Source organism: Tachypleus tridentatus, chromosome 13 (assembly GCF_004210375.1).
Source record: "Tachypleus tridentatus isolate NWPU-2018 chromosome 13, ASM421037v1, whole genome shotgun sequence".
NCBI lineage: Eukaryota > Metazoa > Arthropoda > Merostomata > Xiphosura > Limulidae > Tachypleus > Tachypleus tridentatus.
Genome location: NC_134837.1, coordinates 118175509 through 118319687, shown reverse-complemented (window position 1 = coordinate 118319687; position 144179 = coordinate 118175509). Strand labels below are relative to the sequence as shown.

General features: G+C 35.9%; 1 protein-coding gene across 8 annotated transcripts; it reads left to right on the top strand.

The window, feature by feature from the left end:
• The first annotated feature begins 56910 nt into the window (after positions 1-56910).
• On the top strand, positions 56911-123645 carry LOC143237353 (adhesion G protein-coupled receptor L3-like). Of its 8 annotated transcripts, none has more exons than XM_076476501.1 (20): positions 56911-56934; positions 71731-71827; positions 91873-92065; positions 94662-94768; positions 96329-96571; positions 97067-97213; positions 97818-97930; positions 98537-98713; positions 106644-106827; positions 109741-109890; positions 111438-111693; positions 112182-112293; positions 113600-113703; positions 113994-114384; positions 115702-115796; positions 117626-117664; positions 118025-118193; positions 119051-119182; positions 120958-121036; positions 121848-123645. In XM_076476501.1, the coding sequence occupies exons 1-20, from the start codon at positions 56926-56928 to the stop codon at positions 122552-122554; spliced, it is 3504 nt and encodes a 1167-aa protein (XP_076332616.1). In that variant the 5' UTR covers positions 56911-56925; the 3' UTR covers positions 122555-123645. The 8 variants fall into 8 exon arrangements, with proteins under 8 accessions (XP_076332616.1, XP_076332615.1, XP_076332617.1 ...); XM_076476500.1 differs by lacking the exon at positions 94662-94768 and adding an exon at positions 94099-94208; XM_076476505.1 differs by lacking the exon at positions 56911-56934 and adding an exon at positions 58887-59204.
• Positions 123646-144179: the final 20534 nt, after the last annotated feature.

The window sequence follows — 144179 nt, the reverse complement described above, 5'->3', positions numbered from 1 at the left end:
CCTAGGAAGGTTGAAACGTTGTTCTCTCCTTATCAGTAGAAGTGTTACTACCCATACCAGCCATCCTGAGATACATTTTTACCTTAGCCCATGTTACGAGTTAAAAATGCTAGATACTTAATACACAGTTAACAAATTAAGACGCCTTGCCACAGCATACTTTAGGTTTAACCTTACAATCCAAGCAAATAACAAAACCTGATTAACACTATAATGTACTTTAAGGAAGACGATTCGGTGTTAATACATTACTTTTGTTGCATTCTGCGCAGAGCTAATAGAAGGATATTTGCGCTAAACACCCCTCATTTTTTGTTTGTAAGTTGGAGGGAAGGCAACTACTCAACACAACCCACCGCCAATTCCTGGACTTCTCCTCGTCAGACCACATAGGAGAATTTGACTGTCACCCTTATAACGCACCAAAGCCCTAAAGAAGGAATCGCGAATCTTTTAGTTTGACCGACGAGATGCGAACCATGGAACCTCAAACTCCACCACGCTCCACATTCAGCTCTGATAGTTATGGCAAATCTTTGAGTTAATGTTGGTCGAGCTGGATAACATTGATGATCTAAACAAAGCCAGCACAATAGAATATACTGTGCAGCAAGTTAGTGCTTAACACAATATCTATTACAGTGCACTAACTTATTAGTCAAGGTACACCATGTTTTTAGGGACGTTTTCGACCGTAATTTTATCAGTTCGTTAGGATAATAGTTTTAGAATTAAACAAGATGAAATCCTCAATAACTGCGGCATTCGAAATTTTTTAAAGCAGGATTAGAGTAAATTAATCTACGAGACACTTTTTCACCCATTTTATTAACTATATTTTTAAGCACCAGCAATATTGAGAGTGGGGCACATGTATACCCGATTCCATTTTATAGGATCTTTACCAACCTACCCTCAAACTGAAATGCTTTCAAACATGATTAGAGCAAAATTAATTATGAAATCTTGGATTTGGACGAGTACATCGATCGAAAGGGTTTGACCTCCTGAGTCCTGAACTGTAATTAGATCTAAAATCGATCAAGAGGTGACGGAGCTATGAACTAAAGGATTGTACTTGAAAAACTTGAGACCCGTCATGTGATTCATGAACCGACTCGACCTCTTTGTGAAATAAACATGCTTTAGAGTTTTGTTATTCTCGTTCTAATAATACACGAGAATTTAAATCAAAGTTTGTGTAACAACTTCTCAAACATTGACATTTTTTGTGTGGGAAAGTTAAGTTCTAAAATTACGATTGTTGGTTCTATAGGGAAATTAAAGTCTTCAATATATACACAAATGTTTGTTCCCTAGTGACTCAGCGGTGAACTTCAGGCTTATAACGACAGAATTCGAGGCCCTATCTCTATAGCTAACAGTGCGCAGAGAGTCCGCTCTGCAGTTTTACGATATAATAAATGAACTAGCTCGGTGAGAACTTGTGGCTAGATTCCCACGGCACAGACAGCTCTACGTGCAGTTTTGCTCTATACCAAATGGAACTATTCAAGGTTCCATCCCCGCGGTTACCATTTTATGCAGCTTTGCGATATAATAAATGGAAGGGTTAGGCTTAGATGTTGCAACTCGGTATATTCAATAATTAACGCACTATAACAATGGCTTGTAAACCAGGTTAACGGTCCGTGGTTTTCTTTTGTTCTATGTGAGAACTAAAAATGAAATATTTATATATTTCGTCATATTATTCCGAGTACTACAGATTCTGCGTCAGTGCACACGTGGTGTGATATGTAGTTTTCTTTACAATTATATGAGTGTTTACTTCTTTGTGTGTCATAAGAAGTAGTGATGTAGGTGCTAACCCAATGTATTAAAGGGGTCTAATCTCTTCCATTTTGTGTGCTTATGATTCACATTAGTGATCATGCAAAAGGGGATTATTTCCTGATACCTTCCTTTTACATGATGTTTAGTAGATTCTACCATATTTTTTTACTGTTTTTCTTTTGTGCGAATGCCTTTCTACTTTACCAATTTGAATATTTACTGAAAAACTTCATATAGAAATTGTATGCCCATCATTTTGGGAGAACTACTTGTCACATACCTCTTCTACCACGATATATTTCATCTTTCAGTACATTGTCTTACTTGATAGCCTTTTATTCGCTTTTTTTTTGTTATATTCTAGTTAAACGCAATATTTAATATTCATCCCCCGTCTGCAAATGTCACTCTTAACCATCGTCTAGTATTTATATGGAGAGGAATCAGTTTCGAAACGAGTGATTTTATCGAACTATATATTATATAGCGCATTTATACTATCTAAGGTACGTTGATCTCAAATCATCATCAGGAGAGAAAAAAAATCTTACGCGAAGAGCTTTTATTTTATCTAAATAAAATAAAGATAGCGTAGAGTGAGCTGGAAATTTTTATATATCTCTCTTTCAACAGTAACACACTCCGTATCACAGAGACCATTACATTAGCGAGTGTTGTATCAGCAAGGGCTAAAGCTGAATCGAGAACAAATTATAGGCTGTGTATGGCGTACCATATCCGGAACCAGTTACAGTAGCCCAAGCGGCCGGCGAGAACGTGGGCCAAATAGCCTAGTGCAGGAAATGCTTTACTGCCAGTGAGAAGATATAAAGAAATTTTCCTGGACACATCTGAGCAATAGCAGTCACCCGAGAGGTCAGTACCGGGAAGAAGTCCATTGGTTTCTCGGACCGGACATAGCGCACAAGTCCATTAGTTTGATAGGACTTAGGAAATAGCCTCTTTAACAAGCTTCGAACCAGGTTTAACCTCTTACAGTTTTATCCGTGAAGTACATTCAGAGTTTTTAAAAGTTTAGCGACAGAAGAGTTATCTCAGTTCCCGTATGTTTTCTCTCAAAAGATTCACGTGGTACAAAAGTCGTTTAAATCAATGGAGCTCTTATATAGGCAGTTTAAACTGTTACTATCACTCGCGAAACGAAATCAAATTTCCCATCGTTTTCACTACTTTTGTTACTGTTTGTTAAGAATGAAAAACGGTGTTAAAAAATAATTAAATCTAGTTAATAACGAAAAGAAAATGAAATGTTTTTATTTAAATCACTGTTTTAACGTTACCTCTTCGTTAGGGTAAAACGCCGTATTTAAAACTCACGTAATAATAATTTCTTTAAGCCTAATACCACGTGCATCATCAATTTATAACATAGAGAACGTGTTACCGATACGTCATTTTAGAAGAAAAAAAATCATTTACATACAGATTGCATTTTATTTTTTCTGTTTACAAAAAATTTTTGAATCGCTTTCAATAAAATAAACCGACTGTGTGAGCAGTTAGACCCTGAGAAGAAGTTAAAAGGAAACACACACACACGTATATATAACTTATAAAAACAGATTATATTTTGATTTTCAACTATAAAAATCTTAAAGGAAAACATTTGTGTGTGTGTTAACCGTATGTTGTTATACGGTATACGTGATTGAACTCGAATAGTTCGGTTTACTTACCAAAGGAACAGAAGTCGTATTTGTTTCAGATTTTTAAAATAAAAAATCACCGGAAAGAAAAAAAGATTACAAACTCCATCTTTAATGTTCCTTCTGCGTGAAGGTTTTGTGTACCACCGGTCACTACGGAACTATGTATCGAAAGCAACTGACGTACCTCATTTTCTTCTCATGTTTAAACCTATTAATAAATAAATAACCCATCTGGCTCCCCCTCCCAATGAGAATCACGGGTAGTATTCCGTGGGGGTGAGGAAGTCACACGAGGTCAAATTGCGTGAATGACATATTCTTATATATTTCGCTTTGCCTTCGTTCGGGCTCGGCATGGCTATGTGGTTAGGGTACTCGACTCGTAATCTGAGGGTTACGGGTTCCAATCCCTGTCACACCAAAATATGCTCGCCCTTTCAGCTGTGGGAGGTGTTATAACAATATCAATCCCACTATTCATTGCTAAAAGAGTAGCCCAAGAGTTGGTGGTGGGTGGTGATCACAAGCTGCCTTCCCTCTAGCCTTACTCTGCTAAATTAGGGACGGCGAACGCAAATAGCCGTCGTGTAGCTTTGCGCGAAATTAAAAAACAAACAAATAATCCGATGCACCAGCTGAACGTTTACCGACGTGCGACGCTCATAGTTTTTGCACAAATAAATAAATAAACAAACTACATCACAAGTTGAAGTAGGTAGCAACACAATTATTATGGACTAACAAAACTGAAAACAAGCGTGATTGTCGATGTACAATCGTTTTATTGAGCTAGATACAATCTACGCACGCGTAATAAAATACTGCACATATTTGTTGTTGTTAGGAAATACATCAAAGATTCGTATTTTGTATTTTTCCAACAATGTGTTTGGGGACGTAAGTTAATATTCGTGTTAATTTACAACAGATCTCTTTGTTAGCCTAGTTACATTTTTCAAAATAAAATCGTTTTTAAAATGCTCAACAGAGAAAAAGCTGAGAAAATAATTTAAACCATTTGATAGCAGATTGGTAAATACAGCGTACATTCTATTAAAATAAGTTTGTTTACCTAACGTATTGGTTCTGTCTGGCAAACATAGTACGTGGGAATCTTGTAGATTTTCATTGAAAAAAACGTGCCAAACATACAACTACCTTATATTTTGTATGACTTATTTTACACCATGGAAACAACGCAAGCATAACAATAAACGTTAAATTGTCTACACTCGTTTAATTGCACAGTAAGTTTGACACGACAATTGTAGTTCGGTGATAATATGTCCAGCGGTTTGTCTGTTATAAGCGGATACACACAGACTTTTATGAGGTAGTGGTTCAATTATTACACTGACGTATCCTTATTCTGATGTTTTAGACTTTCACTGTTTTATGTGTATTTAGTTTAGTTTGTATATTAGGTCTGACTTTCGTAACACTAAATTTGCTTTTCTTTTACCGTGTGTTTGTTTTCACTGCGTCAGGGTTGTAAACTTACTTTCTTCCTTGCACTGTGCTAACCTAAACTTTCATTTTGTATTATGATAACTTTAAAAATAAAAGGGCCCGGCATGGCCAGGTGGTTAAGGCGCTCGACTCGTAATCTGAGGGACGCGGGTTCGAATCCCCGTCACACCAAAACACACTCGCCCTTTCAGCCGTGGGGGTGTTATAATGTTACGGTCAATCCCACTATTCGTTGGTAAAAGAGTAGCCCAAGAGTTGGTGGTGTGTGGTGATCACTAGCTGCCTTCCCTCTAGCTTTACACTGCTAAATTAGGGACGGCTAGCGCAGATAGTCCTCGAGTAGCTTTGCGCGAAATTCAAAACAAACCAAAAATAAAAGATTAAATTAGTTATTCAGAACTTGCCATTAAATAGTACTTAAGTAACGGAAAAAATGTCAAAATATTATAGATAGCTTTCAGCGTTTACAACCACAACTTTTAGTGAGTTCAAAAGTTTTTATCGTCTCCTATTCTACTAAACCTGAGATCAGGAGTTCTTCAACTGTGACACGTAAGTTAACCTAATCTAATCTGTCAATGTTTTGTTTCTTCAAATTATCAAAGAATCGCTCCCAATTTTTTAAATTTATAATTAACTAAGAGTTGCCGTGTAGGCGGCGAATGCTTTTGACAAGATTCCCTTTCTTTAGGACTCTGAACTAGTAGCTTATACTTTTCGTTTTATCTTGTTGCTAAGACTTAGTTGCTTATTTCCTCATAGTGTCGACACATAATAAAAAAGATAAGATAAGGGCTCTCAAAAGTACGATAAACCAACATCAAGGGTGTTTGTTGTATATTCTTACTATAAGCTCTCTTGTCGTATTATGATAAGATATATTTAGTACTATCTGGTAGCTCGTTGTTTTTTGTTTTGAATTTCGCGCAAACTTACACGAGGGTTATCTGCAGTAGTCGTCCCTAATTTAGCAGTGTAAGACTAGAGGGAAGGCAGCTAGTCATCACCACCCATCTATCGCCAACTCTTGGGCTGATCTTTTACCAACCAATAATGGGATGACTGTAACATTATAATGCCCCAACGACTAAAAGGGCGAGCATGTTTGATGTAATGGGGATTCGAACCCGCGACTCTGGGATTACGTGTCGAGCATCCTAACCACGTGACAATCCCAGGCCCTCAACACATGGCCATCCTGGGCCTTAATCACCTTCTTCTATCCCAGGCCTTCTTCTAACTGATGTTATTTAGTTATCTCGTTATCATGGGTTGTTGGTTTACCTTGTTTTTCACTGCAAAATCTGAGGGCTTATGGCATTAAAAACTGGGTTTCAGTACCCGCAGCGGGCAGAGCACAGTCTTTGGTTAAATCAGTAGGATATTATTTAGAGGACCGAGTGGATAATTTACTGTGACATATTAATAAAACATAAAAAAAACATATGGTGTTTATTTAAATCCAATAACATTATTTTATTCATCTTATATTTTACTAAATTATTACAAGAAATCATCAATTTGTGTATCAAGCACCACGCAGATTCGTTAATTAAGATATTGGAGTACAGGTAACCCATTGTGTACCTTTGTGTTTAACAGGAAAGAGTGTATCTTGCTACAGTAGGGCCCTCCAGCGGTATGTCTGCAGACTCACAACGATAATAAACAGGTTTCGATACCCATGGTGAGCAGATCACAGATAACCCATTGTGTACCTTTGTACTGTGCTCTACAACAAACAGTGTATTTTGTGACAATGGGTTATTGTTATATTATTCCTGTCTGTCTCTTACAGGGGAACAAACTTGGATCAGGTGATAATAATTTTTCTTTCTATCATTCTTCCAGTTTCACTTTGGAAATGCTCGGAGCTTACTCGACCGAGTTGCTCGTGTTTTCCTTTCTTCCTGCTTTCTGTCTTTCGAATTGTTGAAGGGACATTTCAATTAGTCTTATTGTCTGTAATGTATCTGCCCAGTTTCAAAATTCGAGGTTCACCCCTATACAAGTTAATCGGGGTGATATTTTACCATTGTTTGTACTTCGTTACTTTAACTGAGACGTTTTTGTTTCAGACAACTGTGGATCGTGTCTTGACACAACATATATCTATACGAACAGATGGGATAGAGACAAGGATAACTTAGACGTTCTAAGAGACAACGATTTGTGATAATTACTGTTGAGAGGAGAGAAACGACTGTCTGTGAAACGTCAACAGAGGCCTGACTGTTGAAGGTTTACTAGAAAAAATAAAAACTGCACTACATAGGGTATTTTACTTATCAAAAATAAATGTTTTATTTTGTTACAGTGGCTAAATGGTAAGTTCGAGTTCTTGTAACTCTCTAAACATTCTTTAGGTATCGATAAAATCCACTAACAACATTGTTTGCCGCTACACCTAAATTATCCACAGAACAAGATAAAAAGGTATCAAATTACTAACCTGTAATTGACCTGAATTTCAGTAGTAAAATCTTATATGTTACCATTAGCAACGATTCCACAAGAATCAAGTGAAACGAAATATCAAACATAACTCACAGATTTCAAACGACTGTCCCTCCTCAGTAACTCAGCGGCACGCCAACAGGCTTACGACGCTAAAATTTGGGTTTCGATACCCGTGGTAGGCAGAGCAGAGAAAGCCCATTCCGTAGTTTTCTGTTTAACAATAAATAAAATAATCTCAGAGACATTTAATTAGCTTTATTTTGCAATAAATTTAAATTCTTATTACGTGTGGAAATTCTGAGCCCGTACGGCATACAGGCTAAACATTCAGGCTTAGTCACCTCTAATTTAAAACTGTTGACATGATGGAAGGCAAGCTGCCAACAGCACTTGCCGACTATAGTTAATTGAATAGCAGGATACGCTGTCACTTTTAAAATGTGGAACTTGTTCAGAAGCATATCTTTGTCTCGAACCTTGGACTTTCCAATCCACATCCCGGAAAGTTAACCGTAACGTTTGACCATTTCTTAGTGTGACATGTATCTTTCTGGATTTACAATGAAAGAATATTTTGTGATTCCATCGAATACTTTCCTTCATTAATGTAGTAATGATATAAACATTTTCCAGTAACGAATTTCAAAGTCAAAGCTAGACATCAGAACGGAGCCCAGCATGGCCAAGTGGTTAGGGCGCTACATTCGAAATCTGAAGGGCTCGGGTTCGAATCCCCCATCACACCAAACGTGCTCGCATTTCAGCCGTGGGAGCGTTATAACGTTACGGTCAATCTCACTGTTCGTTGGTAAAAGAGTAGCCCAAGAGTTTGCGGTAGGTGGTGATGACTAGTTGCCTTCCCTCTAGTATAAATCAGGGACTAGCAGAGATAGCTCTCGTTTAGCTGTGCGCGAAATTCAAACAAACAAAATCAGACTCGTTAATATTTTTATATATTTATTAACAAATATCTCAGTTTACGAAGTAAATACGTAATTTTCATAGGTAACCTTCAAATCTGGGAGGATCGTGTGACGTCATCACTGGTTTCCTTTGTTTCGTGTTATCGTTTACTTTAAATGTGTTGAAATTATATAAAACATGTATGTATGCTTCTGTATATATATATATATATATATATATTTATTTGCCACGCACTATCATTCCTCTAGACGTTGTTTATCTGCCATTTCCTTGAGGACCTCAAACTACAAATTCGGCTCAAACAACCTTCAAGAGCACCGCGAAACGTAACACGGTAATTCACGTGGGAAATAACACGCCTATCAACCGGAAATTGGATGTCTTTGGACCGGAAGGTCGCATTTACTTTAGCAACACAGGTAGAGAACGTTTTTTTAACCACTGTCATTTTTTTCTGGAAGTTTGCCTTCTTCACACGTATACTCGAGTTGTTTCTTGAAGCTGGGATTTAATATCGTGTCGAAATTCGTTCTTTTCTGGGAAGTGTTTGGATTCTTTTTATTCTGGGGTCTTCTGGCAAAAAAACAGTAATTTGTTTGTGTGTGTGTGTGCTTCTATCAAAATTCACCGTTTCTTATGAGAGTTTAGAGTCTAACTTTTATGGCGTCCACCCAGATTCGAACCTGGCACAGTGGTAATTGTATTTTATCTTCAAGATAATCAAACTTCAAAAGAAGAAAATATACAACAGATTAACACAACAAATGAAACTCTATGTAAAAAATAGTACAACAGATACAATACTCTCCCTTGAAAAAGAAACATTTGTACTAAATATTAAGGTTTTTATTTATTTAAAATATATAGTTAATATGGACATCTCTGAGAATCGTTAAACTTCGTAGCTCACGCTGAAGTTATATAAAAAGCACTCAAATGTGTCTGGGCGCTTTTATATAATAACTGTTGTAACCTGTGGACTAGATGATCCATGGTTCACGTCCCGTTGACCACACTAAGTACGCTATAAGAGTGATAGTCAAGTTCCATCGTTTAATTAAAGTAACCAAAGAGTTAGCTATGATTGTTGTTGATTAGGTACATACCCATACATTTAGTTCAGTGTCGTATCTAACCCTTTTATTCAGCCGTGGGGACGTTATAATGTTACAGTCAATTCCACTATTTGTTGGTAAAAGAGTAGCTCAAGAGTTGGCGATGAGTGGTAATGGCTAGCTGCCTTCCCCCTAGACTTGCACTGCTAAATTGGGGACGGCTAGCGCAAATAGCCCCCATGTAGCTTTGCGCGAAATTCTTAAAACAAACAATCACTGCTCTAGGTTTAATGAACAAAGTACACATGGTACAAATCGCCGTTATAGTTTTAGTTAATACATTACGTTTAATACTAATCACCGCTGCAGTTTAATTAATATATTACAGTTGATAGAAACCACCACTAGAGTTTTTAATTAATACATTCCAATAAACTCTCGAAATTACGATTTCTTTTCCGCATTGTAAACCCTCCTAAGGGCTGCACGCTTCTCTCTGGTATCGAAACTCAAATACTTGAGTGTACAAAAATCACCTGTTTGTTATTCAGTCGCATTCCATGTACTTACCTTATTAATGTTTAGAGATCCTGACCAGAATCTGGCTTACGATCGTGACATTAGAATTACACTAAGCTCAACTGAATTTCACAAAATATGCTATGTGACTCAGCGCTGTAACTGGAGTAGTTGCTATGGTGATTCCGCTTGAAGCAACATCATGGTAATGGCTGTCTTCAAATCCAACACGCTACGAGATCATGAAGTGTGTAATGTATTTCGACACGTTCTCTAATCAGATTGTAAAGAACACAGAAAGAAAGAGAGAAGATAAAAGAAAGTCAGTTTGCTGGTTAAAAGCTTCTTGACTTTCCAAAACCCGAGAAACATCTTTAGATTATGTTTAATCTGAGATCGTAGTGAAGGCAATGTTATTGTAACCTAGCAACAACAGGTAGAATGGAAGTATGAGGAATATAATTTGATTACAGTTCTGGTGGACTCTTATCTTTCAACTCAACGACGAACAGTTGCTCTTTGTTTAAGGGGAGGTCGGTGGGGGGTGAGATGACCATTTACTAACGTTACACGAAGAAAGTCTAATGGACCACTTTTATTTGTCTTCTGCTCCTGGCAACATCTTTTTCAGTTCAGAATCATTCCTGGATGAGGTCGGACGAGTGGCTGAAAGACAAATGTGGACAACATCTGATGTAGGCCAGTATAGGCAGTGTTTGTTCGTGCTTTTTTTATCCTTTCTTTGTATCTGAAGGTAAAACCGCATTAGGCTACTTGCTGTGTCGTCCACCGCGGTGAATCGAACCTGGAATTTTAGCGTAGTAAGTCCTTAAACTTATCTTTGTCCCACTGGAGGACCATGGTGGTGAGAAAAATAACACATTTCGGTTCATTACAATTATAAATATTTCTATTCTATATTTTATGGCAAAGCTACTAAGAATCTCTACTCTAGCTAGAAACAAGGTAACAACACTACTTACAGGGATTAACTGTGGTTGATTATAACATAATATACCTATGTATTCATAAACACCATGAAGATTCATTAACGTTCCGAACTTTTCAACATGATTAAGAAAAAAAATTCTATCTGCTATGAACAGATGGCGCTTGGATCAGCTATTATTATGTGCAAATGACAATTTGTTTACGTTTGGTAACATCAATGATTGATCTAATAACATTGACATTGTTGCTCTGAAAGAGAGTCAGTGTTACTATGACCCTATTTAATTTTATATTATCCCGAAACAGCGACATCTACCGGTGGAAGAAGGGGAAATGAGAAAATGGAAAAAAGAATCCATTAATCTCTTAACCAAGACATTGTTTTTTTGTTGTTGTTTTTACATAGCAACTGTGTGTTATTTTCCATAGCAACTACGAATTATTGTAGTTCACAATTCTTAGCCGGTTGGACTAATGGTTTAATAAATATGGTTTTGCTCACAAACAAAATCATTCTCAAACCAAATCATTTGAGGAAGCTAAACGAAATATTGTGAAGATAGAATAAGGGTGGAAAGAAAGCAAACAAAATCAAACAGAATCTTTTATTGTGCAAACACCTACCCACCCACATATATTATGTTCTAGAAGACAAGGTTAACAGCCCACCCACCGATACTTTTCAACAAATTATGAATAAATAATTGTAATGCTGCTAGTCTCTCAATAACACATTACTTTACTACAAAGTGCTCGTTCAACGTGGCGGGGCTAAGAAAGGGGTCGTTATAAGCACAAATATATGCATAAACTATTGGTAAAACAGCCTTCGTGAAGGGTATAAAATAAATCAATAGGAAATTCAGAAAACTGTAATAAAAGTCCTAGCGTATAATTAGTGGCTTGTTTCCTTAGCTTGTTTTCAGTGTAATTTTTACCAGACGTATGAAATATGAGTTTGTTCTAGAAAGCGCAAAAAAGACGGGCCATTAGTAACAGTGTGAGGAGCGAGTGAAAGAGGGTGTGAATTTGTTCCAGAAAGTGTTGACGGTTTTATTTATTTTGCATAGAATAAATAAATGTTGTTATGTTACACACAGCTGAATTAGGACAACGCATATGACAACGGCCAACACATGCATAACTACGGCTATAAATACTTAAAAATATCTGAAAGTGTGCTGTAACAGCTGGACACTTTCTTGATCACAGCTGACAAAAGCGAGCTAGTGTACAACTATCAGACAACGATCACTTTCACACGGAATTGGCGTGACCAGTGTCCATCGGAGAGGAAGACAATTTTACTGAGTGATCAGACCGAAGAACAGAAAATGTGTCCAGTAGTTGGCGTGCCAGGCTGCGTATTGAAAGGTCCAGGATGTGAACTGTGATGCCACTAGACACCCACTCTGCACTTTCAGCTGCGGATGCGTTGTAAAAGTGACAGTTAATTATTCTTTTCGATGCAAAGAACTGGGCAATGCTGTGGTGGTGGTGGGTGCTATTGCTGCTAGCTGATTGGCTGCTATCACTTTGTCCTATGCTAATTATCCATATACTAATCTCTATTATTACGTCAATTGTAAATGTTTATACGCACAATAAACACAAATGCGGTTTGTACACACGAACAGCACCAGCCTCTTCTAAGTGAGGGGAATTATAGTAAGATTCACGAGTCTGGAGCCACACATATTATTGTGTCCAAGACATGAAACAAAAAACAGGCACATCTAAACTTATCGTAGGGTGCATGGTATATAGAAGAAGCTAAAGCATATGTTAAAGTTGCGGAAATCTCTCTCGGCACATATAATCTGTCAGACGTCCGTGTCTGTAGAGTACATCTATGGAAGATTCTATAAAAGATAGAGAGAAGTTTCCAGGCGTCTCTTCAATGAGTTTAAAAAACATCAAAGAACCACTGTAGATGTCGTATCGACCAACATGTGTCGTCGATTCGATATTTTATTATTCTATTAATTGCTTCTTAAATTCATCCTTTCTGAGACGTTTGCAGGAATTGTTGATTCTTCGAACTAGGTTCCTGGCTCACCATCAGAAGAAGAAAATTATCACAGAATTTCTATCCAGAAATGAGTATTGGTTAACATTAAACAACCTGAGGGTGTTTACTTTCCGTCGGTAGCTGCGACGTAGTGAAGCTTGGTGATAAATATATATATATATATTATAGAAGCCATACTAAAAACAAACACAAATTAGGTACTACGACAGCAGTGCTCAAGTGTATACACTCAGCCAACATGTGGATATCAAAGATATCTTGAATATTGGTAAAACAATGACGAAGAGCACGTGAGTAAGCTCGCGCAGTAACACGCGCTAGGCTCGTGTAAAGCGCACTAATGTACTTCAGAAACGAACCCATTTACCTGACCAAGAAAATTTCTCAGATTGATACAGGTTGTTGTCAAAAAACGTAATAAAACAGATAATGTTCCATGTGGTTTTGATTTAACCACATTCCGTTATATCATCTCTCTCAAGATATTGTGTGTTGCCTTACTCAAAATATCTACAGACAGAATAAGATAAAAAAAAAGTATTATGTTACTTAGCCGAAATTGTATTTCACTTGTCAAACTCCACGTTCCATGTTGTCATTAACAACGGTTTTAGAATAAGTATGAGAAACGAAATGTTAATACATATCTCGCAATTTCAAATAATACCCCCCACACACACAGTAGTAAAGCGGCACATCTGCAGGCTTACGGGTACAAAATTCAGGTTTCGATACTGCAGAGCACATATATCCATTAGTGTAGACTAGTAACCCTTAAGCATTAAAACTATAAGGAAAAGAGAAGATAAACTAAGTTTAGATTTACTAGTTTTAATCTCGACATCAGATCCTTGGAGTTTCCGAAAGGAGTGGTTCACATCTGTGACCAAAAGGCGAGTGTGGCCGACGTTCATCCAAGAAGTGTAACTTTATTGGACCGAGTAAAATCTATACCTTCTCTGCGTAGTGGATCTGCAACCATGTTTTGCTGTTTTGTCTCATTCTGAGGACATGAACCATTACTGACCTTGACCTCTACAATTAGGTTCGTCTAATGACCTGATTCTACGAGTACCTTTGACAGTTCTACCTCATTCCAAAGACATCATTGACCTTGACTTCTACAGCCAGGTTCATCTGATGTCTGATTTTGTGAGTACCTTTGACCATCCTTTCTCGTTCAAAAAACCAAACCAAATCTATTATAACTTTTGACTTTGCTGATTTACGCTGAATAATGCTGATGTTTATACATTTCGATTTCTGTCTTTGACTGGCTTTCATTTATATGTCACCAATTTCGGCTTCAGCTCAAGGGAATTAGGGTTAGTCCTAAATTATTATCCTAAGTTTACAATTCACATACCCTTCGTAAGTCAAGTCTAAAAAAGTGCCTTCCTTCTCAGCAGATCACTGGTAAGTTTGAAGATTTACAATGCTACAAACCGAGGGTCAATACTCACAGCACACACAGCCCATTTCTTAACTATGTGCTTAACTACAAACAGATCAAAAAAGCATTCGATATTATTTTCAACGTTATAACTAAAATCATTAACGAAACTTAACAACAAATAGAAATGCTGTGCTTAAACCACGCAGGAAATTCCCAGGCATTTCCTCCACGAGCCACATAGCTCATCAAACCACAAAAGAGCATACGTATATACATTTATGTATTAAAATCTAATGAATATTACAATGAATCACACTTAGAAGGACACTGAACATTGTCTGTATAGAAAACTATTCAAAAGTTGTAACATTAATTTCGTGCTTAAATATGATGGAACCACATATATATGTAAAAAGAGAATAAGTCTATGGACGAAAAGAACTTCCCGAGGTATTTCTGGAATTGGTTATTTGGTTTGCAGATTGAAACTCAAAGGTTTTGTTTACTCATTTGCAATGATTTAAACCTATACCAAAGCTTTATATCGTTTATTATCCATACAAAATGTCTCTAATCATAGATATCTTTGTTACTGATAACAACAATTAGTAGACTGTCTACTTACGCCAGTAATTACTAATGAAATAACCATAAAAGGTAAATAAACACCAGTAGGTATAGATTAAACAAGTAATTCTGTGTTAGAAACCTTCTGTAGGTAAAGGTTGAACAAATAATTCTGTGTGAGAAATCTTTAGGTAGAGGTTGAACAAATAATTCTGTGTAAGAAACTATTTGTAGGTAAAGGTTGAACAAATAGTTCTGTGTAAGAAACCATCTGTAGGTAAAGACTGGACAAATAGTTCTGTGTAAGAAACCATCTGTAGGTAAAGACTGGACAAATAGTTTTATGTAAGAAACCATCTGTAGGTAAAGATTGGACAAATAGTTTTATGTAAGAAACCATCTGTAGGTAAAGGTTGAACAAATAGTTCTATGTAAGAAACCATCTGTAGGTAAAGATTGGACAAATAGTTCTATGTAGGAAACCATCTGTAGGTAAAGGTTGAACAAATAGTTCTATGTAAGAAACCATCTGTAGGTAAAGATTGAACAAATAGTTCTATGTAAGAAACCATCTGTAGGTAAAGGTTGAACAAATAGTTCTATGTAAGAAACCATCTGTAGGTAAAAACTGAACAAAGGTCTTTAATTAAGAATTAAAATGTATAAACAGTAACAAACAATTACTGTTGGTCAGTGTGGTCTTGTCCATCGTAATATGAGCAGAAATAAAAGTAGGACTGAGATAAACGGTGGCGCTACCTAGTGGTTTGTTTGAAGTGGCTTGGATGTCAGTAGACATAATGGATCAGAGAGTGAGAGAAAACCAGAACTCCATAACAACATTTCCACAGGTGTTGTTTTTAGAAACGTTTAATTTCTAATTTTATTGTTGTTTTTGTTTACATTGAAGATTGTTTGAACGTCTACCTATCATAGTAGACTGTGAACCGACTTGTTGAGTCGTTTTTATTGTTCGAACAATTGACGTCACTCTATTTTGTTTCCTGAAACTGTTGATTTAAGAACCTCTCTACCCTGCGCCCAATCTCGTAACAAAGTGTTGCCTTGGTAACTCTCAATTATCTTTACATTTGTCGCCAGGTTCAAGGAATGACTGGCTGACTGCTGTTTGAACAAGCTTTACTTGTGTGTACGTGTCTGTCTTAACCTAGAGGCCGATAGTGTAGCTTCGTACAATTTATTCTATTGGTTGTAAGCGTAAGGCTTTACAATGACTAGCTGTTTGCTCTGTGTTCAATGCAGGAATCAAACTTAAATTTTAGTGTTATAATCACTCAAGTTTATCAGCGAGTCATAGCTGAACATTGAATACTTCAAATAAAACATTCCATTTTAGTTTGTTAAACTTGGACTTCAATCGTAATATTTCGTTGTTAATCTTGGACTACAACTGCATTGTTTCGTTGTTACACTTCGATTACAACTGTTATGTTTCATTGTTACACTTCGACCGCAACTGTAATGTTTCATTGGTAAACTTCGACCACAACTGTAATGTATCATTGTTACAATTCAGCTACAAGTGTAATGTTTCATTGTTACACTTCAGCTACAACTGTAATGTTTCATTGTTACCCTTGACTAGTTATTTTTAATCCTACGTTTCTGTTATAACTATTACCTTTACGTATTTCAAATTTTTGTGCTATTTTATTAGAAGCTGAATCTTGTTACTCAATAAAGTTAAATGAAATATCTAACATATCAGTCACTCTAATATACCTTATTCATTTTCTTCCCCAAACTTTGCTAAGACAAGAGTAGGCCTCGTGTCTTTATTACTTCATTTCAGTAATTAAATATATCCGGTTTGTTTAAGTACAGATCTATCACTTAGGCTTATTAAATTTCATGTTTAATCGTTTAACTAAATTTTGAAAGTCAAATTTTGTCAAGTTGTATATAACGTATAATGCCTGTATTGGAAAACATAATAAAATCGACAGATTACAATGAAACAGTACAGCCAATTTTAGTAGGTACAACCTCTGTTTTTCAACAATGATGTACTTATGTGATCTTATACAATACGCTGGGTGCAGAAAGACGTACTATTTTTTTCTGTTATTTCTTCTTCTTTCAAACATTTTCGACCACCGCCATTCCTTCATTTCTGAGTGGATTTACTTGAAACTTGGTAGGGTTTATAACTTTGTCCCGTGTTCACAGACTTATTTTTCTTTCTTTTTTTTTTGAAATTCAAGTCTTTTTAACTATGCTACGGAATCATAATTCAAACAATCTAAAATTGTATATTTTGGGCTCGTTATATTTACGAGATGGAAATTGGCAGAAATATAAATGTTCATGTACCCAACACATTGATTTAAAAAGAAAGTTGGTTTTGCCCATTTTGAGTTTTTTTTTAGAGAATAAAAGCTCACAAAAGAAGTATAATTTTGAGGGATTTTGTCAAAAACTCGGCCAAATTTTGACCGAATTACATAGTAATTGACACAAACACACTTTTATACAGATCTTACTCGTTGATAAACATAAATGGCGACGGTGTTCATTTTTAGTACTCAAAGAGGTTCAAGATGCCACAGAAGCATAATTTTAAAGTGGTTAATTTACGTGTAATTTCGCAAAAAGATGCTTTTCTGCACTTCTAATGCATGTGCATAAAAAAATGTGGTGTACGTCAAATTTAGAAGGCGTATTAGGAAGTCAAAAAGATATAAACCCATAATGTTAGAAGTTCTGATTGATTACTTCCCTCTATTTCGACCGATTTACAAATTTGGCTCCAAAATACTCTTTCTCTGTCCAAAACGAATAAAAACAATTGTGGAATTTTTAATTTTTTCTCAATTTTTGAGCGCGGACATTACAATTTGTGGTTTTCGTGAACTGTTGATGTGTATAAATACATTACATGAGGTTTGGTACAAAGATAGATCCTCGCAGGTTTCAGGCAGCGACACAGACAATCTTGTATTTTTCTGGTGTCATAATTGGTCATGTTAGAATTGCGTAGTGGACACATGTTGCATTTACATATTGGATTGTTCCCCGCTGGTCAGCGGTAAGTCTACGGATTTACAATACTAAAATCAGGGGTTCGATCCCCCTGGGCAGACTCAGCAGATAGCCTGATGTGGTTTTGCTATAAGAAAACACACACACACACGTTGGCTTCTTTTAGTTTTAAATAAAATTTTCATTTGTGTTTCACTCAACCTGTGTGGAACAGCCTTGTGCTAGAGATCCGGATTTGGGACCTGGAGAACCAAGTTCGAATTCATGCAATACCACAAAATATTCCTCACTCTTTAAGCTGTGGCCCGGTATGGCCAAGCGTGTTAAGGCATGCGAATCGTAATCTGAGGGTCGCGGGTTCACAACCCCATCGCGCCAAACATGCTCGCCCTCCTAGCCGTGAGGGCGTTATAATGTGACGGTCAATCCCACTATTCGTTGGGAAAAGAGTAGCCCAAGAATTGGCAGTGGGTGGTGATGACTAGTTGCCTTCCCTCTAGTCTTACACTGCTAAATTAGGGACGGCTAGCACAGATAGCCCTCGAGTAGCTTTGTGCGAAATTCAAAAAAACAAACAAACAAACTTTAAGCTGTACTCGTGTTACAAGATTGAGAGTCAATCCATTAGTGTGGATGGCAGGGCGTTGCTGACCAGCTGCCTTCCCTTTAGTCAGTAGTTGGCCAAGCATGGCCAGGTGGTTAGGGTCCGTCTCACCAAACATGCTCACTCTTTCAGCCGTGGGGACGTTATAACATCAGTAAAAGAGTAGTCCAAGAGTTAGTGGTAGATGGTGATGACTTTACTAGTCTTACATTGCTAAATTAGAACGGCTGGCGCAGATAACCCTCGTGTAGATTTATGCGAAATTGAAAACAAACAAACTGGTCAGTAGTTGAAAATTAGGGACAAAAGCAGATATCCATAGTAGCTTTGCTATAAATTGAAATCTAGTACAACTTTATTTTAATAATGCTTTAAGATAAGCTTAAGCCCGTAACGTTCGCTCCCCCTAGACCCCGAGTGTCTGAACGGTCACTTTAAGGTCTGTTGTAGTCGAGATGAAGAGGCCACAGAGAAACCTTTACAATAAATGGAAAATTTGGAACGTTTGATCTGTTGTCCAACAGTAATACGTGATGTTTGGAAGAGCTTCATATGTGTTTCAAACATTCTTGAAGTATTGTTTTGAATTTCGCGCAAAGCTACACGACAGCTATCTGCGCTAGCCGTCCCTAATTTAGTAGTGTAAGACTAGAGGGAAGGCAGCTAGTCATCACCACCCACCGCCAACTATTGGGCTACTCTTTTACCAACGAATAGTGGGACTGACCATCACATTATAACGCCCCCACGGTTGAACTGGCGAACATGTTTGGTGCGACGAGGATTCAAACCCGCAACACTCGGATTACGAGTCGAGTACCTTAACCACTTGAAGTAAGTCGTTGGCTTGTTATCAACTTAAAGATTATTTGTGATGTAGGGTTGGGAGTGGCGAGATAGTTAGAGTGTCCGGAGTACGAAACTGAAAAGTCATCTGATGACGACCCGTGCCACTTTTCGCACTTTGAGGTCGCTGGTGCGTTATAAAAGTAACGGTTAAGTTCCACTACAATATCAAACAAGAGCAGTCCAAGCATTGATGGTGGATACTGTATCTAGCTTGTCATTCCACTCCCGTGACTACAGACAGCACCTTGTGCGGCCTCTCACGAATTTCTAGGGCAAACGAATCACAGGCGACGGTCATTTTACCAAATTGACAGTTTATGGTTTATTTTTTAATTTCGCGCAAAGCTACATGAGGACTATCTGCGCTAGCCGTCCATAAGTTACCAATGTAAGACTAGAGGGAAGGCAGCTAGTCATCACCACCCACCGCCAATTCGTGGGCTATTCTTTTACCAACGAATAGTGGGATGGATCATCATATTATAATGCTCTCACGGCTGAGAGGACGAGCATGTTTAGTGTGAAGGGGATTCGAACCCGCGACCCTCAGATTACGAGTCGAACGCCTTACCCACCTGGCCATGCCGGGCCCTAAGTTGACGGCTCTTCTTCACAGTGTCGAGCTGTCAAACGAATTGAATAAAACTACTTTACGCGAGGACCACGTGGACCAGCTGGCCCCTACCATTGGTGCTTCAACTGTCCCCGAAACGAAGCTAAAAGTCCTACTTTTATTATTATTGTGTGGCCTTTTATTCATCACTGAAGCTCTTTTTAAGCCGATTATGAGCAGCTTCAGACAAGCTACCGTTCAGTGTATGTGTGTGTGTGTTTATCAGTTTTACCACTAAGGTGAGGAAAAATAACGTCTTTATGAAAATTGGGACGCGCGGACACATCGACGGACGCTGAACAAAGGATGGGTCTTTGTGCTTTATAGAAATGCTGAAAACATGTACATACGTTATGGTAAAAGATAATTTTGTTGACATATTATTATAAATATTTATACACAACCGAAACTTCCAACTTATCGTAGCTTATTGGTGTACATTTCTTATTTAACCCACGAGAAGATCATCATAAAAGTGCTCGCTTCTTGCGCAATTGATGTCACGGTTCCCCTGAGGCTTGCAATTATAAAAGGTTCTATTGTTTTTCTAAAAATAATTTAAGTGGTTAGTTTTTAATGTTTAGGGTCAGAATAAATACATTTATTCATGACAATTATCTCATTCGGTCTTTCACACCGAATATTTATCCTTTGAAAACGATTAGATTTCGTTTTTTCTAAACGTTCAGTCGCCAGGTATCGAATAAACGTTTGTTTGTTTTCTATTTTAAAAGTTCTTTCAAAACTTAAAAAAGAGAATATCTGCAAATATTAAAGATATATATTTCAAATATCTGTACCTATTTTTTATTACTTTATTTCTTATTTTTTATTGTTTACCTCTTTATTTTAGTTTTTTATTTTAATTAATTCTTTACTTGGAAGAGCAGTCACCTTCCCACAACTGTCTGCGGGCAGTGATGGGTGATATACATTTGGGATGTTGTGAGCTTGAGCACCCACATTTCGCTCTCCTAATTTTTATTTCTATTTCTAATTCTATATTTATTGCTACTCTTTATTTATTACGTGAGATTGGCGACTGAAGGTTAAGACTTATAATATGGTGTATCCAAAACCTAGGATACATTTTATAATCCCACATTGTAGCTTGTATCCTGGTGTTTTTTTTCATATGATGCAGCGTTTCTGTTTCGGCTTGTTTTTGAGTTAGAATAATAAATACTATACATATTTATATACATGAATACAAGTTCAATACAGCAAAAGATTTTTTTTTTTAATTTCGCACAAAGCTACACGAGGGCTATCTGTACTAGCCGTCCCTAATTTAGCAGTGTAAGACCAGAGGGAAGGCAACTAGTCATCACCACCCACCGCCAACTATTGGGCTACTCTTTTGCCAACGAATAGTGGGATTGACCGTCACATTATAACGCCCCCATGGCTGAAAGGGCGAGCATGTTTGGCGCGACAGGGATGACAGCAAAAGAATAGAAACAGTTAAAGTTACAAAATAAAATTTACCTATTAAGCCCTCTTTAATATTTTATTTCAAAAGAGAAACCGCTAGGTGGAGTTTAAATATTAAAAAAAATTATTATCGGAATGTTTTTTGTTTTTTTTTCATTGTGAAATAATAGTAAACACGGTAACAGGTAATATTCAGAAGTTAAACGGTAAACCTTAGCTCATATCTCTTCTTGCCAATTTTGTATTTTTTACCACGCCAGTTGAAAAAGAAATTCAGGAATCTTTCGTCATACGAACAAGAGCCTGTTGAGCCCTCTTTGAAGCTCTCGTTGTACGTGACTGTTCAATTCACGGAACTTTCAGAAGAGACTCATGCGTAACCCGCATTAAGATCAACGCCATCTAAGCTAAAGTACTGCAACACACGTATGTATTCACTAAATGTTTCTTAACACTTTGTTAGCGGAGCCGACAAAGGTGGAAGTTAAAAACTCTAACAAGTATGAGTAGGGAAGAAAAGAAAAAAGTCTACAGAGATTACTATAGATTTCAGCTAAAAACAAGATCTGGGTTTTAACGAAACCACCAGATGTTTTGTGGGAACGCTTTCCACCTCAGGATTAAGCACCTCTCTTCACCCACCCCTCCTTCTTTATGCCCCATCTGCGTGTATTCGGAATTAAGATGTCCTCAATGGTCCGACTTGAAGCATTTGAATAAAACACACAACTGGTTTTGCGCCCAGCCTACTAGCTCACAAAATCCTGAAGCTAGTCCCACCGCGTTATTATTTAGGGTTAAGTAACCGAAACGGCTTTTGGTTTCGTTTTTCAAGAAAGCGTCGCTATAAAACACTCGCCGATTCTTGATCTAATCGCTAGGAGGAAGGAGACGTGAACACAGGCGCAATGTCTCGCTGTGTATTTACTGGCTTCCTCTAACTACGAATAGGAGGCGCAGCCTTTGAAGGTTGTTTAGTCTGTTGATTTTAACCTGGTCGAAACATTTGTTCTGAACGTTTCAAAAAATATGTCACTTCTGTAAAACTCCACAGAGAAACATTAAATGAGCTAAATTTGTAAGTCTAAATACACGCAGAACACCAGCTTGTTAACAGTTGAACGTAAAGTCTAACGATACCAAAAAGTAAACATTCGCACAAACACATCCATCCTATACATTGAGTTATTTTAACCATTAGTTAGTGAATGTACTGTGACAAGTCAAGTTTAGTGTACAATAATATTCACGTTAAAGAGAGATGAGACAAAAATAATAAAAGTGCCAAGAACAAGGTTGTTAATCCAAGTTTATCCGAAACCTTAAATACAAATAATCGAAGTTTATCAACTATGAATATTTATGTTGAAGAATTAATTACTTGTGTGTAAGAACTGGTGTAGTAGGCGGGCGGTAACGAACACAAAACGTCTAGAAGAATTCCAGGTCAATTTCACGGACTGTTTCTACATTCCCCCCTTTCCTCCCTCACAAAGTTTTTGAAAGTTCGACAAAATAATCAATGGACTACAGGAACTGTTCTATTGATTTCGAGTTCTTCCACTCCAAGTGTTGAAATGGTGGGGGGGGGATCTTTGTTCTTGTCTCCAGATCCAATATCTGATGGGCTTGGAAATTACTTTTCCTTCAAGAGTTCCCATTTATTTTTATCTTTGCCAATTGCGTTCGTCAAAAAGAAAAACTATAGTCATTGAATGATTTGGTTTCCTATGCAACTTGAATAGGTGGTACGTTAAATAGCACACAATCCAAGAATTATAGAAAATATTAGAACAAGAATTGCTGTTTCATCGAGTTTTGTATGTGTGCGTGTTTTTTGTCGTAATTATTTACTGCTGTGCAGAAAGTAAATGAATTCGCGGCCCGGCATGGCCACGTGGTTAAGGCACTCACCTCGTAATCCGAGGGTCGCTGGTTCAAATTCTCGTCACACCAAACATCCACGCCCTTTCAGCCGTGGGGGCGTTATAAAGTTATGGTCAAAACCATTATTCGTTGGTAAAAGAATAGCCCAATAGTTGGCGGTGGGTGGTGATGACTAGCTGCCTTCCCTCTAGTCTTACACTACTACTGTCGTGTAGCTTTGCGCGAAATTCAAACCACACCAAATGAATTCGCTCATCTTACCTAACAAGGCTAACTTTCACCAAACTTCTTCGTAGATATTCAGTTTTAATATTTTCGAGAACTTTTTTTAGTAATTAAACATTTAAAAATGGGGTGTAAGTGAAAGCAACGGCGCTGAAACGCAAGTTTCACAAACCAAACGTTTCAGTTCAGCTAGTGAAAAATAAAATGAAAACAACAATTATCAATAAAGAATTATTAAACAAAACTTATAATTATTTACGAATTAATTAAAGAACAATAAAATTAGTTTATTTACGTTTTTTCCGCTAGTGGCAAGTTTGTAGGCCTAAAACGCTAAAAAAATCAAATTTCGATACTCGTGGTGGGCAGAACGCAAATAACCCATTTTATAAGTTTGCAATTACCAACAACTACATCAAATATATTTTTTTAAAGTTCTATAGTTATAGAATACAGATTGGCCTTTTGTAGGTTTCGGATCTAGCGACCTGGTTTCGAGCCTGTGTGATTCTACTTAGAATCTTTTCATTAACAATGGATGCATTACAACACACCAAATATTTTTTAAAGTTCTATAGTTATAGAATACAGATGGACCTTCTGTGGATTTCGGTCCTAGCGACCCGGGTTCGAGTTTGTGTGATGCTACACAAAATGTTTTCCTTTTCAGTGGATGCGTTACCACCGTAACTGTCAGTTTCTTCGCGTGGGGCGTAAGGCACTCCTGACTGGCTGTCTTTACTACTTTTCAACAGTTCAAAATCATGGATAGAGGAAAATAAGCATCGTTTGTTGAGCTTCGCGTAAGATTCACTCGGGCTATCTGCGTTACCCGTCCCTAATTTTGGAGTAATAGAACAGAGAAAAGGAAGGCAACTAGTCATCACCGCCGAATCGCCAACTACTGTTTAACCAAGTGATACTGATAACATTATAACGCCCCCACAGCTGAAAGGGTGAGCACGTTTGGTGGAATGGGGATTCGAACAGAATGCGAGTTTAGCGCCCTAATTACCAAGTCAAGCAGGTCCTTTATAATTAATAACCGTTCGTGTGTTTTAAGTAAAGAATTCTAGTTTTAAGAAAACTGTGTTTTAACATTAAAATTATCGTATAATATATTAACCGTTAATAATTCAGACAGTAATAGCTCTGAATATTCAGATAACAGAATTTATAAAATTACTAAAAAGTCAAAAGTTTATAAATGTTTGTCTGGTTTTTGAATTTCCTGCAATGCTACACGAGGGTTAGCCATCCCTAATTTAGTACTGTAAGACAAGAGAGAAGGCAGACTGTCATCACCACCCACGATGGCTGAAAGAGTGAGCATGTTTGACGTGACGTGGATTTTAACCTGCGACCCTCAGATTAGGGGTCGAGCGCCTTAATTATCTGACCATGGTGGCCATAAATAATTGTCAAAATTGTAAAAAGTTAGGTTTGAGAACTCTATATTTAGAGCTTATAAAGCATTTTTTTTTACAAATGGGATTTCTGCGCTTTGTTCGCGGCGAGAATCGAACTCTGATTTTTAGCGTTAAACCCCATAAACTTATTTTTTGGTATTAACGAATATTATATACTATTATCTCTCCATCTGAAATGTTGTAGTTCATTGCCATAAGACACTGAACGTCTTCACCGAGTAAAATAACATTTTAATAATCAATAGCTCTAGGGTTAACTTGTATGTCTGACTTCTGAAAGCAATTATAAAATTTATTATTATTTTTAAAGCGTATCCGCTCTGCTGTATACATATTAACGTCGTTAACGAACGTGATCAAAGTTTGGAATATTATTTAGTTGCGTTTGAAGCCTGAAGACAATGTTATTTCGACTGTAAGTTCGTCTGTAATTACTTTCAATCTCCGAGCAAAACTTTCCCAATTAAATGCATGACCTGCTTGCTGTATCACGCCTTCGCAGCAAGAGCCACCTAGCGAACACTCAAAACGCCTTCAGCTACTTACTTGAAGGAGGTAAGATTTTAAATAGATCTCGCCTCTCCGTATTATTGCCCATATTAAGTTCAATCTCCACGCACCATGCAGATAACCTGTAATGATGTTGTGGCGAATGTAATACTACCCCTCCTCATGGCATTCCACTCACCCCTCTTTCTATGATATCTTTAAGCCTACTGGGCCTTGTTTGAGACTTCACTTTTGTCACATGGCATAATTAATTCTAGATGAGGGCTTTTGTGAAAGAAGTAATTTAGTGTGGTGGAAAATCGAATATTCTGTGTGGCATGGTACACTTTCTTCTTTTACACAGAACGACTTGAATTAATGAAATACCTAGTGATAAAATTGTGGTTAATTCGACGACAAACTTCCGTACTCAGACAGACATGGATTTGTAATTCGTATTGAAAATGTATCAGGATGGAGGGGACTAGTCCCCCTCACGCGATCGGCGCCTTTGGACATAATAAACGAAGAAAATAATATGAACAAAAATAGCATGATTACTATAATGTCACTTCATTTACTAAAATCTTTGATATGTAAAATATTTTTATAAGCGTAACGTATTTAAACTTACATTTTAGTGTTATGTACTAATATAAAGAAATATCTAATAGTTGACAATCTCTACGATCGTTACGTATTAACTTTATTGCCATAATAGATAACACAGTATTGCTAGTTTGTGAGGATGTTTATAGCCTAAAGTTAACTCAAAACTATCCCAATTGTTCGTAACTAAAACCACAAATATGAACAATAAAAATAAATAAATCGAATAAAATAGTTAAATAAAAAACTCTACGAAAGTCTTAACTCCTATTCACCCTAGCGTCATTTTTTAGCACCAAGTTCCAAAAAAAACTCAAAAAACACAATTAGTTCGCAATCCTTTCGTACCGTATCTCGGAGGGTGAAGCAGTAAGTTTACGGACTTAAGAACACTGAAATCCGGAATTCGATTCCCGCGGTATAGAGAGTACAAATAACACCCACTGTGTACTTTGCACTAAGAAACCAACCATAGTAATTCGTACCAGCGACCAAATTACAATGTAATTATTTTAGCAAACGGTAATACTGAGCTATCCTTAATATTAAGTAACGAGAAGCCAGCTCACGTGACAAAAACCATAATTTTGTCAATAACCTTATATTACAAAGAACTGTTAAAATAGCCCAAAAAGTTACTACCCGCAGCTACCTTTCCCAAGTAGATTGATTCTCTTGGATAACCACAGACCTGGTCAACTCAGCGAGAGAATAAAACAGGGCGTAGCCTAGTGATTAGCGTTATCTAACTTTGAATTCGAGAGTTTGTGGTTCACGACCCGTTGTCGTTAAAGCATGCTCTATATTCCGGGTCCCTAGTTCTATTATAGAAACGTGACTGAAATAATCAAACAACTCGTATAGTTAACTTTTAGTTTTTTGTCAAATTGTGGGATCTTACGTCGTTTCAGCTACGAAACTAAGTTGCTAACGTAACTGGTACGACGTTTCGTCTAGAGAAACGAGCTTGATCAAACACAGTATAGGATATTTTACCTACAGAAAAGATCTATAATCTAATAACAAATGCTCAACCAGAAAAATCGAGAACAAAAAATAATAGAGCTAGCTAAGAACCAGCCGGATTTCATTCCAACTATACAATCTGGTATTTTTGTGTTTAAAAAAAATCATTTGATAACACCTATGACCGCCATCTTCTTTTTATTCAAGCCAATAGGCCTAGTCAACACTTGGTGACGTAATAAGTCACGAACTTAGCAGCCAGACATCATCACCAAGCCAGTTATAAAACGTAGTTAAATACAGAAAGACTTGTGTTACCTGTATAATTTGGGTGAGCCCTCGCTCTTTCTGTACTATTACGTTGTTACTTGTGATTACGTAATAATGGTTTTGTTTGTTGTCTTTTGGTCACGGTTTATCGTCCATAAGATAGCTGTTCCTAATTTGGAATTGATAGACAATCGGGAAAGCAACTAATCAACACCGCCCACCGCCAACTCTTGGGCTACTCTTTTACCAATGAATTGTGGGATCGACCGTATTATTATAACGCCCCTACAACTGAAAGGGCGAACATATTTGGTTCGACGGTGATTCGAATCCACGACCCTCATATTACGAGTCGAGCACCATAGCCACGAGGTCACGCCAGCTTTTATTATTATTATTATTATTATTACTTATTTATGGAGCCTGAGCCTCCAGGCTTTACAAGTGGTCGAGAAATAGACTTGTTTGGAACTTTGTCACGTGTAGCCTTAGATGATGTTGTTTTCAGTAGTAATGTTAAATTTTTTGTACTATGACTAGTAAATAATTATACACATATATCCAATTACTATTCATTTGTCGGAATCTAAATGCCCCTTTAACTGTCTTCAATATTTAATTGCCAAGTTATAACTGCCCCTATTAAATATTGTACACAGACACACACACAAATAGATCTGATTTAGAACAGTCTAAAATCATTTTCTCCCTAGAACCCTCACCATGACTCTACCATAAATATTTATAACGGATAATGCCACTTAAGCAAACTAACGCAGTTAATGTAAACATGTTATTATTGTACATAACAACTCTAATTAAAAACAAACACTAATCACTAAGTGTAATACAGGCCCTGTAGCTCGTAGAGCACAAAGTTTTTTTTAGGGACGGAAAATGATTATCTGTATAGGAAGCAGTCAACAAGTTTCTATATGTCATGTAAGTAAAATTGTATCCCATTCTTCCTTTAAAGCTTGTTTCATTAACAGTACTAGTTGAAGTATTTAATACATTGTACCGTGTAACATAAGCTCATTTATAAATAGAAAAATTACTGTCCACAATCTAAATTGTCGTATTAATAATAGCGAAAACAAAAAAAAACAAAAATATAAATTTTAATATTTGAATGCAAATAATACTTTATTTTATTTTATACACTTGTGATGATTACTTTCCATTCTTAATTAAACACGAGTCTAGGAGTAGCTTTAAACTCTTAAGCTGTCTGAACTTTGTTAAGTGTTGTTGGGATTACAGCCGATAATGTCGATAACAGCGAAGGTACTCCATAATCAATTTTTGACATTTTGACACTACATGTTCACAGTTAGACTACATGTATAACTGGATTATACAGCAAATTAGGTTTAGCTCTGAATTATGTTTCAGTCGGAAGTTAGTCTTGGAAACATAAAAACGAATCCAACACAAGTTTTAGTAGAAGTAATTTCACTGGTGTTACAGGATTGATTAATTGGATGCTAACCATTTTCTAATCCTGCACAGAAAGTTTTTGGTTAATTTTCTTAAGTACTCTGTAAAACTCTGGTGATGACGACAAGAAATAGGATGAATCAAGGACGTTCAGGGGATAACATAGGATTCCCTTCTTTAGCCTCTTGGGGAGGAAGCAGAGATAAGATGGCGATTGTTTAAGATAAATTTTCATTTTCAGACGCAGAGATTTAAGAGGGGGAGAAACTTCTTGGGGGTTTAAGGAAAACCATATGAAGATTCCTTACCGACAAAGTACGAAGTTCATGATTAATGGATGTGTTAAAACTTGTTCAGACCAGCTTTTGTCGGCGTCAGTTTCCATGTGGGTAAATTGAGAAGTTGAAACAGCATTTTGTTTAAGCTAGCTAAGCCTGCTATTAAGTTGCTTACACACAGCCCGTCCATGCACGTGTCATTATTTCACTGGTTAGGCGAAGTTTACAAAACAGTCACTTAAAGCACCGCCCTCTTTCCCCTTCCCTCGCGTCCCCACACTGTACTATGAGAACTCCAACCATTGATTAAGTGTTATATTTTTAAATACATGCTGGTCTCTTGAAACACGAATGTTTTATAAGTGGGCCACATACAGCCCATATTTTCAAGTATCTTTCCGCTTTTATCTTGAAGCAAGGGCTTCTTTACAATTATAATGGCGTGCTACATCAGCTACTGTTAGGTTTATTGATTCATAAACAAACAAGTTATGAATTAAGTCAACTTTCTTTACCTCTGTTTTCTCTATCTATCTTCCCTCATCAGTTTCTTCATACAACATTAACATTGGTCAACAGATATTATTCTCTAGAGGAATTGGGTGGTCCATGGCGGATGTTCCCAACCCCTGAGGAAGCAACAAGAAAATCCAAGACTCTTTTAAACGGCTCATTTCACACTTGTGACGACGAGATATCTGACTTAACACGACCTGACATTACTAAGGTAGGATAGTTCAACTGGTTTTCTTGTGCATCTGGTACCCACGTGATGGGTCAAATATCATGACTAATATTTATGTGTAGGCGAAATAGTTAAGCCTTCCCTCCTTTTAGGTCGTTAGTATTTAGAGAATATACAGCCGTGTCTAATCGAAGTCGCTGTAGATAAGGTGTATATTTGTTTGTGTTCTTTGTGGGCATTGATTGTTTCTTTTAAATATCTTTCTCAAAAGAATCAAAACTGCGCATGACACACAAGTACTCAGTAGCATATCTATGATACCGAAAAAGAGGCTAAATTCAAAGGTCACCTGACTGAAATTAGTGACGTACGATTCATGAAGAAAATTACAAAAAAAAATTTTGAAATTCAGAACTGAAACGAAGAGAAATGAGATGGACCACAGGTATTCCGCGGTAAATTTGAAGGCTTATACCGCCAAAAACAGGGTTTCGATATCTGTTGCGGAGACAGTCCAGATAGTCCATGTGTATCTTTGTGCTCAACTACAAACAAATAACTCTAGAAAACAAAAATCACTGTAGAAAATTAAAAACAACTTTCTTGATTTTCACCGGTAAACTTAAGGAACCACTAAAATTAATTAATCAAATTCTGGCCAAGTACGATTACATCTAATTTATTCAATATACTGGTTGGTGTAAATACTGATGAAGGAACCTCATATTTTACCTTTGCTGGGGAACACAGAAGTAGCAGAGAATGGTTTGTTTGGAATAACACACAAAGTTACACAATGGGCTATATGTGTTCTACCGAACACGGGTATCGAAACTGGTTTCCAGCGATGTGAGCCCACAGACATGCCGCTGTGCTGGGCTTATAGAATAAAGTTTGTTATCTGTTATTTCTTAGCCTAAATCTTCAATCTCTCTCTCTCTCCCCCACGAGGGATCGAACCCCGGATTTTAGTGTTGCAAGTCCAAGGTGAGGAAAATGAAATTGGCATTTTTATTCATAAGGGCTGCTATCGCCACCTCCCTGAACGCACTGAAAACAATTATTTTTGATGCGTTACAGTCCTGCTACTTTTGGCTCATCCTGTACTTTATGAAACGCTAACAGGATTTACTTCTGTTTATACGTCGATGTGGAAAGCCTACAGAACGATGGATCTGTTTAACTGTATTTGATTTACTGTTAACTACGAACAAGAAGGTCAAGTCGTTTTACGGAAATGTACTTCAAGTACGAGCTTGACATCTGTATACACAAAGCAGTTACGACTCGCCTAAGTATGACTGACAGGATGTGACTGGACTTGTGACCTTTCAACTTGACGGTTGACAATGGACGGAGTCATTGGTCAACCAGGGCCGGCTCTCTATGAAACCGCAGCGCTTGTGAGAAAAAAAAAATAACAAAAAAAATCTGCACCTACATGAGCGGATCTCATGAAGTAATGAAATAAATAGGATGTGACTTAACGAACGTGTGTCAGTTCGATCACAGTGAAATTTTATAGGTCGCATGTGGAAACGTACCTGCTACTGAACACAGCTGTCTTCAGGTCAGTAGGGGAAGTGAAAAGTCATTCTGACCTAAATCTTTCATCGTTGCTAAGCAACGTAAAAAGAGCAAGAAAAAAAAAGTAATTTCTTTGTAGCTTCCACAAAAGTTAAATTTTAAGTTAATTTTTAATATGTAAATATATTTTAACATTGACGGTGTCGTGGGTTTAATACTGGGGTCAAGAAGTTCAAAGTTGGAGAAAGCTTTAAAAAAACGAGAAATTACAAACACACACCCGAACATAAAAAACTAAACGAACGAAAATTAAAGTTCGTGAAGTTTTAAATATATATGTATAACAGTATTTATGAATCTATAGATATCACACGGCGATATAGGCTCCGGCATGGTCAGGTGGTTAAAGCATTCGACTCGCAATCCGAGGGTCACGGGTTCGAATCCTCGTCGCACCAAACATGCTCGCCCTTTCAGCCGTGGAGAAGCTATAATATTTCGGTCAATCCCACTATTCGTTGGTAAAAGGGTAGCCCAAAAGTTGGCGGTGGGTGGTGATGACTAGCCACCTTCTCTCTAATCTTACACTGCTAAATTAGGGACGGCTAGAGCAGATAGCCCTCATGTAGCTTTGCGTGGAATTAAAATAAACACAAAAACTGTCGATTTTAAAGCTAAAAACAACTAAACACGCGCAACAGCGTCACTTTACCAAAACGTGTATCGCAGTCTGTGGATCACTTCGAAATCAAATATTTAAACTTCTGTATTTTATTCTTTCCACATTGTGCCCTCTTTTACTCATTTAGCTTTAACTGGTAGAGGGCGTGGTCTAATGGTCAGCGTCTCAGACTGTGATACAAAGGTCAAGGCGCACTTTTAGCTGTAGACACATTAAACGACTGACAGTCAATTCATGTTAATTTACGTGCTTTATTTTTGCGGATGGATTATTTACGCTCTTCCTACCTCGGATGTCTTACCTTTTCTGTGTATATAGATAAGTACTCAGTTCAATAGTACCTTACCTCTACAGTGGTATTAATATTTAATGTATTATATGAGTTTAATTGCTGAAAGTACCTCTTTACCGACAACATTCTTAGAGACCTATGTTTTCACCTCAGAGATCCATGTTTACATCTCGGGGCATTCATGGCACTGCATCTTTATAAATTAGTTTGTTTTAAATTTCGCTCAAAGATCCACACGAGCTATTTCCGCACTAGCTGTGAAAGATTAGAGGGAAGGCAATTAGTTATCACCACCCACCGCCAACTTTTGTGCTACTCTTTTACCAACGAATAGCGGGATTGACCGTCGCATTATAACGGCTAAAAAGGGGACAAGCATGTTTGGTGGGAGGGGCGTTCGAACCCGCGACCCTCGGATTGCGAGTCGAGTGCCCTAACCACCTGGCCGTGTTTGGAAATCGGTTCTCCTTAAACGTTGGTGTCACCGCAAATGAACTAAAGTAGAAACTAGTACTTCGGATAAACAACAACCGTTTAAAATCAACGGTCAAGGAGGAAAAAAGATATCCCATGAGTTACAACCAAAATTACGATCATGTAACTCGGAGATTATCTCAGAGCGCTAGATTACATCTGAAGACGTTATGCCTACACTTTTAAGGAACGGACGTGCGAAGCTTACTTAAGATTTAAACTGTTGTTGTTTTTCGATAATTTTCTTTGCACGAAAATCATATTTTCTTTACAAAACGACCTTATAGATGTCCTTAATTTTGAATTACTGGCTAATTAAAAAAAAAAAAGATTAGGCAGTGCCAGTCAGCGATAACAAGGAACACAAAGCTGGAAAGACCGCAAGACGTGGAATAATGTTGAAAACAGGTTAAGACACGTGTCTATGACGTCAAGCAATTTAAACCTTTTACACCGAAAGAAAGCAATCACAAAGTCGTTATATGGCTGGAGCCCGCCTATATAGCGAGTTCAGCGCTCTCATCTCAAACCTTGGACCTTCCGATTCAAAATCTGGCAAGCCCTTCCTCTCGTATATGTATTCCATGTAAGGTGAACATAGGAAGAAGTTCGAAAACTGAATGGAACTGTAAAACCATTTCTTGACCGTTGTAACGTTTATTCACGTGAGTACCGTAAACTTAGCAGTGTTCAGTTTCGTTCACATCGCGACAAAAAAAAATCGATTTTTTTCTAATGTGGTAACACCGTTAATTTTTATTATTTTATATTAACCCTGTATGGACAACCAGTCACCTTAAAACTACCACTGTTTTTCTGTGTTAATTCTTTAATCAGATCACTCGTTTTGTTCAACACTCTTGACACCGAGGGATAAATTTGCCGTCGTTAAATTATTCCTCGTAAAATGAACCATCCCAATCCCTTCACATAACTCCGGGTTAAATCCGGTGTATTATCCAAATCATGTTAGAATAATATTTTGTATCGAATTGTTAGGATATGTCGTCGCTTTGCTCAGAGCTATAATATTCGACACAAATTAGTTATCTCCTTGTTTCGTCGAATTTTCCGTTCGTATCGGTCATTTTCCTATAATCTCTCTAGTGTTGTTCAGCTCTTTGCTGTGGTCTCTGAACGTACATATTTGCCATTGCTACTAGTACTCAGCTGACTAGATAACATAATAATATGACTGTTCCCTGGTTTAATTACCGGTAATTTACATTATATTTATGCTAGGTAGTAAACTAAACGGTTTCACCCTAGTAACAAGGGCGTTTCATTCTGTATGAAGCTTGCATAGAATTATTAAATAAAAGGATAGATATATAGGGAGATAAACGGATAGACAGACAGATCAGTAGGCAGATAAACATGTAAACAGACAGATCAGTTGACAGATAAACATGTAAACAGACAGATAAGTAGTCAGGTAAATAAACAGATGGATTGACAAATAAATAAACACTCAAAAACGTTAATTAATTAATTAGAAAAGTTAAACACAGATAAACAACATGAGTAAACAACAAACCAATTTTAATTAAAAAAATACAAAAACGACTTTTATAGTAAACGAGTTCTGATCTCAACAATTAGTGTAAACGTTGCTGTTATTGTATTATCAATTAAACAGGCAGATCGATGAATAAACAGGCATAAATTATTGAAACATACAACCTAGTTTATTCATGTATCACACACTCGTGAAAAGTGTTGTTACACCAAGAAAAGAAGTAGGTCATACTTTATAATGTTGTAGAGGGCTGTGATAGTTGAATTACATTATATCTTTAAGTAAATATCACATGCTTACATATTCAAAATGGACGGCAGGTGATTTTATTTCTTTCACAAGCTTTACAACAACAGGTTCAGAACCATGAATTCCACAAGTCACAGTCGGGCACTCTAATACCTGAGTACCTTTTCTTTGTGTTTCTTACTATTTCCAGGGGCGGATTTCCTATAGCGTGGGCACAAAGGCTAATAATTTTTGCGGGCCATACATCCCATGTAATTTTACATAGAATAAAATTATCAATGGTCCCCAATTAAGACCACAGGTTCTGAGGCTGAGCTCCTTCTAGCCCCTACCTAAATTCGCCACTGAATATTTCAGGTTCACGAGACGTTCTATCGGCAAATATAATCATATATAGATAAATGAATAGTGTGGTCTCTGACAAGTCACGAACAGTGTGCACATATATATATATATGTACATGTATATCTTGCATTTCTTTTGACGTGTACAGTGGAAGCCGATGAAGATCAAGTGTGTATTAAACAGCACGAATTAATTCATTGAGAATATTTGTTTTATCGTTTTACATAACATTGTATATCCTTTAATTTTTCTTTCTCTCAAACTCATATCTTTCTCGACTTTCTGTAATTTTACTGTTTAAACTCAAACTTTATTACTACACCTATTAAACTGGACTTCTGTTGCTACAGTCTTTAAACTGGATTTATATTGGTACACTATATATGTAAAAACGGCTCGTTTGGGTTGAGAATGTTTTTACGTAGAGGAGCAAACAACATTTCGACCTTCTTCGGTCATCGTCAGGTTCACAAAGAAAGAGAGAGGTAACTGACTGGAAGCTGACCACATGTTTGAAAGGGGTTGTGTAACTGAGTGTCGGAATGTAGAGGACGTGCTTAGATGTTTGAATATATAATTTTATATTATTTATTTTATTATTATTATTTATTATATCATTTTTAATATAGGTGTAAAGGTGTTCCTTTGTATTGATTTATTTTGGGTTTGAGTTGTTGTATAAGTAAGGCTTCTTTAATTTTGCGTTTGTTTATGTTTGTTTCTTTATTTAGTATTTGAGTGTTTATTTGACTTGCAGTGTTCGAAAACGTATGAAGGTGACTTTTTATGTTCTTTGAATCTAGTTTCCATTTTTCTACTTGTTTCTCCAATATAGAAGTCGTGGCAGTTATCACATTGCATTTTATAAATAATGTTGGTGTGGTGTTTGTCAGTGTAGTTTTTATATAGTATAGACCTCAGTTTTGTGCCTGGTTTTTGAATAAATTTGGTATTAACTGGAATGTCATATTTTGTTACTAGTTTTTGCCAAATGTTGGTTATTTTTCTGCTGATGTCGGGAATATATGGTATGCAGCAGTATATGGTTTCGTGATTTATTGATTCGTGATATATATTTACTTTTGTTGGTTGATTTTGCTTTTTGTATTGGTGTGTGCGTATAATGTTTTCTACGATTTGTGAAGGAAACTTATTGATGTTGATGAAGTATTGTTTTATTTTGTCTAATTCATCGTTAATTTTATCTGGTGAGCATAGTTTTATGGCTGTGTTTATTTGGTTTCTTAGTATGTTGAGTTTTTGTACAACAACTCAAGCCCAAAATAAACTAATACAAAGGAACACCTTTACACCTATATTAAAAATGATATAATAAATAATAATAATAAAATAAATAATATAAAATTATATATTCAAACATCTAAGCACGACCTCTACATTCCGACACTCAGTTACACAACCCCTTTCAAACATGTGGTTAGCTTCCGGTCATTTACCTCTTTCTTTCTTTGTGAACCTGACGATGACCGAAGTAGGTCGAAACATTGTTCGTTCCTCTACGTAAAACATTTTCTCAACTCAACGAGCCGTTTCTACATATATGTTTTTTCTACAAGTGGGTTTTCTCGACATCACTGATTATATTGTTATACTGTTCAAATTCGAATTCAGGTGTTATGGTGTTTACACTGGCATTCAGTTGCTAATTTTGCCCCTTAAAGTCCATTCAAACTTTTCTTATTTTGTTAATTTCACTGTTAAAATCATTCCGAACGATTACATACACCAGGGAACTAACCATTTGTCAGTCAGTTTATGTCTACATTCTGTTTCAAGGACAAATATTAACGATACAAATATAAACTATTTTATGAGATGGTACAAACTTCTATGCAAGGTGTTTATGTTTTCTATGCATATATTCATTTATTTATAACTAGAATCCAAATAACCGAGATCCGGTTTTGTTACCCTCCTCCGGAGGGGGACGTGAGATAATTTTGTACGTCTGTCTGTCTGTAGTTCCTCGCTTCTATCTCGAAAACTAGTAAATTTAACTACTAATGTATAATTTTGTTATTGTTGTGTAAACTAATTGTTATACGTAACGCGATAAACTTAACAACTAATGTATAACTTTGTTATTGTTGTGTAAACTAATTGTTATACATAACGTGATAAACTGCAGTTAACTACATCTCTGTTAACCCCTTTTATTATATATTCTGTTCTGTCAGTTATATCCTCCACCTGTGTCACTGGGTACCATATTCTGATTCTTTTCTCCCACAGACTATTCTATTGATATACCTTATCAAGGAATAAATTATAACTATGTAATCATTCACATCCTTCTCTGACTTTTTTGTTTTCTCCCTTTTAATAGTTTTTGATCTGCAGAAGCCAAGGCCTGTGAAATTTGTTCCTCATTATAATAAGTAAATCCATTACTTTTTACACCGATAGTTTTCTTTTGAACTTCCTGAAAGTCGTTGTTAACTGATGTGTTTCTCACATATAAATGTTTAAGCTACATCTGAAATTCTGCTACCATTTCCCACATTCCACATTTCTTTTTATCTGTTGTACCTATTTAATTAGGACAATCTCCAGTTTCTTCCCCAACTTACAAACCTTACATACAAATTACACATCTATACTACTTGCTTCCTTAAAAGTATATCAGTCCACAGTTCCCCAATAAAGCCCACTCATTGCACCTATTACACCTAACGAACTAAGAACGCGTAATACCTACATTAATCTTAACCATTGTATTTATATTTATAGCCTTCAAACAGATATTTAATACCAAATATGATTAGCCTATTGTAAACACTATTACTATTAAGCCTAAAGTTTAAAAATCAATTATGTTAACTTGTTCCCAGCTGCGACAGGAGTAAGTTTACGGATTTATAACGCTAAAATTAAAAGTTCAATTCTCCTCAGTGAACACAGCAGATAGCTATATTAGTTTTATTTATACTATTTTGTGTTCACACTAAATCAATAAAGCGTATCTTTAATTATACAGAACTTAGAAGTAGAACTTTATTAGAAGTGACAATGACTAGCATTTGATGAAATGTTAATAATAACATGTATTTACAATTATTTGTGTTATAACCTATATTTAAACAAATGGATCTAAGCTCAAGTAAAGAATTTAATCCTTAAAACCTAAAGAGACAATAAACTAGTTTTTAGATTGTCCTTATTTACCAAAACAACACACATCACGTGTTTTAAAATTTATCAATAAACTGAAAAGACCTAAGCCTAAAGTACCATACACGTACTAAGCCTATTTTAACGCTGTAACAAAATTACTTACACCACTAAATGCAATATTTTCAACGTCTTCTATCTACCGTAGCACCACCTACAATTTCAACCATTTATTATCTAGAAGAAGAATAGTGAAATATTTGAATGTACTTGGCTTTTGAGTCTCGTTTGGAACATCAAACTTTAGTTTCATGTCTACTTTAAACATTTGCTGAGCTGCTTTTCAAATAGTAGGCAATCTCAAACTTTTGTCTCGTGTCTACTTAAACAGTTTATTGAGGTGTTTTTAAAAGTTAGGCTTTACATCAGGGTAATATCAAGGTATGATATGTGAAATAGCTTGCTTTTATCACAAGTTAAAATTAATTATTCATTTGAGGAACTACTTTTGAAACAGTAACACGTCAGAAGTTAGAGTGGTGTAACCTGCGGCTGCTATTCAAATAAAACTGATAATAATTACAGTTCACTTATTTAATCTGTAGTTCACACCATAATAGCTGTTGTTCATAAAGTTGACGCAAATAGCCCTTTTAAATACACAACTATATCAGACATAATGTCCCAACCGACCTGGTAAATCTTGGTATTAGAGAAAAGGCCTCGTGGGCACTGGATAAAGTAAATGTAATATGGTCAAGACTTATTATTGTATATTCTTCTTTACTTTCTTTCATGGGTTAACGTAAAGGAAGAAAGGAGACTGCTGCTTAATTATGTGTATTTCCTCAACACACCATAATAAACTACTTTTCGCTTACGTGTATGTTAACTACAATTGTTGTCTATAAGACACGATTAAATAAAACAGAATAAAATTGCTAACGTGTTGTGAATTTGAATTAATTCTCAAACTTTGCCATGCTGATATCACAATACAATCTTGGACATCACCAGCAGATGTACTTCTACAAACTGACGTTTCCATGAGCGGCATGAATATCTAAAACGACCGAGAATGTTTCTTTAAAACGCAGCGCGTAAGTTCAGTTACTCAGTTCTCGAGGTTCGCTTGTGCCTACATAGAGTTAGATCGAGAACGCATAATAACATTAGAAAGACAATTAACTATTTCTAAAATACAAATTGCTTGTCGCATTATACTTACATAATCCTTATTACCATACATGTGTATTTACATACGAACATATTAATTTAGAAGTGTATAAATATTCACAACACATACGTATTACGTATTGAACAAGAATACGTTCATAGTATACACTAGTAAAGTGTTCATATCATATATATTGTATTTTTACAATTGTTATGACATTTTGTTATAAAGGCTGGGAGTGTCAATCCGAATATTCAAGGTTCGCTACCCGTTGCCTCAAACAACTAGCCTTACACTTCAGGGTTGTCAATGTGTTATAAAAGTGGTAGTTATATTTAACTTTGCACGAATGGCTTATATTTAGATCATTCTTATTATCTAACTGTAGGATATAAACATATATTAGTGTACTAAATTTCAATAAAAATATCCTTGAAAGTGAAGTACGGTTTTCTTTCAAATAAATTTTCTGTGACTTCAGTGCGAAGAGGGCCCAGTATGGCCAGGTGGGTTAAGGCGTTCGACTCGTAATCTGAGGGTCGCTGGTTCGAATCCCTGTCGCACCAAACTCGCCCTTTCACTCGTGGGAACGTTATAATGTGACGGTAAATCCCACTATTCGTTGGTAAAAGAGTAGCCCAAGAGTTGGTGGTGGGTGGTGATGACTAGCTGCCTTCCCTCCAGACTTACACTGCTAAATTATGGACGGCTGGCGCAAATAGCCCTCGTGTGGCTTTGCACGAAATTCAAAAACAAATGAAAACAAACAAACAGTGCGAAGAAAAAAAAAAAAGGGAAAAATTCAACCTGAATTGTAAACATTGTGCATTTCTAATTGGATTTTCTTCATATTTGGCATATGAAGTAGAAATCCAGTAGAGCACATCCACTGAAAATATGTAATAGTTTGGATTACCACAGTCCGAGCGACAGAATGTTAAACTTTAACTCCTGTTAGTCTCCCAGTGGCTCAGCGGTATGTCTGTGGACTTACAACACTAAAACCCGGGTTTCGATACCCGTGGTGGGCAGAGCACAGTTACAGTCAGAACGAACCCATTCCCTTATGAATTGATTTTCGGGAATCATGTTAAGTAAGAAGTTTAATCAAGAAGGAAAGCTTTGGTTTATAGCGCCACCTCGTGTAAGAATAACCTTTAATTCACAGCACCCTCTATTTTATGGTTTACTACCAAGAGCTGTGTCAAAAACCTGAAGACGCGTGCAAACTGAAACAGTATAAAAAACAAAGAAACAAGTAATTTTATATTTACGAAAAACTATTAAATGTTTTGGATGACTCAGAGACGCTAACGGACACTGCATCCAAATATTAAAAGTACAAAACTACTTGTGATTAAAATATTAGTTTATTGTGTTATTGTATTCGAACTGTAACAATTCAGTATTTATTTAGTTTTCAGTTAATTAACGAGTTTTACTTTCTCAAAACTTCTCTGTACAACAATGTTTAGTTTCCTTAAAATATTACTAGCTTTCAGTCTCCTAGTGGTTTCTCGTGGAAAGCACGAGGACAGATCGTAGAAAGAGAGAGGGAATAACATGTCTTGATTTAAATAAAGTGAATCTGACTGTAATTCACGTGAGAATAACCACAAACAACTTGGATGCGAGAGTATGTTGATAAAACGGGGAATACCGTATTCCCAACTATACGGAATACTGCCCCATGTTATCTACCGTATATTATTTACGCTTGAATGTTGGTTCAGCCTTTTCATATATTACTACACCATCTCCATCGAAATATCGTCAAGAATGATGAATAATAACATGTACATATAAAGTATGTATGAATATAGATAACGAAAGAGAAGGAGATATGGTTATGTTATAAAAATGTGATGAAACAAGAAAAACATTATTTTATTTAACTGTAAAGAAATACTGAACTGAGTTATTTTTGTTTCTAACTTTAAATATAAAACTTAATTCGGACGACACGAAATATGACAAAAAAGCAAAAAAAAAACTGTCTATCCTGCAACGTTTAATTCAACACTAACAACCACGTTGCAAGTAATAGATTTGCGCATGCTCCACAGCGACAAAAGCGTCTTAATCAATGAGATAAAAGTGCAAACCAAATTAGAAAACAATGTATAGTAGAATTATTCATATATGTTTGTGATTTTTTTTTATTTCTGTACATTGCTAACGTAGTACGTAAATAGTGCAGCGTTATTAATGAAACATTCACTTGGTGGAGGGTCGTTAGTGTTAGTTCAGACGAAAAGAAAGCTCTAATGCGTCTTATAAACTCATACATACGCCACATACTTTGACGAAAGTCACCTTGTTTCATATTTCTCTCGTTAACAAAGGAAAATTTCAACAAGAAAGAAAACCACTTCTATCTGACTTCTATCATTTGTAAGATATTCCTCGCCCCTTCCTATCCCCTCTCAATTACCCTCGGTCATGGAAGACAAGACAAAAGCTTGCATATGCGTGTGTTTGTATCCACTTGTAACTGACGAACCGTTGATCCGTATATTACCAAACCTGGCGTATACTCTTAGGGCCCTTCTGGGATGACATAGGGGTCGGTGGTGCTTTGAACGGTTACGACACTAGTGATAAATAAAAGACAAGCTGTAAAAGAGATAAAAAAAAGGGCCTTCTAACGAAATTAGCATAATATAGCAATGTATATGTGTGTATAGTTTTTCATACAAATATGTTATTAATCTCGTTATATATTTATCACACACATCTTTCTAACTTCATAATTTGAGTTCATTTCTCAAGTGAAAAACTTTAAAACTATAGAGAGAACTTTTTACTTCTGATAACCTCGTAAAAGCACACGATATCGGAATGGGAAAGGAAATGGTAAACTGATTGGGCAAACGGTTTGAAACATAAGGGGAGAATTAAACGTGAAACAAGTGGACAACGAATGTGATCAGATACTGTTTATAGACTGAGGTATTCTAATGTACGGGTTGTGCGTTATAAAGTGGACAACGAATGTAATCAGATACTGTTTATAGACTGAGGTATTCTAATGTACGGGTTGTGCGTTATAAAGTGGACAACGAATGTAATAAGATACTGTTTATAGACTGAGGTATTCTAATGTACAGGTTGTGCGTTATAAAGTGGACAACGAATGTAATCAGATACTCTCTATAGACTGAGGTATTCTAATGTACAGGTTGTGCGTTATAAAGTGGACAACAAATGTGATTAGATACTGTTTATAGACTGAGGTATTCTAATGTATAGGTTGTTCATTATAAATTGGACACTTATTTTAAAGTTTCTTAATTAGAAATTATTTATTTTAAAATGTTTACACGAAATGTTGTCTGTGCATAGCCGGCCTACGTTTGAAATGACAAACAAGAGGAATGTTAACTAATAAGTAACACCCACCGCCAACTCTTAGGCTACGTTTGTTTGATGTAGCTGTAGGGTTTGCTCGTCACTCTTATAACGTTCTCTGACCAGAATGTCCTGTTGGTTATGGCATTCAATTCGCAATCTACGAGTCATGGGTTCAAATCTCGTCCCCTTATACACTCGTCCTTTCAGCCAAGAAGGCGTAATAAAGTAACGGTCAATCCCAACTATTTGTTGTTAGAAACGAATTCCCAAGAGTTGGCGGTGGGTAACTTTGCACGAACTTCAGCAAATAAACAAATTTATAGCTCAATCACAAACCTTAAAGGTAGAGCGCTTTTTATATATATAAAATTTGAGTTAGAAATGGTAAACACTTGTACCTCAAGCAGTTAAAAAATCCGAGCGTATGCATTTAAAAAGATATTCGATCGAACACAAAAAGGTAATTTCCACCAACATATTATAAATATTCAACATGGAGGCATTTTTAACAGTGTGAGTTAACAAAAGTTTTAATATAAGTACATGGTTATTAGGGTACTGCATTCGAGTTACCTTGGATACAGAGAATACAATCAACGTATCAGCTATGACGTAAGTATCACAGCAACAAGATTATTGTTATCATTTGTAAATTTCCCAAATCTACTTGGACGAAGCAAGTCTCATGTCTCATGTTCTTTCTTTCTTTTTTTAGCTGTTTCCTTTGTGTGTACAAGTATTGTAATATAAGTGTGTTCACAGTAGCGTCGTGGTTTGCCTTAGTTGTCCCTGTTTAATTGTTTTAGTGCACGACTCTGTGGTGAAGTGGCTAAGCCTACATCTGAGATATTGGAAGAAGATTGACTCAATAAGGATTATGACGAAATTTGTCCCACCCCAAAGTTTCAGTTTAACAAGACTGGACATGCTTTTCTGTCCACGACGTTTTGTTGTTATTTTCCTTTTGTGTTACCATTTCGGTTCACGAAACGTAAGTCTCTCCGAAAACGAACCAATCCTAGAAGACAAAAAGCCCATCAAATAAATCTTGTCGACCTTATGTTGATGAGAAATGAATGTGGGATTAGTTAATTCTGGGAAGACGTACAGTAGCGATGCGTTGAAGCTTTGCTCTTTATTTATAACCCTATTAGCACTTGTCTTGCGTGCGAGATGCGAGTTTGTCTTTCTCCAGTGGTTCTGCGCATGCGCACGCCCATTGGTTGTTCTCTCCTGGTGATCCAACAGTTAAAGGTTTCAACGTTCTGCGTATATCTTAAACCTCTAGAGTGACAAATAAAACAGACTACAAGAGACTATTTGATGGAAACGTGTTTTAACCACAAATAACGTATTAACATCAACTTCTTTGTACGATATTTCTGGATGACTCAATTATCAAAGGAAGGAAGGAAGCTCTAGTTTGTGTTTGTGATCTTATTATTAATTTTGTTTGGCACAAGAAAAGGCATAAAATCCAAACAGTGCTTTACTTAAATGACAGTCAAACTGGTTCTCTGAATTGGTTACTGATTCACCTATTACCCCAATACTGCCCCTAAACCAAGCTCGTGATCACTTCATTTTGATCACGAGCTTGGTGTTGTTTTTTTTCGTTTTAATTTGATTAACAGATTAACAGTTATACCCGTTATTTAAGCCTAATTTTTCAACCAAAGTCCCTCAATGGCACAATTATACTGGTTTCTCAAGCCTAATCTTCCAACGAGAACTCCCTCAATGATACAATTATACCCATTTCCTAAACTTAATTTTCCAACGCGAAATCACTCAATGGCACTATTATAACCATTTTCCATACCTAATTTTCCAACAAGAACTCCCTTAACGGTACAATTATACCCGTTTCTTAAGCCTAATCTTCCAACATGAACTCCCTGAATGGCAGCAGAGTTTTTAAGGGTTTGTTTTAGATCTGTTAAAATATTTTGGAAGCAACATATTCCTAAGTTGAATTAATTACACGGCACGAGTTTAACAGAAAACTCACTTCAAAATTTTGGTGAAATAATTCCGAAAATTTAACGATAACTAAGGGTGAGGTAGATCCAAATGCAACTTTTCAACGAAGGTGTGAGGGGTGTATTCGATATTGAGATGTCTCCATTTTCAGCTAAGACTAAGAAAAAAATAAACTTCAATAGTGCACTGAAAACTGATTTTTAACTGACACTTTATGTTTACAAGCTACCCATCGTTAATTTCAAATAACTAAGCAGGGGGACGACAGCCAGTTTTCTGGTGTTGTCGATTTTTAGTTTTTAGAAATATTTTAAGGCCCGGCACGATCAGATGGTTAAGGCGCTCGACTCGTAACCTGAGGATCGCGAGCTCGATTCCCCGTCACACTAAACATTCTCGCCATCTCAGCCGTGGGGGCGTCATATAGTCACGGTCAATCCTACTATTCGTTGGTAAAAGAGTAGCCCAAGAGTTGGCGATGGGTGGCTGTTTTCCATCTAGTATTACACTGCTAAATTAGGGATGGCTAGCGCAGATAGCCCTCATGTGGCTTTGCGTGAAAATCAAAAACAAACAAACAAAGAAACATTTTATCCATGAATGCCATCTTTTAACAAAGTATGACAGTAAGTTTTTGTGTCTCTTTATTTTAAACGAAATTTGTGATATTACATTAAATATTAACAAGTTGTAAGTGCTGTTGTATGGTGGGTTTTAACTCACATATAACCAGCCACTGCACAAGATGGGTTAAAAGTTAAAAATTTCCATACGTATATCTTGCTTGGAATGTGAATCCGGTCAATGACGGTTTGCGTTCCATTGCTACAAATTAAAAAACAAAAAAGCGTCCCATACTATTTGTCCGTGGATACGATATAAAAGTAAATAGCAACTCCAATTATTCGGTCAGTCAAAAGTAGTCCAACAGTTGGCGCTAGGTGCTTTATGCTAGCTGCCTTCCCTCTAGTCTATCTTTTATAATTATAGACGATTGACCAGATAGCATCTTGTGCAGCTAACAGAACAAAACTTTTCAAATTTATTTTCCTTATAATGTCTGGAGCCCACAGTGGACAGACATAAACTATATTTGGATATTAGTTTTAAAAACCTGCATGATGTACGATCCCAAACTGATATGGTTAATCTCCTCCAAGTATCTTGTTGTGTGATAGAAAATGCAAAGCTGTTGAATTAATTAATCATCAAAACTTGCATCACCACTTGACTGGTCATTCTCGTCATGCACAAATAAGGCATATCATCTAACGGAAATATATATTACCTATTTTGAGAGTGACATAAGAACAAAGGAAACTGGACAAATCGAAGTTTTTGTTTTCTATCCTAGTTAACACCATTCCTTTATGGTGTCATACACCGATAAATTTTTTCTCCTCTCCCTTCCTCACTCCTTTTTTTTACATTGTATTAATCTGTTATAGTTATTTTCTGGCTTGCAAAATAATAGATATTTATAACTATACTGAGTGCATTTTTATCTGTAATCTTACATGTTTAGATGCGGTCTAGTGATTAACGCCTTGGGCTGTGGATCAAAAGGTCCGAGGTGCTGTAACTGTTGATGCTTGATTAATGCAACCTACTGATAGATATTGGAATAGAACTTTAATGTGACGAAAGCGCCGCCTACTAAAATAAACTTTTGATCTTAAGCTCGTGCTTCTTAATTTTCTTATTTTATGTATTGGCTTAATTGAACTTTAAAATAAAATTTCAAAATTCTCTCTCTTTCTCTGTGTACATTAGTTGATGTACCACTCAACTTACAGGGAACATATATTTACCCCTTGGCCACACCTTGTGGATCCCTAAGATATATATGCCAGGTTTGGTGACAAACGGTTCAGCTAGTTGTTACTTATAAACGGACACAATACAGGGGAAAAATATAAGGAACACAGAGGTGACATGGGGGTCATACCCGAACGTTTGTCCCTTCAGGCTTGGTAACATTCGGTCTAACGGGTCGCTAGTTATAAGAGACCACATACTTTTGTCAGACAGGTATATTTAAGTTCATTCTGTGTTGTGTAACTTACCTAGTGTGACTGTTTAGTGTTGTGTCTGTACTGATGTACGTAATTTTAAATGGTCTGAGTTTTCTGTCTGATCCTCAGGATTCAGTTGGTGCGAACCAACAATTTTATAAGAATATATAGCCTTACCAAACCAGACAGTACAACAGGAACAGCGTCGTCCTGCTTATTCAGTACGTCTAAAAACGTGTATTTTCTCATACCGGGTTCTCCTAACGATACGAACGTAAATCAGCATCGTCTACGACAGTGGTTCTCAACCCATGGGTGACAGCCCAAAATTAGGCCTTCAGTGCTTACAAGTGGGTTCTGGGTCAATAAAGGCTGAGAACCACTGACTGCCCAACAACACCAGACTGTTCACTGTGAGCCTTCGGGCGTTATGACGACAAAACATGGAGTTATCGAAATTCAACGAACGATACGGTCAGTGTTTTTAATACAGATAATTACGGCTTCCATTAATTTTTTTTTCATTACCAACTTAATACAGTCTTCATTATTTTAATCGTTGCTTCTAACAGTAAATTAAAAATCCGTAAGAAAGAAGAATAGAAGAGTACATCCAATTACCAGAATCACTGAGATATCTCTATTTGTGTCAGTGACAAATTATTAAAGTGACTCCAAAACATCATTTATTGGCATCTGATAGAATTTATTCAAATTTAATGCCAAACAAAGTTATTACAGATCTCAACGAGAAGGGGAATGGATGAGGTAGGTAGGCTCTCTCTATCCGATATCCATTTTAATGTGTTCTTCCAAACAAACGGTATTACTTGGTGTTCTCTAATTTTATCAATCAACACTTTACACTCCGATAATGAACATTTCGAATCTGTTTGTCAGCAATCAAAGGGTGAAAACTAATTGGATTTTCCACCCACGTTTTAATTGGCTGTTGTAATCTGTCAACTACAGGGCATTTTGAAACGAATTATATCACTCCTGTCGCAAACCTCCTTCCGTTTGGTGTAATTCTTGAGAGAAAAGTTTCTCGTAAACCACATTATTCTGTCACTTAATCTAATTTCTTGCTCGAGTTTTTTCTGCCAGTGTGTTTGAAATCGTCTTTCTCAAGTAATCGGACAGCGCCCTCTACACACACACACATAACAGCAGAAAAATAGAGAAAATAAATGCGCGAAACAGAAAAACGTGGTTTTTTAAATCTATATAAAAAAAGTTACAATATTAATAGTGATTTCAGTCACTTCTGAAGTGGAGGTGATGGATTATTCACTCCACCTAACATAGACACATTCCACCCTGTTTTACCGTTTTAAAGAAAATTAAATGCAGGATAAAAGTGAGATTGATTTTCTTCAAATTTAACTTCAAGGGTAGGAAATGTGGGTCTACTGCAGAAGAGAAATATTTTAATATATACGTTACTTTATGAACATTTCTCCACTGAATTACTTGACAATAAATTTCAAAACAGTGATTAAATTAGAGGTTTGTTAAATTATTATTAGAATAAAAAATCACAGTTTTTGCATTGTCGTATTAACAACTTTTAAAGATATTTTTTTGTAGTTTTTACTATATAATATGTTTTAAATATCCTAAGATCGTGACGTAAGCATTTCTGAAAAATAAACGCATCAGTTTTATAATTCCGTAACAGCTGGTGATGTTATTAATGTTTTGGTACACGGTTTGACACCAAATCAGTTTCATCAAGTAACTGTTTAGTTTGTGCGTGTAACTAGTTTCAACAAGTAACTGTTTAATTTGTACGTGTAACCAGTTTCAACAAGTAACTGTTTAGTTTATACGTGTAACCAGTTTCAACAAGTAACTGTTCAGTTTGTGCATGTAGCCGCTTTCATCAATAACAGTAGTAGAGCTCCAAATTTCAGAGGTGACGAAACGGATTCGAATCGAATCGAAACTACAAAATATCCACCCGTACTTTAAGTTGCGAGGGTGTTACAGTCAATCCCTTAGTGTAAATGATGGGGAGTAGTGTACTGTTGGCTACCTGGCTGCTTTCCTAGTGGTTTGTAGTTCAAAATTAGGGACAACGAAAGACAATCATAGCAACTATAAATATAGAATAAAAATAAAATTCTATTAGATAAATTTTCTACAAATAATTTATCTGCTCTATATCTCTTGCTTCTTTAGCTAGGATATTCCATCATGAGCGACGTAAAGAGTTATCTGCGCATGGTCGGTCATAATTTTGAACAAATAGACTACAGGAATGGTAGTTAGTCAACAGCACCAACCATCAACGATTGGGATATTCTGGTTCGATAGGATAGTAGGATATGATTGTCTCTCTTATTGCGCACCCATGGATTCCAACTGCGACGACGGGTTGCGAACCATGATTTGGTTCGTTTTAAATTTCGCGCAAAGCTACACGAGGGCTAATTTAGCAATAAAAGACTGTTAAGAAAGCAGTTAGTCATCATCACCCACTGCCAACTCTTGGGCTACGAACAGTGGGATTGACCGTCACTTATAACGCTCCCCGCAAGGCTGAAAGGGCAAGCACGTGGGAGAGAAATTCGATCTCGTGAACCTCAGATTGCGAGTCAAACATCATAACCACCTGGCCATCCTTCAATCTGCAGTCAAAGCACGTCACTCGCTATATATCCTCCAAAGGGTTTCACACACAAAAAAAAATAGTTCTGTTACATAGTTTTATGACAAATCTTTGTCAACTGGTACTTCACTTTAATTGGCTTTATATTTAACCTTAATCGTATCATTCTGCACGGTAACACTATGGTGTAATGATGATCCAATCAATATTCATAATTCCCACAAGCGTGCAAAAGGTTCGCCATTTAGTGATTAGAGAGTCCTTCTATAGAGAAAGAACGTGAAAGTTGAAGATGTGGTAATTATATTGTGTTTCTTTGTTTTGAATTAAGCACAAAGCTACACAATGGGCTGTCTGTGTTCTGCCCACCGTGGGTATTGAAACTTGGATTCTAGCATGTAAATCCACGGACGATCCGCTGTGCCAGAGAGCTTGCAACGCTAGAATTCGGGTTTTGATACGGCCATAGGCACAACACATATAATACATTGTGTAGCTTTGTGCCTAAAACGACAAAATCTAACTTTCATTTCCCTGGACTGAGCTGATCACGGACGATGACTTGCAGTAAGGATCGGAAATTTCATCCATTACTCACTAGTTTATTGCATTCTCTATTCGTTAGCCTTAAGTATTTCTCGTTTTGCGATTAGGGACAAAACTACAGAAATTCGTAGAGCTGGTGTGACTTTATCAGGTTTTTGAGAGTAATCAACTTTCTTGTTCAATTTTAGTTTCATTTCATTAAATAATCATGAACATGAACAATTTGTTTGATTTTACTTGTTCATGAATACAAAGCTGTAAATATGACACGTGTGCTGCCCCACCGCAAGGATCTAAAGAGAAGTTTAGGTTTATAACCCTTCAAGAGTCCCGCAGTGGAGAGGTACACATTAGTGCTGATATTTTACCCCCAAACCAGTGACGTAGTTAGTTGGGTTTGTAGCTTCTATAATGATACAGAACAAAGTTATGATTAATTTCCCCTTCAACAGGTAGCGCTTTACCAGTACTGAAGTGTCTTTTCAGTTAGGCCCGGCATAGCCAGGTGGGTTAAGGCGTTCGACTCGTAATCTGAGGGTCGCGGGTTCGAATCCCCGTCGCACCAAACATGCTCGCCCTTTCAGCCGTGCGAGCGTTATAATGTTACTCTCAATCCCACTTTTCATTGGTAAAAGAGTAGCCCAAGAGTTAGCGGTTGGTGGTGATGACTAGCTGCCTTCCTTTTAGTCTTACACTGCTAAATTAGGGACGGCTAGCGCAGATAGCCCTTGTGTAGCTTTGCGCGAAATTCAAAAACAAAACGAACTTTTCAGTTAACAACGAGATTTAGAAATTATTGGTTTTATACAGCTTTCTATCAGAATTGGACCCGGCATGGCCAAGCGCGTTGAGGCGTGCGACTCGTAATCTGAGGATCGCGGGTTCGCATCCGCGTCGCGCCAAACATGCTCGCCCTCCCAGCCTTGGGGGCGTTATAATGTGACGGTCAATCCCACTATTCGTTGGTAAAAGAGTACCCCAAGAGTTGGTGGTGGGTGGTGATGATTAGCTGCCTTCCCTCTAGTCTTACACTCCTAAATTAGGGACGGCTCGCACATAATGCCCTCGAGTAGCTTTGTGCGAAATTCCAAAAACAAACAAACAAATCTATTAGAATTTTCACTTTATTACAACAAATATGAACAAAGAAGCCCATCTTACTGTTAAAATGTTGCGTCACTGCCGAAGATTAATAATTTAGGATTATAAAAAGCTGTGTTTATCGAATGATTTAAAGAACCAGAATAAAGGGTAGGTCCAAAGTTCGAAAAGCGCTACCTATGGGAAAAACACGTAATCTTGATATCGTACTATTATGGTACTTTTCGTCCAAACCTAGACGTTGATTCCCCTAATTTAGAGAAGCAGTAATGGAATGTCCGTGTTGTTAAAATGTAAATTATTTAAACTTTGGAGCCAGAGACTCGTACTTTTCCAAAACATTTAAAATATTTCTGGCTGCTCTACATTCCATTTGAATATTTCTAGATATATTGAAGATATCTACTATTTCTTTTTATAGTCTTTATTAAACGCCTTGCTCTTCCAACTGTTATATAAAAATATAAACACGTACAGCAACGATAAACGAGACAACAACAATGAAAGATGTTTAGTTAACACTATAAAGTAAATATTGTTTAGGTACAGGTCTTTACTTGTGTTACAAGTTCTCTCAATATAAACAGATAAGTAAGGGACATTTGTCTTCTTTGTATGGAGAGAACTTGCTATTGTTTGAGCGTTTAAAGCGGAAAGTCCCCCACTAGTACAGCGGAAATTCTATGGATTTACAACGCTAAAATAAGGGGTTCGATTCCCCTTGGTGGGCTCAGCATATAGCTCGATGTGGCTTTGATATAAGAAAAACATCAAAAAACATTAAAGCGGAAAAGTCTTATCAAACAGAATAAATAATAAGCCTTTGTCTGAAACACGAAGATAGAAAAAAAAGCTAGTTTCAGTTCTTAAAAGGACTTAAATATGATAACACAGATAGTTCAAACAATAGGGGGTAATAACCCCCTTTAAGATTTGATCGTCTTATATCATCTCCTCCATATTTCTTTGGTATAATACTTGCACCGTGACTTGTCAAGTAGAACTTCTTTAACAACTACAATATTCCAGGTTTATATTTCTGTTTTTCTTCCCTTCTCCCCCGAAACAAATGCGCCCCCAGTTTTAATTTTATCCCCAGCAACGAAAATATTTCGTACTAAGTACATCATTGATATATTGACAAGACAGAAAAAGTCATTGGACCATAATGGGAAAATATTACATGTGCGTATATAAATACACACGCATTGCTATAACACCTTATAGGTATTTTATCTCCCATGGGTCAGACGTGGCCTAGTGATTAACGAGCTGGTTTACGGAGCACAAGGTCCAAGGCTCGCGCCGCGGCGTCACCTAACCTTCCACCCTATCATCTGTGGGTGTACTATAACGGTGACAATTAATCCAATTATTGGGTTCAAAGCCGGACAGAGTCTCTGTGGTGGGGGAGTGCTGCTCATTAGTCGCTTAAAAAGTCAAAAGTTCAAAATTAAGGGGTGCTAGACTTGAAACATAGGGGGCTTTGACCTGACTGCTCAGTCCACTTGTCACTTGAAAGTGGCTCAGATTAAAGATGCAAAGAAGTTGATTTAACCATTCTCTGATAGCTAAGAGGTTAAATCGAAGCTTATGATTCTAAAACTCTCGTTCTAATCTCTGTGGTAGAAACAGTGCTGGCAACACATTGTGCAACCTTGTGTTCGTGATTTTTTTCGGATGCTTGGTTTGCAAAAGCTTAAACGAACCAATAATAAACTTAAACTAAGTGGTACAGATGTTATCGACCTATGACATTTTGTTTTCAACGGCTGGATAATGTCTACGAGTTACTTTAATTTCCTGGCGCCTTATGCATTTCAAGGAAACTAAATGTATGTAGCCAATATCCTCCGCGTCTTCTCTTGTTCTATAGTAATGAATACGGTATGTAAATGTTGCTATAGCAACGTTGTTCATTTCCGAAATAAAGCAAGTCAGTAGCCTATTCAGTGATTAGTTGACTGTAATTCTAAGCCTACGAAAGTTGGTGTATATTCACATTCTAACAACCGATAGAATAATACCTAAGATGAACGATAGTTAAAATACATGAAAAAAACACAGAAAAACTGTAGAATTAGGGTTACAAAATACTACCCTGTGTTTAAATATAACCAAGAAATGGTACCATTCTAAAAAGATAGAGATCTTTCAATTAGGTAGTTACAGTAAATTAAGATACGTACGTTGTTAAACAATTTCATCATTTACATTTGCAGTAAAAACCTGTAAAATATTGAAAATCTGAAACAGTTTCTTAAATTTTTAAGGTTATTTTTTGCCATCCATTTGAAGTATATTAAAAATGTTTATCTGAAAGACAAACTAAATTAAATATTGGACAATCACGTTTCGTTCGAGATTTAGTTTGAGAGCCGTTGGAAAGGTCTTATAATTTCTATACATGAATCATTAAATTCTCGAAATGTGTTCGGGATTTAAGTTCCTAATTTAGGGCATATTATTCTTTTATATTTAATATTCAGTTAATATTCATTTAATATTCAGTTAGCTGTTTCTATAATCCTGTATACCTACTTGTATCTCTGTATGTCTGTTTATATCCCTATACGTCTGTTTATATCCACGTATACCTGTCGATAACTTTATGTGTCTATTTATATCTCTGTATACTTGTATATATATATTTGTTTCTTGTCATGTGTATCTGTTTCTATCTCTGTATATCTGTTTATATCTCTGTATGCCTCTCTGTAACTCTGTGTGTCTATCTGTATCCTTGTATGTGTGTCTATACCTCTGTATACCTCTCTATGCCTATGTCCCTGTATATCCGTCTATATCTTTGTATGTATGACTATATTCCTGTGTGTGCGTCAATACTCCTGTATACCTCTCTATATCTCTGTATGTCTTTCTATGTTCCTGTATATCCGGGCCCGGCATGGCCAAGTAGTTAAGGCACTCGACTCGTAATTCGAGGGCCGTGGGTTCGAATCCCCTTCACACCAAACATGCTTGCCCTTTCAGCCGTGAGGGCATTATAATATGATGGTCCATCCCACTATTCGTTGGTAAAAGAATAGCCCAAGAGTTGGCGGTGAGTGGTGATGACTAGCTGCCCTCCCTCTAGTCTTACACTGCTGAAGTAGGGATGGCTAACGCAGATAGCTCTCGTGTAGCTTTGTGCGAAATTCAAAACAAACCAAACTGTATATCCGTTTATGTCTATATTTTTGTATGTCGTTCTATGTCCCTGTATATCCGTCTATATCTCTGTATACATGCCTATATTCCTGTATACATGTCTATATCCCTGAATGCCGGTTTATAGCTCAGTGTGTTTCTTTATATCCCTGTATGCCTGTCTACGTCCCTGTATGTCTGTTCATATCACTGGATGTTTGTCTATATCCATGTATGTTTATCTATATCCCTTTCTGTCTACCTATATCTCTCAATGTCTGCTTTTGTTTTCTTATCGAATAACGACTTAAATATGTGATTGAATAACAAAATGTCAGAAACAAACTGTCGAGGGAAAATAAACAGTAGTAAAAAGTAATACATCAGTAGAAACAGATTATACATACACAACTGATAGCCTTTTAGATTTAACTATAATCATGTAACTATGACACTATATTTGACGTCATCCTCTACACTAAGCCTACACGAAATTATATAGAACTTCAGTAATCTTCAGGTATTAACTCGGAACTAACTGTTGTCTTCAAAGACAGAGTGTATTTCTATATTCTCGAGAACAATCTAATATCAGCTCCTCCAACAGTCGTTTATAGGACTGTTACGTGCATAATCTACGTTGTAATTACCCAAGTTAAGTCTGCTCCTTTAACACGATCCTGGTGCAAATTTAATTATTTTTATTTTACAAGATTTACTATGTGATTTGCCAATCAAAGAACTACTGCGTGACTTTCCTGAAACTGATGATGTAATCGTGTAAAGTGAATAGACTCTATTTTAACGGTTCCTAGTTGATATTGAAATATGTTACTGTAATTCCTAGATACTAGTAAAGCATGGTTCTTTATTTCAGAATCTGAGATAGTATTAAAGTACGGTTCTATACATTTCCTAGACGATAGTAAAGTACGGTTCTGTACGTTTCACAGATGGTACTAAACTATGGTTCTGTTTGGTTCAGAGATAGTATTAAAGTAACTGTAATTATAAGTGGTGTCGTAGTTGACAACCATTTTGGATGAGTTAAATACGTGGATAATGAGCCTTAAGGTTCCCTTGAAGACATTTATTGCCTCAGAGACGCCTCCTGTCGTTGGACGTCGGATACAACACTAGATGGCCAATGTGTTCCAATTTTTTGTGTTGACTACATCCAAATCAAGGTAAGATGTACTAAGCTGTAGGTAAGAAGTTCCTGTTGCACAGTTCTCACTGTACTTCATTAGTACATGACCCACATCTTGTTGCACCAGTTTTCATGACATTATTATTAAGTTGAATTTGTAGTGAAATATAAATAAATGAAAAAGACCTTGACCTCTATGTGCAGCAATACTGTATACAAATTACACGATCATGGCGCCCCCTACAATGATTAATGTTTCCAGTGAATCGTCGATCCTTATTCTACATTTACTCTAAACACTGCATATCATTTACATCTTAAGGTACTTTTATGGCTCCTGCCTATGAATAAATATTTTCCTTCTTATGTTGTAAATTAATCTGATATCTTCATTACAAATAGAATGTCGTTGTTCTAATTTAAGCCGCGGTACATCGACGGATAGAACGGCTCTGAGTTTGTCTTTTTTTTTTTTTATCCAAGTATAAACTTTTACCTGATAGCTTCATTTCTCGATCAGTTTTTACATCTAATTACAGCCGCGGCTACTCAGTATTCCTTCTTACTCTTTGTTTGTACAGGTTGTGAACAATTGTCTCAATGTCTCAAACCTTCGACTGTAGAATTAGATGGCCGTAAATAAGAGAAAACGTTTAACTCCAGTCAAATTTCTGATGAATTAAAACATTTTAGGACGTCAGCAAAAATTACGTTAATAAAACCATTCATTTGTTTTCATAATTTCGTTGACGTAATTTTCAGGCACAGTGTTTTTGTGTGCACACTATATAAGGAAAGCATCATATTCGTTCCCAACAACAATAAACATTAAACCTGAAAGCTGACTCCATTCTATGACTCACGTGAGAGGAGAGGGGTGGGGGTAGAAAGGTTATAGTTATGTTTTATTACTATAACATGTAACTAGTTTTTCCCATTACGTCACAATATCTGGTATGCCCCTCCCCCGTCACAGGCAGTGCTATACGTTCCACCTGCGGTCACCACCGTGTAATTAGTTCTTTTCACAGTTACAGAATGTAAAATATAGTTAATATACGGTCCGTGTGATGGCGCTTTGATAATGGTCGCTCTATTTGATTGATCGTTTTTTTTGTTTAATAAATATTTTAACCGAGAGCCCAGAAATAAAAATTTAGTTGTTTTTCATATGAATTGCTGAGAACACGTGACAACGTTTGAGTGAGTGAACAAGATTTTATGAGTTAGCTTTGTCATTTCTGTATTGCCAGCTTTGACCGCTAGGTGGAGGTTTGTAAGTACGTAGTTCGTGATTAGTTTGGTTTGCTTTGAATTTCGCGCAAAGCTACACGAGGGCTATCTGCGCTAACCATCCCTAACTTTGCCGTGTAAGACTAGAAGGAAAGCAGGCAGCTAGTCATCACCGTCCACCGCCAACTCTTTTATCAACGAATAGTAGGATTGACCGTAACATATTAACCCCCCCTACGGCTGAAAGGGCGAGCATGTTTGGTGTGAGGGGGGGAAGTTTGTGTTTATTAATTGAATTTAATAAAACACGTCTTGGTTCTTTAACTTGAAAATGTAAGTGTTAAGAAAGCGTCACCATCCCGATAAACACTGTCACAAACTCGTTTTAAATCTTAAAACTACACATTGTACATATTAACAAGTCCATCCAAACAGAAGTTTACTGAAAGAAACTGCCGAGAAAAACTCTTGACAGGAAAAAAAACTGCACAAAATGACTGTTACTATCTTTCAGTCGAATCTCGCTGAAACTTAGAGCCGTGTCAATTTGTTACTCTCATCAAGACGTTTTATTTGGGTCAAATTCAGAAATCACCAACTTTGCGACAAAATGCGTTTGTTATTAAAATTTGTTTTCGGACGTTTAATGAATTTTAACTAGAACGTTTGTCTTGACGCAACGTTTTTATAAGTTTTTATTTACTTTAGTTCCGCAGGTGACAACGACAAAGCAACACGAATAATTGGAAACCGGAAATAATGTTTAGCGTGTTATTTATTTGAAATTCTTTCGTTCCTTCTAATGTTGCTCTTAGTTATATTAAACAAAATAAAAACTATCTAACTGTTAGAGGTAAGGAGGGAGAAATCCACTATTAAATGGGAAAAACAGAATGCATGTTTAAATCACAAACGTTATTCCAAACTTGTGATAGATCATTTCACCTATTCAGTTATTTCTTCTGTTAAGAAACCAACTTTGAACTATCCACAGTCATCCTACAAGGCAATAAGCTGGTATATTTTCATCTCCAAACTATTGTGGCAATACGTGTGACGAAATAGCGTCGAGTTTTGTCAGTATCGGTTAAAAAACAAATTACAGCTGGATTTTGAACCGTTGTTTGTGCTCATTGTACCAACAATAAAGCGAACAATGCGGAATGATGAAACAAAGGGTTTCTACAGAGATTGAAGGAAAGAACGAAATATTTGGATTCATTCACCTATTATTCTTTCATTTTTATTTAATGGCAGAGGAAAATGTAAGTTACTTCAGACTGCTTGTGGTCGTATGTAAAGGTCATGTAGTTGTAGTGTTTTGTAAAGGTCATGTAGTTGTGATGTTGTGTAAAGGTCACGTAGTTGTAGTGTTTTGTAAAGGTCACGTAGTTGTGGTGTTGTGTAAAGGTTACGTAGTTTGTTTGTTTGTTTGTTTTGGAATTTCGCACAAAGCTACTCGAGGGCTATATGTGCGAGCCGTCCCTAATTTAGCAGTGTAAGACTAGAGGGAAGGCAGCTAGTCATCACCACCCACCGCCAACTCTTGGGCTACTCTTTTACCAACGAATAGTGGGATTGACCGTACCATTATACACCCCCACGGCTGGGAGGGCGAACATGTTTAGCGCGACGCGGGCGCGAACCCGCGACCCTCGGATTACGAGTCGCACGCCTTACGCGCTAGGCCATGCCGGGCCCCAGGTTACGTAGTTGTGGTGTTGTGTAAAAGTTGTACTCTTTGTCACTTTTCATCGTTTCCAATGAGATAGAAAGATTATAAAGTCAATCACATCACAGTATGTTGTGTTAGAAAAATATCATAAAGTCAGTCACGTGACAGTTGAATAATTTATAAAGTGTTTTTGTTTTATTTGCGTGTTTTTTTTTTACGGGGGGAAGAATCTATATTTTGTTATGTGTTGAAAGTATCATAACTAGTCAAACACATTAACCGACAAGTAAATAAATACCATATAAATATAAATGAGTCATCGTTAGGTAAACATTACTTTTGAAACGGTTTCCCGCTGGGACAGCGATAAGTCTACGGATATACAACGCTCAAAACAGGTGTTCGATTCCCCTCCTTAAACACAGCAGACAGCCCGATATGGCTTTGCTATAAGAAAACACGCACACATACACTTTGGAAACGACAGTTGAAGTTAAGAAAAGGTTAGATTCGTAATGGCAAAGACAAGTTTGTAGGTGGCGTTACTAAGAATCTACCAACTGTAGAAGTTATTGTTTGATATAGTGTTTATTAATATATTAATAAGAATATATAATCTCGTAGCAACATTTTGTTCTCTCCTTTATAACAAGTTAAACAATATTTCTCTTTGGATCGATATTCCAATCTTCTGTTCTGTGATTTGATTCTTTATTAAAATTCACAAAGTTACAACTGAAAGTTTAATTTTAAAGTTGAAAATAAATCAGTTAAGTTCTTGAAAGTAAACATTCCGTGGGAACATGAATTAAGGTTGTTTTTAAATTTTTACACTTTTGTTGTTGTTTTTTAAAATTTTTCTCACAAACCAAAACGTCTCAAAAGTTTAGCAATGAAATACCAGATGCCAGTTGGCCCAACGAACGGAGATCTCGTCTCGTCTAAGGTAATTGAAGTTTTAACATGGGGGCGCTGTGAGCAGAGGACCACACCTGCAGCCAATAAAAACGCAGATACTGGCATTGGCTTGTGTTGTAAGGTTTCCTGCTAGTAGATGTCGTGTAGTTTTTGGTGAGTAAACGTGCATAATGGTTGAGTTTCGTTCAAGCTTTCACCGACAGCCTTTTTAAAAGTTGAAGTTTCTCTAAATCGACAGCTCTGGATCACTTCTGGACATGGGTAGAAAATAACTTATGATATAAATGAAAAACTTAAAATAAGTGAAGATTGACGTAATCACAGGAGGTTGTACAAGAAATTATTCAGACATTTAGCGCTGTTCATTTAGGCTATTGTCATTCTCAACAGGGCCTGAAGCTACTTAGATGTATGATGTGATGTTGCTTTAACTATCTCCTCTGGGGTGAGTCTCTCACCTTTTTTTATCACCTTACTAACTATAGTTTTACTGTTTGTTACTTGTACATTTTACCACCTTACTAACTATAGTTTTACCATTTGTTACTTGTACACTTTACCACCTTATTAACTATAGTTTTACTATTTGTTACTTGTACACTTTATCACCTTATTGACTATCGGGCCTCCCGCTAGTATAGCGGTAAGTCTAAGGATTTATAACGCTAAAAATAGGGGTTCGATTCCCCTCGGTGGACTCAGCCGATAACCCGATGTGGCTTTGCTCTTAGTAAACACACACACTATTTATAGTTTTACTTTTTACTCCTTGTACATTTTATCACCTTACTAACTACAGTGTTACTGTTTGTTACTTGTACATTTTACTACCTTACTAACTGTAGTTTTACTTTTTGCTTTTTGTACATTTTATCACCTTACTAACTGTAGTTTTACTTTTTGCTCCATGTACATTTTATCACCTTACTAACTGTAGGTTTAGTGTTTGCTCCTTGTACATTTTATCGCCTTACTAACTGTAGGTTTACTGTTTGCTCCTTGTACATTTTATCGCCTTACTAACTACAGTTTTACTGTTTGCTCCTTGTACATTGTATCGCCTTACTAACTACAGTTTTACTGTTTGCTCCTTGTACATTGTATCGCCTTACTAACTAAAGTTTTACTGTTTGCTCCTTGTACATTGTATCGCCTTACTAACTACAGTTTTACTGTTTGCTCCTTGTACATTGTATCGCCTTACTAACTACAGTTTTACTGTTTGCTCCTTGTACATTGTATCGCCTTACTAACTACAGTTTTACTGTTTGCTCCTTGTACATTGTATCGCCTTACTAACTACAGTTTTACTGTTTGCTCCTTGTACATTGTATCGCCTTACTAACTACAGTTTTACTGTTTGCTCCTTGTACATTGTATCGCCTTACTAACTACAGTTTTACTTTTTGCTCCTTGTACATTGTATCGCCTTACTAACTACAGTTTTACTGTTTGCTCCTTGTACATTGTATCGCCTTACTAACTACAGTTTTACTGTTTGCTCCTTGTACATTGTATCGCCTTACTAACTACAGTTTTACTTTTTGCTCCTTGTACATTTTATCGCCTTACTAACCACAGTTTTACTTTTTGCTCCTTGTACATTTTATCGCCTTACTAACTGTAGTTTTACTTTTTGCTCCTTGTACATTTTATCGCCTTACTAACTGTAGTTTTACTTTTTGCTCCTTGTACATTTTATCGCCTTACTAACTGCAGGTTTACTTTTTGCTCCTTGTACATTTTATCGCCTTACTAACTGCAGGTTTACCGTTTGCTCCTTGTACATTTTATCGCCTTACTAACTGTAGTTTTACTTTTTGCTCCTTGTACATTTTATCGCCTTACTAACTGTAGTTTTACTTTTTGCTCCTTGTACATTTTATCGCCTTACTAACTGCAGGTTTACTTTTTGCTCCTTGTACATTTTATCGCCTTACTAACTGCAGGTTTACTTTTTGCTCCTTGTACATTTTATCGCCTTACTAACTGCAGGTTTACTTTTTGCTCCTTGTACATTGTATCGCCTTACTAACTACAGTTTTACTGTTTGCTCCTTGTACATTGTATCGCCTTACTAACTACAGTTTTACTGTTTGCTCCTTGTACATTTTATCACCTTACTAACTGTAGTTTTACTGTTTGTTACTTGTACATTTTACCACCTTACTAACTATAGTTTTACTGTTCGTTACTTTTACATTTTACCATCTTTCTAACTATAGTTTTACTGTTCGTTACTTGTACATTTTATCATCTTACTAACTATCTAACATTGACCAGTAACAATATTGTAGTTGTGGTATATTTATTTTTACGCACATACACTAGTTTTAAGGAAAACAAAAAGCTGTCTAACGTTATAAATGTGGTGTGTAGAAAAACTCATTGAAACTAATCACCATAAATCCTGACCCCTTATGGCCTAAACTCGTTGTGTGTAATATGTTGTCTTTCATCTACTAGTGTTAATGAAAGTTGACGATTTTGAATCAATCTTTCTGCAACGTGTCTTGCTAAATGTGAATGTAATACAGCTAATGTAGAAGTTAAATACAGTTAATTTAGAGCTGAATTTCCTACCTGACAACGTTTTATTTTGTGTATAACATCAATTAATACAGTTCACACAAAAGATGTTCATTAAATATTACATCGACCTCTAACTGATGTATCTCTGCGCGCTAGCGAGGCCTAGTATGAGCGAGAGGCCACATTGGCACTGGATACCGTAGGTGTTGGATGATTAGCGTATTACTGTTTGCTTTCACTCATCGGTTCTTATAATTTTTATATAAATTATTTTTGTACGAAAATGTAGTTCTCAGCAAGTTGTGGACGGTTCAATGCATGTGTTAGTAAATGCACTGTTATCGGAGTGCACCAGCACTCTCTATTTAGAGAAGGTACGAATTCTAGATGCGACGAGCTACCTGGCTCAGCCGCTCTATCTTCAATATATGTGTCACGTTTCAGTTATCCAGAACGTCCAAAATAGCCTAAATCGAGACTCATTTAATTTGAACAGGCCTAGCGCCTGCCTAGTTCTAACAGTAACTGTTGTTCTTATCATCATTTGATGAACAATAATCTTTACGATCTTTGACGACTTATTTTATTCTATAAAATTTCATAAAACTTTAAATACACTCTATGATCTAGTAACCCAAGCACGCCATCTTATACAAGTGTAAACAAACAAGGATTAGAAACAAACAAACAAAATTTATGAGTAAATAAAAAAAAAAAGCTGTGTAGGCCTGACTTCTGAATAAAATTCATACATCACTGGCTTCCTGACTGGGAAGGCAAATCGAACTAGAATTTCAGTTATGTCGAGAAAACCCACTTGTAGAGAAATATATATGTAAAAACAGCTCGTTTGGGTTGAGAAAATTTTTTACGTAGAGGAGTGAACAACGTTTCGACCTTCTTCGGTCATCGTCAGGTTCACAAAACGATGACCGAAGAAAGTCGAAACGTTGTTCTCTCCTCTACGTAAAAAATTTTCTCAACCCAAACGAGCCGTTTTCACATATACATTTCGAACTAGAATTTCCATTCTAAAGTGTTACTCTATTGTAGGCCTGGCATGACCAGGCGGGTTAAGGCGTTCGACTCGTAATTTGAAGGTCATGGGTTTGAATCCCCGTCGCACCAAATATACTCGCCCTTTCAGCCGTGGGGGCGTTATAATGTGACGGTCAATCCCACTATTCGTTGATAAAAGAGTAGCCCAAGAGTTGGCGGTAGGTGGTGATGACTAGCTGCCTTCCCTCTAGTCTTACATTGCTAAATAAGGGACGGCTAACGCAGATAGCCTTCGTGTAGCTTTGCGCGAAATTAAAAAAGAAACATTAAATTATAAAACCATTGTAAAGTAGTGTTGTAAGATTAATTAATGGAAAGATATACCAATAAAAGCTGAGATTTTATTCAAACATCAGTCCTTCGATAGACAAACTGTGGAATCCAGTAATTTGTGGATTTTATTTTATTTTATAACCTATGTAAAGTCCAGACAAACTAGTGTGTTATGTGATCGTTAGTTGGATAAAGTGATATGTCAACTTTAATACACATCTTGTTTGATTTCTTCACATTATTCCACAAGTTTAGTAACCAGATCTACATAAGTTTTTATTTGTTTTTATTTTTTATTTTTTGTTGCTTGTTTCTATATTGTTGAACGAGTCTTCAGTAATTTATGTTGCTGGCTAGTTAACTTGTTATTTTATTGTAAACAACTGTTGTACATACATTTATTTCTTCCTGTTTCTTATTGCAATATCGTTGTCCGACAACAAGAATGACATATACAGGGTGTTCGGAAAGTCATTGTGCACTTATATATTTATTAACAGACATGTTTCAATATAGAATACAGGAGGTAAATATGAATGACAATTATAAACAGTGTTGAAAATGACCCATGTTGGCATCAATACAGGCCTGGATCCTTCTTATTTTGTTTTCAAACACCACTATCAGTTGGTGGCTTGAAATAGACTGAATAAAATATGATTACAAATCTGCACAGTGACTTTACAAACACCCTGTACTTATAATTTTTTTTTTCGTATTTAGAACTATCAAAATTAAAAATTATTCCACGCAGTTCTTCGTAACGATTAAATGAAATACTACCTGCTAGAAGACAGTACAAACTCTATTTAAATCATGTATTTTCTGTGTAGCACGTACGAGGAAAGCAACACGTGCTTAACTCTTAAAACACGTTTAAAACCTTGAAGTTGTTTAGAAGCCAGACACGTATAACAGCGGAACTGTTTCTGTTGTATGGGTTTAAAGATGGTTAAACACATGGCACAACAAAAATGTGGCTGTTGTGTGGGTTTAAAGGTGGTTAGACACGTGTAACAACGGAACAGTATCTGTTGTATGGGTTTTAAGACGGATAGACACGTTAACAACGGAATATTGTTTGTTGTATGGATTTAAAGACGGTGGAACACGTGTCACAACAAAAATGTGGTTGTTGTGTGGGTTTAAAGACGGTTAGACACGTGTCACAACAAAAATGTGGTTGTTGTGTGGGTTTAAAGAAGGTTAGACACGTGTGACAACGGAAATGTGTCTGTTGTATGGGTTTAAAGAAGGTTAGACACGTGTAACAACGGAACAGTATCTATTGTGTGGGTTTTACGACGGATAGACACGTGTAACAACGGAACAGTATCTGTTGTATGGGTTTCATGAAGGTTAGACACGTGTCACAACAAAAATGTGGTTGTTGTGTGGGTTTAAAGACGGTTAGACACGTGTCACAACAAAAATGTGTCTGTTGTATGGGTTTAAAGACGGTTAGACACGTGTGACAATGGAAATGTGTCTGTTGTATGGGTTTAAAGACGTTTATACGCGTGTCACAACAAAAATGTGCTTGTTGTGTGGGTTTAAAGACGGTTAGACACTTGTGACAACGGAAATGTGTCTCTTGTATGGGCTTAAAGATGGTGAGACACGTGTGACAACGGAACAGTATCTGTTGTATGGGTTTAATGAAGGTTAGACACGTGTAACAACGAAAATTTGTCTGTTGTATAGGTTTAAAGGTGGTTAGGCACGTTAACAACGGAATATTGTCTGTTGTATGGATTTAAAGACGGTGAGACACGTGTCACAACAAAAATGTGTCTGTTGTATGGGTTTAAAGACGTTTAGACACTGTAACAACGGAACAGTATCTGTTGTATGAGTTTAATGAAGGTTAGACACGTGTAACAACGGAACATTATCTGTTGTATGGGTTTAATGAAGGTTAGACATGTGTAACAACGGAACAGTATCTCTTGTATGGGTTTAAAGATGGTGAGACACGTGCCACAAGAAAAATGTGTCTGTTGTATGGGTTTAAAGACGTTTAGACACGTGTAACAACAGAACAGTATCTGTTGCATGGGTTTAAAGAAGGTTAGACACATGTAACAACGGAACAGTATCTGTTGTATGAGTTTAATGAATGTTAGACACGTGTAACAATGGAACAGTATCTGTTGTATGGGTTTAAAAAAGGTTAGACACGTGTAACAACGAAAATTTGTCTGTTGTATGGGTTTAAAGAAGGTTAGACACGTGTAACAACGGAATATTGTCTGTTGTATGGATTTAAAGACGGTGGAACACGTGTCACAACAAAAATGTGCTTGTTGTATGGGTTGAAAGATGTTTAGACACGTGTAACAACGGAACAGTATCTGTTGTGTGGGTTTTACGACGGATAGACACGTGTAACAACGGAACAGTATCTGTTGTATGGGTTTCATGAAGGTTAGACATGTGTAACAACGGAACAGTATCTCTTGTATGGGTTTAAAGATGGTGAGACACGTGCCACAAGAAAAATGTGGTTGTTTTGTGGGTTTAAAGACGGTTAGACACGTGTGACAACGGAAATGTGTCTGTTGTGTGGGTTTAAAGAAGGTTAGACACGTGTAACAACGGAACAGTATCTGTTGTATGGGTTTAAAGAAGGTTAGACACGTGTAATAACAGAACAGTATCTGTTGTATGGGTTTAATGAAGGTTAGACACGTGTAATAACAGAACAGTATCTGTTGTATGGGTTTAATGAAGGTTAGACACGTGTAACAATGGAACAGTATCTGTTGTATTGGTTTAAAGAAGGTTAGACACGTGTAACAAAGGAATAGTATCTGTTGTATGGGTTTAAAGAAAGTGTACAAACTGTTTGTTATCCTGAAGATGACCTTAGAAGATCCAAACTACCAGCCATCTTGATAACACATGTTTCATGCTTGCGTTTGGTTTTTCTTTAATTGCTGATTCCACAATTACTATTTCGTTAAATGATTGTCGCCATATCTTCTCAGTAAATTACTAGCAAATATCATGCAACGACACTGTAAGGCTAGTAAAAATGTAATAATAAATCATTAGTTCATACACGTGTAATTTGGCACGATCTACCGTCAAGTAAGAAAAGTAAAACATAAGCTGTGTAAATTAACAGTTTTATTGTTTTTGGGTAACACTAGAATGGATAGCAGCAGCACCCCACCCTCCTCAACTTTAAGCCAGGAAGTACTGTCCCACCATCGGAAGCCTTAGTTTCCACCTTTTAATTTTTCAGGGGTACCTTGCTACATTGCTGTATTCCTACCAGGTCAAGCTGTAACTTTCCTTAATAACAGAGGGATCAACTAGACGTATAAAGATTAATGACCTACATTATATTTGTGGGCTGTCTCCCACTTTCAGGAGGCTCTAACCCTGATTTTTACCAACATAAATAAATAAATTAGGGCGACGTTGCTAAAAGACCTCCTTGTACTTTATTGAAAATAGTTCTGGTGACGTTAGACTTAACGATGATTTGAGGTGATTGGTGTTCCTAAGATGGAGTTAGTAGCCCTCAGTGATACCAAGAGAAGTGTGATACACAAATGCATCATCTTGACCAGTAGTCTTCTTTAACCTAGGTCGGATCGCCCTTGAGTTTTATTTAGTACAATGATTTTCAAACTTTTTTTTTTTATTCTCGAACCTCTTTGACAAGGTAAGTGCCGCCCTCTTTCGCTTGCCACGACAAAAAAAAAAACAACAAAAAAAAACCGCATCGTTAGCTTTAATGGGAAAAGCTGCGCTGATTCTGATGTGACTTACATTTTGGACCTACCGTCGAACCACAGTTTTAGATCATACTGCGATTTGTGCTTAAAATATTTCAGTTTACGAGTTCGTGAGAACGCCTTTTCCATTCCACTCCTACCCTTTAGGCAATTGTGCAGTCTTGAAATCAGCACGAGCGTTTGGTTCATTTCTTCACTGTCGCCACTAGTTTTGTGCTTTTGTATTATTCTGAAAACTATGGTAGTTAACTTATCGTGAAAGAAACTCCCCTGTTATTTCCTACAAGCACTGGGCAACAGTATCAGTATTGATAGGAAAGTGAAATGGACAGCGAATTTGTAACTATTGTTGTTGGTTTTTTTTTAATTTCGCACAAAGCTACTCGAGGGCTATCTGTGCTAGCCGTCCCTAATATAGTAGTGTAAGACTAGAGGGAAGGCAGCTAGTCATCACCACCCACCTCTAACTCTTGGGCTACTCTTTTATCAACGAATAGTGGGATTGACCGTCACTTTATAACGCCCCCACGGCTGAAAGGGCGATCATGTTTGGCGCGACGGGGATGCGATCTCGCAACCCTCAGATTACGAGTAGCACGCCTTAACACGCTAGGCATTCCGGGCCTATTTGTAATTGTTACTTGAGTAGTTTGGACGTTACCTCTGGTCGTGAAGTATTCTTCATCTACAAAGTTTATTACAGATATTCAGAGTAGAAAACAGTTGACCGTAGTGGACGGTTAGCTCATGACTGTCAAACTTTGTGAACAAACGTTTTTTGTTGTTTTTTTCCAAAACATGTGGAGATATATGTCAATTTTAAGTGAAACGTCGAACAGTAGACGGACGGCTGAGTGAGTTGGAACTACATAAATATGTTTCCTGGGAGAACAAAAATATGTCAGCCACTGCTCTATAGAATAAGGAAACGAGACGAGAGTAGGGGGTCGTATTGATAGTTATAAATCAGTTTATGTTTACGTTTGCATTAACTTATGAAAGACTGAACCTTACGATTTTTGTTGTATTCTACGAAAGTGTTTTTTTTTTTTAATGTGGTAAGGTTCTGCTCTAATTTCAAACCTTCGTTACATTTTTAGTGGTGTGTGTGTGTGTGTGTGTGTTTATTCCAGCAAGTTGTGTTGATTATAGCATTGTCTGCTATCTCGTATAATCGTACATACCTCCCCTATCCCGGCGACTGTACATAGAGTAGGAAACTGGACTGTGGTGAAACAATGTACAGGAAGGACGGGGGGTGAAAGCAATAACTCGCCCTTTCTGCAACAAAACAATTAGTAATATCGCCAGTAAATCATCCTATTGACCTGTTTCATCATTTGTCTATCGATGTAGTGCCGTATTGTTATTTGTTATCGCACGGGTTCGGAGCGAAGTTGTGAATTTCCAGCGTGCTGTCGAAGTGACTGCCCTGTCTGTAATTGATCGGTGGTTGTCATGTTTGATTTGTAATCCCGTTGTTACGTGTAAGTTTACCTTCCAGGAGACACGTGATCACGCGGTTGGCGCCTGATGACACGGGTTTGTATCTGTTAAGCCACGTAAGTGAATAACATAGCTAGTCACGTGAATTGATTCCCACACGAACCATCGGGGAAGTCGTACAAGACCCTCTGGTGGTAATTCTATATGAGTAAACCCTTAATCCTGAAAGCATGGGTCTAATATATCGTCGTTTTAAAAAAGTGTAAAGTAGTGTTTAGCAATTTGAAGCGTCATCTGGTGAATGACTTAGTGTGATTTTGTGTTTGTTTAGGTTGACAAAAGGGTTTATAATCTCGCCTCCCGTGTAGTTAACTGTCAATAAAACTTAAAGGTAATGAAGAGTGCTGTGGAAACTTAATCCTAAGTACAAGAATAAGTTTAGATGAAACGCTGTGAATCTCAAAGGAGGATTCATAGGCGGGATTATGGGAGAGGGGCTTTTTTTTTCATTTTAACATTAAAAGTTAGTAACATATTTACAGGAGTTACCTTGTGAATACCACGTGACGCACGGCCTTTGAGAAAGCTGAAGGGACATTGTTGCGGTTCTCGTGGTCTTGTAGCCTTAGAGGTTCACCTTTACTCCAAGTCACTTAGCTTGCCTCGTGCAAGCTTACTCACCATCAGCTTGTGAGAAACGTCCATCTGCAACCCAATGAATTATTATTTCTATGAGCCCACCAATACTGGAGTGGTCGTTGTGTTAAATGTGAAGTGTAGCTCCCTATTAGACGAAACGCAAGTTTTCGATTCTCGATCGTTTTAACTGCACCATAAAAAGTCGACTACCATGGCAACGAGAACAAAGATATAATTAAACCACCTTGTATTAAATTTCTCACGATACACCGTACTAAAAGATTTAGAAGAACTCGGTGCCGAGTTAAAAGTCAGACGGACTCGAGGAATAGCGAATTCCAAACTCGTCAGAACGATTTATATAAATATATATTCATTCTTTCGAAGGAATCACACATATAAACACTTTCAACGCACAACTGTAGGTGTGTAATATTAAAAATAAAATAAATCCAATAATGTAACATTCGTTTCCATGTAGTTCTTCCTTTATACCTGATAGAAAACATTGACTTGGCTACCTATGCGTGTTGAAAAAAAAATGTGTGTTTTCCATCAGTGAAAGAAATATAAATACAAATTTAACGCCCTTGGACTAAAGAAGGAGTGAAAATGACGTGGATATCAACTATTGTAACCTTTAATTGATTAAAAATATTTTATAAAGCTTCATGATACAGAAATTTTTTCCTACTAATATAAGTTTTTGTCTAAATTGACTAATAATGGAGAAATAGAGCCATCTAGTAGCACATACAAACAATACATAGTTTTTAAAAAGTGATCATACGTTTATTAAAAGTGAAAACTATTTTGATGTAAAAGGTTTATTCAACATGTGTAAGAAGATGTCGTGATGATGGTTCACGCTTTAGTGAACCGTAACACGTAAAATTATTTCGGGTTTAAACTGACACACGTCCTCATTATTTATTCTTTAATCCTTCAATTGCGATTTATATCATATGATGCAAGCCTTTTGCGCTCAACATTTCGAATAGCTCGATGCAAAAATTCGCGTATCTTTTTTTGCGCATGGACATAATGGACAGGTTTAGACAAGCCTCGAACGTAGCTAAATTCTGTGTCACGTCGAACTTTGTATAAAAATTCATACTATTGTAGCCATCTAGTGGTTGAATGGTGAATTACTTGTTGCATGTTGTGGCTTTGTTTTTTTTATAATGTGTAATTGTATTTGTTTACAGCCTTCTGGCGAACAGCCGTAATATGGCAAGGAATATAAGTAGTGTATCTTTACGGATGCACAGACACTTTTAAAACAACCAGTGCTGCGCTTATCGGCAGCGGTTTGTAATCAGCCCATACAAAATCACAACTGTTACATTTCGCTTCCATGTTAATTCATGTCATTGTAATTAGGGTACTCGTGTTTATTAAACTTCGGAGAGAAAACGTCATGTCTATAGTTTAGGCCCAGTCTCTGTTCCAACTCGAGATTTATTTTGTTTGTTTCGGGAGTTTGTATACTATTGTTGCTTCCGTTTTTTCTAGAATACCAGTCAACGAATGTTAGTCGAACACAGGGCAGGGTCGAGTGGCCCATTTAAATCTCCTGACTGCGATTATAGGGTCTCAACGTCGCTGACTTGTGAGGCTGAAGTAATGGCTACGACAGGAGTTCAAGTTCTCAGGGAAAATGTTAAGTATCTTAATGGGGTTTAATCACCATTTCGTTATTGTAGGTCGTAATTTGGAACGATATCGGTGATCTTAAACAGGGAAGACCTTGCTGTCCAGCTGTTCTAGCGGTCAGTGTCCAGCAGCGTCGACTCTCCTGAGTTTGTCAGGTGAAAGGCACCCTCTCGTGTCCTTCATTGCCTTCTTAACGTGGTCATTTTTCAAAATGTCAAAGTGCTTTGTCACAGCCGACTAAAAAGACAGGCGTACAAAGTCGTTTATCACCACGTTTACTTTTATAGACTTATTACTTATTAAAGTCGAGGTTTGCTCCAGACGTGACCCCGTTTTACAGATAGTATGAACCGGGATGGCAACGTCTGTGGTTTCTAGAGAGTAAATTTATTAGTTTCTTTCACCGAATACAATACGCCAGTAGCATGTATAAATCCGCAGTAGTTCTTTAGATGGCTGTGGCCAATGAAACTTGTTTAATAAGCCCAAAATAAAAACTACCAACTTCGATAACTCATGCATCAGCCGCTTGGGAAGGTTGACTTGGTGACCAGGTGTTTAATATCGACTCGGGCCTTCTGGTGAGTGATGATTATTCATACGTGTACGTGATCTTGAAACTTTAGACTTTATACATGTCACGAAGTTCAAAGTAACACTTAGTGTATCGTGTTGTAATGGAAATAAGGTTTCAGTATTTGCACTATTCATATGATTCGCCACCACTGTTATATTGAACAGATACACGTACTGATGGGACTTCTAACCAACTTGAAAATTTAGGTTTAATGTCCAGTGTACCAACATGTCATTAATGACACTGACGAAATCAAAGCACGAGTTTCCAAACGTTCTCAAAATAAGTGTACAATATAAACGAATATTTCTGGGTATTACTACTTGAAGATACCCGTTAAGAAATCAAACATTGTATTAAGGACATTGTTAGATAATGATCCCATTCTTTGTTTTATTAACCAAATTATTAATGAATTAATTTCCTCTAGTTCGGGATGTATTTTTACCACAGTTCTTTAGTAAACATTCTAATTAACAAAGTATCCCTGTGCACCCTCAAAGATTTTCCACTTACAAAAAATTATATTAATCGAGCCAGCTAATTCTGGGTAATGGATGCTAGCACACATATACACATAAAATGAATCATATTTGTAGTAAGGTCCATTGAACGTAATGCTGTAATCGAGACTTAAAGATATATACATATTATTATATACATCATGCGAATAATGTCAGCGACATTTTCGGCCGTAATCCCAATAATATCAGATTATACTGTTGATTAGAATTAGAAAAAAGCTACACAATGGGCTATCTGTGCAATATCAGATTAATTAGTCTTAAGTGCACATACTATGTTAGTAGTGCAAAACAATCTTTATAATAACAAAATAATTAAAAATAGCAAAATTACATGTATTTAAACATTCTAACCAACAGTATTAATACAGGTAGCACTAAAAACAAACAGGATTTATCTAACTTAGATAAACCGAAAACATAATCTATATCCTAACTTCAATATTTATTGAAGAAATTTGCAAAACTATATTAGTATACATTAAAATAAATCTTGTTTTTATTTGTTTCTTTCAGACATTTCATCATCTTTTTCACCAGTATAAAGTAGAGATGAACTGGCCAGTACTTCTCATACTGTTTTTTACCATTTTTTGCTCGGCCAGGAGGAGAGGTAGGTAAACAGTTTCCTTTTACAACTACTGTGTATTGCTCATTTCAAACGCCAAAATTCGGGGTTTGATCCTCCCGCAGTGGACAAAGTTTACCTATTATGTTGGCTTTGTTCATCTCAGCAAAAGTACACCTAACGTAAGGTTATAACGAACCCCATGTTCCATATTTTATTAGGTTGGACCAACTTGTCGTACATGTTTTATTAGGCTTGGTAATTAGTTTGGAACCAACTAGTCAGTACGTGTTTTGTTAGGGTTGGGTAGTTTTATATACCTTGGTCATGGTGGGGTATTTGAATTTAAGAAACACGTTGTTAAAGTTTTGAAATTTCAATGAATACTTATATAAATATCAGAATCAGCTGATCAGTGTCCCTACCTGATGAGTCAGCGGTATTGCTGAGGGCTTATAATGGTAAAAAAATCGAGCTTCAATGTTTGTAAGAAGGGAGATAGCTAACTCTTTATGTACCTTGTGGTTAACAACAAACGCAGAGAAAATAGTCAGCGGTTTTTGCGACCAAGAGAGAAATAGAATGGTGTGAAATATATTAAAGACTGTAGACGTGGGGAGTGGAAACCTGGAATTTTGTAACCCTCTCCCATTAAAATATATATATACACGTATATACAGTTGTTATATTGTCATATGACTTATGATAACTTGGGATGGGTGTCACCAGTGCATCGGAATCAGCATTAATGAATATCGATAAGGTTATTATTTCCTCAACTTGAATTCAGTTTTTCTTTTTTGCATCAAAGCAATAATTCATGATACATAAATAATGGTTTTAAGATGAATTTTGTAGGTTTTGCTTGTGATATTTTACCTAATTTCTATCATATATTGCCTTCTCCCACTAATTTAAAATAGTGCAGACATATTTTTGACGAGTTTGATTTGTTTCAAAATTTGACATATCCTCTCTAGTAGCTAAAGTTGAAATATGGAGTCAGAGGTGACCAGTATTTAACCCTATTGGTCATTCCTCTTACAAGTCAACTACGCGTTACAATATTATATTAAGTATATCCAGCATATTTGGGAAGATAAATTGACCATTAGTTTAACGACATTGAGTGACTTTGCGTGACAAGGTAGGTTATTTGTCACGCCCATCATTTCCCAGATCCATCTAGTTGTGGATAGTTAGGCTTAACTTATCCGCTGAAGACCAGGTTTCCTACATTTCTCATTACAGTTCATCTCAAAATTGTCAATGACTATACAATAGTTTCTGCTCTTCTCTTTAATATAGCCCCCCCCCAAGTGGTACAGCAGTACGTCCGTGGACTTACAACGCTAGAAACCGGGTTTCGATACCCGTGATGGACAAAGCATGAATAACCTATTATGTAGCTTTGTGCTTAACTTCAAACAAACTCTTCAATATCATTATGGGGACTCTCCTAAACAGTTTTCATATCTCTAGGGGGCTGGTCCCCCTTGTTTAACCCTAAATTTAATCACTGTCTCCAACAGCTACGAGTTGTTTACGTGGAAAACTTTAAACTGATTGAGCAATTCGTGAATAATAAATTAGACATCACGTTATATTAATTTTCACGTTAACTATTCTTCATGCCCCCTTCTAGAAACGCCATGATTTAACACAGTTTCATGTCATTTGAAAGGTCGACGCTAGAAACGTTTGTTGTGTAAGGATATAATTTTATTATCTCTCCACACTCCTTCCCGGTTTAACACCTTATCGTTATTTTTAGCGCAAAGCTACACCATGGGCATTCTGGATTCGAACCCAGGATCTTACTCTGTATTTTTCGTCATTCAGGCCTGACAGAACGAAAATGGTTAGACGTAAATTAGGGAGTTACAACATCTTTCTGAAATAGCAAATAACAAAGTTCACGACTTACAAGAGTAAAGTGATCATTTCAAAGATAATTTACGGATTGTTATAGCGCCTACATAAAATCTGGTACGTACATTGTCGTCATTTCGTATGATAAAGTACAGGTACTTTTAAACTCGCTCTACTTACTACATATATGGAGGCGGTACTTTGGTCACGTTCACCGGGATTGGCTAACCATTCTTCTATCTTAATTCCCTGTTAATAAATACTCGTGAACTTGCCTGTACTGGGAACATCAATCCATATGGATTGCTCGTATCTCCAGTTGTTTAAACCTGACTTATTGGCTAATTCTCTTCAGCCTCGCTCGTTTGTTAGAATTAACTCTTTTCCACTCCGTGTCATGGTGTAGATTAAGATAAACATGGACGACTCTTACTGTATATGTATATGACTTCCTTATGAAATATCTTCAAATGCTAAAGTTCACTTTTGTTTCATACACTTCGAACAACTGGACAGCGAGGCCTAAAATGTGTTCTGTATTTTAGTAGTAGTAGTGTGTATATATATATATATGAATACTTTAATGTGTATTAAATATTGGAGAGTTCCGGCCTTTCATGTTATTGTTTATTTTGTTTTGTTTTTTTATTAATATCGAAAGTCTGATTTAGGTTTGCTGATGCGAAGTCAGTTGAGGTTACGTCGGTTTCGTAAACTTTTTTTCTAAACCATTTATGGATTACATTGCTAATGGGCCCATGACTTTTTCATTAGCGACAAGTCTATTATAATGCTTAAAGTAGGGATTCGATTCCCCTTGGTGGACACTGCAGACAGCTCGATGTGGCTTAGCTATAAAAAACGAAACGCATTGCATTGTTCCCAGTAAAATATGAAAAAAAAACAACATTTAATGAAAGAGTGTTAATATTAATCCCAGTAAGTACTGAGGGGGAAGGGTCTCCCATGTGTTTGACGTAGAAAATAAGCGATTCTTTTTTTCTCTATTGATTTTAACTATTACAACATTCAGAGCCAAGACCTGTTTCCTTCTACAGAACTGTTACTGTATTGATTTAGTTTAACCCTCATATTACCGACTTGTTTTCTATAAAAGAAAAAGGATCTTTCAGTGATTGGTCTGCTTATGAGATCCCCTCATCTCCGTGGGACAGCGATAAATCCACGGCCTTATGACGCTAAAACCCGGGATTCTGTTCCTCGTAGTGGAGACAGTAGAAAGTCCGATGTAGCTTTTCTTTAAAATAGGCAAATAAATAATCGAGTTATTAGCAAATATCAGTGGTAAAATCAACAACTTGTATTGGATGGCTGGTTCTGTACATTATATCAACAACTTGTATTGGAAGGCTGGTTCTGTACGTTATATCAACAACTTTTATTGGATGGCTGGTTCTGTACGTTATATCAACAATTTGTATTGGATGGCTGGTTCTGTACGTTATATCAACAATTTGTATTGGATGGCTGGTTCTGTACGTTATATCACCACATATTTTCCTGTGAAAGAGACTGGCAGTATGTTATGTATACGATTTTCTATGGGGAAATAGTATTCATTCCTTACAGTTTAGTTCTATAAGTGTATGAACTTCGATTTTACTTTCAAAGATGTCGTAGGTTGGTAATGATACGTTAGCTGGTTCCCCTGTTTCCACCTGACTAATTTCACATACAAAGTTACAGATAAACTTTCTAAAAAGAAATTCATACTTCGAAAGAGTTTTCAATGTTTCATGTTTTTTTATAATGGATTCCGAAGTACATAATAGTGACAACAATAATAAGACAGTGAAGCAAAGTTTCCAAAATTACAGCACGTGTTTTATTCCCCCTTCTCCCAGTATGTTGTTGATCAGAGCGCCACTTCAGAGAAAAGAGATGCCAAATAAGGTCACACGACATGAAAATCATGTTTGTTTATCCTTCTTTCTGACACAAATATTGTTACATATTCTTCTTCAAACACTTGTTGAGAGTTGTTTTTATACCGCCAGGTAGCGTTCTGTAGAAGGTTTGTTAGTATTTTGTGCCCACTAAAATTCGTTTGTTTGTAAGCACAAAGTTACACAGTGGGCTATCTGTGCTCTGCCCACCACGGGTGTCAAAACCTAGTTTATATCCTTATAAGTCCACAAACATGTTTCTGGGTCACTGGGGATGAAACGAAAGGAAACGTAACGTTTGTGAGGTGACGCGATTAAAAAAGACGCACGGTTCTTAATAGCCCTGATGAAGTATTTCAAGCAGTTGGTTAGGACCTCGTCTAAACTTAGAGAATGCAGTAAGAAAATCAGACGACGGTCTCGTTAGCTCGTGACCCGCCAGGGCAGCTAGAACGAGATGCCATAAACAAACAGAAAGTTGCGTATGTAACTGGGTGGTCGACACGTCATGCTTTTAAACAGATTACGTGACTTTTATGTTAGTCACACAAATATCGATTCACAGATATGCACTTCGTTTTATGTTATTGATAAATTCAAAGCTATCTGTGATCCACAAAACTCGGAGATGAAACCCCAATTTCTAGCGTTATAATCGTGCATATTTGCTGCTGGACTACTAGGAGGTTTTTTCTGATCAAATATACATTGGGCGAATATGCTGTGTCCACTGCGAGGAATCGAAACACGGATTTTAGCGTTGTAAGCTCATAAACTTGCCACTGAACCACTGGAAAGTTCGTTATTTCGATCAGAACACCAAATTTGTACTACTTTTTTTTTTTCGGAAGTAGAATTATAGACGTTTGATTGTTATATGGAAACATTTAACCTCAGAAAAGTACGTTAACACTAGATGTCTTTACTATCGGGTCACAAAGAGGAGTAACTTCAGTGGACTACCAAGGAAAAACAAACTGACGATCAAACAAGTAAAGAAAACGATTTTTTTTTCCAAAGGTTGCGTGACATGGTGGAAGAAAACCACCACCACCATACCAGAAGTACTGGATTCAGCCTTGATATATGACGTTCATGTTTTACTTGAACCACAAGTTAACGTTTCTTAAGTCAGCTTTTGCCCTCTCGGACTTTAGAGATTAGCCGACACCCATGCCTTGTCCTCCCCTCACTCTCATTCCCACAGGGTAATTACGTATATAAGAAAAGGCATGCGATGTTAATCTTGTTAGACAACAGTGGGTTTACGCATTTACAACGCTAAAATCCTGGGTTCGATTTCCCGAGGGAAACTTAGTGTAGCTTTACCCAAAATTCAACAAATCAACCAACCGTCCTTTCTCTATATTTCCACATGTTAAGGTGTTGTAAGCGTATTCTGGTTAAAAGCTGGTTTTCTTAGCATAATTACAAGGGATTCTAGTATTTTAAGTTGGATTTCTTCCAGCAGTGGATGACGCGGAAGAAGTGCAACCACTAGAGGGCTCTACGGTTGAATAAAAAAAGCACCGTAATGTTAAAACGTACAACACCAGTGGTGTTTAAAGTCATTGTCTAGACAACTGTCTACCATCACTTTTTTCTATGTAATCGTCCATTCGTGGAAGAGTCCATTAAACTTTTAACCATAACATGAAATCTTTCCGCTACATGTTTGTCTATGTCACTTTCGTCATAAGAAACCAACTATGTAAAGGGTTTTGTGACTTAAGGTTTGTCTGCTTTGCGACTTAATGTTTAGTAAATAATTCTCATATTGTGATTTAAAGATTAGCCATGGCACTGCTGTACTGGCTAAGTAATTCCTTTTTTGTGTGAAATTAATTTTCTTACGTCACATCCGTCTTAATAAACCAACTATATAAAAGGTTTTCTGACTTCTACGTCATTGCAACAATACGTGGACGAACGACAATTGTGAAGGTTCGTGTGGCATTTGTGTTTACGTTGCATCAACACTGATGTATAAATATCCAACTCTCTATAGAAATATTTATTATTTAATTCATGTCCATGATACAGCTATTCAGTTCTATTTAGAGCAAACGAGTCCATGTAAATGTTAAATCGACTTAATCCTCAGTCGTTTAAAGATGTGTGTTCGCGCGTGCAGTGGAAACCAATGAGCATTCGAGGTGTTAACTTTATCTCGTTCGTCGAGAATCGTGGGAAAAAAGCAGGACAAGTAAGCTCGATTTTTCTCTTTCTAATCCAAGATAACAATCAGCTCCCCCTAACGGATTGTCACACTATTTGTACAAAAGACCGTTCATCAACATTTAGAGTCCCTGGTCTCACTTTTAATCATGCGCATGTGTACGCTAACGAGTTTGAATTTCGCCTCTACAACATACATACAGTTCGAAGAAAGCGAAAAGAGGCAACTTCATCCGTTTAGTGATAAGATTGCTCAATAGAGCCCTCTCTTGGATTTATTAATGTACTGAAATGATGCGTACGTTAACCGCTGCGCTTGACTCACGTATAGCGTTGATAATTTGTTTGAATCCATGGGATTGCATATTTTTAATACAAAGTTAAAGCGTAAACTTTTTGACGATCTTAATTTCTTATAAAAACTGGATTTCTGTTGCAATAATTTAGCGATAAATATAACTAAAAGTAAGTTTCAACGAAGAAAGCTTTGTGGATCACGTGAATTAAATATAAACGGGCATTTTAGTTACTTCTACAATTTCACAACGAATACGCCGAACCGTATGGACGTCTAATTTAATAGCAAAAGACGTTTTCAAGTAGAAAGTGGCAATTGCATGCTTGCATTACACCTAGTCAAGGGGTTTCGGTTGAAAATCTGGTTCATTATTGGTATGTCCTTTCTCCTGTGACTTAGCAGTATTAAGTCTGAGGGCATATAACGCTGAAAATCAGGTTTAGATTCCCGCGGTGGAGATTCTCGTCTTTCTCTTATAGTTGTTGTTGGGTGACTTTATAAACCGGCCCTCCTGTGGCACAGCGACATATCTGCGAACTTACAAAGCCAGAAACCGGGTTTCCATACTCGTGGTGGGCAGAGTACAGATAGTCCATTGTGTAGCTTTGTGCTTAATCGGTTACAAATAGCAATAAGCCCTGTGAAGCGTTGAGACGTCATTAATAGTTTGAGATTTTCCGCCCTCAAACATTTTGAACCCTTCCCTGTTTCAAGTCTTGCGGGTGAACACGATTTGACACATAAACAGTAATAATAATTATTAAATAAAAATTATTGTAAAAACACTCATTACGCCTAACAAGACAAATATTCCATTATCTGTTATAAAACACTAAACTGTGTATGGGACTGAACGAATAGATAATGTGATTGTTATTAAATGCAGAGCTGCACAATGGGCTATTTGTGCTCTGCCCTTCACGGGTATCGAAACACGAATTTTACCGTTGTAAGCTGAGAGACCGTTGAGTCACAGTGGAGACTAGGATATGTTACAGAAACCAATGTCAAGCGCCCCTCAGTGGCACAGCGAAATGTCCACGGACTTACAACGATAGAAACTGCATTTATGTAAGCACTCAGAATAAACCTTGGACATCATTAAACTGTATTCAATGAAAGTGTTTATTTCTTGGCTCAATCATTTCGGTCCTGACATGGTCTGGTGGTTAAGGTGTTCGACTCAGAATATGAGGATCGCGGGTTCGAATCTTCATCACTGAACAAGCCCCACTATTCATCGATAAGAGTACCCAAAGAGCTGGCGATAGGTGGTAATGACTAACTCCCTTCCCTCTAATTTTCCACTGCTAAAGTAAGGACAACTCGCGTAGATAACTCTCGTGTAGCTTTGCGTGAAATTAAAAACAAAGAAACTCAATGATTTCACACACATATCATCAAACAAGTAACAGACATTTCGTCAAAATGAATCTTCGAGATAACCATTGGGATGGCATCCCAAGACTGATACATCCTGTACCTCTTTCTTTTGTTCCTCACCCTTTAAAATGTCAACAGAAGGAAGGCTAATGGCTGACCTCTTGATGGGGGAAAAAGTCATTTCCATTTGATTCATTGATTTGTTGTATTTCTAATGTCCATTTCCAAATTATTTTCTTAGATTTTCTTTGGTTTCCTTTTGGTTATTATCTATTTTTTTTTTTATGTTTAGAGAGAGAAAATTCAGATTTGACGAATGGGTTTAACCGGTTTATTTTTAACCTACACTTAATGTATTTCTACTTTTTCTCGTCATCAAGAATTATTTCTACTTTTGTACCCTCTTCGATTCCGTACCGTATTTTGGAGTTATACAAGACATTATCTGAGCACTTTGGAAGCAAAATTTCACTCAATCACGTCAAGAGAAACGTCTGAAGCCAAGACGAAGCGGCGTCTCTTCGATTTATCTTCTTTTTTACTTGGCTGGAAAACCAAAAGTTCTACCTTTTAGCGGTCGTCATTTTTCAAAATCATAATCTCGTTTTTCACGAGAAACGTCTTGGTTTTTCTTGGATGTTTTGTCCAAGGATGAAGTTTTCGAACTTATGTTTCAAAATATTTACAAACTTTTATAGTTTAATTTTCAAAAGTTTAAAAATAAAGGGGGAAGAGGTTTATGACCCTTTCAGCCATCGTTTCTCTATTGTGCTTCTAATAAAATTGAAAGTTAACCAGTGATTAGGATTAAGGAATAAACAAATATAGAACTATTTTAAACATCTATAAACTACATATTAACATTTTGATAAATTATGATGTTCCATGAAAAAGAATTACTATTAGCATTTGATCAAAATTAGTGAACTATATAAATCACAACTAAAAATGAATCCAGAAACTGTATATAGTTAATCTAACATGCTATTCATGGTCATTTTGATTAAGCATATATTGCTTCATCAGTGAAGCACCCTGACTGTTATTCGTATTGTCGGCCACAATTCCATTAATATTTTATGGCTTAGACTATCTTAAAAAATTAGGTTCATCCTACATACGTGTACTAATATCTAATAATGCAAAATTATCCTTACAATAAAACAGTATGTCATGGAATGTATAAACCTTTTAGACCAATAATGTTAATGTATTTATATTTTATATAAAAAAATGCTAAATCTGTCTGCCACCAGGAGCACCCTAGGCTCGGTATGACCAAGTTATTAAAGTTCTCGACTCGTAATCTGATGGTCGTGGGTTCGAATCCCCGTCACACTAAACAGCTCGCCCTTTCAGCCGTGAGGGCATTGTAATGTGATGGTCATTCCCACTATTCGTTGGTAAAAGAGTAGCCCAAGAGTTGGCGGTAGGTGGTGATGACTAGCTGCCTTCCCTCTAGTCTTACACTGCAAAATTGGGGATAGCTAGTGCAGATAACCCTCGTGTAGCTTTGCAAATTCAAAAACAAACCCTACAACCCACCATCCACACTAATAGATTGGATGTTACTCTTATAACATACCCACAGTTTAAAATGCAGGGAATATTTGGTGGTCACATAGATTAGAACTCGGCTCGCCAGTTCACAGCTCTAGCCATGGACTCAACTACTGTTAATGAAACTAACATGAAATATATAAATATGTACGAAAGGTTACAGTACATTAATATAGCAACATTCACCCTGTCTTACTATGTGGATCTTTTGGAAAAGTGGGCCCTGACTTAGGATTCGAAAATTAATTGTTTCCTCAAAAACGAACTCTGCACTTTGGGGCCATGGATGCATTATAAGAGTGATAGCCTATACCTTACCATTTTATTTGACAGAAATAGCCCAAGCGGTGGCGGAAGGTGCTGTTGGCTAGCTGCCTTCTCTTTATTCTGTTAGTTAAAAATAAGGGCGAATAGTGCATCTAGCTGTTATACAAATCAGCGTGATATCGCACTAGTTGTGCGTACTACGACATCTTTTTTAAGTACACGAATACAACACGTTTTTCATACGGATATGTTGGAAGTCACTTCTTTACTAAGGTTTAAAAACTGTCCATCACGCCTTCATTTTTATATTAACGTTTAATTAAAAAAATAATAAAGTTTACTCTTTATAACAAGCTCATCTGTGTGGCCATGGAAACGTTTCGACAAGGGTTAGTTGAGAACATATGTTTAAATTTATTGCGAACCATCTTACTACGTGATCGAAATTCAATTAATTAACATTCTTACTTTGTTACTACCGTTTAGTTTGGAAAATAATTATTCACAATTTATTTTATTAGAAAACCTTTGTTAAGACTTGTATTTTAAATAAGGCGTCATGTTAACCGCTACACAAGTACTAGAATGTTGCTGTAGTAACGTGTTAACGAGTGTTACTAAAGGTTGTTGTCTTGTTTCTATCTAGAATGCACAGTTTAGTAAACGTTCGGTACTTTAACAAGTGTTGATCCGTCAAGATACTCAAAACCGACACTAGGGGTGGGAATGCTTTGAATTATGACCTTCCTTAATCGTGAGTGGGTAAAACGGCCCTCAAGGCTTCAAGGTGGAGAGAGAGTGAAAGGAACCGTAGTCTCGAACTGTTATTCTTGTTTAAAAATTATTACGGGAAGTCGGCTCCATTTGATGTACGTTGAGACAAAACTCTGCCAAGTAAACAAGATTACTCACAACTCCCACCCCCTCATGAGTAAAACAAAATCGAATATCCCACTAGGTTGGGCGTGTTCCATTAATAGTTTCCAGGATAATTAGGGTTCTTAAGAGGAAGCTCTTGTCTTCAAGTTCTCTGACTGAAGACAAGGTTTGGTATGATTAGTGGCAGTATTGATTAGTAGGGGTCGGATTTCGAAGAAGGCTTAAGAAATATATCATAGAACGGCTGGTGTGGGTATTAACAAACCTGAATATGACCTACGAATGTCGAAATGTTGTTCTCTGCTTTATCAATAAACGTATTAATACCAATATCAGCCGTTCTAAGATATATTTTTATTCCAAGTGGGTTTCTCGTCATCAAGAAAGGCTTAAGAAAGTGCGATTATGATTTTAGTTTTACAGGATTGTGAATGTAAACGTTTCTGTAACTGTTTTTGGAAGCCGCTCTGAAACAAAGCCAAGGACTATTATCCCCTGCTGAAATAAAATAATTATTTTGAAAGCAGTTTCATAAACGTTTTGATATACAACAACTTTTTCTGCAACGCCATCTGCATTATTTAATTCTTCAAAAGATTAATACCTGAATTGTTCTGCCTTTAAGTTTTATGGATTTCATTATCGATTTAAATGTTTTAGGTGTTATTGAACATTTTTAAAGTTTAATTTCGTTACTTTGATAGCATTTTCTGATACTGGTGATTTATGATATAAACGTTTTTAATCTGTTTTGCTAAGTCTATTTTGTTAAAGTCCCAGTTTGTTCCTGAAGAATAAAGGTCCACCTTTCGAAAGCGCTCGGGTTATAGGGTTCTTATTTCATTTCTATCAAGCCTTCTTAAATCTACGTGTTTTTCTAACCATGATTGTTACAATCCAGCTACTCTTGAGGGTGAATCTAAGTGCAAAATGAATTAGCCGTTACGATGAAGTAGCAAAATCGTTTTCTTCTCGTATTATCTCTAAAAACATGGAACAGTTAAGGACCTACTACTATATCACCATCAACTCTTCAAACACAGTAATTCAGCATGAAACATGGCTGTTAAAAACTATGCCTACATTCTCTACCACTGTTTTTTATGTATTTTATCCAACTGAAGAGAAGAGAAAGTGCATTTTTCATTGGTGATTTCGTCGAAATATCGATTTTCGATGCTGAATTGATTTACGTGCTATAACAACGGGTGTTACACCATCTGTAATTCTTGTCTTGGTTAACTGGAGCAAACGCCAGCATGGCAGCTAATCTGTAAAACACCTCATTGAACTTTTAAAATTGACAGAATTAACTATCATGGGCTATTTAAAGTCACAAATGCTTTTTACACAGGCTGTTGCAAAATTTGACCAAATAATCAAAACTACGTTCAACACGTAACACCTTGATATGCTCGATGTACTTACCCCCCCATCTTGGGGGAAGCTACCAGGGGGATCCACCATTATCCAAGAACATTTTAGTAATTTTAAAAACTTCTGGTGTAACTCTAAAATCTGGGGTTTTATTCCCTGTGGTAAATACAGCGTATAGACTAATGTGCTTTTACTCGAAAGCGAATTTTACGAAACCAACTAATAATGTTAAAATTTCTGCTTCTTGTTGTTGTCAAGACGATTCTAAGCAAAAATTGTAAATGAATCTGTAATCTGGCCTGATACAAATAGTTGCGGTAAAATACATTTAGGGTTAAGTTCTATACTAAAATTACCGACACACACGCTACATCGCATTGAGTGGTTTTTGTTTCCACTAGTTACAACACTTAATGTAAGGAGTTAACCACGAAAGTGAATGTCCACGTGGACCACATTGGTAAATCTGGAGCTAATGAAGCTCTCTGTTTAGAAGAATCTTCTCTCTCCGACACATCCCCATGACACCAGGATATCATTAGTCCGTTAGTCCTAACAACTATTGATAGAAAACGCAGTCGCTGCTAGTAACGATAGACCAAATACATTTACTGCTTGATTGAAAAGCAAACTTTAGTTAAAAAAAAAGAAACACTGACAACTCTGAACTTGTAAGACAGGAGAGATGTTTAAATAGATACGTGCTAGTGAGTTATAATGAGAAATATTTGGAGTTGAAACAGACCTTCTTGCGCTATATTAAAAAATGTTCTTGTAATGTAGTTATTAGAATGTGGTATTTACACACCAAGAAACGTTCTTGTAATGTAATTATTAGAGTATGATATTTACACAACAAGAAACGTTCTTGTAATGTAATTATTAGAGTATGGTATTTACACAACAAGAAACGTTCTTGTAATGTAATTATTAGAGTATGGTATTTACACAACAAGAAACGTTCTTGTAATGTAATTATTAGAGTATGGTATTTACACAACAAGAAACGTTCTTGTAATGTAATTATTAGAATGTGGTATTTACACAACAAGAAACGTTCTTGTAATGCAATCTGGTGCGTCCGCCAAGGGAGAATTGAACCCCGAAGTTTAGCGTTGTAAGTGCATTATTAATGGCGAGTCAGCAGCACGTGAAACAAAATATATTTTAAATTTTAAAATGTGCATATTGTCTTGAAACTTCAAGCAAACATGTATGGGAATCCGAAAAAAAGTCTCGGATCGAGTTGAGAACTTTCTGGAAGAAATGTTATTATGAAATAACTGTTGTTATGTTGCTAAGAAGATAAAAATAATCAAACTTATCCTTTATAACTGTTTCAAAAAATGAGATTGTAGGGTATGTTTTTCTTCTCCATAAACTGAACAACGATACTTTATATAAAGATTCGATACTTATATACAGACTCTTAGGGTTTAATAAACCCAATGGTAGTTCATCGATTTTCGACTAGAAGAATGATAAATCTCGAAAGTAATTTTACAAAAGAAGGAAAACGGGGAGGGGAGAGATGTGTAGTTTCAGGAGAGCTCCCTAAAACGTTCACCGTGTTTTTATTTTTACTTTCCCACTAAATTACAGCCGATTTCTATACAGATAATTGGATAGCATTTTGGTCTTTTTCTGTCCATTGGAAAACTTGGGGAAAGTCTCCTATAATTATTATAAATGATTCAGGATGAGCCTTGGGTGAAAGCCAATCTCCTAGGTTTGAAACAACTAGACAGATGAAGTACGAAAGTTTGGAAACATATATTAATAGTTGACGTCAACGTCCAATCAGATATCAATAAACGGTAAGTTCTTTTGCTCGGAACCTCGTGCTGTCAAAGTCATGGTCTATGTAGAATAAGGCTGCGAGAAATAACAAATAAAAGACGTTTCAGGGGTTACAAACATCGTGGGATAAAGTAAACGCGGAAAGAAGTCACTAGATAATAAAAAAAAACAAAATTATGGTTTTAATCATGGTTCAATCGGACTATTACAAAGTGGCTCTGGTCTTTTGAGAGACGATGATGATTTTAACCATGGTTGTACTGGACTCTAGTAGAAACTCTGTACTCAGATATTTTCAGTCATCAATTTAAACAAAGAAAAGTTACTGTTTTTGTACGTTTCTTGTAAACAAAGCAGTGGCTGTTTGTACTGATCTCACCGTGATAATCGAACTCGAAGTTTCGCTGAGGAAGCCAGACAATTGGGTTTTATGATCATATAAGGCAACTTTATGACATTACAACGCTAAAATCTGAGTTCGGTCCCCATCCCGCAGACAACCGACCGTAGCCTTCTGTGCATGAAAACATGTATACTCACAAAATATATCACGAGAAACGTTTCGAAACGAAACGAATTTGTTCCCATATTTTAGCGATTTCGCGCAAAGCTCCAAAACGGGAGAAAGCTGGTGAACAGAACCTAACTTACACCCAGAGCAAATCAAATATTTACAGTAAGGAGGCATTAACCACTAAGACACACCTGATTTTGAAACGAAGTAGATCATATTGAAAACACTGATAGACTTGAAGAGGGAGGAATGGAGGGGGGTTAATGAAGCTCATGGTTTGAAACAGTTAAGGTGGTTACATAAGTGTGTCTCATGCACGCGATATACTTATTTTAAATCAATGAGCATTAGCAGTGAAAGTACGTGATCATTCACAACACGAGTTCAGTGTATTCAGAAGATATAGCTAAATATGTGAAATGTTTGGCTTATCTGTAGGCACTGGTGCCCCTTGTCAATGTTTTCAGCTCAAAATTACTACACTCTGGTCTGTACTTTAATGTGATGTATACATAATAATTATCACACCTTGGTCTACACTTTAATGTGATGTACACATAATAATTATGCCATTGTCTGTACCTTAATGTGATGTGCACATAATAATTACCACACCTTTGTCTGTACCTTAATGTGATGTGCACATAATAATTACCACACCTTTGTTTGTACCTTAATGTGATGTGCACATAATAATTACCACACCTTTGTTTGTACCTTAATGTGATATGCACATAATAATTACCACACCTTTGTTTCTACCTTAATGTGATATGCACATAATAATTACCACACCTTTGTTTGCACCTTAATGTGATGTGCACATAATAATTACCACACCTTTGTTTGTACCTTAATGTGATGTGCACATAATAATTACCACACCTTTGTTTGTACCTTAATGTGATGTGCACATAATAATTACCACACCTTTGTTTGTACCTTAATGTGATGTGCACATAATAATTACCACACCTTTGTTTGTACCTTAATGTGATGTGCACATAATAATTACCACACCTTTGTTTGTACCTTAATGTGATGTGCACATAATAATTACCACACCTTTGTTTGTACCTTAATGTGATGTGCACATAATAATTACCACACCTTTGTTTGTACCTTAATGTGATATGCACATAATAATTACCACACCTTTGTTTGTACCTTAATGTGATATGCACATAATAATTACCACACCATTGTTTGTACCTTAATGTGATGTACACATAATAATTACCACACCTTTGTTTGTACCTTAATGTGATGTGCACATAATAATTACCACACCTTTGTTTCTACCTTAATGTGATGTGCACATAATAATTACCACACCTTTGTTTGTACCTTAATGTGATGTGCACATAATAATTACCACACCTTTGTTTGTACCTTAATGTGATGTGCACATAATAATTACCACACCTTTGTTTGTACCTTAATGTGATATGCACATAATAATTACCACACCTTTGTTTGTACCTTAATGTGATATGCACATAATAATTACCACACCATTGTTTGTACCTTAATGTGATGTACACATAATAATTACCACACCTTTGTTTGTACCTTAATGTGATGTGCACATAATAATTACCACACCTTTGTTTCTACCTTAATGTGATGTGCACATAATAATTACCACACCTTTGTTTGTACCTTAATGTGATGTACACATAATAATTACCACACCTTTGTTTGTACCTTAATGTGATGTGCACATAATAATTACCACACCTTTGTTTGTACCTTAATGTGATGTGCACATAATAATTACCACACCTTTGTTTGTACCTTAATGTGATGTGCACATAATAATTACCATACGCTGTTGTGTTAAAATTTATAAATGTTTTTAAAGGCTCTGCCAAGTTCAAGTTTTCACCGTCTTCTTATAACGTATTTTAAATTGGTTTAAAATTTCAACACGTGACGATTTTTTTTAAAGTTGTTGAACATCAAACGAGCTAGTCGAGTGTAACATGTAATGATCTTTTAAAAAAAGTCCTAAAATTGTTATAAAGTATATAGTTAGGATAGAAAACCTTCGACAATGAGCAGTAACAAGACCGAGTCAGAAATGAGGTGTCATGTGAGTTGTTTGAAAGAAAAGTGGTACACTTGCGTCTAAGAAATTATAGGTAACCGTCAAACTAGATGGTCATAGTTGGTTTCCGTATGGTAAATACAAGGTGTTTTTGTAGGAAGTAGCTGATAATATTATTAGTGTGGCCCGAGGGCCTATAACAGCTGCACGTGTTTCTCCAAGCCCATCCCTCTCTTACTGATGTCGTACTATATAGTTTGTCAACTACTGTTTCGTCACAATCACTTCGCCAGAACAAACAAAGGAAAAGACAAAAATTGACAGCAGGCCCTAGGAAAGCTTTCATGCTTTATGTTTTGTGATTATAGACCTTTGGAAAGTGTTTGGGCTTCATGTTTAGGGATTGTAGATGTTCGGAAGGCGTTCAGGGTTCGTGTTTTGTGATTGTAGATGCTCGGAATGCGTTCGGGCTTCGTGTTTTGTGATTTTAGATGTTCGGAATGCGTTCGGGCTTCGTGTTTTGTGATTTTAGATCTTCGGAAGGCGTTTGGGCTTCGTGTTTTGTGATTATAGTACTTTGGAAAACGTTTGGGCTTCGTGTTTAGGGATTGTAGATCTTCGGAAGGCGTTCGGGCTTTGTGTTTTGTGATTGTAGACCTTCGGAAAGCGTTTGGTCTTATTAATTTTGTGATTATGCATCTGTAGATACCACCACAACAAATAAAATATTCATTGATGTTAATTGTCACAACAAACTTTATAATCAAGCAATTATTAATAAATGTAGCAATAATTCACAATAAGCCTAAGTTATTCTACATGATAAAGGAAGTCGTTAACTTTTTAAAATTAAAATGAGACTTGTATAAAAAAAAAAGCATCAAAGCAAGCATATACAAAACAAGTGGCCAAAGAAGGAAACATTGGAAATTGGTTCTTGATTATGGTGAATTTTCAATCTCAGGAAAAAACTGAACAAAGATGATTATATATAACGTAGAGCTCGAGGTTCTGAAGGCCACACAATTAAACCTTCATCTCGAACAGGCTATTAGTTTTTTCACCAGTATTACATTATGAACTTCAGCCAAATTTATTGTTTTTGTAAAACTCTATAGACTGTTTTTAGTTGATTCAAATTTGCTTATCATTGTAGATTTATAAACGTGACTGGGTGTTGGGTAAATGTAAAACTACCGATCTCATGCGAGGGGGGGGGGCTTACGGCCTTTTAAGCAAATGTTTTGAACTCGTACGCCACAATGCTTGTGTGTTTCTAAAACATTTGATTACGCGACACCATTTCTCCATAACACATACGGACCACACGAAAAATGATAAATATTAATACCACCAAAATTACAGTATTAATTACTAAGAAGTTTCGCCATGTATTTCACATAGAAAATTAGTAAAATTATCCACACAAGGTGCTTTGGCAGACATTAAAATGAAGTTTAATGAATACAATACACGTGAATAAACACAAATCGGTATTTCCAGAGTTAAGCCTAGTGCAAAATGAGTACACACACGCACACACATATGTAACAGGTCTTACTTAATCTTTTAGTATGACTTTGCATAATTGTTATGTAAAAGTGGAAAAAATAATGACCTCCAAGTCATGATGAGGGTATGTTTGTGTGAAACGAAAGCTGTTTCAGTGCTAACACCATAAAATAGCCTATTTTTAGAACAGACGTACCAGTAAAATACATTACTGATTTGCTATAAGCTAGAGGTAAAATGTAGACAGTTAGAAATACAGGCGCTTGTAGCTAGATAGCTAGATTTCACATAGGAATTACTAGCTATTAAAATAACAGTTTTCCCATGACACATACCCATTATATTATAACTCTATGCCTAAAAACTAGTAATATTAATGGAGTTCCATATTCTCTTGTTCCCGTGTTTGTTTGTTAGGCTTAGTGACAGACTGCAGCTATTCTTTCAGCCAGTGACATTTCTACCTCACCACACCAATGAGGGCTAAGATATTAATCGAAACCTTTTCCTTAACGTACTAACGTTGAAACCTGGATTCTACATCACGCAATATGGCTGTTACGCCTAGTAAGCAATATATACACTCACTTGCACTGTAAACAATACTAATTAGTCCACGTACATTATTTTATAAACACACACACACATATATATATATATATATCTAATGATCTGTCTAGAAACTCTGGTTTGATTTTATAACTCTTTATCTGGGTTTTATTACATACCATTTTAGTAAATTAGTCTCGGCGGAAAAGATGACAACGATAGAATATACGATAAGTCAATGTTTTTCATAGATAAATGTGAAATGTTTTCGAAAAATTAAAAAAGCTTGGGATATGGTTTATAATTGTAACCGTTCACCAAGTTCCAAACAAATGTAATTTTTAACTAATCATTTTTTCTATGAATCGTTTTAGTTGGGATAGAATAAAACATCCGACTTAAGCATATCTAATTCGATTTATTCTCAAATGTACAAAGGTAAAGGCTTTCGTCCGAATTCGCCATTTTTACGTATAACCGCGTTCTCCGACAAGATCCAGTAATTTAAAACACTTTGATACTATTTAATTTCGTAATCTTTTTAAAAAAAAATAATAGAGACAAAACTGTCACGGAAACCCCGTAAAAGTTATGGAAGGATATGGGCAGTATAACAGTTTTAATGACGTGTTTCCTATATACCGTATTAATTTTTCGTTGGTGTGAATCGTAATCTGAGGGTCGCGGGTTCGCATCCCCGTCGCGCCAAACATGCTCGCCCTTTCAGCCGTGGGGGCGTTATAATGTGACGGTCAATCCCACTATTTGTTGGTAAAAGAGTAGCCCAAGAGTTAGCGGTGGATGGTGATGACTAGCTGCCTTCCCTCTAGTCTTACACTGCTAAATTAGGGACGGCTAGCACAGATAGCCCTCTGGTAGCTTTGTGCGAAATTCAAAAACAAACAAACAAAACAAACAAATTTTTCGTTACTCAATAAGAAGCTACGTAAAGGACTATCTGCTATGGGGAGAAAGAGATAATTTGGTGAGAAAACTGTTTAAAGTTAACCCTATTCTGTTTTTCTTCTCATCGTATAATGAACATTAACAGTTGGAAAATGTCTAGCACCTCCTCGTACTTCAAAAGATGGCCGATAATGTTTGGAAGCTTCCCTGGTGTCACAGTCTATGGACTTACAACGCTAGAACCGGGTTTCGATACCTGTGTTGGGCAGACAACAGGTAGCTTTTTGTACAGCTTTGGGCTTAGGCTTAATAATAAAGAAACAAACAATTTATAATGTCAAAATATCGTAGTTCTAGGCGATGCTGAAACGCAGTTTTAAGTTACTCGACAACGACACTTAGAATTAGGACCCACCTTTTTTCTCTTCGTGAATTAAATACAATTTCAACTGAAACAAACACGAAAGTTTAAAACATGATTTTCCAAAAAAACAAACCAACAGAAAAAATATCGCTGAAATATTTGGTGTCTAATCCAGCTTCCAACTCCACAGAAGAATGGTAAAAAGTATTCTGATATGATTTTCTTTTTTTAATAGAAGAAAGGGGGATCGATCCCCCAAATTCTAACCGATATAGTTTTATATATAACATTATATGCCCTACCCACTTCATTGATAAAAGCTGAAGAATGAATGTTCAGGACAAATTTTGGTTTTAAAATGCCTGGGATCCTTCAACGAAATGAATCTAACGATGTCAGGGATTCCCTGTAGTTGACCATATTTAAAGGCTTCAGGGATTTTCTCCCTCCTAACTTACCAGATTTTCAAATGCCAGGACTCCCCGCCACCATTGAAAAGCAAATTAATAAATAACTAAAAGTGAAATATTTTCTAAGTCTTAATTATTGTGCTCCCAAAACACGAAACTTTAGCTCACAATGTTTAAAGTTTCGTGTTTTGGGAGCACAATTTTTGTTTTTCTCGGGCTTGATTTTGTAAGAGAAACGACTGTTCTTGTAACCCGAACTTGTAGGTTCAAGTCAATACAGGACGGCATATGCTTGCGAAGGTCGAGATCTGAATATAACCTGCAGACCAGGGTATCGTATTCACCTGATACGGGCCAACTATGGACGGTTTAGCATCGCCCTCTGTAACGAGAATGGGGCTCTTCATTGGAGTGTGGATTGTATGTCTAGAAACTCCTTCCGGGTGATGCAAGACAGGTAAGTTGTCTCTTTGTTATTCGAAGATTATTGTGCTGTGTATCAGTAGGTAATATTAGTCTGTTAATTATTTGTAACATAATCCGTATTGGATCAGTCGATGTGTACAGATATAGTTAGTGCTACACAATTCATGCATCAATGTATGAGTATAAAACCTGATGAGAGGGAGCGCTCGACCCGTAATTTGTGGGTCGTGGGTTCGAATCCCCGTCACCGGATATTCTCGTTCTTTCAGCCGTGGGGACATTACTGTGCGGTCAATCTAACTGTTCGTTGGTAAAAAGAGTAGCCCAAGAACTGACGACGGGGGGTGTTGACTAACTGTCATCATTATTTGTTTATCACTGATAAATTAGTGGCGTCTAACGCAGGCAGCCTTCGAGTAGATTTACATGAAATTAAAAACAAAACCAAACAATTCTGGCTAGGCTGAAAACCTGGACTGTTAAGAACCGTGTTTCGACTCTCATGGTGGGCAAAGAGGGGATAGTCCGCCCACCATGTAGTTTTTGTGTTTAACAAACAAAATTTCTCGAAATGGAACAAGAAAGATGGCTGTATCCATTTGGTTGTTTCATCAGCAGTGAAACTTGACACCGAACTGGTGGTGATAATACATTTATATAAGTAAATGTACCTTGCAATTAAGTATATTTTTATCTTTTAAAAGTTATGGTTAGTTTATTTTTCTAGAGTTTGTAAAGGTATCAAACTTTAATATTATCACATGATGCTCAATCAACGTTAGAAACTTTCCTGTTAATTAATTTTTCAATGAGAAAGTTTTGTTGTTGTTTTCTACAAACCCCCCCTAGTGACAGAGCAGCATGTCTGCTCAGTACAGTTCATCCCTAAATTCTCAACGACTGTATAATATTGTTTCAGCTCATCTCTTCAATATACCCCCTCCCAGTGTCATAGCGGCATGTCTGCAGACTTACAACGCTAGAAACTGGGTTTCGATACACGTGGTAAACTTCAACAGATCAATCGATACGTTTCTGTGCGACGTATGTCTTATTAGCTTTTGATAATATCATTTTTAACAAATACTACATTTGTACTGCGCAGCACACAGAGACAATTAGTAAGGTTAAAACTTTTTAGTATGGCTACTTTAACGTAGGCCGAAAAAATGAAGCAAAGAAAGTTTTTGTTTTCTTTTTTATAAACATGGTAAAAGAGATTGTGGCAGCCCTATTATCTCACCCACCCCCTCTTCCCTTCTGGCTTCTCTGTCCCACAGTTACGTGTTTTACAACTTTGTCTAGACCAGAAAATTCGATCGCCATTTGAAGTGTTTCACTTTTTTATCTCCCCTATTTTTTACATTGTCAGTTTTTCTTGTTTGTTTTATTTTTGAAACCCGCTGTAAGCCTTCTTTTTTTTTAGTGTTTATTAAATTTACTTTGTTCAATGTATTTGGCTTCGGTATATTATGCGGTTTGGTTAGTTGGTTACTTGTAGCGATTTTTCAAAATTTGAAATAAAAATAATTTCTGTATAAACTTAATCATCCATTTAGACCTTATTACTAATAAGTCGTATATTATGAAAACAAGAAACAAGAAGAAAAAAACGAATTTGGATAGTTATATATTCCGATCAGTAGATCTTATCCCGTGAAACGTTTCTATATTTTTAAATAATTATTACCTTTTTTTCCTTTTAAAAAGTCTGTAGTGACTTAAAAGTAACAAAGTGGAAAATTGAACTAAAAATTGTTTCACGTAACAAGAGATTAATTGATTAAAAGTTATGGAAAAGTTAATTTGTGATTCTGTCTTCAAAAACAAAAAAAAAAGCTGGGTGAGCAATTAGAATGTACTAACATATTTAGGGCTATGTATAAGTGACGTTAATTATGATCTATGTTTTTACTATGGAAGATAATGGTACACGCCTTGTGTTTTATTAACTTAGACACTTTGAAAAGCATTAAAAAAAACAAACCTATAATACCTCCAGCCTTTAGTTACTTCGTTTACGTACTCGCGAAAGGTAACAAAACCGGCCTTTGGTCATTTCAGATGTGCTGGCTCGTCCAGCTGCACCGTAGAAGTATCCAGCAAGACATTTGGGGATGATCCTTGTCCAGAGACTTTCAAATATTTAGAAGTTCATTACATATGTGGTTTAGGTTAGTTTTATTTATTTTTGTTTTGATCATATTTGTACTGGCTTCTGTTTTCTTTCGAGAGAAATGAGTTGAAAAGAACCAAGTTCATTGAAAATAAATTTTAAAAAAGAATCCATTTTTTTTTTCAGTTTCATTGCCAATTGTGGCAGAACTTGTGCATAACGCAAATCTTTTGATAAAAACAAAAAGTATATATATCGAATAAGACCGAATGGTATTTGAATCTCAAGCCATGATGTCAATCGAGATGATGCTAATACCAGTTTTATATATATATAATATATTTATCATGAAAATAGTGTTACTGAAATAAATATAAAAAAAAAAAAGGAATTTAAAACGATGCCCATTCTCGACATCTTCAATGAATGGTTCATTCCGGCTTATTTTGTTCGATTGTAATGGTAATTATGTGTGTAATGAAGAAAACCCTAATTTTTATCCTCTTATAAGCTGTGGCATGAAGAGCAGTTGTGGACTACCAGCGTCCAGCTTGGTGTTCGGGGACCCTTGTCCTGGAACACTGAAATACTTGGAGGCCCACTATCGCTGTGTGCCAGGTATTAATTACTATCTACACGATATCTTCAAGTTTACAGTGCATGCTTTTAAGCCTGTTCTGCTTGTACGGGCTCTTTTGTTTAATGATATAAAGTACCACTAGGTAGCACTACCATATAGAAAAGCATGTCGCGTAGATGATCAATGTTTACGTTATTTGTGTTATTACGCCTACTTTCAAGTTTCATTGTTAATATTTTCGTTATATTTGCATTTTTAGTAAAGTTCTTTTTTATATCTAGTCTAAAGTTGTTGCCAAATCTGTTTATGTATATTCTACTTATGAGAAATGTATTTAAACTAGGAAAGCCTGTTCGAAGTTACTAGTATGCAATTTTACGAACTTCACATATTTATTTTTTGTTTTTTGTAATTCACAATTATAAAATTAGCCAAATTTTTTATGGAGATTTTCCCAAATATTTAATATTTTGAGCTGTGGTTGATACATTCGTGTTTATTGACTTTATTTTTAATGTCCCATAAGTCATCTTGAATAAGAAATTAAAAGATAAATATGCAGTTACACTTATTATTAGTTAATATTTAGTTTAGTGAGTGCTGTCATAATACATTAAATTTTGAAATAATATTTTCTAAAAATTTTTTTACAAATATCGAGATTTTATTAAAATTATAATACTGTCGAATTTTTTAAAGATTTTTTTTTAAATTTTAGGTATTTATGTTAAGGTTAAATAATTTATTGATTTATATCAATTATAATGTTTTAAAATATAATATGCACTCTATAAGCTACAAAAGTTTAAAACATAATGAGGAATAGATGTCTGTTTACATTTTGATAGTTTTGAGTATTAGAATTTAAGCCTTACTCTTTTCACGAGCTTTCTTTTATGGCAGACGTTATTATTTTATTTTATAGGCTAGGCCTATTGTTTGCTTTTTCACACACGATATTACAGTTCTGAAAATATGTTAGTTGTGTGTGAAGTTAAATATATGATGTATTAGTAGATGTATATTTAATGGTCTAAACTTAAATAGGCCAATAAATTAAATGTTAACTCAAATAGTACGTAATTTAAAACTAAAACAGACAATAAAGTTATAAATTAGTTTTTATAATGTATTATGTCCAGTAGTCATAGGTGCACGCGTCTTTTAAATGTTCCGATATTAATTTTTATAGGCCTGGCATGGCCAAGCGCGTAAGACGTGCGACTCGTAATCCGAGGGTCGCGGGTTCGCGCCCGCGTCGCGCTAAACATGCTCGCCCTCCCAGCCGTGGGGGTGTATAATGTGACGGTCAATCCCACTATTCGTTGGTAAAAGAGTAGCCCAAGAGTTGGCGGTGGGTAGTGATGACTAGCTGCCTTCCCTCTAGTCTTACACTGCTAAATTAGGGACGGCTAGCACAGATAGCCCTCGAGTAGCTTTGTGCGAAATTCCAAAAACAAACAAAACAATTAATTTTTATACGAGTTATTTGATTCAACTAGACCAACAGTTCCCAGATATGAAGGCTTAACTGCTTTAAGTGTATTATGCGCTATTCTTGTCACTTCCTGAATTTCAACAGCTGTTCTGTTTTTTAGATATTATTTCGACTACAACTTCCAGGCGTCCATTTCCACCAATCATCTTTCCAAATACAAGACCACCAGACGTGAAATCAACCACAGAATTCTACATCTTATTTATGAAACCTTCTTCTACAATAGCACAGTCTTCATCACCGCCGCCGACGACAACAACAACGACGCCGACGACAATACCAACAACAGTTTTGTCAGAGTTAGAACCTAAAAGAGCGAAACCTGTAGACATTATATCGTTAGGTACATGTATATCTTACACCAAACTGGCGAAATACACTGGAACTTAAATACTAATAGTACTTACTGTTATATACAAAGTAACATACTCAGCTAAAGAAAAAGGTTTGAAAGAAACAAAATTTATAATGACATTGAAATGTTGGAGAGGATTAAGATTTTTTCCCAGCTCAACCCCAATGATTCAGTGATAAGCTTGAGAGCTTATAATGCACACATTCGGGGTTTAATCCCCACTATTGAGAGAAAAAGTATATAATTTTATGGTCAACTACAATAAATAAGCATACTTTCCTGAGATGTAAAAATTACTCATTCATTCTCTGTTTCGTAATAAGTAAAGAATGGTTAACCAGAAGGCATACCAGTTTAGAATTCCTGTTGTTGTTTGTCTTTAATGAAGCTATTGAAATAAATTTTCAAATTTATTTTTACGTTTAGTTGTTAAAATATCACGAGATATTTAAAATATTTCAATAATTTTAATATATTTTTCAGATGTTTCACCAACAAAACTTGTTACTGTATCCCCCTCAAAAAATGCGACAACTAAATATTGTTTACCAGTGACATCTCGTGGCCTCTTTTGGAACTGGACCCGAGTAGGTGAGATAGTAGAGAAGAAATGCCCAGATGGAGCTCACGGTAAGTTAATTGTTGAATAAATTAAAAGACATTTATTTCATTTCCAATTCCATTCACTTGATAGGACTTTAAATTTTGCTTTGCGTTAAAATTGTATTAACTAATTATGAGCTTTGAACTAAGAATAGCGTAAAGAATTAATGTAAAAACATGAACTTCCACCAGTTATTTATTTTCATTTACCCCAAAATATATTTTTAGTGAGTCAAATTAATATTTCAATTAACCATTTTATTTGGTTATTAGAGATGAGTAAACTATACATCCAAACAAAACAGACTGATTCATAAAATTGTTGCCTTTTCGTTGGGCCTGGCATGGCCAAGCGCGTACGGCGTGTGACTCGTAATCCGAGGGTCGCGGGTTCGCGCCCGCGTCGCGCTGAACATGCTCGCCCTCCCAGCCGTGGGGGTGTATAATGTGACGGTCAATCCCACTATTCGTTGGTAAAAGAGTAGCCCAAGAGTTGGCGGTGGGTGGTGATGACTAGCTGCCGTCCCTGCTAAATTAGGGACGGCTAGCACAGATAGCCCTCGAGTAACTTTGTGCGAAATTCTAAAACAAACAAACAAACAAGCCTTTTCGTTTTGTTTTTATTCATTAGGTACAGCTAGATGGAGCTGCAGTATTTCCACCAATGATTGGTATCCTCGCATTCCAAGTCTTGGGAATTGTAGTTCTCTGTGGTATGGTAATTTCATCGATAGGATGCATGGTGTAAGTGGATATGTTAGACAAGTGTTTATTGATAATCCTTGTGGGACGAATAATTTTTTTGAAACTCACCATTGCAATATGGTAAACATTAGTTATTGTAATATATATTTACTATTTAATTTCAGTTGGTTACTTTTCTCTGCAACTTAGCCCAGCATGGCGAGGTGGTTAAGGCACTCGACCCGTAATCTGAGGGTTGCGGGTTCTAATCCTCGTCACGCCAAATTTGCTCGCCCTTTCAGCCATGGGGCGTTATAATGTTGCGATCAATATCACTATTCGTTGGTAAAGGAGTAGCTTAAGAGTTGGTGGTGGGTGGTGATGAATTCCCTCTAGTCTTACACTGCTAAATTAGGGACGGCTAGTGCAAATAGCCTTCAATTAGTTTTGCACAAAATTCAAAATAAACCAAACCAGATCTTTGCAACTGCCTTTAAATACAAAAACATTTTTTTTATAAAAATTTCTGTTCTAAACTTCACTGAAAATGTTAATGTAAATGTTAGGCCTTTTAGAAAGTAATCTTTTATTTTTCTTATGTTTATCTAAAATTATTTGTAAGATAAATCTACAATATAACTTAAAACACTTGATTCCATGTTTCAGGTTAGTAGGAATGAATCAGTGGTGAATGTAGCAGAAGATTTAGCTAGAAGAACCACAAAGAGACGACTCTATGCGAAAGATATTATTGAAGCCTCTTTTGTGTTGAAAGGACTCGTCTCCGCTACAAAAAAGCAGCCATATTACTACAGTTATAACCAGCAGAGGGAACTGATGCAGGTCAGATGAAAAGTTGGAAAAATTAATTTTTATGATACTTGTACATAAAATAGCATTTAGTTATAAGAAATTAACCCCTTGGTGTGGATTCCTGTACGTGGTGAGGGGACCTCCCAGAGAAGGTTCTGTTCTTTTAGTTTACCTCCTCTGGGATCTAAACATCCATCCACGTGTTTGTTGTGCATGTTGACCCATGAAGGGGAGGAGAGGATCCTGGTGGTTGAGAGGGTCAACCCTAATACATCACTTTGACCTTGAATTCCTGTAAACGGGTGGCCTTGGAGTGGCTTCCCTAGAGTCAGTTGGCTTGTCCTCTTGGGCTAGGGTCATCAAGCGCCAGTGTTGGATGTTCTAAATGGGTGTTGTGAACATTGTATCTGATGCTGTTGTTTGGGTATAGTGCTCACAAAACCCTGACGTTGCTGCAGAATCCTTGTTTGGCACTGGAGTGCATCTCCTCATAGGGCTCCATGGTGAGTGAGATCAGTAGGAACCGAAACTTTCTCTCTTTATTATGGAGTTCCCTAATCAAATTCATGAAAAAATAGTGAATAAACAGACCATTAGTGAACGACCACATCTTGAAGATTCTGAACAACAATCTTCAACTTCTTCAACAGCTGTACCTCATCTTTTGATATTATATTCTTTGTCAGACAAATCTTTCGGGCAAATGTTTCCATTTTCTATTCAGAAAGGACTAGAGGGACTTGCTGGCTCTTCTAAGTCAGTCAAAAATCTTCGTTCTGAGGGCATATGGGTGGAAACATCCACTTCTAAACACAGTGAGCTTCTCTTGCATTCGAAGGCTATTGATGATATATGAGGTTACCTCCCATGCTACTTTGAATTCGTCACGAAGAGTTATTTTTGAGAGGGATTTGAAGAACATCCCAGAGTCAGAAATCCTTGCTGGTTTCTCAACCCAAGGAATTTTTGCAGTGAGGCGTATCTTCACTCGCAAAGATGGAATTATGATGCCGACCAATGCCCTAATTTCAACATTTACATCACTGCATCCACCTGCCACCATCAAGGCAGGTTATCTTAATTGCAAGATATGGCTATATATTCCAAACTTTCTCCGATGTTTCCATTGCCAGCGGTTTGGTCACTTAAGGACGTTATGTCGTGGTTCCTTGACATGTGCTCGTTGCAGTATTAAGGACAATGATGCCTATGAGTGTGAAACGGACCTTCATTGCGTCAATTGCAATGGCTCTCACCCGTCCTACTTTCGTTCTTGACCTAAATGGTTGGAAGAAAAAGAGGTGTAGTGTTTGAAAAAGATTTATAACATTACTTACCCTGAGGCTCGAAAGTTTCTGTCCACTACTTCATCTCAGACGTATGCTGCTGTACTTCGTTCTATTACTACAGTGGGAGTGCAGCCAGATCTCTCTGTGCCTCCAAAAGAATAATTCTCAAACCAGATGACAAGTCTTTTAACCTCCATGGTTAAAAAAAGTTGATGAATCAACTTCAACACCCATCTCTGTCCCTTACATACATTTCAACAAACCCCAAGATCCACATTCTTTGGTTCTGGGTACAGACATTTCCTCGGATACATATTTTTCTCCCACCCCAAGATGCAAAACGATCATTCGTTCACGTCCTAAATCACTGAATTCCCTTCCAACAGCAAAGACCTGCCCAATTGAACCAGTGCAGGATCCATTGAGGTTGATAGACTTCCCTCGAATAAAGACAGTAAAGAAAAAAGACGTGGTCGTAAACACGAGGGTTTTCCACCCAATTCGCCTACACTTAAATGAAAATGGCCATCTTGATACAATGGAACTGTTGAGGGTTACGTTCTAATCTGGATGACATCAAAACACTGATTGTTTCCTACCATCCTGTATGTTTTTACTTACAGGAAACATTTCTGAAACCTACTGATACAGTCACCTTTCAGCAGTGTTTTTTGTACAGAAATGACAGGCTGCGTGATGAACGAGTGCATGGAGGAATGGCACTGTTGGCTGATCAGCTTGTGCCCGCCTTGTCTTTGCCACTCGACACTCTCATGGAGGTCGTAGCCATCTGTGTTTCATTGGGTCATACTATCACTGTTTGTCTTCTCTACCTGTCGCCTGGAAAGACATATGATCAATCACACCTTGTTGCTTTCATTGAACAGTTGTTGTCTCCATTTTTAATCCTGGGGTACTTTAATGGACATTATTCTCTCTGGGGAAGTGCTGATATTGATAGGAGGGATCGTTTTGTAGAGCATATGATCTCTGATCACAACCTTTCCCTTTTTAATAGTGGTTCTCCTACTTATTTTCATACACCTAGTCAGTCCTTTACTGCTATTGATCTCTCAGTTTGCTCCCATTCACTATTCTCTCATTTTTCATGGAGGGTTGACAATAATCCACGAGGCAGTGATCATTTTCTTATAATTTTGAGAGAGACTCTGTGGTCGATGCCACTCGACCTGCGTGCCCTAGTGGAAGCTGGATTACGCAAACTGGCCCTTTTTCACTGCTCTTGCAGAACTTGATCCTGCCATCATCCATAAGCCATCAATAGACGACTGTGTGGCAGCAGTAACTGACTGTATTATACAAGCAGCTGCTCAATGTATTCCTAAAACCTCGACACGTTTTTCACGATACCCTCGTCCGTGGTGGAATCCCGCCTGCCATATGGCATGGAAGGCTCAAAAACGGGCCTGGGATACTTTCTCTATATATCCTACACTTTCGAACTGCATCACTTTTCAGTAGGCCTGTGCACATGCTCAGTGGGTAAGACGTCAAAGCCAGGAGGAATCTTGGATTAAGTTTATAACCAGCATATCTTCTATCACCAGTTCAAAAGTCGTATGGGACAAGGTTTGAAAGGTCAGTGGGCAATATAATTCTGTCCCCCTCTCGATTTTGCTTTCTGATGGCCGGGAAGAGTAGCTGATACCCGAAGCATCACTGATACTCTAGTACTTCTGCTTCTTCCTCCACCTTCTTAGCCATCAAGACTCAGGCAGAGCAATCACCTCTTTCCTTTCAAGCTGATTGTCTTTATGACTATAATCATCCCTTTACACTGATGGAACTCAAACTGGCCCTTCATCAGTCTGGCAGTACATCAGTTGGAACTGATGATATACACTATAAAATTCTGTGCCATCTATCTCCTGCTTCTCTTGCTATTCTTCTGATTGTTTTTAACCAGATCTGGCAGGAGAATGTTTTTCCTGATGCCTGCACCAAGGTATTGTCCTACCTTTCTCTAAGCCTGTGAAGGATCCTAAGATTCCTTCAAACTATCGTTCAATTTCTTTGATGAGCTGTCTCTGTAGGGCCTTAGAGTGGATGGTTAATACTCATCTTCTTTGGTTCCTTGATTCAAACAACCTCCTCTCGCCTACCCAGTGTGGGTTCCAACAACAGTGCTTCACTGTGGACCACCTGATTTGACTTGAAACGTCAATCAGAGAAGTCTTTCTCAAATGATAACTTCTTGTATCAATATTCTTTGGCATTAAGAAGACTTATGATACAACATGGAGTATGGCATTTTGCAAGATCTCCACATATATGGGTTACATGGCCATTTGCCCATTTTTATTAAACATTTTTAATGGACAGGAGATTCCAAGTTTGTGTGGGTTTGACACTTTCCTGTTCTTTTCTACAAGAACTTGGAGACCCTCAGAGATGTGTTTTGAGTGTCACACTTTTCAGTATAAAGATTAATGCCATCACTGAACAACTCCCTCTCACTGTTGCAAACAGGCTCTATGTTGACGACTTTCACATCTCGTGACTCATCGAACATGAGGTATTTTGATTGGCAACTACAGACTGCTCTCAATCGTTTACTGAAGTGGACCACAGCAAATGGCTTTAACTCATTTCTCTCTAAAACCGTTTGCATGCACTTTTTCTGCCAACGGGGTTTTCAACCTGAATTTGAACTACGTATCGGTGAATTTGTGCTGACTGTGGTCCCTGAGACAAAGTTCTTGGGGCTTATCTTTGACATAAGCTGATCTTTATACCACACATCAAGCAGCTATGGGTCAAATGTACACGAGCACTGAACATCCTCCATGTCCTCTCTTCCACCACCTGGGGAGTGGATCGATGTCCTGTGCCAAAGATATATCGTGCTCTTATTCATTCGAAACTCGACTATGGATCACTGGTCTATGGCTCTGCCAGACCATCAGCCTTAAAGATGCTGGATCCCATTCATCATCAAGGACTTTGGCTCTGCACTTCCCCAGTTCAGAGCTTATACATAGAGTCACATGAATCTTCTTTGCACCTCCACAGTTTGCAACTGTCTTTACTATATGCTTTGAAACTTTGTTCCTTACCAAAGCATCCCACCTGGGATTTGTTTTTCTTCCTCGGTGGGCCATACTTTTTCAGAATAGATGATCTGCTACTGCTCCTTTTGGCCTTCATATCCAGGTGCAGTTGGATGAACTGGATCTGTCCTCGGATAACATTACTGTATCTACTGGTCAGCCCATCTCACCATGGCTTTTTACGGTCTCCAAATGTGACCTATCTTTAAGTCATCTGAGAAAAGCAGACATTCCTGATTATAAATGCTGTCTGTTATTTGCTGAACATTGTTCAAACTGTCCTTCCACTCCTATTGATACAGATGGTTCAAAATCAGGTAACTGTGTGTGCTCTGCCATGGTTTGTTGTGGTTCAGTGGTTGTGTGCAGAATCCCCTCTACAGCTTCTGTGTTCACTGCTAAACTGTATGCCATTTCTGATACCCTGGATCACATAGAAGCTAAGCAGTATTCAAACTGCACTATTTATACTGACTTGCTTAGTCCTATACTGGCCCTGGAATTGCTTCACATTAGTTCACACCCTGTTCTTGCTGATATTTAAAACTGACTGGTTCAATTATCTTTAACATCTATTTCTATCCAGTTTTTATGGATACTGGGCCATGTTGGTATTTGTGGGAATGAGCTTGCTGATGCCGCAGCAAAATCTATCTGCTCAGGCACTATCACCATTGTGCCTGTTCCATACATGGACTATGATCCTGTATTCAAGGCTTGGCTCCATGCCAGTTGGCAGTCGACTTGGAATGAGCAACATGACAACAAGCTTTTCCAAATAAAACCCTACATTGAACCTTGGCCATCTTGCTTCCATAAGGATCAGAAAGAGGAAGTTGTTCTAACTAGACTCTGCATTAGTCAGTTTTTTAACTCATTGTTTTCTTTTATCTGGAACTGATGCACCAGTGTGTAGTTTGTGTAACACTGAGATCACAATACGCCACATTTTACTTTCTTGTTGTCATTATGACTCTCAATGACGGCACCATTTTAAACATGTTTTGTCCCAAGGTTTATCTGTAACATTATACAGTGTTATTGGTGATGGTGACACTGTCCACCTTGGAAATATTTTTATTTTTTTAAAGGCCATCAATCTTTTTAATGCCATTTAAGTTTTTTAATTTGTACATTAAATCATTTTTAATGAGATTCCCTTTTAAGAATTACAGTCTATCTTGTTTGATTTGAAATTAGAAAATGGCTGTAAAGTCAATTAACTCTAAACAAGGACTGGAAAAGCCAACTTTAGGTAACTAACGCTGCTGTTTGAACTATCCATTAGTTATCCTGGCTAGTTATTATTATAATTTTGCTACACTTCTTTTAAAACCTTTTTCTTACTTTTCTTTTTGAAAATGGCCATAACGTCAAATAACTTGGAACCAGGACTGGAAATGCCAACTTCAGGTGACTGACAGTGGTTTTTCTACTTACCTGTTAGTCTTCCTGGCAAGTTATGATAATTACAATTATGCTACAGAAAGTCCTTTACAACTTGTATTACTGCAGTTTTTCTCTTAATGTTGTAGACTAGATGTAAACATCGGTTTTATGCTATTTGTGTTTTTTTAAACTTAGTTTTGTTTGATTTTAATTTCTTTTTATGAATTTTACTAAATTTACTTTAATTTTAACTAAAAGCAGCTAACCTATCTGCTTTTTGCCATAAAACACCAAATCAACCAACCAACCTCTACCACCAGTTCCAAAGTCATAGGAGACAAGATTCAGAAGGTCAGTGGTAGTATAATTCTATCCCCCTTTCAATCTTGCTCTCTGATGGCCAGGAAGTTGCTGATGCCCAGAGCATTGCTGATACTCTTGGTGAAAGCTTTTGCTGGATATCTTGTATTTCTGCTTCATCCTCCACCTTCTTAGCCATCAAGACTTAGGCAGAGTGATACTGGCTCCTTTTGGGCTCATAATCTCTATGATTATAATTGTCCCTTTACACTGGTGGAACACAAACTCACTCTTCATTGGTCTGGCAGTACATCAATCAGACCTGATGATATACACTACAAGATGCTGTGCCATCTCTTTCTTGCTTCTCTTGCAATTCTTCTGGTTGCTTTTAACTGGATTTGGCAGGAGAATGTTCTTTTCTGATGCATGGCACCAGGCTATTGTCCCACCTTTCTCTAAGCCTGGGAAGGATCCAAAGATTCCTTCAAATTACCATTCAGTTGCTTTGACATGCTGTTTCTGTAAGACCTTGGAGAAGATGGTTAATGCTCATCTTGTTTGGTTCCTTGCATCAAACAACCTCATCTTGCCAACTCAATGTGGGTTCCAACAATAGTGCTCCACTGTGGACCACCTGATTTGACTTGAAACGTTAATCAGAGAAGCCTTTCTGAAGTCACAACATCTTGTGTCAGTGTTCTTTGACCTTGAGAAGGGTTATGATACTACAGAGAGGTATAACATTTTGCAAGACTTCCAGTTATATGGGTTGCATGGCCATTTGCTTATTTTTATGAAAAATTTGTTAATGGGCATGTGATTCCAAGTTCAGGTGGGTTTGACACTTTCCCATTCTTTCCTACAGGAACTTGCAGTCCCTCAGGGCTGTGTCTTGAGTCTCACACTTTTCAGTATAAAGATTAATGCCTTCACTGGAAAATGCCCTCTTACTGTTGCAAATGGGCTCTATGGCAACAACTTTGACATCTCATGTCAGTCGTCAAACGAGATTTATTGAACAGCAGCTACAGACTGCCCTCAATCGTTTACTGAAGTGGACCACACCATGTGTGGTCTCTCTCTAAAACCGTTTCCATGTACTTTTGCTGTCAACGGAATATTCACCTTAATCCTGAACTCTGTGTTGGCAAAGTTATGTTTTCTTTGGTCCCTGAAGCAAAGCTTTTGGGCTCTTCTTTGACTGTAAGCTGACCTTTATACTATACAGCAAGCAGCTATGAGTCAAATGTACCAGAGCACTGAACATCCTCTGTATCCTCTCTTCCAACTCTTGAGGAGTGGATCAATGTTCTAGGCTAAAGATATATTGTGCTCTTATTCGACTTTCATGAACGGCACCATTTTTGGACAGTGTTACTGGTAATGGTGATACTGTCCACCATACAAATGTTTTATGTTTGTAAGGGCCATTGGCCTTTTTAATGATATTTAAGTTCTTAGTTTGTTTTAACATGATTATTTTTATGAATTTTAGTACCTTTACTTCACTTTTAATTTTTTTACTGGTTGTTTTGTGCAGATAGCCCTAGTAGCTTTGTGCCATAAGACACCAAACCAACCAACCATAAGAAATAAAGTATTTGATAAATATTGTCTAGTATTTTTTAGGACTCCTCACAAAGTGTAATGAGATCTTTGTCAAATTATAAGTTATGTAAATAAAGTTTTAATTTTTATTAATAGTGTAAGTTGAGTAATATAATAACGTTTTAGGGCAACATAGAATCTTTTGATCTGTCTTGGCTGTGCCAACTTCTAAATTAAATTAACTTAAAGAAAGACAAACTTAGAGCCACCCTTTATCATTCATATACTTAACAAGCCTATTTCATTGTTTCTGAATTGTTTTATATGATTGTTTAGTTCAGTGATATGTAATTATTTTAGGCCTTAATGAAAGTGGTGAGCAACTTGCTTGACAAGAAGCAGACAGAATCTTATCAGGACTTGACACCCAGTGAACGAAGATTTTCAGCGTCCATAATATTAGAGAACCTAGAAGAAAATGCGCTGTCTCTTGCAGAGACACAGAGAGCTGGAGATGTCTTTACGCATGCAGAAGAAAATGTTTGTAAGTTTAGTAAAAACTTAAAAGTAAATTATTAGGTATGGGTTTAAGACTAAAGTTATTCCTTATATTGAAATACAGCCAGACAAAATTTGTTAATGAAAGTGACAGCTTTTTTTATAAATAGCAGTACTAAATTCACTCTATGTTGTTAGGTGTAATTAACTGTCATAACAAAAATTAAAGCTAAGTTGTTAAGTATTATTAACTATTCATATCAAATTGTCAAATAGGATTTGTTACAACAGTAAGAGTTCATCTACTGTCCAATATAAATATAAACAAACTGCTTGTTGTAAGTTTAATAAAAAAACAACTCTCAAGATGATAAATACATAGCCGAATGTGCATGGGGTTGGTCCAGTGACTGACTTTGTTTTGAAGAAAGAGTGTATCTATTTCATGTGGTAAATTTTGTAAAATGTATGTCTGTTTTACAGAGAAAATTAGATGTGCTACAGAAGTATTTGTACTCAAGATGTATCTATGAGTTTGTGACATCATTCTAACTCAGACTCTAACATGTTGGAGTCCAGGTGATAATCATACGAGAACAAGTACACTTTTGTTTTTTACAGAACCTGAATATTGCATTTACATGACCTCTAAAGCCTCCAGAATGTGCACACATGCAGGCACTCATGCACACACACACACAGATGTATATATATATCTGTTATAACTATAACTTTTAAACCAAAACAAAATACGTTTCATTTTTTAAAAAAGATCCTAGGGTACAAGCTACAACACGGGATTATATAATGAATCCTAGGTTTTGAATGTGATTGCCAAAGTATGACCCACATTGTGGTAGGGATACATCATCTGTCAGTCTTAACCTCCAATTTTCTGATCTCCTCAATACACACACACACAAGTATATCTAGTATCATTATATATTGTATGTTGTATTTACTCTCTTCAACTATGAATTGTTACAGAATTAGCAATTTATGGTCCAATGAGCAATTAACTCCAACATCAAATGCATAATACCATGTTGAATGACATTCTGTGGTCATGAAATGTGCACTTTGACCTGACCTGTGCACCTAGGGTTAAAATGTTATAAATGCTCAGTATTACTGCTTGTTTTAAACTCATTAACAGTAATGAGCTTTAATACGTTTTGCTAATAAATTGTAAGATATCTAAAATAATTCATTTGTTTATCATTATGTTCATTTTAAATTTGTGTTATCTAATAAGCGGTGTTGTCGTTAAAAGTATGCTTTGAATGATTAAAAAAAATGTTGTACAAGTCACTAGTTAGGCTGCTTATGGAGTATTTTATACATTTTTTGTGACCTTATCTTAGGAAGAATGTTGTGTTGTTGGAGATGGTCCAGAGAGTGTTACTAGGATGATTCTGGGTATGGATGGGTTAACATATGGATGCTTGTTACTGGGGGTGTATCTCAGGGGTCAGTACTTGGATGTTTGCTCCTTTTAACTGACATTCATAAGGCCATAATAAATAAATTAGTAAAATTTGTCAATGAATTTAAACTCTTGGGTATATCTAGCTGTATTAGGTAATCACAGTTTAGATCACAAGTTTATTGTAGGAGGGGACCAACTAAATAACTTGGCCAAAGTAAAAGATCTTGCCATATTGGTGGATAAGCCAGTGAGGTAGGTATTTGTTACTAATAGTAATGTAACTATAATTTTGGGACATATTTCTAGACATTGATTGTAAGCCAAAAGAGGCAATTCTTTCTACACAAACTGCTAGTTGGGGCTCATTTGGATACTGTCTGCAATTTTGATCTCAGTACCTGAGAAAAGACATTGATATCTTGGAAGGAATTTAAAAAGGAAGGACTATTAGGATGATGTATGAGACAGAAATGTTATTTTACAGGATAGACTAAAATTTCTTAACACTTTTCTCTGTAAAAAGAAGAGTAAGGTGTGATTTTATTGAACTTTACATGAAGGTCTCTTATTTCTGTGGTGCTATATTCAAAAGATAAGGGGACATAAGCTTAAAATTAGTAAAAGATGGTGTTCAAGGACAGCTTGGAAGGGCCACATGGTCTATAGGTTATATTCTAGGTTGATATCTGTTAACTTACTGTCCTATTAAAGGAAAAGGGTTAGTTCATGATGTAGTTGAAGTAATAAAGGTTAGTAAGGAGTTGATAAGATTGATGAACTGTTCTGTGTTGAAATTTGAGAACAGTAAAAAATGAGTTGATAACTTAAGATCTGAAAAGGTTGGCTGCATTGCCAGTTGACATAGGGTTATTTCTCCTGTGTCTTGGTTAATCAGTGTGGCAAATTCTAAGCTAGAATGGCCTAATTTTGTTTATTTTTTCTTTTTATATATCAGTTCTTTTCTTTCATTGTCTGTTGTTTCTGTGCTCCTGTAAGAATTAGAATTTTCCCTAGACCAGGCAAATGTATACTGTATAATAAGTGAAATATATGGCCTAGACCAGATATAATGTGTCATTACTGAAGTTGATGACCCAGCCCAGGTATAATATATGATTAGTGAGATCCATGACCTAAACCAGGTTTAATAAATTATTAGTGAAAGCTGTGACCTAGCCCCTGTATAATGTATCATCAGTGAAAGCTGTGAGCTAGCCCCAGTATGATGTATCATTAGTGAAAGTTGTGACCTAAACCAGGTATAATATATCATTAGTGAGATCTATCATCTAAATCAGGTATAATACACTATTAGTAAAAGTCATCATTTGAACCCTAAATTCTGTTATAGTTTACATATTTTGTCAGTATCGTGCTCAAGCACCTTTTGTAAGTAAGAGGGTAAGGTGAGCCAATCTACCTATTTTATTTATAAGGATCTTAATCAGTTATAAGTTATATGATGTTTTTTCACTTTAAAAATGAAAACATAAAGTACTTCAAACACATTGTGTAACATTTTGTTTTTAGTGGCTTTTGTACAGATTGTTAAATCACACCAAACTTCTCATTTGGTGTTTCCACAACCTCAAGTCATCACAGAAACAATGTGGCGAACAATGGAGGACTCGGTTTATGTTCCTAGTTCAGTAATGAACCATTATTCAAGGTATTTTCAAGGTAAATATTCTTTTTATTTGTATACAATTTATTATATGCTTGATATAAATGATGGTGAGAAACATATTAAAGATATTCATTATGTATGAATGGTCTGTTGGAGATTACAATCCTTAGGTTTCTTAAAATGTTTGCTGTATTAGGGACAAAAAAGTTTCAGAGCTAAAATCTGGTTGATAAAGAAACTAAATATAAATTGGTATTGTGAATAATTGGGTAAGAATACATGTTAAATGTTGATTCTCTCAAGACTGGAGTTGGGTATGGCCTAAACCTTGTAACGTCCAGAGAGATTTATGTCACTAAATGCACTTTACGGTTTCAGCTATAGAGGAGGTATAAAACTGATAATAAACATCTCTGAGTTGGTTAAGAATAGCTTTGTATACAGTGGGTCTCTGATCTTCCTTCTGGCCAATAGTGCTAAATCAGGAGTGATTTTGGTGGCTTCTGACTTGGGTGTTTAGTTCATGTGTCACCTGAAGATGTTATTCAGAATGAAAATAAAAATAGCACTGGCTATATAAAGCTTTTCAAAATTAAAAAAAGAAATTACTTTTTACACTCTTACACCTCTCATATTCTTCATTTTTGACCCAGCATGGCCAGGTGGTTAAGGCACTCAACTCGTAATCTGAGGGTCATAGGTTTTCATCTCTATCACACCAAACATGCTTGCCCTTTTCGGTGTTGGGGCATTATAATGTGATGATCAATCCCACTATTCATTGGTAAAAGAGTAATCCAAGACTTGGCAGTGGGTGGTAATGACTAGCTGCCTTCCCTCTAGTTTTACACTGCTAAATTAGGAACAGCTAGTGCAGATAACTCTTGTGTAACTTTGCATGAAATTCAAAACAAACCAAACCAAGCCACCTTTTTTTTTAAAATAGGATGATTAAAAATAGCCATTAGTACAGTATTTAACCAAGTAGCAGGCAGAAAAAATATTCCAGTAAAAAAATTATTATTTTTTGTTCTATGTTGGATTTAATCATTTGAGTGAATAACGAATTTGTTTTTCCAAAACAACTATAATACAATAAAGAAGACATGAATATTAGTACTAAGTTATCATCTTGTCACTTACAAAGAGCTATAATTAGTTATTCTACAAATTGTGTGAAGTTGTGGGTGGGCAGGTAGACGTGTTGAATATAAGATTCCCTCACTTAGACATAAATGTTTTACTGTGTTTTTACTCATGCTTTTGTAAAATGCTAGGTTTAAATAAAAAATGTGGTATAAGTGTCAGTTTTTTAATTAATAAAAGGATATCCAGTCTTTTTTAGATCGTTCATTTTATTTCTTGCAGTCAGATTTTCAGTTTGTTCAACATCATTATACTTTCATGAATACTGTGATTAAAGGGAAAGTTTCAAACCTCAGTAAATAATTCTTGTTGAATTTTAAAATGGTTTTGATGAGAAATTAATTTATCAAACATATTCATCTTATTTGGTGCAAAAACTTCAATTTAAGTTTCTATTGTTAAGTTGTTGTAATGCTACATTTTTATTTTAATAACATTTGACTGGAAACTGCAGGACACGTCTGGGTCGTCTTTATGGCTTACAACAACATGGAAAATATGTTGCAATCACAGTCGCTGTTGCTTCCATTTAGCCTTTCTCAGGACCAACAAGAAACAGTGAAGCAGGTTGTAAACAGTCGTATAGTTTCTGTCTCATTTGGAAACACTCAACCAACGTGGCTTCCTGAGCCTGTCATCATAACGCTCTCAAGTTTAAGGAAAGAAAATGTTTCCGATCCTCAGTGTGTTTTTTGGGATTTTGAAACTAGGTATTAATTATTGTAGTTGTATGTTATATTTAATTATTTCACTACCACACTCTTAGACAAACAACTCTCTCCCATGTTTGAATCTTTCATCACCTATCTGAAACTTAAAATTTGTAATCTTTAAAAGTTTACCATTCTATGTGATTAGTAAAATATTTTAGTCTCCCTTGGCAGTGTTTTTGAAGGGCACATGACCCATTGTGGTGAAAATTAATATTTGTTTGTTTAATCCTAAAATTACATTTTAAATTTTCCTAACTATTTATACAATAACTTGCTCATGGATAAGGATTTATTAGTCAAATTCCTAATGACATAAATTCACACAAAATGTAAGAAAAAATACCACAAATATTACAATTACTTACACTAATTACTACTGAGGTCCACGTCTATTTTATATAGAAAATTAGTAATTCCATTCAATATTTATTCAGTCCACTGCACTGAATATTGTAATGCTGAAAACAATTTTAATTTCTGTGCAGTGATTGGTCTAGTCAAGGGTGCAGTGTTGTATCATTCAACATATCCCACACTGTGTGCTCCTGTAACCACTTAACGAACTTTGCTGTTCTGATGACCATTAAACCTATTGAGGTTGGTGTTTATGCAATTTTTATTCCTAATTTATTCTAAATGAGGCACAGATATTTCTCGTATAACTTTTGTGCAAAATGCAACAAGAGGAACAAACAATGAATGGAAACATTTGAATATACACTTTATCTGGATGAGTATCTGTAATGTGCTGGTGATTGATGTTTATCTTATTCTTCTTGAAGTATCCAAAACTTGCATGTTTAGGATTATGGTGGAAGCAGCGTAGATTATTATAGAAGTCCCACAACTGTACAGAACATTTTTGATCCAAATATTTTATGCAAACTTTATGTTTTAAGATGCATGCTAACTTGATATTAAATTAACACAAGTTGATTTGTTTTTTCATGTAAGGCTCAATCTTGTAATGAAATAAATATATCTTTCAAAACTATCACGTTTGTAAGACAAACATAGATAAAACCACATAAATGATGAAAATATTAAAATTAAATAATAAGTTAACAGTTGCCAAGTTTTTATGTATTTTTGATTAAAATAACGATGACATTTGAAACTAATTTTCTATTTTTCAAGGATCCACCCATTGTTTCTTACAGACGTGACAAAAACCTGAAGTAAATCCTGGTGCACACTAACCTTAAACAAAACCAAAATGATACTCCAAGCAGTCGCATATGTAAATGAAACAAGTTTATCACCTGCTCACATATAAACAGCACTACACTCATACAAGGAAATAAAAACACCTTCTGTACCACTGAAAGTATCATTTACTGTGCAACTTGTAAGACATGCAATAGTTTATATACTGGACAAACAAGCTGCTGCTCTACAATCAAACACAAGAACAGCTAAACCATATTAAACTGGGTAATCAAAAAACATTTATATTCCACCATCAACAACTGCACAGCTGAGAACTTTCAATTCTTGAACTTTTTAGTAGTCCAACAGACATTCACTAAGAGAACAACTCAAGAGGAGATTGATCTACAATCTAGGGGCCCTAAAACCATCTGTAGATTTCTATTTTTCCATTTCTTGTTTAAATTTTAATTGTTATGTAGTTATATTTTCATAACTTATTACTTTTATGTAATAGATGTAATTTGGCTCAGAATTTTCTTGCTCAACATTCAGAATTCATCCTAAGCTAGTTCTTTGAATGTGTTTTTGTTGTAATATGTACAATCTGACAAAGAGTGCTAGCTCAATGTCATCATTCTTTAAATAAAGGTGTATGAAAATGTGTTATTTACTATTAATATAACATATTTGTAGGGTTTGTGTATTTTTTAATATAAACTTATTTTCTTGTGTTTCTGCAAATTCCTTTTAGTCTAATGTCGAGTACAACAGAACTTTGTTGGTGATCACTTATGTTGGCTGTGTTATTTCCATCCTTTCACTTCTTCTAACAACCGTCACCTTCCTGTGTATTAGGTAAAGTATCAGTAGATCTTTATATTTATGGCCTGAACATCATCATAAACAATTCTTTGAATGTCACATTGTATTATAACAGCTTTAGTAAACAGTACAATAACCTTAACAGATATAAGTGTTATATTGTATTATAACAGCTTTAATAAACTGCACAATAACTTTAATTGTTTTTATTATTGCTTAGCTTTTACTTTTAATTCTGTCTGTGATATAAAATAATCATAGAACAGCAAGGTCTGATCATTAGTATTTATTCTTCTAAAATAATGTATTTTTCTGTGATTCAGGACCTTGCAAAATGATCGAACAACAATCCACAAAAACTTGTGTGTATGTCTTCTTGTGGCTGAAGTCCTGTTTATTGCTGGAATCAACCAGACAACGGTACGAGTCGTGTGTGGCATTGTAGCAGGACTTTTGCATTATTTTTTCCTTGCTTCTTTTGTGTGGATGTTTCTAGAAGGATTCCATCTGTACATAATGCTTGTTGAAGTGTTAGAGTCGGAACAGTCCCGAATGAAGTGTTTTTACCTTGTTGGCTACGGGGTGCCTGCTATTGTTGTCCTTATTTCAGCAGCGGTAGATTCTCAAAGCTATGGCACTGACCAGTACTGTTGGTTAAAAGCTGATAACTACTTTGTTTTCAGCTTTGTCGGGCCTGTTATAGCAGTGTTGTTGGTACGTTCTTGTTTTCCAAATACTTATGAATCTTAAGATTCTTGTTTTGTAAATTATTCTTTACATGTATTATCAAGACTTGCTCTCCTTAGCTACTTTTAGTTCTTATTATTTTACTCTAAAGCATCTGCTGTTGGGAATAAAAAATTTTAAAACAACAATTTGGTTTAAAGGATATGACATTGATGATATATGATGACATTTCGACTTGAAACAAAGTTATTTTTATTTTTTTCTAATTTGTTCTTTATGGAATAGCAAAGTTTTAGGATAATGCTGTGTAACATTCACTGACAGAAAACAAACAAACAAGCTATACAGTAATGAAAAAGACCCTGCACACACACACACACACACACACACACACAAGGGTATCTGGTTTTTGGTAGAAACTTACTTTTCAGTCATTAAAATTATCAGAGGGGAGACTGATGCAAGTGGCTTTAGAAAGTTTGAGAGTTTAGTTATCTCTTTGTTTCAGACACTGATTGACAGTGATGACACAGTAATGAGTGGTAGTACATTCAAAACCTGGACTATTTTGTCAAACCAATCAGTAAATGTACAGACAGACTACCAGCAGAGGTTGATATGGAGTGGTACAATCTATTAAACTTGACCTGCCCACCATAATCTAAACTTTGTCAAACACACACACACACACATCCAAACATGTTTTCTTAAGACTTGCATAACTATCTGTCTTCTCTTAGAAAATATGCACATTGCAGTTTTGCTCAACGGAAAATTAAATATATGGCCAAATCTTTAATTTTTACTTGTTGGGGCATTGTCTTTAATTAAAGTAACTTTTCACAGTAGTGATGATTAAATATTTGTGCTGTTTGTACTGTTAAACCAATATTTGATTGTCCCATATCACACTCTTTAGTTATAATAGGTTTGATAATTTTGACAACAAACTTAATAAGAAAATGACATTTACTCCCCAGATAATGACAGAAAACTTTTTATTTCAGCCAATAGTTTGTCATTGCATGCACTTCCATCAGAGCTAGTATTTGTACTAATTTTTGTATTAATTGTCGTATGCTTGCTTTCTTCTTAAACAAGTAAAATCATACTTTTGAAAGGTTACATTTTTGGTACATGTGTCACATATACTTGTCGGTACCCTACAACATAGATTTTATCATTAAGTTTTGACTATTTAAGAATCACTGTTGTTTCAAATTTTTTATATTAAAAAATGTGATTTAAATATGTGCCACATTATATAGTCACCAAGAATTCCAGAATGAAATGTTTGAGTCAAGTCGTATTCGATTACCAAAGGATTGTTTGTCTCTCTTACAGGCCAGTATGGTATTTTTGAGTATAGCAGTGTATATCATGTGTCGTCATGGGAACCTTATGCCAACCTTTAAGACAAAGGAACAGACTAAACTTTGGTGAGGTTGCTAGTGTTTTTAAAAAATTGCATAATCTTACCAAAAAATCAATCAATTCAAAAATAATTGTAATTGTCCACATTACTTTAATTCTATAAAAATGATTCCAATTGCAAATATATAATATTATATAAATATAAAATAAATATATATTAAATATAAAATATATAATATTTTACAAAAATATGGGTTGAAGTTGTTTTCACCATTGTCTTTTGATAACAACATTTTAAAAATTTATTTCAATTTGCTATCTTACTGACTGATAAGATTTCTAGTTTTCTTTTATAAAACTATTATGAATATAACATGCTATTTTTCTAAAATATACTTTAAAAGTGTTTCTAAACTGTTTGCACTTTGAGGCCTATTTAGTTATTTAGGATGATAGTTTTCATATGCAGTTATTGACTATTTAACACCTTCACCAGTTCCTATTTAGTTATTTAGGATGATAGTAAAGGTTTTCATATGCAATTATTGACTATTTAACACCTTCACCAATTCTACTTAAGATTCAAACTAAAGTAAAACAAGTATAGTAACTTGACTAAAAAAAAATCAAACTCATTCTTTTGGCTACTTTATTCTCAAGTTTAAGGCTGGTCACAATTGTCTTGGCCTGCGATAACTTTTAACAGCACATTTCATGGACAAGCAGTTCAGAATAATTGTCTTACAGCATGTTAAGAACAATGAACTAAAAGACAAATGGTTTCTCCATATTTGTACTTGTTCCGTAAAATGTTTTAGCCAGCAGGAATCTTCAAAGTCAGACTTATTTTTATAACAAGTCTTTGACTGCCTAAACTGTTCACAAGTAATGGTAAGGAGAAACTCCATATATTGTAATGTAATTTAATTAATCCATGCCAGTGATTTTGAAGAATATTATAATGCACCAATTTATTTAGGCATATGGCCAGGTGGGTTAAGGTGTTCGACTCATAATCTGAAGGTCGGGGGTTTGAATCCTGGTCTGACCAAATATGCTCGCCCTTTCAGCCCTGGGGGCATTATAATGTTATAGTCAATTCCACTATTTGTTGGTAAAAGAGTAGCCCAAAAGTTGGCAGTGGGTGGTGATGACTAGCTGCCTTCCCTCTAGTCTTATATTGCTAAATCAGGGAAGGCTAGTGCAGATAGTCCTCATGTAGCTTTGTGTGAAATTAAAAAACAAACAAACAAACAAATTTAGGCATAAGGTTTATATACAAGATGTCTTTTATTCACTCTCTCTATCCACATTTTCATGGATTATATATCTTCCTCTAGTTACCATAGTAACATTGTAAAATATATATTTTTCATTTTTTATGGACCACAATAGAAATTCAAGACTTCATGATGTATTTAAATGACTTTATGTTTCAGATATAAATGAGATGGTTTGGTTATGTACCTTTATGGAAACATTACAGTATAGTTGCTTTGGATCCAGATAACCAATGTTTCTCAGAAAGGACCTCTGCAGTGCATTCTCTTGTTATTTCAAAGAATTTTATGCCTTATAAACATGGTATAATCATTTTATAAGAGTTATTCTGTCTGTTTTTAAGGTCAGCAATGACTTGACTGCAGAAGTGAAGCCTTAATAATGTTTCAATATAGAACCTGAAATGTTTTTTCTCTCTAAAAACCGTCAGGAACAAAAACCAAAACTTTAACATTTTTTTTTCTTTTGGTAAAAAGAACATTAGGGAACAAAGTCTAGTTTTATCTGAACTCCAAGGAAGCGATCAGTCTTACATATATGTGCTAGATTTCTGATTTAATTTCTTTGCACATTCTTGTTTAAACCTTTTGTTTCTATTGTGTGCTTATCTCAGTAATGTGGATGATCCATCTCATCGTAAGCTTCTGATCACGTAAGCCTGGTTTAAATCTAAGCATGTGTAATGTGTTGTAAAACAGTTCATTGAGATATAGTTTTCTGCTTTTCTTCATTTATGTGTGTGGTTATCTTTTCATTTTGTTTTGTGGTAAAGTAAAGTAAGGTTGAAACATGCATGGTTCTTAACATCTCACTTGACACATTAGTCCTTAAACTTGTATTACTCTGATTTTTATTGTAGAAAGACTACTTTAGTGCTAGTTTTGTCATTGTATTTTATTTTAATTATTTCTAAGATAGCTGAAGTCTACAGATTAGAGATTAAAGGGCACCTTGTCTTTTGATGCCCATAAAGTATTGAATCAAATTTTAAAAAATTTATCATTTTTTGTAGGGTGTGGATTCGGGGAGCAATGGTACTTGTAGTGTTGTTAGGCCTAACCTGGGCATTTGGTTTGCTCTACCTAAATGAAGAATCTGTGATCATAGCATATGTTTTTACTGTACTGAACAGTCTTCAAGGCCTCTTCATCTTCTTCTTCCACTGTGTCCGTAATGAAAAGGTAAGTTTCAGTCTTCCATTATTGAGATCTAATTGTCTTTATAAGCTTATTGAGCACTAGTACTAAACTTGTATGAAGGATTAGATTAGATACTTTTAAAAATTAGTAGTGCAGTGTTATTACGGGACACATATTAAATTTACCATTAATATTTAGATACAACATTAAAGTAGAAATAAAACATTTTTACAATGTAAAACTGAATTTCTACTCTTTTGTGAGATGTACATAAAAGCAAACATCTGCCATTTTGGTTAACAATTATAAAATAAAGTTAAACAAAACTAAAACCTTACTACCTCTTAATTTTTCTCATTTTCTCTGGAACATTTGTTAAAGTATAAACTGGATGATTTGAGACAACTCCAGCAACCTGAGGTTGGTCTTCACACTTTAATATATTGAACAAAATACCTAAATATTTTAAAATTAACTACTTATAAGCCAAATGACTCAAGATTATCCTTGGCTTATAGGTAGATGGAATATCTCCAATGCATTTGGGTGCTGTGGCCACCAACATTATCTATTATGATGACAACAAAACTGATAACAGAAAAAACTAATACTGATTTTTGAGGTTCTTTGTTTTCTATTTATATTCATTTTATTATTATTTTTCATAGTGCTGTTTAAAAAATCACCTACTTTACAGTTAATGTAGATTTTCGAACCATTGATTTAGTTGTATATGTATAATAAACATATTTCATTTTCAGAATTTTATCTTGTTTAATTTAGATCAAACTATATTACTGTTTCCAGCTTTCATCTTGTGGGTTTTCATAATTGATTTTATACCATTTCTAATGTACCTGGGAAAGCTGTAATATATGTCTTTACTGTTGTTGTTTCAGGTTCAGGAAGAGTACCAAAAACTTATCCACCAATCACAGTGGCTTCCCAAATGCCTTTGTAACGAAGACCCAAGGGAACAATGTTCCAGTGTGGTCACCTCAGCCAATACCCAGCCAGTCTGTCCTCACAGTGTAAAGTTTAGTTTGTATAGAAAATTACAAATCACTTCTATCAGAATCATATAATAAGTTGGGATGACTTTATGTTTAGCATGTCAAGATCTAGGCTTCAACATCTCATATTAGTAAACAAACTTAACGTTTTAAAAGTAACAGTCATTCCCATGATTTGGTTCAGATAGAATTCTTGTGATGTCTAGTGGTTGCTGATTGCTAACCTTATCTTTGATCAGTTGCTCAGAATTTGAGATGGTGATATTCAAACCCCTAGGTGTCTGATCTGACCATTTATCCAACTGATGCGTAAGGTGAAACTGAAATTCCAACTAATAATTAATTAACATTAAAAGTCTAAAAACTAAATACAGATATTCTAGAGATTAGTAGCTGAAGAAATTTAAACACCCACAATTGAAAAGTACATTTGGTCTGAGGACAGTTTGTGAATTTATAATGATTTAGATCTTTGACAGTGCATTATCATCTCTCGTCTTTGGTTGCTGTATTATTGTTTTTCTCTTTGTGTGCATTCTGTGCTTGTTAACCCTATTACACTTGAGAGATTTTTCCCATATGTTGAGGTTTGTCTATGATGTTGTTTTTCCCATTTGTGATTTGTTCTGTGTTCTTATGTGTGTACCATTTTTACACTTCTCTGATTGTTCTGTATGTTCACATGCCTATCACCTCATTTATTTTTTAACTTTTAATGATTTGTCCTGTATGTTTGTGTTTATCACATACATTTAGTCTTTTGTAGAAAGTGAGGGGAACAAGTGTAAGGAATAACTGGCAAGTGAATAAGTGAGATAATGTTTTATGAAAAGAGAGGAATTCAAACTTGGGTGACATGTGCCCCTTCTTCCCCTTTATGTATCACCTCCCTCTTTTTTTATGTTCCTTTTTCTGATTCCTTTGCGTTAACCACAAAGGATTTTGAAATGCAACTGATAGTACATAACTAAGTATCACAAACTTGGTTTGGTAATGATTCAGAAAAATAGCTTCTACTAAAGATAATTAATTCCTTTTTCAAAATACAATACCTGTTGACTATATTAATACAAGAAAAAAAAAAAAAATGAACAGACTTGTACCAAACATGTTGACTGTCGTTATACCAGAATAAAATTGAACAGACTTCATCTGAAGTGTTTTAACAATGCTTTACCAAATGAAGTAAGCCTAACTCTACTGAACTGATAAGCAGGTTGTTACCATGTAAAGCTAACTTCGACATAATGAGGTAAGCCTAACTACTGAACTGACAAGGAAATTGTTTCTGTATAGAACTAACTTCCACATAATGAGGTAAGCCTAACTCTATTGAACTGACAAGCAAGTTGTTTCCATATAGGACTAACTTCAACATAATGAAGCAAGCCTAACTCTACTGAACTGACAGACAGGTTGTTTTTGTGTGATACTAACTCCTATCTTGAAGTTTCATTCATGTTTATGATCTATTATCTGTATGGGGAAGTTGAAAATACTTGGGGGTAACTTGTAAACTTTGAGCAATCAGAACCTTTACAAAATCTTGCATTTTCTGATGAATAACCATCATTTATTTACGTTACAAAGAAATGTTAAAGATAATATAAATCCTTCCATACCATCTTAAAAACGTATGAAAAAATGTTTTTAATCTACAATGTATCTTAGTAATGCATAGTAATACAACAAAAATAAATAAGTGTTAAAAGCACATACTTATAAACTATAGTGTCATTTATATAGATGTTGAGAGGATAAGAAATGCCTAAAATGGTTTATTATATCTTCAGTCTTCTTGTCAGTCTTGGGTTACAACTTTTGGATGTGATAAGCCTTTGGTTACTTCTGCACTGATTAACAGGACACAAGGTTTGTGTTGTTGATTTTATTTATGTCCTTTATTCTAGTTATTCAAAGTTTATTAACTTTTCTTGTTTGTCTTCACTTTGTGCTACAAAATGCCAACCAACCTTGTCTTGGAAATTAATCCATTAGTCATGTATCTCAGAATGGCTGGTATGGGTATTAACACTTTTACTGATAGGCAGAGAACAACATTTCAACCCTCCTGGGTCATCTTCTTTGTTAACCTGAAGATGACCTAGAAAGGTTGAAACATTGTTCTCTGCCTATCAGTAAAAGCGTTAATACCCATACCAGCCATTCTGAGATACATTTTTATTTCTAGTTGGTTTCTTGTAATCAAGAATTAATCAATTAATCACATTACTAATTAAAAAGTAACGGCATTTTAAAAATTACAATTGTCTCTTTCGATTTTTGAAGGATATTCTAAACTTTTATACTTTTATGTTCATTTTTTGTGTGCATAAAGCTACACAGTGAGTCATCTGCTCTCGGCCTACCACGAGGAAACTAGGAAACAAAGTTTTGAAATAAAATTACTGATAATTAAAAAGTATTTTGAACTTCAGATTTATTTTGTTATTTCTCTTTACAAAATTAGTAAAAGGAAAATTAGTAGATAAGTATTACTACAAATGATTATGGCACAACAGTATGAACTATGAATTATTCAAACTGGTAAGATTTTATTAGTGGGGAGTAACATTATATCATAGTTGCATATATGATAGATGGGGTTTTGTTAGTGGTAACATTTTATCATACTTGTCTAATTGTTTGTTTGTTTTTTACTGGTTGTATATCTAACTAACAGATCCTGAAACTCCCAGAAGAATGAACCAAGGCAGAAAACCATCACAGAATAGTAGTGGGAAGTTTCAACAGAGGAACAGTCTAGGAATGCATTCGGTAGATGAAGTCCTAGCAGAGCGAAGTGGAAGATGGGCAGCCAGTAGATCTCGCAGACCTATAGTTGCTGGCAATGTACTTGAGAACCCCATGAAAACATATGATCTTCATCAGTTGTGTAAAGGCAACATAATTTTATTGGATGTTGATCGACGACTGAATCCATTAATGGACCACATCTATGAGACTATTGACAGTGACCGAGACTCTTTATCATCACATAAGTTGTATCCACCATCAGTATCTCAACATTATATGTCATCTAATGGGCAGATCAAGTCTAATTACAGTCCTGGTCACCAGTCAACTTCCAGCTTTGTCTGTGATCAACGTCCACTAATTCCCAATAACTTAGAAGATCAAAAAACACCTGTTACCTCAGGTCACATATCAGGTAAGCCTAATCATTGCTCTCTTCAGAGCTGTTCAGGGCAGGTAAGTTACCCGAGACCGAGTCCCACGGACTCGGACAACTCTTCTTGTAGCTCTTCAGGTACGAGAGGAAATGGTTCTTCATCAACTGTACCTGTTCGTTCTATCACACCCAGTAGTGAATTCAGTGATGGTCAATCAGCTAGTGTTGCAGACAGGAGTGCCTGTAGACAGCACTAGTTAAATATCTGTCTCCTTTTTTTCAAATGACCAGATCCAATATCCAAATGATAACTTGTTAACAGTGACTGCTTTGGAAGGTGATTAATGATATTTAGACCTCAGTCTAAGGTCATGGGGATTCAAGAAACAATGACACTTTAACGTAACTTCTGGTTAACCGTTATATAGTCTTTGCAAAACAACAAGAAAAAAACGCCATTCACCTGTCGTCAAAGGTTAAAACTCTACTTGGAATAAGTTCCCTTGTCACTACATCAGGTTTACTTATTATCTGTGTCTTATTATGATGACGTCCAAAATTCTCCCGATAGCATCTCTTCATATTATTCAGGTAAATGCAGTTGCTAAGACAACATCCTCTAGATGGCTCCATCTACATTTGTATTTAAAATTATTAATCCCCTTTTTTGTTTTAAGAGTGATGTGAAACATTCCAAAAGGACTCCCCAAAAAATCTGACTTGCGCTAATGGAGAACCTCATTTTTGTGATGTTAAAAGTTGTGTATATTTATGAACGTTGTAAAAAATAATTATAAGAATTTAATATTCTAAAATAAAATATGGAGAGAAAGTGGTAAAATGATCAACAGGTGGTGCCAAGAAGAGTGAGACCACAAAGAAAGAACAAAACTCGCGATCCTTCAGTGGTAATAAACAACGTTCCTTAGCTCAGTGTAACCCTTCAAACACAACAGAAACTGCTACAAAGAGAAGTATTAGAATCTGAAAATAAGAGGTATATTTTATGTCAGCTTTATAATTCATCTTAAGTTATCTGATATCCGGGGAAAATAATAAATTAACCACTACTATTACTATTTTTCAGTGTGCTCCTTTGATTGTATTTTACAAGTGTATGGAATTGAATTAATTCTCTTTGGCATACTTCGACTCAGATTGTTATTTCTTTCCATCACATCCTGGATATGTAGAAAATGTAGTTTAAAATGTTATTGCCGGCCACATTATCTTTTCTCTTTTTCATCCCCCCACGAAAGTTTCGTATTGATTTTCCTTCAGTTGAAACTAACTTATTGTATATCCTTGTGTAGAACCTTGGTAACCAAATAAAGAGTTTGCAGAAAAACGACTGAAAAAATGATTTTTTAAGACTAACCAAATTAGTAAATACTGCAGTATTTCCGAGAGATGTTGCTCATGAGGAAAATAGATTATAGAAATGAATGCTGTTCTGAACTTTGTAAACAATACTTTGCAGGAAAAAAAGCCCACTGTCAATAAAGAGACAAAAAATGTATAGGTAAGGAAAGTTATATCGTTAAATACATTTTTAAAGCACGTGAACTTTCAAAAAGTAATTTTGTGTAATTTAAACATTGAGGTCACTTTTACAAGAGTAATGTGAGCGCCCCAAAGTGGCGAAATGTTGAATTAAGTAAAATGTAATTACAAATCCAAACTTTTAATTTTCAGCAGAATGTACTGTGTGAACCAATAAATGTTTGGATACAACAGATACATGAAAAAAACGTTTTATGAAATTATAGGTTGTAAAAATGTGCAATACTTATTTGAATGATTCGCAAAACATATATTTTTTTGTGGTCACGAATAAAGTAAAGTACAGGATGATTTTTTTTTCTTTGATGAATTTTGATCATATGGCAAATTGTTTTGATGATACGTAAATAATTTCACATTTTACAAACATGACACCTTCTTCCCCCAATGGCACAGCTGCATGTCTGCAGACTCACACCGCTAGAATACCCACGGTGGGCAGAGCACAGATAGCCCCTTGTGTAGCTTTGTGATTAATAACCAACAAACAAAGAAACAATAATGTTTGATACTTTCAACTTGGACGTCGCCTTGGACTTAGTCTCACAATTTTGAACTGCCGACTAAAGGGGCAGCTCCGTCGTTTATACGATTACTCTTAATTAACCGAATTGAATGAACCGATTGCTACTATTATAATGAACTCATGAAATTTATTGCCAGATAGGCTTGTTTAATAGCACGTTGGGCTGCGGATTAGAAAGTTTGAGCCCTGGTACTTATTGTTGGACACGCTTGACAATTTCAATTATAGAAACGTTATAGGTGTGACAGACAATCTCTTTCGGGCGCTACTGGCTATATGTCGTGTGTCGCGTTAGGTTCCGTTCGGGTTAGGCGTGGTCTGATGGTTTGCGTGCTCGAGCTATTAATTCGAGAGTTCTTGACGCTGTAACACGGTTCGTCCTTTCAGACAGTGAGTGCACTTACTATAAGAATAATGTCAAATCACACTCGTCGATCAGACGAGAGCTGGGAGTGGTTGCTATTGTCTGGTTGAGTGTCAGGTCTATCAATTTTAAGGACGGATGTGCGCAGATAGCTCGATCGTGACACACAAGGTTCCGTTCAGGTTAAAAATACCAAATTAATCACCATTTTTGGAAAGTTAGTGGTTCAGTTTTATCACGGGATAATTTCATTATATCAGATGGAGGCTAGCAACTTTTATTGAAGATAGTTTCTTGGATGGACTGAGTGATTTTGTAAAGGTTAAAAATTAAAACAGCTGTTTGGGAAGAATTTTCTCTAATTATTTGTTATATTGTTTAGCAATCGTTTTTTTCTTAGTCAACCTAGATTGAGATTCTTTGTAAAACACAATACGCGGCCTAGCTGACTAATGAATGAACAGTCATGGTTTTTTCGTAATGTTCAGGGTAGACTCACGTGACCTCGGCCAAATGCAGGAGCGATAAAGGTCTAGCACTTTAGCTATGTTTGGTGACATAGATTTGTTTTGAATTTCGCGCAACGCTACACGAGGGCTATCTGTGCTAGCAGTCCCTAATGTAGTCGTGTAAGACTACAGGGAAGGCAGCTACTCATCACCACCCACCGCCAACTCTTGGGCTACTCTTTTACCAACGAATAGTGGGATTGACCGTCACATTATAACGCCCCCACGGTTGAAAATGCGAGCATGTTTGGTGGAACGGGGATTCGAACCCGCGACCCTCAGATTACGAGTTAAACGCTTTAACTCAACTGGCCATGGCGGGCCGCATGTTAAGAACAAAAATAACTTCATATGTTTTTCCATATCATTACATAAGGTAAAGTTACAACACTAAACTAATGTTTCGCTGACCCCTGTTGAATGAGCCAAGGTGAGAATACTTATCATTCTTTATAATTCACATGTAATTACACCAAGGGCTTCATACGGGTTCTGCTTGAATGAACACACTGACCAAATTTAGCATCTGAAATAACTCTCATGATACGCCATATAGAAAGAATGGCACTATATAGAAGGAAGCTAACATATAGTATACCCATCACCACCCACCGCCCACTCTTCGGCTCTTGTTTTACCAACGAATAGTGGGATTGGCCGTTACATTATAACGCCCCCACGGCTGAAAAGGCGAGCATGTTTGGTGCGACGGGGATTCGAACCCGTGACTCTCGGATTACGAGTCGAGTGCCTTAACAAACTGGCTGTAATTAGTATCAAATCGGTGAAGAGATGACAGAGCTATGAACAAAAAATTGTATTCGAAAAAACAACGACAAAAGAACAACTCAAATTCATTTTATGAGCCGTTATGCCGCGGCTAAAAATATTTTGATATTTTTGAATAGTATGAAGCTCACTACACGTGTCACATAACTAAATAAAAATGGCGACCGATAGTTTTTACTATTCTACGATAACAGTTGGAAGTTAACAAATTTTGGACCTTCCCCTGAAAACACACACACAGATAATACAAAATTTAAATCACTAAAATTCTGAGAATTATTTACAGATTGTTTAATGTTAAACAATGTGTATTTATTGACCATGCACCACAAGGACAAGAGTCTCGAGTCCAGAAGGGAACAACTCTTTTTTTTTTTTTTTATTCTTCTTCTTTCTTCTTCTACACAGAAAGGTAACAAAAAATATGGTGATAGATTTTTATGTATAACAAAGATAAGACTGATGAACTTTAAAAACTAGCATACCATTCCTGAATTTTGTTCATAATTTTAAGAAATATCATTTTACTTTCATATTAGAAAATATTTTTACAGTTTATGTTAAAATATACTATATGTACTTCTGCAAGGTACCCGATTGTGTTCTGTCTGTTTCTTGACCAAATAAAACCAACAGTAAGATTAACAAGTACTTTTATTTATTGCTTTTTAACTTTATATGTCATGCAGTGATCAATTCTTCTCATGATTCCTGGTATGCGCACGTTATACTGACTTCATCACAGTACAGATTGCAAGGTTAAATGTCTCCTATATGATGACATTTTAGTGTCTACTTACTGACTGACAGACAGCATACTACTGTTTAGTAGTGCGAGTGGTTATAACAGTTGAACATTCCAGTCAGCCTTCGGCCTCCTTTTGTAGAAATCAAAACAAATTCTGAGGTATGATGACGTTTTAAATCTAACTTTTCAGACGTCTTACTTTCTTCATTCACCTCATATCTAAGTTGTTGTTTTTTTCATTTAAACAAACTTGTCTCGTCAAGATGAAATCAAGTCTTACTTTAGAAGTAACTCCTGATTACACATGAATCACAGCTCTATTAAAATAAAGTTATGTAACTTTATTTCCACTCTTTAGATGGCACTACTGCGATATAACGAAAATATGTAAATCCATATCTCAAACTCAGCACATTTTTTCAAATAAAGACAAAAACTCTATTAATGTTTTATTTAGTTGACATAGTGGAAGAACTATTAATGCTTTATTTAGTTGACATAGTGGAAGAACTATTAATGCTTTATTTAGTTGACATAGTGGAAGAACTATTAATGTTTTATTTAGTTGACATAGTGGAAGAACTATTAATGCTTTATTTAGTTGACAGATGCACTGGAAGGACTGTATTGCTGTTTTGTAAGTAAGTTGGAGGTGGTTTCTTGTGATAGAACACTTGACTCGCAATCTGCTAGTCTCGGGATCGTAACCCAACATGCTCATCAATTCAATTATTCGTCGGTAAAGAGTATCTCGCAAGTTTGGCGGTAAATGCTGTCGGCCGGTTTCCTTCCCTGTTGTCGAGTATTCAAAGTTTGGGACGGCAGCAGATGACCTTAGTAGCTTCACAATAAAAAACAAATACATTCAAGAATGTAGAACTTTCTAGTAGAGGTCGCTATGCTGCCGATACAACTTGTTTAACTTAAACAGTGATAATAAAACATTATGATGTAGTTATGTAGTTATATGGAGGTATCCACCCTAGAACTCACAGAAAATATATTCTGCAACTGTTGTAAATAAAAAGAAAAACAACAATAATGAAAAGTCAGTTGGCTTATTATATTTTGGTTTTTTCGCAAAACTACACGAGGGCTATTTAAGCTAGCCGTCCTTAATTTAGCAGTAAAAGATTAGAAAGAAGACAGCTAGTCAGGATAAAAAAACTGCCAGCTTCTGGTCTACTCTTTTTACCAACAAATAGTGGCTAAACACGAACGAGCATCTTTGGTGGAGAGGGGATTCGAGTCCAGTCCCAAACTGTAATTAGATCTCAACTCAGTGAAGAGATGACGGAAATATGAGATAAAAGTTTGTACTTGTGTGGGAGTGGGGTGTGAGGAAATTCAGAGCCATTCTATGAGTCGCTTAAATGTATTTATTCCCCCTTTCTTTGTGGCGAATTTGATTTGATTTGGAAAAAAGTTTATTACTAAAACACTGTATTTTTCAAAACCTTGCAGCAGAAAAAAAACAAGCAAATGAAAAGAGAAAATGTACAGAAAGTAAAGACGTCACAATTAAATTCACTTTTGAAGCTCTTCAATTTTTCCTGATCCAGCTCCCTTCACCCCTGAACTGTCACACACCAGAAAAATGCAGGTGAAACAAAAATCATTACTTGTGTATTCTATAAGTTATCGTTTTTGTGCGATTTCGTAAAATCCTGCCCCCCGCTAGTACAGCGGTATGTCTCCGGATTTACAACGCTAAAATCAGGGATTCGATTCCCCTCGGTGAGCTGAGCAGATAGCCCGATGTGGCTTTGCTATGAGAAAAAACACAAACACACAAACGTAAAATCCTGCAAAACGGTAAGGTCTTTGTGATGGACATGATGGTCCGAGACTGATGATGAGAAACGCTGCTAGATATGATGAAGTAACAATGGAAAGATCGGGAGAAATTTTCCCCACAACCTTTAGACACATCCAAAACTGTAAAAAAGCCCTTAACCTGTTGACTACCAAGTATTTCAGCTGCTACGGCAGCTCCTATGCCGGGTTTCTTTCAGCAAAATTGAGTAATTTTTAAAACAAAGGAAATAAGCAACAAATACTATTTTTTTCTTTGAGCCAAACTTATAGTAGTACACAAAATGAAGAAATATGTACAAAACATGAAACAATAATGCACAAAATGTCATTTTTGGCTATTGAAATACATGATACATTTAATAATTCACTTTCGTGTGAAATGTTTTGAAGCAGGGGTCAACACAAAGAGCCGCTTTGCAATCAGTACATTCATATCTGCTTTCCCTCCTCGTGAATTTGTCAGAGCACACACTCTATAGTGGGGTACTTTTTCTTTTCTGTTTGGGGAATAAGTGTTGGGAAGTAACGTTCTGTGAGGCGAAAGGGGTTTTCCGAGGAAAGTCGGCCTCCGGTGGATTTTGGGTGCTAGTTGTAGTAATCTTCAATCAGGGTACAGATGACAACGAGTATGAACTCCAGGAGAGACGGGTTGTTTCCCAGTGATTTGTAAACTACCAAAGCCTTATACACTGCTATCTCCATCATGTGGAAAAATACTTTTTGTACCACTTGACAGCCTTGCGCATACTCAGATAAACATGCAACACACTGTCACACAAGTCAACCCCTCCCATATTATGATTGTAATTAATGACACATTTTGGTTTTACAATAGCTGCACCAGTAGCACGGTTGATCTTTCCAGTGTTTTGCATGGTATTGTCATGTATTGTACTCAACATGAAAATGTCCCTCTTATCCTTCCAGCAAAAAACACCAATGCTGTTTTTTGAGTCACTTCCATTTCTCCTATTTGGATATTTGTGAAACATTTCGGCATCCCAATTGGATTTTTCGTTACTGTTCCACACAAATAGGTGTCACGATCAAGCAATGACTTCGCTAAAGTGGGACTTGTAAAAAACGAATCAAATAGAGCTTATAATTTTGTCCAAACAATGGTTCCATCCATGTGCGTACAACACGTTCGTCCTGTCTGCCCTCTTTAGTGCTATACTGTGTAGTAGCACCAGTGTAGATGAAAAAGTCCCAAACATAGCCTGTTACACTTTCACATAGCTCATGACTTTTGACTCCAAACCTAACCCTTTTAGATGGAATGTACTGTCGAAATCCCAGTCAACCCTTCCATAGTATCAAAGATTCGTTAATACAAACATGTTAGTTTGGTACATATGAGGTTCTAATTTTTTTTTGTAAATGGTCAATAATGGGCTGTATCTTGTGCTGACGTTTCTCAACAATATTTTCCTGGGTATTGTCAGCAAAGTGTAGCATCGATAGCAGCAAAAGAAACCGGTTTTTTGACATGCACTGACCAAAAATAGGTGTGGCAAGTAATGGGTTAGCACTGAAGTTCATGGAAACAGTTTTTTTTTCTATGCCCATTAGCATTATCAGTATTATGCCCATAAATTCATAAGTTTCCTTCTCATTAGTTGACTTCCATGATTTTACTCTAGAATGTTTCTTCAAATCAGCGCGGGCCATCATAATTTCTGCATATTTATTAGTCTCTGTTACAATATGGTTGACAATTGTGGGAGGGAAGAACGTTTGAAAACAATGAAAGGGCTTTGAGCCTTGGCTCAAATCGTCGTAATGGACACCATGATTTCCTGAGAAGGGGTTTATAACTGGAGCAGTAAAGGACTCAGCATTCCAATCATTGTCATTAGGGCACTTTTTCTTGGAACTGTTCTTACCACGACTTCCAATTTTACTTTTACTCCCTAGTGTTATCGCCTGTTTACCAGTGCTGGTTGATGGCCAGTTATCATCATTTTCACTAACATCTGAGCCTTGTATTCCCGTATTTTTCAAATAATCTTCAAAATCCAAATCTTCTGAATCGCCACTGCTATCTTCAAACTTCGAACAAAATTCAAAATACAACTCTAATGCTTCTTCAATTTGTAACTTTTTTCGTGACGTCATTTTGGATCGAAGTGAAACAATTTGTAAGTAGGTAAAATGCATGTATGGTGCTGATATCTAGCGTTGAAGTTAGGTATTATTGAGAACGAATTAACTTGTCCGAGGCACTCTGTTACCGATCAGCTTGGACGAGATATCTCGTTTACGGCACTGAACAGGTTAATCTAAGCATAAAATATTACTATTATGGTAAAACATTTTTTTTTGGGATATCGTTACTTAAACCTAATCATTTGGCTATATAAATTCGATGTTTTTAAAAATTAAAACGTTTCCGCTTTAGTTCATAAAATATATGTAATGTCAGATTTTGTGTTTGTTGTTAAGCATAGTTATTATATATTGAGTTGTCTGTTGTTTGCTACCGCGAGAAAAAAATCCCAGTTTTTAACTTTATGAGACATAATTACGATTGAGTCACGAAAAGTGGCGCATACATCTAAAGGTATCTTACGAACTAATATAAAACCCACAGACCAATATATATTATCAAAGATGCAGGTAGAACATCTGGGAGAAGTTTGAAGTACACATCTCGCGACCTGCGATCGAATCCATGCACGATACCCCAAAATATCAAAATATTCTTGCATTTAAGCTGTGGGTGTGTAACAAGAGAGAGAGTGGTTGGTAGAGTACTGCAAATTGGCTGGTCAGTAGTTCGTTTAAAATTACGGACGGCAGCAAATAGCCTTTGTCATCCATGCATAATACAAAATGAGTCTGTATTTTTGGTTTATTTTCGTTTTTAATAAATAAACGTTTTCTTTTACAAGAAAAAGAGAAACAATTTCTTACGTAACTATAATATACTGAATAAACATTTTTAGGTAACTTTTAGTGTTTTGGTGTAGAACTTGCTTAATTCCCCGAAGGGGAGCTAAAGTCACCTGGAGGGATATCCTGTTTCAATTATTGGCACCACTGTACAGTAGTGTGTCAGTACACACAAAGATGACATCGTGCATAAGGGGAAGCTTAACGTCGCAATTTGTATGGTCTCAGTAAAACGTATTCTTGCCATGGATCATGAGAAGAATTATACACTCTGTAGACTGCAACACAGCATCATGATACATGAACTTAGAAAGCAAGAAATAAAAATATTTGTTGCTCTTACTTTTGATGTTATTTACTCTGGAAACAGGATACTTTCGGACACTCTGCGGAAGTACATCTAGTTGTTTATAGGTTTTAGGAATTAAACTTCAAACAGATGTTTATAAAACCGTTCCAAGAAAGACAGGCTCTTATTTGGTTTAACATGTAACAAACTGTTATAATGTTGCAGTCTGTTTACGTAATTTCAAAGTCAATAAAACAGTTTTATTTTATAACATAATCCTTTGTGACGTCATATTCCAAGTTACGTGATCCATCCATGTTGATGTACGAACACTTATGCCACTGAAGATGTGAAGTAGCCACATGTGACCTGGGCAATGTTAAAACAATTAGAAAAACCAAAGGATTCTCTGGGGATGCCTTATATGGGTAGCCAAGGCAGTTACGTCTATGGCACGATGCACTTAACATCATGCCGTAGACAGTATGGTATAACGCAGCGAAAGGATTAATTTAATAGGATGGGCGTGGCAATGATAACTAGTATTTTGAAAGCGAGTTAGGCTAGTGGGTGAGTTATTGAGAGAACCTGCTGGCCAGTAAGTAATCAGTTTGTGATCTAATCAGTTTTTATGTTACTGTCAGTCAGTCATTTCAGTGGTGTGAATTAATGTTTACGTTTTGAAAATGTGGAGGTATTAAATTAGAAAGTGAATCCCCGAATGGTAGAGGTATTAAAGTAGTAAATGAACACCCTGAATAGTAGAGGTATTAAATTAGTAAGTGAATCCCCGAATGGCTCATCGACAGTTCTGAGGGCTTATAAAGTTAGATATCGGATTGTGTAGCTTTGTGTTTAACAACCAAACAAATAGTGGAATTTCTTTTAGACCTAAATTTTTATGTGAAGTTGGGCCGTTTGTTCATCAACTACAAAAAAAAAAAAAGAGGAAAAAACAAGCACTATAATTCAAACGCGATTTTTATATGAAATTACTAAGGAATTTTCTTTTCGTGATTAGGTTTATTAAAATACTGCTTATTTATTAGAAGCTACAAAATAAAATATCACGTCATAGCAATAATTAAAAAAAAAAGTATTCTCAGAGAACAGAGTGTCGTGTTATATTAATTTTTAAAAGATGGAATACAAATACGCGTACTTATACTATACAGTTTTATTTGAAGTTCGCTTTACAAAGCAAGATAATGTACATCTATAGCTTAGGCCTAATTGTTTCCGGTTAATGTTTAGGCCTAATTGCTTCCAGTTAATGTTTTATCAGTTTAGTGAGCTTGATCAGCAAGTTGAAAGTAATATAATATTTGAAAACGGAAGTTCGTCTGAGCAAATGAACGAAACAAAGCTTTGAATTAATTAATATGATCGATCTTCAGCAGGAATCGTACTTGGATTTTAAACTTCACTTTTCACCAAAATAATATATATATTTGGTAAAACTGCTAAGGCTTTGACGCCGTCCCTAATTTTGAACAAATGAGCAGAGAGAAGATAGCCAGTCAAAAGTATTCAATCATATAATATCTTAGTCACGTGGTTTTCGTAAACAAATCATAATTTAGAATATCCTATGATTTGTTCTGAAACAACTCTTGTCAACAGTAATTACCATTTGAAATGTAAATTAATAATTAGCTCAAATACGAAAATCATTTAAGTGCTTACATTACGGTTGTGGGAAATAGAATACTAGTAATACTTTATATTTTCTTATGATCAATTTTAATTAATTCACCAAGTATTGTTGGTATAAATTAGTAGCCCACCAGATTTACTAACATAAAGACCCTGGTATGAGCCCCGGATTCTGCTAACAGTTGCGACACAATAGTGTATCACAGCATCTCCTGGTAAAACCAGTCTTGGCTCAATATCAACGTGTCATCACCAGTAAAACAATTTGAATGTAACATGAAATAATCTTGACCAATCAAATGTCAGTGTTTCACCACGATCTTTAAGAACAAAGATGTTTCGGAAAGAAAAGGTCCCCTTTCCCTCTGGAAATGACTTATAGAACCACTTCGTACGTACGTTCCACATATAAATCCTCGGAAAGTTCGATTTCTTCTTTCGTATCGACACAAACTTCTACTCACATAAAACTTTAAAATGTCTTGAAAATCAACTGAAAGCTTCCCTTGGAAACGTCACATCTACTATGTTTACATTTAACATTTTCTAAGTGGACAGCTGAGTACCGTAAGTATGTTTCCTTCCGGATATTTTTAACGCTATATTCCTTGAAACTACTATCTCGCCTTGCAACAGTTTAGAATCACTGCCGATTCTCAAATTTGAAGTGAACATTGACGTCATATGGTGTTCGAAATTTTTAGAGCAACTGAGAAACCTTAAAATCACATTTGTTGGTTACCCAATAAAAGCTGGCCTGATATTTATTGACAGGACATTTGGGGGTTTCCTAAGACAGAGTAAAAGACACTTTTGATGTAAGAAAAATTGTTCGAAAGTTTCTATACTTGACCGTATAGTCAAGTGAACATGTTTTTATGCTTTTCTCTTATCACTAACTGGTTCCATGTATTAAGAGTGCAAAGAAAGAAGTAAAATAAAAATAGAAGGTTTGTGAAATTCTTGCACACGTGCCTTCAATAGCTTTTTGACAAGATATGTCGGTCGTGTGCCTCAGGAATGAAAGTGGGTTTGTAATTGTATTGATACGTTAGGCTTTGTTTAAATGTTTGGGTTTTAATTATATTAGTTAGGCGTAGTTTAGATTTTTAGTTTGCAAGTGTATTAACTAAATAGGTTTAATTCAGAATTGTCGGAATATCCTTGTAAAATGTTTTTATCACTTATATCATTATATAATATATCCTATTGGTGTTAATATATGATTCTGCTTCGACAAAAAACAGCTCCGGTGGGACAGAAGTAAACTTACGGACTGAAAAAAGAACAAGAAACAAACAAGTTTCGTACTTTGAGATTGTAGACGTACTATAAGTGTGACTGTCAAATCCAATTATTCGGTCAGAGGAGTTGAGGGTGGCTAGCTTTATCAGTTCTAAATTAGAAACGGTTGTGCCCAGATAGCCCTTTGTATAGCTTTGCACGAAAATTCTGAAACAAAGGAATGTATAACAATAGTAAAGGGTGTGTGTGTGTGGGTGTGTACACAGAGAAAGAGAGGGGTGAGATTATAGCTGGACTTACGCAACGAATCTAAAATTTATAACAAAAAATTACATTTATTGCATTTGTTTATTACACCTTCAAGGTTTTAACACTTAAACTGTAACTTTTAAAGTATTGTACTATATATATATATATAAGGTTTCATAGTCTCTCATTGTCCAATCCAACTGACGAGTTCTGGTATCACAGAATTGGCCTCTCATGGAGTAGCTTGTAGGAGACAAAACATTGGTCTGAAACACTGTTTTTACACGCTTCTGCTTTTCAACCCACAATGATTAAATTAAGGGAAGATATGAAATAGAAACATGTATAATTAACGTGACTTTTATCACGAACTTTAAATTTTTAATTTGTTGCCATTTTTCGATAGATTAACTTAACGTTTCGCTCTGTTATAAAATAGAAAACTCTAAAAATCTAGCCCTACCATATCATTTGGGGGTTTCCGTATCTCTTAATTTTCAAACGATGTCTTCATTCTTTCCCGAAAGTAACCCCAGAAGATATGGGCCATTTGAAACTTCCTATCTTTTTTTATAAACAGTTTCTTTGGTGCAAAATGTCTTACTAGACTGCTGGTGTTTCACAGAACAAGCTACAATACGGTTTAATACGGTTAAAAAATCCATCCCTTTTCTTTAACTCTGGGTTGGACTGATTTTAGAAAATACTACCAGTTGTCAGTATCTACAGGCTTTAACCTGTTGACTGCCACGTATTTCAGCTGCTACAATACTATTCTAATGCTTCTTCATTTTGTAACGTTTTCGTGACGCCATTTTGGATCGAAAGTGAAACAATTTGTAAGTAGGCCAAATGCATGCACGGTGCTGACATTTAGCGTTGAAGTTAGGTATCATTGAGAACGAATTAATTCGTCCGTGGCACTGTGTTACCGATCAGCTTGGACGAGTTATCTCGTCTACGGCACTGAACAGGTTAAGGAGAACATTACCCCCTTCTTTAAAGTCAATTTTACCAAATACTAACCCCATCTTAGAAAGTAATAAATCATTTTATGGATTAACATGTGTTTTACTGGGTCCACGGTATGATAAAAATACACCGTTTGCCTTACTATATTAACTGTTAAAATATAAACGCAAAAATCAACAACAGAAACTCAGCTCCATTTTTTCTACCACTAGGTTAATATGATGAAAAGGAACCGTTTCTGTAAGCACCATCTGGTAACAAATAATGTGAGAAGACTGGAGAAAGCCTTATTTAAATATTCATAACTAATTTTCCAGAACAATGAAAAAGCAGCAGTACCCTATTAATCTCTGTCATTTAGCGTCTCTATAAAGCTGTAGTTAAAAGAAAAAACGTTTCCTTTTATAATCCTGGAAACAGAATTATCTGACACAGTGTATGCGTATTATATTATTTATATCTGGGTAATTATGTCGAAGAATAAAGAAAAAGTTTAGCGTAATTATAAGAATGTTTCAAACAAACTAACTAGTACTAACTGTTCTACATACACGCTTCTATGAAACTAATGTTTGGTTCGATGAAATCTGATAAACATCAGAAGAAAAAAAAAAAAAAAACGTGTGAAATACGCAGCTGTTTATTTACAGGTTTTCATTAGCCGTTTTAATATTTTTAAACTGATTTTTCATTCCTCGTCATATATTTAAAACCCCAAAGCTGAATCGATGAATCTACCATACCTTTAGGCTTGTTTTGGAGTGATATAAATCAATGGACAACTAATCACGCCTAATATAAGCTTAGTCATGCAATGTTGTTAAGTGTCCATTACTGAATGAAAGGAATTTCCTTTCGATGAATAATTCATATATCTATTGATGACGTTGAAGAAATAAGTATTAATAACGTGGCCTGGTCTGTCGTCACACAGTGAGGATAGCGTTCTGCATGACTGTTTAACAATCTGCTTTTATTTGTTTTCCAGCATGTCAAAAGTTCAGGACATTTTAATTGATGGACCCGTCACCGGTCGTACCACACATCACATATAAGTAAATAAATACTTTGAGTAAAATGTTTACCTTTATGTCAGATATTAATTATTTAATTCATAAGAAAGCCTTACTACTTATAGTTCAGTTCTTTAAACGTTAAAATGTTTTATTTGCTTTGTTTGTTTGAAGTTAAGCACAAACGTACACTATAGACTATCTGTGAAGTACCCACAACGGGTATCGAAACCTGACTTATAACTTATACTCCAGAATTACCACTGTGTCGATGAAAAACCGCGTCTAAGGTGAGGTTAAGATTACGTTCGATAAGGTTATTATAGGAATATTATTTTGCAGTTGGTCTCTTAAAGAATGGATCTAAATGCTTCAAAAATATGTTCAACTCTTAATTTGATTGGAAATAGCGCAGTAGTGAACTATTACTTGTGTTTGTAAAAATAAAAACATTTCATTCATTTACAGGGAATATTTGTAGGCTTAACTTTGTCGAGTGCAACTTTGCATTGCATACATTTTAACGTCACTTGTACACATATGGCTCCTTGAAGCCTACTTTGTGACTCATTTTAGCCTAACTATACCCTACTTCTATACATTTTGTTAGTTATAATTAACATCCATTCTACATGCAGCATAGACATCTCGTAATAGACTAGATATGACAGTGGTGCTTCCGGCCCCCACTAACTCAGCGGTAAGCCTGCAGGTTTATGATGCAGAGAAAAAAAGAAAAAGACTTCGATATCTGTGGTGGCCAGAGCACGGGCAGCCCATTGTGTATAGCTTTGTGTTCAAACACAACAAAAATCAAACAATCAACACTTCATGGAAGAGTCAATGTCCAGCCACATTGTGCCTCCTGCATATATAAGACAATGATGTGCCTGTCCATACAAATAGCTTTAGGTATTTCTCACACTCAAGGTTTTTATCAACCATATAATATGATTTTCTATCTTAAGCCATCCGATTTCCATTTTATTTTGAATTAATTATTAATTTTTTATTATATTATTCTACAGATAAATATATTATTTACAAACAAGGCCCGTTAGCCTTCAGTTACAACATTTATTAATGAGATTGCACTTTACATAAATTATTTAAGGAGAATAAACATAAGAAAAGCTAAGGATTAATGCATTTTTATTTAATACTCTATTTGAGTAGTCAAGGGGTCAGTTGTGCACAAGTCATAAGAGGGCGCCACATCAGAAAGGAATAGAATTATGCCTTCATAAACGATGACGTCATAGTTATGCTATATGTCATTATAGGACACATTGCTAGACTGCTATTGCATCATAGCTTTATTGAACCAGCATAAAATATCTCAGAATGAATATAATCAGTTTTAAAAAAAGGCATTTATTATTAAATTATTAATTATATTTCCTGAATATTTAAATATTCCTGAAAGGATGGTATAATGAAATAATTAAAATTTACTCTTTGATATCTTACGACGACTATGTATAATATAATCATCTTACAACTCTAAATCATTAGTTAATTAGATTTCCTTACCATTTATATGTCCTAAAATAGATGAAATTATGCATTTATTAAAACGTTCATAAGTTTGAATTTATGCTATCATTATGACTTGACACTCAACAAAAATATGACCATAATGAATAAATTATTCTGGTTGAAATGTTCATAACTACAAAAAAAAGGAAATCGTAAATAAAAATAATTGAAATGCATGTGTGGACAAACATTATCATTATCTACGTATTTTCCATTATCATTTTTACCAATTACCATGCTATACCTTTTTGGTTATTTCTTCAACTGTCTATAGTGCTGTGAAAGTTCTATTCTAATGAATGATATTTATATAAACATGTAAAATGTATGCTATTAAATTGTATACTAATGTCTGATTATTATTTTAAATATTTCATGTTATAATGTTTTAACTGTATTGAAAACATTTGTTTGTACAAACATTTCTATCAGGATTTATCACAAGGACAATAAATGTCATAACAATTACACACACAAATTTTAATTGTCTAAGATATGTTGGAAAACACAATTCACCATGCTAGTATTCCCCATTTTCAAAAACAGTTTCCCATGTGTTATGCTGTAGACTTCATAGTAGTCTTTGTTAACACTAGAAGTACAGGTCACATATTAAAGTTGGTTTTGGTTTCTTTTTCAAGGTGGTCCTTCATTCTTTGTATCTGATGTTAGTAACTCATTTTCTTCAAATCAATGAGAATTAATATCACATCTTAATTTTATCAAAATCAGAAACAGAGCATCTATGTATACAGATTTCTCGTTTTTATACTTAAACAATTTAGCATATAACGAAAATAAACTGGATAATTACCCTAATTCGATTCTTGCATATTGAACAAAACAGAAACAGAGCATTTATGTATACAGATTTCTCGTTTTGATACTGAAACACTTAGGCATATAACGAAAATAAACTGGATAATTACCTTAATTCGATTCTTGCATATTGAACAAATCGGAAACAAAGCACTTATGTATACAGATTTCTCGTTTTGATACTGAAACACTTAGGCATATAACGAAAATAAACTGGATAATTACCTTAATTCGATTCTTGCATGTTGAACAAATCGGAAACAAAGCACTTATGTATACAGATTTCTCGTTTTGATACTGAAACACTTAGGCATATAACGAAAATAAACTGGATAATTACCTTAATTCGATTCTTGCATGTTGAACAAACGTATCTTAGCTTATAAGTGCTCCAGAAAGAACAGTGTAATCAATGATCTTGGCCAAAGTCACCATTCTTGTAACATGATAAATAAATGAAAGGGAGTCACATTATACAGATCATGTTTGAGTGCACTTGGGATGTAACCCCAAGGTCCTGCATACGCTCTCTTTTCAGTGCATAGACCATGGTGTGGAGTTAATTACATCAGATGAAAAAATCAGATGTTGATACGGAAGGGTCTAGAAGTATGTGTGGTTTTGTGTAAAGTGGACACTAATTGTTCTTACGTCTTGTACATGGTCTAACTCTTTAAAATCTCTACAAATCTTCTTATGAATAGTCACAGTCAAGGAAGCTGAGAAGGGTTTGATGTATCAGTTATACACTTTATTGACGAGAAGTCCAACTTTTCACTGTTGATAAAATTGAAGGATTTTAATCACATGTGATCCACCTCATGATTTAAAGTCAATTGCAAAGAAATTCTTTTGTAGATAATAATTTAACATGAAATAGTTTTATGTGAAAGATTCTAAACTGCCAACTAGACCGCTGGTGTAAGAAAAACGTTTTAAAAATGTAAAGCAGTTCAAGATGGGGCTTATCGTTCTTACTATATGTTTTACTGTTAGGGGGCTTTGACGACAACCACTTGTTTCAGTTCAGTTAATGTTTAATATTCATATGTTTGCTTGTTTGTTTAATAACAAAGCCATATTGGGCTATCTGCTGCGCCTACTGCGGGGAATAGATCCCCGGATTTAAGAATTGTAAGTACTTAGATTTACTGCTGTTCTCCACCAGGCAACTATTTATGTGTCAAATATTACAAATCATCAAAATAATATTAAAGAACAGTCAAGAAAACAGGCAAAGGAAATACATAAAAATTAAAATCATGGATATACAATGTGTATCTTGTACAAAATAACACTGCACAGTTCATTAAGAGGGGTGTTGACAGAAACTCATAAACTAACAGGCGTACACCTTTGAATAAAAATGAAATGTGTAGAAAACCGTATTGTGGTATCAGGGGTAAAGTGTTATAATTTCCACTCACAAAAGTTCATTTTAGTGGTATATTGGCTGTTTTATATATTTTCTAAATACAGTTTCCCAGAGGAACAGTCATAAGTTTATGAATTTACAACACTAAAATTCGAGGTTTGGTTCCTCTCGGTGGACACAAGAGACAAACCCAATGCAATTTTGCTCTGAAACAAACAAGAATAATTGTTTCCTTTTTTAAAGTAAGTTGTTTCACAAATTCCGGGTTCGTACTCCTAAGGTTTTAAAATCAGCCAACTTCTTAGGTTCCCCTTATTCTGTATAGTTAAATGATTAATTAGAAGGACCTGTGTCTAGTATTACTGTGTGCGTTCTGTTGCCAACTTGAGATGCAAATACCAGGAGTTCAACAGAATGCCACTGTGTAGCTTTACACTGAGATAAGACAAGTAGTGTTTAACGACTGAGAGGAAATCCTCTATACTATTTAAATAAAAGTCCAAAGATAAGCTTTTGAGTGTATTGTTTTTTTACCGTTTTTATAATGTTTCGACCACTTGTATGGACATCGTGGACTGTACTTAGTGAAATACTTACTGTGTATTTTATTATAGTTTAGAAAAAATATATAGTACGACACCTGTATTTTGTTTAAATTAGGTTTCAGTTTTTTATTAGAATAATAAAATAAGGATTGATTATTCGTGAACCAAAAGGAGTGGTCGAAACTTTATAAAAACGTCAAATAAAATCCACTCACAAGCTGCATCTTTGGATTTTTGTTCATAAAGTTATGTTCTAGGTAAAGTTCAGTTCTTTTCAGTTATTAGTGTTGATTAAGTCAGTTTTACTCATCAGGTAAAATGGTTATAAAAATTTCCATTACTATTTCTTCTCCCCTGCCCTCCCTCTCACCTACCAGCTTAGTGGTAGATTTGTTTGGTTTGCCCCCTTCCCCTCACCTACCAGCTCAGTGGTAGATTCGTTCGGTTTGTTTAGAGTTTCGCGCAAAGCTACACAACTATCTGACTAGCCATCCCTAATTTAGCAGTACCAGATTAGAGGGAAAGCAATTAGTCATCACCACCCACCGCCAACTCTTGGGCTACTCTGTTACCGATGAATAATGGGATTGATCGTAGCTATATAACGCCTCAACGGCTGAAAGGACAAGCATGTTCGGTGTAATGGGAATTCGAGTTGAGCGCCCTAACCACCTGACCATGTTTAAAGCCTTCAAAATTATTGTAAGGTCTCACATAACCAGATGGTTAGGGCGCTTGATTCCCAATCTGAGGGTCGTGGGTTCAAATCCCCCTCACACCAAACGTACTCGCCATTTCAGTTGCTAGGGAGTTATAATGTTATAATCAATCCAACTATTCGTTGGTAAAAGGATAGCCCAAGTGTTCATGGTGGGTGGTGATGACTAGCTGCCTTCCATTTAATTTTACACTGCTAAATTAGGGATGGATAGCACTGAGAGTTCTCGTGTTGCTTTGCGCGAAATACTAAAAATACTAAAATACGAGTTTTGATACCTGGGGTGCCCACTGTACAGATGGCACATTGTGTAGCTTTGTGTTTAACATAAAAAAAAGAAACTTACTTATCCATGATAAATTACTCACTGACTGTTAACTTAGAGATATCCATCAGCAGCTGGATCAAAAAATATTTAATTTTTTTCTACAGTTCATTTTTAATATACTTGTCTTAGCTGAATGTAAAGCATTATTATTGTTATTACCAAGAGAATGTGTTATAATTCTAATAATTCTTTGTCTTAGTGTTCTGCAGAGGGATCAACAAAAACACAGCACCAATTGTTTGGTCACGTTACTTGACAGGTCAACCATTAAGTGGCTATGTAATTGTTATTAACTATACACGCATGTGTACGCCCAACTTTATTTCTGTTTAATTAGGGCACTGGACTCTCAGTTTTCAGGATGGAAAACTGTCGCTTATCACGCTCGCCCTTTCAGCCTTGGAGGCGTTATAAGTCAGGGTCAATTCCTCTATTTCTTGGTAAAGATAATTCCAAGAGTTGACACGGCGTGGTGATTATTAGCTGCCTCCACTGTAATATATAATTTTTAAAATCATGGACGGCTAGCGCAGATAGCTATCTTGTAAATTTGCCCAAGCTCTCTCAGAAAAAGATCAAATAATTATTTTGTTTTTTTCCTCTGTGTACATAAAACTGGTCTGTGAATATAATAAATTGTTCTCCATAAACACAAAGATTTTATAATTAAATACTTATTTTAAATCAATCATTTTAATTAAAGATAGAAACATTTATAGTTTTTAAATTGAATTTGTTTGGGGTAAATGAGTTGCGTAGAAGACTTTACGACATAAAATGAATTTACTGTTCATTTCTTTTGTTGATTTACAATGCACATGTATTCTTATCAAGAGCTCAAGTATGAATATCGAGAAGAAATAAATAAAAGGTTAGCGAAAATTAGACACTGTGAACCATATAGATAAAATAAACAGTCTAAATTTGCCAACTTAAGTAGGAACTGAAAATGGTTTTCAAATATGTCCCCTTGTTATCATTTTAGTTGTACCTTTCATTGCAACATTGATTTTGTTTGCATACTTCTCTTAGTAATTCTGTGAATAACCGAAAACTCCAATTTTTGATAACATTTTTTTCTATTTATTTGTGTGGTTTTTATAAGTATCCAACAACATCTTTAAACTCTTAGTAGAACCATATCTCAGATAGCTATAACTTGTAAAAGAATCAAAACCACAATAACAAATTAATAAAATTTAATGTGTGTGTTTTCTTATAGCAAAGTCACATCGGGCCATCTGCTGAGACCACCGAGTGGAATCGAATACCTGATTTTAGTGTTGTAAATTCGTAGACTTTCCGCTGTACCAGCAGAGGACCAAAAATATAATCCTTACAGGTAAGTGTATAAAGTTGCCATAGTAGGGATTATATTTTATTATTGTGTGATTGTGAGTTTAATTATTGTTTTATTACTTTCTATAGCAGGATTCCTACTTACTTTTAAAATTCATAGTTTTTTAGTATTCTTGTTTGCTTAATTTTTATGTTATGCCTGTATAAGTATATACTTTACCTTTAGAAACTGTCGCGTCTATCCGTCGATATGTAGCGCCATCCGTTGTGTTAAAAGGTAATTAAATAGTGCCATGATGCTCTTACCATTTATATGGTACATGTGATACCCATAGATCATTCAAGTAAGCTAGAGAAATCTTGTAGCAATTACCTGAAACGTTTGGACGCTAGTCCCGCTGACATGATCAGGTAGGTAGGTAAGTAGTAGACAAAAGAACCACTATTTTATATATTTTTGAGTTGTACCGGAAATGTTAGTGCCCTTTTTAGCATATTATTACTATATGTTGCCCATAATATGTCGTAACCAACACTTTGATCGGCTTTTCCTTTATGAATCTAATAGGGTGTTTTTTTTAAGTGTTAATTATTTGGACTCTTTCTTTGTTTTTGAATTTCAC

Coding starts and splice junctions, on each gene's coding strand:
- LOC143237353 (XM_076476500.1), top strand. Junction 71,828..91,872: donor TTGCTCGGCCAGGAGGAGAG/GTAGGTAAACAG, acceptor CCGAACTTGTAG/GTTCAAGTCAATACAGGACG. Junction 118,194..119,050: donor ACTGTGTCCGTAATGAAAAG/GTAAGTTTCAGT, acceptor TTGTTGTTTCAG/GTTCAGGAAGAGTACCAAAA.